Source organism: Carlito syrichta, unplaced genomic scaffold (genome assembly GCF_000164805.1).
Source record: "Carlito syrichta isolate Samal-C Ts95f unplaced genomic scaffold, Tarsius_syrichta-2.0.1 Scaffold139895, whole genome shotgun sequence".
Taxonomy (NCBI): domain Eukaryota; kingdom Metazoa; phylum Chordata; class Mammalia; order Primates; family Tarsiidae; genus Carlito; species Carlito syrichta.
Window position 1 is genome coordinate 19,505 of NW_007083991.1, and position 144,179 is coordinate 163,683.

The following is a 144,179-nucleotide window of genomic DNA, read 5'->3' on the forward strand; positions in this document are numbered from 1 at the left end:
TGAATCTAAATCTAATTATGGGGGAATGTGAGTTGATGGGCATTCAACTCAATAACTGGCATTTAATCTTCTAAGATGTCAAGGTCATGGATATTAAGGAAAAAAATCAAAGAAAACTTCAAATTGAAGACTAAAGAGAAAAGATAACTAAATGGAAAATGTGATCCTGGACTGGATGTTTTTGTTATAAAAGACATTATTGGGACGATTCATGACACTTCTGGATTGCATGATAGAAATGCATCAATGTTTTTGATGGTTGTATTGTGATTATGTAGGAGGATGCCCTTGTTTGTAGGATTTAGACACTAAAATATTCAAGGGTGTTGGGACGTTATGTCAGCAACACCTTCAAATGTTTCTTTGTCCTCTTCTTGTAACTTGTTTCCTACAGAATATCTCTTCATTAAGGAAGAAAAGTTTTCTAAGAGGGTCTCCAATGGATAAACCCATTGGTCTGCGAGGAGTCATATGCTCCTTCTCTAGCTGCAGAGGTGGCCGGGAAAGAGAGTTTATACAATGGGAAGTAGGCTATTCCCACAAGGAGGAAGAAAGTGGGAGGGGAGACTGGCAACATACAAGCAGCCAACAGTGTCAGCACAAGTCTGACAACTTTTTAGACTTGATCTTGGCCATTTCAGAATGCAGTGGTATCAATCAGTAAAGTGAACCAGTCAAGAACCCTCAGTTGTTTGCTCTTTCATGTAGTTGCCAGGATTTGGGGAAACAAAAAATGATAAGATTATCCTTCAAAAGTTTATAGGTGGAGTGTCTAACAAACAATTATAGCACAATTGGCCAGGAGTGGTGCCTCACAACAGTAATCTTATCACTTTGGGAGGCCAAGGTGGGAGGATTGCTTGAGACCAGCCTGAGCAACATAATGAGGCACTGTCTCTAGAAAAGTTAAAAAAAAAAATCACTGTAAGCCAGGGGTGTTATAAGCTCATAGAGAAAGGGCATCTGAAACACTCCAAGGGGAAGGCAAGGCCAGGGAAGTCTTCCTGGAGAGGGAGAGTGGCGGGAATGGCAGTCCCTCTTCCACCTGATTTGGGAATAAAATCATGCAAGAGTTAGCATTTTTAAAGCACACATCCTTCCATTCTGCTATGGAATTTTACTTAGTTATAGTGGTTCCATAGAAAAGACAGCAATTAAGTGCAATGTGGGGAATTACAGGAAAAGAAAACCACCCGAGCAATGACACAGAGGTAGGGAAGCACGGGACACGTCCAGGGACCGGAAAGCGGTGCACGTGGCTTCTGAAAGGGGACCATGAAGGAAGGTGGGTTGGGGCCAGGAAAAGTAAGAAACTTGATTGCAAAGTTTCAGTTTTCTTCTGTATGTGTCACAGGGAGCCCCCGGTAGTTCCTGCGGAGGTTCTGAGTGAGTCAGCTGGAAGCAGTATGTGGAGACAGTGAAAGGGAGACTCTTATTAGTCTGTGCATAAAACATTCTAGATGGGATATGACTTGGGGGATGGAAGGAAAGAGAGGCTGGAGAGAAAGAACCAGACTGAGTAATCCATCGGATACCAACGAGGGCTTGGGTGCTCCAAATGCCATTGATAGACATGAGAAAAGAGTGAACAGATTCTGGGTGGTGCCCTGCGGGGACCGTGGGTGATCATGCCCACCCATGATGGTGTGACCCAGTGGACAAAGTCAATCAGGCAGCATACTGGAATTTCAACAGAGATGAGATTATTTATCTGATAATCTCCCTGTTCAGCCATCTCCACCTCTGCTTAATCTGTTTGAAGTCTCTCTATGGCTCCTCGGATTACTTTTCTCTGTTGCCTTCAAAACTGGAGTGAACTAGCCCTTCCTGCCTCTCATGCCTCAGGGTCACCCTTCTCATGACGCTCTGTGCTCTTGCCATGTCATCTTCTTTCAGTCCTGTCTATGGGTCATGTTCACCACTGTATCCCCAACACCAATAAATAGGTGTTGAATAAACTAGTGTGGCTTCTACCACAGAGCCTTTGCACATGCCATTCATGTATCTATCTTTAATAATTGTCCTTTCCCTCAGAGTCGACCATCCTTTATACCTCTGTTCAAGTATCATGTTCCCAGAGGCACCTCTCTTGATATTCCTGACTAGGTCCAATTTATATGCTTTCTAGTAACATGAATCTCTCTAGTAACATGAATCTTTTATACCATCCACAGTAGCTGTAATTTTACATTGACTTGTGGGAGTATTTGCCTGAGACCATCTACCCCACAGACTGTGAAATCCGCAGGGGCAGGGGTCATTGTTCTTTTTGTGCATGCTATATCCCCTCTATTCAGCATGGGAATTGGAGCTCTGTTGCGCTCAGTGAATATTTGTGGAATAAACGAATGAATGATGAATGAGTGAATACTTCACTGGTGCTTCAGCGAAGGGTCAGAGAAGCAGGCTATGCCTGAGAAGCATCTTATGCCATGAATAGAATTTCAAGACAGAGTTGGCCATCAGGTCACCAGTCCATAAGCAGCAACAGCACTGGGGAGGGCTGGATCAAAGATCGGGAAATATAATTTCAGGGAAACAAAGGGTTCTAGGGCTAAAAAGACAATAAACCAAGTATAGGAAAGATTCAACTATCAGGGTGAGGACTTGGTTGCTAACTTGATAGGCAATGGGGAGCCAGGGGGGGTGGTGGTTGAAGGAAATGACCCCCTCAAAGCTTATCTTTGGGAAGGGGGCCATGACAGGTTAACCAAGGATGACTGGAGAGAGGAGCTGAAGCAGAAAGCCACCACCTTGGGAGGAGATAGCAGTTGCTTTGGGTAAACTTGTAAAGACACGAAAGGGGTATTGGAGGTAGGAGATAGTGAGAGCAAAATTGGAATGATGAAATTAAAGTAACTTGGCAGCAGACGGGGAAGTCTAAGAAAGAAAATCACTGATGACTGAACTGTGAGCTCCTAGGAATGATGTCTTTTTCATCCTTCTATCCCAAGTAGAAAAAGACATGTTTTTCTTAGAAATTGTGAGAAGGAAATTAGTTTGAGGGCTGAAAATGCTCAGAAAGATCATAAAAGGGAGACTAAATCTGGTCCAAAGACCTATTCTGTTTGACTCATTATCAAGTTGGCAACTTTAAAAATTGAGATTACTTATAAAAATCTCATAATTTAAAAAATCTGCCATATTGGTCACCACGTCCCATGTGACACCCATTGGTGGACTGGGTGGCCCGGTTTGGTGGTTCCCCAACATTGGTCTTATTCCCCAAAGGGTTCACGCATTACTTGCCTGGGCTCTGAAGGCACCTGAGGTAGGTCTCTGGCTAAAGAGAAGCTCATCAGTTCTCAGGAGGTCACTTTTTGGTGCACCATGATACATGACCCATATGTTACATCAGGGATTTGGGAGTATCTGGAATAAGGGGGATGGGAGGTGGGGTTCTGTCCTGAGGGCCTGCACGCCCAGTGGACGTCTGATGAGACACATTGAAGAAGCTCATCAACATTTTACAGTATTTTCTGCCAGCACTAAGATTCAGGGTCATTCAGGTCATGTTGCAAAATCACTGTCATGGTGTAAATAATTACATAAGGGTGTATGTGGAATTCACAAAACTTTTATTGATATGTTTATCATGCCAAAAAAGTTGTTTATTTAAAATTCAAATTCCACTTGAAAAAGAGGCAACAAGCGATAGTTAGGATCCCAGCCTGCTCTTGGAGGAGCTCCCATGTCCACAGAAAAGCAAGCACGCACGTTCTACAGCTATGTGATTGGATCACTCAGAATTGCATCCTGGGAAATTCCTCCTAGAGCTCCCTTGCAGGAGGTCATTGGTGCCATTGATTGGTTGTAGCTGGGAAACAACGACAAAAACAAGAGCTCCATCCTAAGACTTCTTAAAACATTTCTGGTTTCGAAACTACTGACCTTCAAGGATCTACCACCACCCAACCTAGAAAATATGCATATATATTTCCACTGGGAAAAAATAAAAGCACTGTTTACATTGTTGCTGGCTGTCACATCAGACCCTTAGGATGGCCTCAGAACCTGGCTTTCCTGGTGGGATCCTGGGGATTTTGGTTGTGGGTGGGCAGCCCTTCAGGAGCGTTTGGACTTGCTGCAAGTTGGGCACAGAAGCTGCCCCTTGGTGACAATGTACGCTCGGCCACTGAGCAGCTGCTCACAGCCTTCACAGACAAAGTGCTTTCGGTGCCAGGCCAGGTCTTCCACACGCTGGTAGTCCTCAGAGAATATTATCTGTGGAGGGGAGCAGAAGAAATGCATGACTCAGGTTCTGTCCCTAGGAAGAGGATGGTGGTTCATCCCATCTCATTCTTGTTTTAACTTTTAAATGACTCAGCGGTGGCTCATGCCTGTAATCCCAGCACTGTGAGAGGCAAGGCAGAAAGATCACTTGAACCCAGGAGTTCAAGACCAGCCTGGGCAACATAGCAAGACTCTATAAAACACAACAACTGCAAAATTTTATATAAAAAAATTAAATAAATGCCTCAGTGGAAAAATCTGACATAAATTTGAGGCAGTAAGTATAGTATTTGGTGAGGGTCATGGTTGCAGTTTAACTTCTCAGAAGGAAAAAGAAAAATATCTCCACCATAGGCAGATTTTGCTTATCCAGCATCTATGATCTTGGTCATAGGTGGGAGCTAGAAGCAGCTCTATTTTACTGATGGGCAATGGAAGCTGAGAGCTGCAGTAAGGCCAGTCCTCAGTTCCTATCTGTAGAACACATCACCAACAAAGTCACACTCCTGTTGGCCACTGGCAGTGTAGCAGGGAGGGTGCCCCCCTCCCACCCAGCCCACCTCACGAGGCTCCCACCTCATCGCAGCCAGAGCACCGGGGCCGCAGGCTCTCGCAGTAATGGCGGCCGCACCAGGGCGCACCGTTCTTCCAGAAGTAGATGAGGTCCACCAGCGGCTCGGAGCACTTGACACACACAAAGCAGGTGGGATGCCACTGCTTGTTGTAGCCCGCCCTGTCCGAGTAGACCACGGGGCTGTCAGTAGGGGCCACTCCCTTGCAGAGCTCACAGACCTGGAAGGATGGGGTGGTGGGGGTAGGGGGAGGGAAGGACAAAAGATACAAAGAAGTCAGGAGAGCACAGTAACACGAGTTCAAATCCCAGCTTCAGCCTCTCGACTTCTGGGTCACTATTCCTCTCTGTTACTCAGTTTTGTCATCTGCAAAGTGGAATGATAATAATGCCTACATGATAGGCATTTTGGGAGGACTAAATAAAGCTATTCATTTAGCACGGTAATTTTGTAAATTTTTTAATCTCTAGACCCTTTATACTCTTAAAAATTATTGAGACCCCCCCCACAAGCTTTTGTTCATGTGGGTAATAGCTATTGTTATTGACCATAAGAGAAATTAAAACTGAGAGAAATTTAAATACGTATTTATTTATTCATGTAAAATAATACTAAGCCTATAATACATTAACCACATATTTGCGTGTTTTGTTGTGTATGTATATTATTTTTGACTAAAAATAACTATATTCTCTAAAACAAAATTAACGAGAAGAAAGTTTTAAGTCTTTGTTTTAAATTTTTGCAAATCTCTTTAATGATTCACTTAAGATGGTTGGATGCCCAGGGCTGCTTCTGCATCTGTCTTTCATGTTATGCTGTTTTGGTTGAAATGCATAAGGAAAATCTGGCCTCACACTGATATAAAGTTGGAAAAGGAAGGGGAGGGGCATTCTAAAAACTTTTCCTGATAACTGGATAATCTCCATTGATACCACATCCAACTTTGACAGTGGCAGTTTCTCAGGTTGGTTGCAGTGTGAAATCTGAAGGCATCAATGAACCTCTCATACTTGGTTACATTAAGACCTGCTGGCCCCCTCTCTACTTGGAGTGGATCTTTCACCCAGGCATGATTGTTTTTTGATAAGAATTTTCTTTACATTGAGTAGTTTTATGTTCCAGAAAAAACGCAAAAATAGTACAGAGAATTGTTGTATATTCCACACAGTTTTTCTCTGTTCTTAGCATCTTGCATTACTGTGGTATATTTGTCACAATTAATTAACAAATACTGACATGTCATTATTAATAGAAGTCCAACTTTATTCAGATACTCATCACTTTTCCTTAATGTTCTTTTTCTATAGTAGGATCCCATCCAGGAGTTGCATTACATTTAGCTGTCATGTCTACTTGGACTCCTCTCGGCTGTGACAGTTTCTCAGACTTTGATTTGGCAGCCACGAAAGCTTTGAAGAGTATTGACCAAGTATTTTGTAGAATGTCCCTCAACTGGAGTTTGTCTGATGTTATTATTGAGATTACATGGGGAGGAAGATTGCAGAGGCAAACTGATATTCTCCTTACATCCTATCCAGGGTACATAGTATCACCATGATGTGTCACTCTTTGGGCTGCTCTACTCTGGTGTTTGTCAGATTCTCCACTGTAAGGTGACTCCTTTTCCCCCATTCCATACTGTCCTATTTGGAAGGAAGTCGCTATGCATTTAGCATGTCAAGTCTGCTCCACTCCCTCAAGGCTGAATTTACCTACTTAAATTATTTGGAACCCTTGCATGATTTCAATTTCACAGATTCCCCCAAAGGACTTTGAGAACCACGGACTGGTGCATAGTCTAGACTCAGTAAACATGAGCTACCATTGTTTCTGGAAGTCTGTGTGATCAGCTGACTTGTGTCTGTCTCCTCCACTATGTGATCAATTGCAGAGGGCAGAGAAAGGCTACTTGGTCGCTGCTTCTACCCAGGAACCTCTATGGGGCCCAGTACACACAAACTCCCCATCAGTAGTTGCTGATGAGAGGAGTGTTTCATCCTGTCACGGTGCCTTTGTGCTTGTTGTTCAGGATGCTTGGTACATTGTTCTTACTTCTGTTTGCCTGGTTAACTCCCTTTCATTCTTCAAATCTCGGACTTAAATATCTTTTGTTCTGGGAAAACTTCTCTGACCCCACTCCAGAGGCAATCAAACCCGTGTTAAAGCGTCTCCTCATCTCTCTCTTTGTACAGTTGTTTGATGTGTACTCTCCATGCTGGATGGAAGCACCCTAGAAGCAGGAGCCGCATGTGATTATGCTTGCCTTCACATACACCCAGTACCTGCCTGGAATATGGCAGATGACCCGTGAATGTTTGGAGGCCTCCTCTGCCCTCCAGCCTCATACTTCCTACCTAGGCGACAACAGGTGAGTGTGGAGTGTGGGAATCGCTAGCGGATGGTGCACATGCCTGCATCTCAGCTCTTGGGAACTTTTGGGTACACTCTTGCCTTTCAGTGAAGTTTACTGAGTACTTGCTATATGCCAGGCCCTGGGCTAGGTGCTGCGGATACAGCAGTAACTCAGATGGATATAGCCCGAGCCCTTAGGGAAACTATTGGGGTAGGGGGTGGCAGACAATAAATATGTAAACAAACAGATGAGATAACCACAGAATGTGATAAGTACTGTGAGCACAATCACAGGGCAAGGGAATGGAGAGTGGGAGACCTGGGGGTGGGTGGCAGTGGCCATTTCAGCAGGAGAGGCTTCTCCAAGAGATGAGAGGTTAGGAGTCAGCCACATCCCTACTTGATCCTCACAGCAATCCTCTGGGTGAGGCAGGTACACAAGGAATACAGTCATTTTATAGATGAGAAAAGTGAGGCTCAGTGAGACAAAATAGCATGTTCAGGGGCACATCCAAGAAACAGAGCTGGGATTCAAATTTTGGCCCATGGATTCTACGGGAACTGAGCTAGATCTGGTGGGGAAGCGGAAGTCAGAGAATTGTCTGAAGAGCTGGGAGGGCCCCCGGCAGAGGGCCCTCTGGCATGGCAAAGGGGCAGCATGCCCAATGGCTAGAGTTGGAAACAGCTTCCCCAGGGAACCTCTCAGCAGTTGATGCAGCCAACCTCTGGCTGTCTCCAGTCTTCTTTCCATCTGGGTCTTTCTTATCTGTTGTTTACTACCAGTGACATTCTCACCGACCGGCTCAGGGACCACAACAAGGTGGAACTCAAGTCATGTCATTCCTTCACTTTAGTTCCAAAAAGGACTACATGGAAAGAGTGAGCATGCCTGGGAGAACCGAATTGTAACAGCTCAAGAGTTCTCTCTTCTGCAGAAAGAGTATCTACATGTTCATTCATTCATTCAGGTATTATCTGTCACATTTTTATAATCTGCCCATTCTCATTCTCTAAAGAATGAAAACTTGACATTCTCTATCTATAAAACATTTTGAGCCTGTGGGTTCGAGACCTGCCTGGGAAACTTGGCGAGACCTCATCTCTACAATAAAATAAAAAAAATTAGCGCGCGCCTGTAGTTCCGGCTACTTGGAAGGCTGAGGCAGAAGGATCGCCAGAGTCCAGCAAGTTGAGGCTGCAGTGGCCGGGAGCAGCCACTGCACTCCAGTCTGGGTGACAGAGTGAGACTCTAACTCAAAAAACAAACAAACAAAAACATTCTGGGCTAATTTGGAGTTATCCCCTGCTCCTCTAATCTCCAAGGAAGAAGAAGAAGGTGATGATGATGTGTCATGTCCTTAGGATGTCTTATTACTAATGCCCCTTACCCAAACCTGAGTGTTATTTCCCCTTCTTGAACTATTTCTCTGTTAGGAAAATCATTAATTTCTCTTCTCGAGATAGCAAAATTGAGGTTCAGAGAGATTCAGTGATTTGCTCCATAACACACGGCTGATGGGAGACAAAGCAAGGATTTGAACAAAGGCCAATCTGACTCTAAAGTCAAAGTTCTTTCTCCTATCTCTTGTGGCCTTGAGATTCAGCATCAGCAAATTACAGCCGTGGCCAAACCTGGCCACTGCCCGTTCTTACAAGACCCATGGGAATAAAAAATTGATTTTAAATTTGCCCCTATTTTTTAGGAGAAGTGTGTTCTCCTAAAAAATAATTTCACTTTCTCCTTAGTAGACCCATACTAAAACAAAAAACAAACAAACAAAAACCTCCTGTGCTAAATTATCATTATATTCTGAATTTCATCAATGAAAACCTCATGGAAATCTATTTTCTCTCTTGTTAGATAAAGTGCTTTCATGCTAATCCTTGATTTTGACTCTTGGTTCACAACTCCTAAAATATTTACCACCTGGCCCTCTGCAGAAAATGTTTTTTGACCCAGGCTTTAGATGATAATTTAAACTTACCAAACACCAAATATGAGTCAGCCAAAACAAAAATATTATTGCTTTTCCATGTAAAGATGGGGAAGCAGATGTTGAGAGTCTGAACACTGACTAGTCTTAACTTATATACTCTACATACTTAATACGCTCTTGTGTATTGAAGAGGAAATAAAAAATAGTGAAAATCAGGAAAATAAAACCAAATGGCAAAGAATGTCCATGTGCTGATAATTTCCGAGCATCATAGTTGTTGAATGAATGTCTATATAAGGAATATGTTTGGATAAGTATATATCTTGACTGGATCTTGACTGGCTGATAATGTTCCTCAGAACTTGCTAGATTTGTGGTTTCAGTTACTCCCACAAGAATGAATGGAGTGTGTCTTCCACCAAAATCAAAGGTTTGTTCTCTTCACATAACTGAGTCTCAGCCTGCCTGGAGCTCATCAGAAGGTCAAAACCAAAAACAAGTGATGAATCAACATCCATTTATTTTCACCATCCCTTCAGTGTAGCTGGGAATTGCAAACTATTTGGCCAGGGCTGTTTGAGTACAAAATGAGTTTTCTGGCTGTTTGGCTTCTAAGTTTTACAAAATGCAATCTCTAGTCATTTCCCACTCACGCAGAAGGGACTTACTGTTGATCCACCAAACTACACCCAGTTGGCTACCACCCATGATATATTAGCAACTCCCAACTATAAATTCCCAGATGTTGCTTAACATAGAAGCATCATCTCCTTCTGATGATCCATAGAAGAAAATAGAGGGCTATAAGTTTAGAAAGGCAATTTGGGGTGAACATGGGTGACTCCGAGCCCAGGTTATGCGTTGAAACTTCACTCTGGAGGCAATAGAGAGCCGTTACTGGTGAAGAGTATAGTGTTCTGATCTGGGGATAACTCTGACAGCAGCATGGAGGAAGGAAAAGAGATTTGTGTTCACAAAGGTTGGTTTCAACTTTCTCACCTGTTTGAAAGTGCTTTGTACATAGTGATCATAAACGTAATTAAATACATCAACAGATTTAAAAACAAAACCCACATGATTATATCATTAGACACAGAAAAAACTTTTGATAAAATCCAGCAACCCTTCTTCATAAAAACCCTTGAACATCTAGGCATAGATGGAACATACCTCAAAATAGTAAGAGCCATCTGTGAGAAACCCACAGCCAGCATACTGCTAAACAGACAGAAATTGGAACTATTTCCTCTGAAAACGGGAACAAGACAAGGATGCCCACTCTCACCCCTCTTTTTTCTCTTTTTCTTTATTTTAAAGATGTGGGGTACAATTCAGGGTTAGGTATACAAATGTTCTTTTATGCAGGTACCCTTGTTGATGAGGTGTGCCCCTCCTTCCCCTGGCAGTTTCCCTCAACTGCCAATCCCACTCCCCCTCCCTTGGCAGTTTCCCACTACTGCAAATCCCTTTTGATAGTATTAATGATAATAGTTCAATGTCTGCTTATGAGTGAGAACATATGGTACTCTCTTCTTTTTTTCTGTGATAGATCACTGAATATGATAGACTCTAAATTCATCCAAGTTGCTGCAAATTCCATATTTGTCCTTCTTTATGGTTGCATAATATTCCATTGTGTATAAGTACCACATTTAAAAAATCCAGTTTAGCTTCAATGGACAGCATGATTGGTTCCATATTTTTGCTATTGTGAATAGAGCTGCAACAAACATGCATGTGCAGGTATCTTTTTGGTATAATGACTTGAGTTCCTCTGGGTATATTCCCAATAGGGGGTTTGCTGGGCCATATGGAAGGTCAGTTTCTAGTCCAACTCATCTTTGACAAAGCCTCCAACAACCACTGAGGAGAGGAGAAACCCATTCAGCAAATGGTGCTGGGAAAACTGACTGACCATGCAGAAGATTGAAACAGGACCTCTACCTATCATCATACATAAAAATTAACTGTAAATGGATCAAAGACCTAAATGTAAAACCTCAAACTATAAGAATCTTAAACACCTTTATTGAAACGAACTGGGAACCAATCCCTGATTAAAACCCCAAGTACCCATGTCATAAGAGATAAGATAGACAAGTGGGGCCTCACCAAACTGAAAAACTTCTGCAAAGCAAAAGAAACCATCAACAGAGCTGGGAGAAAGCCCACAGAATGGAAAAAAAAATTTGCCAATTGTATATCTGACAAAGGCCTAATATCTAAGATCTACAAGGAACTCAAATGTACTGAAAGGAAAAAAACAAACAGCCCCATTAAAAATTGGGCAAAAGACATGAATGAATAGACACTTCTCAAAAGCAGATATACGGGCAGCCAACAGACACATGAAAAAGTGCTCAGCCTCACTAAACATCAGAGAAATGTAAATCAAAACCATATTGAGATACCACCTAACTTCAATAAGAATGGCCATCATTAAGAAAACAACAACAGATGCTGGCGAGGATGCGGAGAAAGAGGAATGCTTCTACACTGCTGGTGGGAGTGCAAATTAGTACAACCTCTTTGAAAGACGGTGTGGTAATTCTTCCTTTTCAACATAGTTTTGGAAGTCCAAACTAGAGCAATCAGAAAAGAAAAAAAAGATTAGGGGTATCCAAATAGGCAAAGAGGAAGTTAAGTTATCCCTCTTTGCAGACGACATGATTCTATACCTCGAAAACCCAAGAGGAGCTGTCAAAAACCTCCTGACAGAAGACTTTGGCAAAGTCTCAGTGTATAAAATTGATGTGCAAAAGACAATGGCATTTCTATACGCCAACAATAAACAAACAGAAACCCAAATAAAAAGTACAATCCTATTCACAATAGCCACACACAAAAATGAAATACCCTTGGCATCTTCCTAACCAGAGACATGAAAGACCTTTACAGTGAAAACTACAAAACACTGCTCAAAGAAATCAAAGATGACACAAACAAATGGAAAAATATTCCATGCTCATGGATAGAAAGAATCAACATTGTTAAGATGTCCATTCTACCCAAGGCAATCTATAGATTTAATGCAATACCCATTAAATTACCAGGAGCATACTTCTCAGACCGGGAAACGACAATACAGGAATTCATATGGAAACATAAATGACCACAAATAGACAAAACAATCCTCATCAAAAAACAACAAAAACAAAAAAAAATAAAACACAAAACAAAGCAAAAAAGAAAGCAGGATGTATCACACTCCCAGACTTTAAACTTTATTATAAAGCTACAATAATCAAAACAGCCTGGTATTGGTACAAAAACAGGCATATAGACCAATGGAACAGGATAGAGATTCCAAAAACAAAACCTCAATTTCTCAACCAATTAATCTTTGACAAAGCCTCTACCACCAACCACTGGGGAAAGGAGAGAAAACTTATTCAGTAAATAGTGCTAGGAAAACTGACCACATGCAGAAGATTGAAACAAGACCCCTACCTATCACCATATACAAAAATCAACTCTAAATGGATCAAAGACCTAAATGTAAAACCTCAAACTATAAGAACCTTAGGAAATGCAGGAGACACCCTTATGGAATTTGGAACTGGTAACCAATTCCTGATCAAAACCCCAAGTGCTCATGGCATAAGAGATAAGATAGACAAGTGGGACCTCATCAAACTAACACACTTTTGCAAAGCCAAAGAAACCAGCAAGAGAGCAGACTGGGAACCTACGGACTGGGAAAAAATATTTACCAACTGTAGTCTGACAAATGCCTAATATCTAGGATCTACAAGGAACTCAATTGTGCCAAAAAGAGAAAAAAACAGTGCCCCATTACAAAGTGAGCAAAAGATATGAATAGACACTTTTCAAAAGAAGACATACGAGCAGCCAACAGATACATTAAAAAAAAGCTCAGCCTCACTAGTCATTAAAGAAACGCAAATTAAAACCACACTGAGATACCACCTAACTCCAGTCAGGATAGCCACCTTCAGTAACTCAAAAAACAACAGATGCTGGAGTGGATGTGGGTAAAAGGGAACACTTCTATACTGTTGTTGGGAGTGTAAACTACAGCCTCTGTGGAAAACAGTGTGGCAATTCCTGAAAGATCTAAAAATCAACCTTCCATTTGACCCCACAATCCCTCTACTGAGAATATACCCGGAGAAACTCAAATCACTCTATGAGAAAGATATCTACACACATATGTTTATTGCAGCATTATTCACAATAGCAAAAACATGGAACCAACTGTGTTGCTTCTCGAAAAAGGACTGGCTAAAAAAAAAAAATGTGGTACTTATACATGATGGAATATTATGCAGCCATAAAAAAGACCAAAATTATGAACTTCACAGCAACTTGGATGGACTTAGAGTCTATAATACTGAGTGATCTGTCACAGAAACAAAGAACTCAGTATCACATGTTCTCACTTATAAGTGGACCTTGATCAATTATCCTAATACTATAAGAAAAAGCTTGGTAGTAGTGGGAAACTCTTGGGGGTGTGGGATTGGCAGTAGTGGGAATCTGCTGGGGGAGGGAGGGCACACCTCATCAACAAGGGTACCTGCATACTGAACATTTGTATACCTAACCCTGAATTGTACCCCACATCTTAAAAATAAAAAAAGAAAGTGCTTTGTCGAGTCCCTCTCTGAAGAGTTTCTCTTCTCTCACTGATCTCCCTAGCATCCCTGGCTCTTGGCCCTGTTACTACCAGTAGCCAGTCCTTTCAAGCAAACAGTGTCACTATCATTTTATGAAAATAAGATGTCCAGGTAAGGAACCTGTTTACATGTATCAGAAAGCAATATCTTTTTCTTGTCTCTGAGCTATATTCTGTGTCCTTTCCTAGTTGTCTTAAAGGGTTGGATATCTGAGGTTGTCCTGGGTCTGTCAGCCTGCTTTCCCCTCTGCCACCAGAGACAGGCTGCCAACCAGGAGTCAGAATGCCCAGCTTGCTTGAGTCCTATCATCCTGGTCCTGTATCTCTGCACAAACTTAATCTCTACCACAATTCTTGGTACTGAAGTTTACAATTTCTAAATTGAAATGGATGGTTGAGAAGGGAGACACCAAGTCAGGCTGCTTGGGTTCATAGCTGTGTGATCTTGGTCAAGTTACCTAACTTCTTTGTGCCTCAGTTTTGCACCTGTCAAATGGAGATAGCAATAATAGCAACATCATAGGTTTGTTGCATGGTTTAAATGAGATAATGGAATTTTTGTACTTTATAAGGGATCAAAAATGACTAGCTAGGCCAAGCATGGTAGCTCATGTCTGTAATCCCAGCACTTTGGGAGGCTGAGGCAGGAGGATTGTTTGAGCCCAGGAATTTGGGACCAGTCTAGGCAACACAGCGAGACCTCATCTCTACAAAATATCAAAACAAATTTTAAAAATCAGCTGGTTTGGTGGTGTGCACCTGTAGTCCCAGCTACTTAGGAGGCTGAGGTGGGAGGATCATCTGAGCCCAGAAGGTCAAAGCTATGGTGAGCTGTGGTCATGCCACTGCACTCCATCTGAGTGACAGAAAGAGACCTTGACTCAAACAAACAAACAAACAAACAAACAAAAACATAACAAAAAAGATGAGCTAAAATCTCCTGTTTTCCTTACCCCAATCCTCCTTGTAGGCTAGAAACCTAAGTCTCAGAGGGGCTTAATCACTTTCCTAAGATGACAAGGATGTGTTGAAGACAGGTTTGAGGGCCTAGATTTTTTTCCATGACACCACAAGCGTGTAGACCAGCAGGAAACTATTCCTCCTACAATGAGTTTTGTTTTTTCCCATGTCAATTCTGTCCATCTGTATAAGGTCAGAGAATCGAGTTGTACGAGCTTTTTCATCCTTTGGCACTACCCTAGATCCAGCTATGCTCAGTCCCCAGCTCAGAGGGCATGCTCCTCTCCCTCTCTGACACCACCCCCTAAGACAGTGGCTCTCAAGCCTGGGCCTGACTCAGAATTCACTAGAAGGCTTGTTAAAACTGATTACTGCTGCCTGTCCGCATCTACCCACAGTGTCTGATTCAATAGGTCTGGGAGAATCACAAGATTTTGCAAGTTCCCAGGGAATGCTGGTGAGGTTAGGGGGCCATACTTGGAGAACCACTGTCATAGAGTGTCTAAAAATGACCTTACATGTTAAGTTCAGCAAAAATGACAACATCAGCTGGGTTTAGTTACAACAAATGCCAATCTGAATTCCCAGAATGTTTAAATTCTAGACTATGTTTAAGAAAGTCCAATGTGGTCATTCTCAGGCTACTTCCCTGGTTAAGAAGGCAGTGTGGTCTAGTGAAAGTTCTTTGGGACTCTGGTAAAAGGTATGTAGGGGAATAATTTGTCATTAGCACATCAGCTGGTTCTTGTTCGTGTTCCCAGCTATCTAAAATGGGAGCCCTGCTCATAAGGATGTTTCCAGCATTCACAATGTGACCTTGTTTGCAAATTATTGTCCCCCCGAGGGAGGAGGTGTGGAATAAACCTTTCAGAAGTAGAACAAATATGAAGTTTCTCCCTCTGCCAGTAAAGTTTCGCCCTGTTCCTTGTTCAAATGGTGCCAGATTCTTAATTTTTTAAAAAAGGGACTGAAATGAAAGATTTTTGAATCTTCTGTACTTGGGGTCATTACAACTTGTGAACACCTGCTTTGAGAAAGCTGAGGAACATTGTAGATTCAACTGCTTCAAAAGCTAAGACCCCGTAGAGTTGTGAGGTTTCCTTAGTTGTGGTATGTAAATCATGACTTCAAACTCTTGAACACTCTTCCAGCTAGCATGGGGCTTAATTCCCTTTCCTTGAATAAGGTCCCACCTTAGTGACTTCATCCTGTAAAACAGAATGTGGCAGAAGTGATGCTGTATGACTTCTTAGGCAGTCAAAAAGGCAGTATAACTTTCCTCGGGACTCGCTCTCTCTCAGAATACAGATCTTGGGAGCCCTGAGCTGAGGGGCAAAAAGTCCTAGTATCCTGAAGCTTCTTTGCTAGGGTGGCCATGTGGAGAAACCACACAGAGATACAGGGAGCGTTCCTTAAAGGCTCGGCTGGTCCAGCCACAGTTACATTTGTCTTTCCAGTATCCAGACCAAAAATATTAGTGAATGAGCTTCAGATGATCCCAGCCCCGGCCTGTGAGTTGATCTCAGTGATGCTGAGTGGACAGAAGCGAGCTGTCCCCACTGAGCCCTGCCCACAGTGCTGATCTGTAAGCAAAATAGATATTGTTGGCTCAAGTCACTCTGCCTCGGGATTGTTTGATATGCAGCATTAGGTAACAGAAACATTACATGTGGACACGCAGAATTGTTAAAGCTTCTGAAGGGGAAGCAACCAAGACATCAAGTGTTTTAGGCAATAGCAGACTCAGGACGGTGGCCAAGGGTTACACGGCTGAAGAACCGTCCCTAAGGACTGCCAGCCTTCAGAGAGAGATCAGCAGATACGGAGAATTCTGTAAACCGGCAATAATCTCTACCTCAAGCTTGCCAGAAGTTCTGTCCCAATTGTGTGGTTTTCTTCTGGAAGGCGCTTATCCAAAGGCCTACCCAGTTTAAACCCAGAATGCCTCATGAAAATCTCACTATTGCAATACAGTAAATATTAACACAAGAGACTTGAATTCAGGCGCTGGACTCTTTCCAACACAAATGCTCAACAATTTATTTATAAACAGCATCTCCCCATTTCCTCTTATGGTGATGACTCACTATCTTTGCTTTGCAGCCTCATATATCCCCGAAGGATTTTTCCCTTCTCTCTCTTCTGGGTTAACATAATTTCTGGCATGGTTAGTTCACTTAAGTTCTGCTCCCCGACACAATAGTCTTCCTGAGGCTCCTTAAGGTGCAGAATGAGCAGGCTGGGTGTGTATTCCTACAGTCGTGGGTTTTGGGATGTGGCTCCTACCATGGTTTCATCTTTGCTGAAGCCCTTGGAAAAATCATTCACCTTTCCAAGCCTCAGTTTTCTCATCTGTCACACATGGCAGGCCCTGGCTCATAGGAAATGCCTCACACTGGTGCTGGTGGTCATGTCTCTTAATCAAATGCTTCACCTTATACTTTTTTGAGGGGGTGGGTCATCAATTATGGGGCTGTCTGCTAAGTGAGGCAAAAATACTAGCCATTTTTAGCTGCATCTCCCTCGTTGATTATTTGGTGAAGTGGGAGAGTGGGAAAGGCTTCATACATGTTACACTTGGAAGAAAGGATGTCAGTCTTCGTATTTCCAAATTGAACTTTGACAAGCATGTGTTCAAGTACTGGCTTCTTGCAAAAGGATGGTGGTTGGTCCTTAGCTATGTAGGGAAGTCACAGATGTGTTCATCTCTATTGCAATAGCCTTGCACAATGCTTAGAGCTGCACAGATGCTCTGGATGTGGGAGCGTCTATTATTTGGAGTCTGTTGGGTTTGGAATAAGACAGGTCTGGGTTCTAGTTCTGGTTTAACCACTCACCAGCTAGGTGACTAGAAAACTTCCTCAACTTTATGCTTTTTGAAATTTTTGCTTCTGTCTGTGATCCACAGTAGGAAATGCATTTTATGTCCTAGTCTAATACACATACATAGATAAACATACACTCACTTGAAATAAAAGTTTCCCCCTGAAATAGTTACTACTCCTGAAACTTTTTTTTCTGGCTGTAATCCACTACAATGACGTACTATCTACTGCTGGGTTGTGACCTGAAGTTTTAAAATACTGTTAAACTTTGCTAAGAGCATGTATTAATTTCCCTGTCTGTAAAAAGGGGGATAATATACGTTGGAGGACAATTCTTAAGATTAAACAAAGTAAAAGCAGAATCTCTGGCACAGTGCCTGGCACAACCCTGGTGGTCAATGAATGGCAGATAACAACATCATCATCATCACCATCATCACTTAACCTAAAATAACAAAACAAAATAAAGTAAGATAAAGTAATTAATAAAAAGCTAAAACTGAAAGCCAGGAGTGGTGGCTCATACCTGTAGTCCCAGCTACTTTGGAGGCTGAGGCAGGAGGATTGCTTGAGCCCAGGAGCTTGAGTCTACAGTGAACTGTGATTGTATCTCTGCACTCCAGCCATGGCATCAAATCAAGACCCCATTTTTAATTTTAAAAAATTGCTAATACTATTTTTTAATGATTTTCCTAGGTCAGGGGTGAGCAAACTGTATCCATCCACGGGCCAGATCCAGCTCACCACCTGTTTTTGTAGATAAAGTTTATTAATACAGCCATGGTCATCTGTTTGGATGTTGTCTATGGCAGCTTTAGTGCTACAAGGGCTGACTTGACTAGTGGTGACAGAGACCGTGTGGCTGCAAAGTCTTAAATATTCATTATCTGCCCTTTACAGAAGTTTGCCAACCCCTGTTTTTGTCAATGGAATAATATGCATCCCACTCGAAAGAAGAGGAAAAATGCTTATGAAGACCATGTGGCAACATGGGAAAGTATTTATAGTATAAAAAATAGGAGAAAGGGAATTTTCTTTGGAAAAAAGAACTCCTTGAATGTCATTAAAAAAATCTCCACTATAAAGCAGGAGGGAGGCAGATGCTGGTAACCATGGTGATCTTGTGGTCTGCTCCCAGGCTCCTGCCTGTAGGTGCCCAGGACAGGGGGTGGCAAGAATGTGGGAGCAGGGATTCCTTGGCTGAATGACCCTAGGTTTGTCTCTGGGCCTCTTACCCTCCTGCTGTCTAGCTGAGATGGGGCTCACAAAGTGGGGTGGAGTGGTGGTTTCAAATTCCCAAGGGGGGCTGGCAGGAAAGGCAGCCAGCCTGCCTGTCGGACCCACAAGCCAAACATCTGCTCAGGCAAAGACTTGGAAGTCCCTTGCCCACAAATATGTCCCTCTGTTGGGGCTGGAGTTGGGCTGAGCCGCCAGCTGCTGTAAGTTTCCATAAGAGAGGCAGACCTTTGGTGGAGAGAGGGGACTGAGGGCTTTCTGCATTTTTGTGGGGAAATGGGGCAGAGGAGCCAAACTGTGCTCCCGGAGTCCTATGGGTAATTTGGGACCATATTCACGCATCTTTATAACTGCGAAGGGCACCTTCACTTCTCTCTGTTTACTCCTCTCCTTCTAAGCTCACTCTCTAGGGGCAATCACTTGGCCCAAGAAGGGGTCTTGTGGGGAAGGGGCGAGGCAGCAGGGAAGTTCCTGGTGGGAATGATAAACACTAAAGAGGAGGGATTACATTAAACGGTATGCGCTGGCTTTCTTTCCCCTTTCTTTAGTTACAAGTTTGGGGTGTGGGGAAGGGCGGAAATTCCTGGGCAAAATAGCCATGCCCAGGAAATCTGTGTGTTTAGTTTCTGAGAAAAATATCCAGTAAGCTCTCTAAATGCAGGGAAATGGCTTGGTGGAGTTGTTAACAATCAGGGCATTAAGATCATTGCCCACACAGTGCAGGAGCCCATCCATTCCATCCAGATGGGGAGAGGAGGGATTGGACAGTGGGTAAGGGGGTCCCACCAGACCCGTGTGACTTGGTCCAGGTTGCCAGAGTCAGCAGCTCCTTGGCCAGAAAACCCTCTGACGCTCCCAAGATCCACCAGAACCCAGGATGGGTGGAATTGGGGCAGGGTAGGGAAGTTCTTCCATTGCTCTTGCCGCACAGATAAGAGGCTCCCAAATTCTTCAGTGGGCTGAGTGGTGAGTTACTCCAAACACTGCCCAGACCCCAGCACTGCCACTCATCCCAGCAAACCTAAACACTCATGTACACACTCCCTGCATTGTTGGATCCACTCTGCCTTAGCCCCTCCCCAAGACTACTCAGACTCCATACCACCAATGAAACAGAAAGAGTAGGATTGAAACAGAGCTGCACCACTCATCAGCAAGCCAGTTACCTCGCTTGCCTTGGGTTCCTCATCTGCATAATGGGTATAACAACCCCAAATCCTCTTACTGGTTGTCATAAGAACTTAAAGAGATCGAGACCCCCCAGTGCCTGCTGTGTCCTAATGGTGTCCCCTCTGTCCTCCCAAGTCTCAGTTTTTCTTCCTTCTCCCCACTCCACACCTGCACAATGGGACAAGTGAGGGAAAGAGAGGGAGACTAAATATTTTTTGGTTTTAATTGGCTTCAGGGATTTAAAGGGATATGCTTCTCAGGGAGTGACAGTGAGTGAGTTAGTAGTCTGAGACAGATTTTTCTGGCCTGGTATTTCCTCATGAAGAGGGATTACTCTGACGGCTTGGTGGCTGAAGGCATTTCCCATGGTGTCCTGCCTCCCCTAACCTTAGGATAATAATGCCGTTTTCAGAGGACTGCCCTGAGGTAGGCGTGGGCGGCCACAGTTCTTGGGTTCATTTTTCAAGCAGACGGAAGTGCCAAGACTAATTTTAAATTGCGCCATCCTGTCAGTGGGGCCTGTCTGAATGCCTGGGGTTGGAAGGCTGGAGGTGCAGGTCTGCATAACTGGACGGATCTGCATAACCGGACAGTCCCAGCCATTTGGGTAAGCCGAGCTCAGATGGCGCACCGTGTCCTGCAGCCTGGCTGACCAGACTATGCTGGGACCTGCAACCTGGCTGGCCTGCTGTTACCTGGGTTCCCTCACAACACAGTCCCTGGGCGGGAATTCCTCTCCAGCAATTTGGAAAAGGCTTTTTGACAACAATGCTTCTCTTGTGTGGATAATAATACTTCCCATTGAGGACAGTTTGGTGGCAGGCTGGGTGGGAGGACGCAGCAGGCTGACCTTGCCATCAAAGCCCCTCCCGAGGTCTCAGAGGAAGGATGACAAAGCAGCGTGAGGGAACCAATACTGAGAGCAGCTTGGAGGGAAGTGAAGCCCATAATAGGCCTCAACTACAGAGACTTAGTGTCGTTAAGGACGGGATGGTTGGATGGGTATAAAGCCATGTGGTAGATTCTATGCCTGTGTTTCCAGAACTCACCATGAATGTGAAAGGAACAGGGCGTACGGTGCAGCATTCTCAAGGTGGGCTTCCTTGAGGTAATCCACTCTTCATAAATAAACGTATAAACAAAGCCAGGAGGTCAAATACATCTAGAAAGTACCCATGCTATCATCTCCTGGACTCAGTATATACCACATTGGTGACATCATTTTTGCTGAGCTCACATCTAAGGTAATTTTTGACAAGCTGAGCAGTGGCCCTCAAACCATGGTCCCTGGCCGGTATCAGAATCACCTGGGGACTTATTGGAAATATGGGTTCTCAGACCTCACCCCACCCATGCTAAGAAGGAACTCTGGAGGTGGGACCCAGACTTCTGGTTTTTAACAAGCCTTTCAGGTGACTTTAGTTTAAGAACCACTTCATGGGCCTACTAAAGTCTCTGAGAAGACCTGCTATAAAGAAGCATGCTGTTTTGTTCACTCTCATGTTTTCCAAACTGGCCACAAGACTCTTTTGTGGCAAAATATCAATTAGCTCTCCTAGGAATAAGCTTTGGGAAATGGGAAAGAACATGAACTTGGTTTCTGGCTACGTTGGTTTGAATCTCAGCTCTAAAACCCTACAGCCTGAGGAGACACAACCTCTTGAAATCATTGGGTGGTTGTAAGCTTTAAGTAAGATATTATCATGCTTAGTACTGTCCTTGGTTCAGAGCCATGCCCGCTAAGCTGGTAACAGCAGTCACAATGAACACTATCATGATGACGAATAGGCAGGTGTTACCAATATAGTTCTAGTATGTTTCACAGGTCTCTCTTTTTGCCCTTCATTTTTTCCCCGTAAGTTTGGTTTGGGGGGTGTCAGGCCAAGTCCTACAATTTCCTCCACACACCTGTATTCTCAAGTAGAATGCCCTGACCACTTCTCATGAAATTCATCGCCCTTCGCCAGGGTAGCAGAAATCAGGCTTCCTGTCTGACGCTCGGCTCTGGCAACTGTTCCACATTGCCCTCTTATGAGAAAGGAGAGGCACACAAGCACACAGGATGGCCAGGAGTAAGACAAACGGTTCAGGGTGCACAGCCCATGCCTACACTTAATGGCGGGGGTGCTGGGGACACAGGGCCTCTGGCCTCTCAGGCTGTCTGGATATATTTATCAGGATTCACTCCCCTGCTTCAAGGAGGTCAACAGGGAGTTAAATAAGAACAGTTAGCCTCCTTTCTCCCTGAAACAAACAAGCAGTGTTTTAACACAGCATCACATAGTAAAAAGAGTATTGAATCCAGGTTTTGCACCATAGAAATGGTGAGATCTTGGAAAAGTTACCGATTGTCTCTGAATCTCAAATTCCTTCCTCACTGAGAAAATGGGTTTGGTAAAATTCACCCTTACCAGGCAACTATGAAAATTAAAGAGAGACCCTGACAGTGTGAGTGGGGTGCTTGGTATAGAACAGGGGCTTAATAAATGTGGAATTGGAATCACACCATCCTCCTAGGCAAAATGGCCACTGAAATTGATCTCATCTCTCAAGGCTCAATTGAGTTCAAACATTCATTTATTCATTCATGGATCACATATTTATGAGTGCCTGCTATCTATACCAATGACACCTATGGCAGATACAGAGATGAACATGACCTCAGAATTTTATAATTAGTTATTGAATTACAACTGTGGCTAGGGCAAGGAAGGACAAATCTGTCTTCCACATCCAGCCCAGACCAGACCAACCAATAATAATGGTTTCCTTTGGATTCCCTACTTATTTTATGACTGTGGAATTTGCTGTCTACTGTCTAGTATACTATTTAAATGCTCCCCGAGTGTCACAAGTGTTTCCTAAAGCTGGCTTTCGGTAAGGACCCAGGATCTTAGGCTACCTTTGCCCCAGTTCCACACCGAACAAATGTGTAGAGCTCCATCAAGGATAAAATACGTTCTCAGATCTGCATATCTCTCATGGGAATGGCAATTTGCAAATGTCACAACAGAGACTTAAAAAGGTTTCCTTCCAACTTGGAATAATCTAGTATTTAGACAGATATTTGAGAGTGGACTGAGGACAAGATTGGAGTGAGGCAGGGAGACCAGTTTATGGACTATGGTAACTAGACCTAATTGTGTTTACATCCCTAGGGCAAGTATTCGTCCTGAGAAATGGGTCTTTGAAATGTCATTACCAAATCTGTAGTAGAAAAAATAAATGTTCTTTTGACTTAGAGTTCTCAGATAAAACATTGTGAGGCTGTACATTCTTGGAATGCAATCCCAGAGGGTGCTAGCAAGACAGGGGTTGGAGAAGAAAGACACAAGTTTTGGATGACTAGCTTGAGTGACCCCAGAAGACAAAGAGCCCAGCCCTTTCTGGACGTGGCAGCAGTGTCTTTTGGGCTGACATCCCTGGGTCATCTGGCTCATAGATGACTACCAGCCTGTCCCAGCAAGGCAGATAATGTCAAACATATTACCCCCATGTGCTGGGACTTTTATCTCCAAATGCCAAATGACATACAGGCAAGTGAGGCCACTTGGCTGATGGGGGCAGGGGGAGCAAAAGGCAAGGAAGGAACTGGGTCAGAAATATCATGAACACCAGCCCCACATGGTACCAGCCTCAAGCTACTATTTGTTTTGCTTTCTGTGGGGCAGTTTAAGCTGAACCAGTCCATGAGACTTTCATCTCCCAAACATTGGCTTCTTCTTTGTGTTTGCTCAGAATGGCTCCCAGTGACTCACTCCACTATATAAAGAGGTGATTGGGTCATGAGGGCTCTGCCCTCATGAATGGATTAATCTGTTCATGGAATTAATGGAATGATGGGTTACCATAGGAGTGGGACTGGTGGCTTTCTAAGAAGAGGAAGAGAGATCTGTGCTAGCATGCTCAGTCCCCTCTCCTGTGATGCCCTGTGCTACCTCAGGACTCTGCAGAAAGTTCCCACCAGCAAGAAGGCCCTTACAAGATGCAGCCCCTCACCCTTGGACTTTTCTGTCTCCATAACTGTAAGTAATCGATTTCTTTTCTTTACAAATTTCCCAGTTTCCAGTGTTTTGTTATAAGCAACAGAAAATGGACTCAGACATTACTAGAGGAAACTTTCGAAAGCACAGCTTGGACCATGTGATACCTTGGATGGAACTCCTGCTCATGCCTTTAGAATAAAGATGAAAGCCCATGGCATTCTGCATTTGAGGGACAGTGTCCTCTGTTTGATTTTTCTGGGGTGTGGCAGATAATGCAAGCTAATCAGTGTTTGATTGACGAATGGATGGATGGTATAACTCTCCCAGAAACTGGCTCCTGCTGCCCTGACTTGTTTTGTGTCCCTGGCTCCCCAAGCACACCACACTTTCAGTCATGCGGCACTTCTTTAATCCTTTGACTGTACCATGCACTCTTGAACTCACAGGTTTTAAATATTTTTGCACATGCCCAACTCTTTAAGGAGGTATATATTCTTCCCTCAAAGCCTGAAAGCTTGAATGATCCCTGGTCACTCTTCAGAGGCCAGCGTATGCCTCACAAATCCTTGAAGTCCACCCTTTCACCAAGCAAGCAGGTTTGCATGCCCTTTCTTTAAGCTGCAGTTGTTTGGTTACCTGTGAGCTCCACTGGATTATGAGCCTTTCAAGGGCAGTGACTTTGTATTATTTTCCGTGGGACAGTGCCTGGCCCACAGGAAATGAGCAACAAATGTCTGCTGAATGCATGAATTCAGACATAAATGCATGGTGAGGGAACAAGGTGGAGAGATGGAACCCTGACTGTGCAGCCCTGGGCCTGTGTGGCTTCAGAGACAGGAGGCATGGGGGTACTCACGTATTCCATTTCTTTAGTTGGGTCGCCGAGGCTGCCGTTGGTGGTAGGGGCAGCAGTCTCTGCATTCTCTGGCTTGTCCTGCTGCTTCCCTTCCTCCTTAGGCAAGCCACCTTGCCCCGGAAGGGCCACTTCTCCCACACCGAGAGCCTCGCTCTTATATTGCTTGACAAATTCTTCCATCACTTTCAACTCATTCTCCAAAAGTCCGCGGCAGCGAGAGGGGTCTTGGTCATAGATGGGAAGCTGGTGCATGAGCTGGCGCCGGCGGTAGTAGGCACCCTCGGTGCCTGTCACTGGCTGTTTCTCCTTGGGGATGAGCTCCATGTACTGCAGGCCCTAGGGAGGAAAGGGAGGAGGAGGAAGAGACAATGTGATGGAGATGGGGCTTTGTCAGTCAAACAATGACAGAATCCACCTAAAACTCACAATGCAACATCTTCCAACATTATCAGCAACTGAAAGACACTGTCTTTACTTTTTAATTTAATGTAGATTTTTTTTCAAATTACAAAATCAAATGAGAAAACATAGATGAGAGAAGGAAGGTAAAGGAAAAAAAAAATAGGCATCCTCCATTGACCTCGTGTGTATAGGAAATGTTCTGTATCTTGCTCTTAGTGATAGTGCCATTGAAGTGCATCTATGTTGTAGCCTATTAAGCTGTACACATAAGATGTATGCACTTGATGTGAGCATGTTATACAGTCATGCGCTGCATAATAATATTCTGGTCAAAGATGGACCACATATACACTGGTGGCCCCATAGGATTATAATACTGTATTTTTACTGTACCTTTGGATGTGTTTAGAGACACAAGTATGATTGTGTTACAATTGCCTATTCAGTACAGTAACATGATGTACAGGTTTGTAGCCTTAGAGCAATAGGCTATATCACATAGCCCAGGTGTGTAGTAGACTACACCATCTAGGTTGTGTAAGTGCACTCTACAATGTTCACACAACCATGAAATTACCTAGCAAGGCATTTCTCAGAATGCGTTCTCGTCATGAAGCGGTGCATGACTGTGCTTTGATTAAAAAAGCATTTAAAAAATTATACCTCATTGTCCCATGGTAACAGTCTGATAACAAATTTGTGTTTCTTCTTCAAGACTTCTCCTGTCTGTATTTATTAAGATTTATTCGAGACCCGCCTGGGCAGGCGAGACCTCATCTCTACAATAAAATCAAAAAATTAGCCGGGTGTGGTAGCGCGCGTCTGTAATTCCGGCTACTCGGAAGGCTGAGGCGGAAGGATTGCCGGAGGCCAGCAGGTCGAGGCTGCAGTGACCGGGAGTGGCCACTGCACTCCAGTCTGGGTGACAGAGTGAGACTCCAACTCAAAAAAAAAAAAAAAAAAAAAGATTTATTTGAGTGTTATTTTCTCTGTGTGTGTGTGCCATTTATAATGAGTCCCTGACTGGTAGGTTTTATTTTTCCCATGACTGTGATAGGCCATGTTCATGGTGTGGGACAGAGAACAATCTTGACATGTGAAAGAGAGACACTTGTTTGCTTCTGTCAGTGAATGCACCATCTGCTCACTAACTAGCTAGATACCCACTTGTTAATCATAATAATTATTATTTTATTGCTTATTTCCCAAAAACTACTGTAATTTTCATTTTGGGATGGCACTGGAAAAAGAAGGGAATCTATGTTTACTCATGGGTTAGGTTTTCTGTCAGAATTTGAATGAAGTTCATTTTGCTTTGTTCTCTGACTTGCAAGCAATGGTAGTAATTACAATTACAAGTTTGCCTCTATCACCAAAGGAAAATTGTTACTTTTAAAACTCTTCTCCAGCTTCTCCAGGCCGGGCTTGGTGACTCAGCCTGTAATCCTAGCACTTTGGGAGGCCGAGGTGAGTGGATTGCCTGAGCCCGCGGGTTCGAGACCCGCCTGGGCAACTTAGAGAGACCTCATCTCCACTATAAATAAAAAACTAGCCGGGCGTGGTAGTGCGCGCCTGTAGTTCCAGCTACTTGGAAGGCCGAGGCAGAAGGATCGCCGGAGCCCAGCAGGTAGAGGCTACGGTGGCTGGGAGCGGCCATTGCACTCCAGTTTGGGTGACAGTGAGACTCCAACTCAAAAAAAAAAAAAAAAAACACAAAAAACCAACTCTTCTCCAGTATCATTTGCAGGACAATAGCCAACTGATAAAACTCTCAGGATAATGACAGAAGTAACGCAATATGGCTGACCTCATACAACCCGTGTCCCACTCCAGACTATCTTCTCACTGGTCTCACAATTGAAGTGCTTAACCCTTTTCCATTTAACCTGATGATACTCACTGGTGGTGTTGACAGCTGCATTATTTACCCCGAGATAAAAAAAATTACAAAATATATTAATTCTCTTTTTGTTTTGTAATTTTCATTAGGATTAGGGACAACTTCTATTTAGGAATAACTCCAAGAACCGTTTTTGTATTTTATTTTCACTTTGAAAACCAGTCAGATTTGCTTCAGCCTCAAAGAGTGAATTATGTAAAATTAAAGGAATGTGGCAGTGAGCTGCACTTTTTTTTTTCTAAATTGGTAAAGGGCTAATTTCTACCTTTGCTCATGTAATTACTCTCCCTGGAAGGAAAAGCCCTCTTGTCCTTCCTGCTCTTACAATCAGTACCATGTGTTTTGGCCACTCCCTCATCTTTAACCCTTCCTAGTATAATTGAGTTAACCCTCTCCTGGGACCGTCTACTCCCTGAGGGCAGGCCATGTCCCTTCTATTTTAGTAGCAAGGGCAAAGGCTCTGGGGTCGGCCTGTCCTGAACTGAAATTGTGGTTCCAGGCATGCCAGCTGTGCAACTGCAGCTGTGTCATCCCTCTCTGTGCACAGATTCCTCCACTGTAAAAACAAGGATCATAAAACCTGGGGTAGTTGTGGAATTCGTTAATAGATCTGCAGCATCTCCAGTACGTGTTATGGACTTCCTTTTCCCTTCGCTTCTCTGTGACTTACTATCTTTTTAAACCTGTGACTGCAGTTAGACTCATCAGCTATATAGTTCAAAGCAGTCTTTCTCAAAGAACACAGTGTATGATAGTCATGTGAAAAAGTTACTAAAATGCAGATTACAGGCATAAAGCCCCTATCAAGACCTCAAATCAGCAGGTGAGGTGTGAGGTCCAGGAATCTGCATCTTTTAACAAGAATCCTGGGTAACTCCGATGGAGGTTGGTCCCTAGATCTTTCTTGAACTACTGCTTCAATAAAACACAGGCAAACCACACACACACACACACACACACACACATACACACATACACACACACACACACACACACACACACACACACACACACACATACACACACACACACACACACACACACACACACACACACACGGGTGAGATACACAACTGTGATTCTTTTTCTTTCTTATTTTGAGTTGGAGTCTCACTCCATTGCCCAGGCTAGAGGGCAGTGGCATGCTCACGGCTACCCCAGAGTTGACCTTCTGGGCTTTGGCGATCCTTCTGCCTCACCCTTCCACAACTGTGATTCTGTACCAGACCAAGAGCTGAGAAAAGCTGGTGAATAATTGCTAGCTTCCTTAGACTTTTGCAAAATCCAAGGATTCTTAAGGAAGAAATGTGAATTTTCCTAACACTTGAGAGAGGCCTAAATGAGCTTTTACTCTGCCCCAAGTTATAGTCAGAGATTCACGTTCTCAATAAGAATAGTGTAATTTAAGTAGATATTCTTTTTAGATTTGTTGGCTTTGCCACATGGATTTTGTTTCCTTCAAAACTGCATATTTTTACTTCATTTACCTCATGGGCAATGCTCCTAATTAAAAAAAATAGTCAATCTTGTTTAAAATTGCTTTTCCTTTAAAAAGTGTAATTAAATCATTATGGGCATAAGTTATTCCATGGTTTATTAATTTAAAAATATGAAAAGGCACCTTCTAATAGTAGAATTGACAAAGTCTCAAGTCAATAACATTTCCCCATCGATATGACTGGCAACTGTCTGAATATTAATGTGTTCACAGGTAACTGTCCAATTTAGCTTTATTTGTTTATTTTTATTGAACAGAAATCTTACACAGGGGGGATCCCCGGTGTGGGGGAGATTAGGGGGAGATCAAGGTCAGGGCCACAGCCTGAGAAACTGTGAGAAACAAAGTGGTTATCCCAGATGACTGTCTTCCATTTCTGTGCCTGACCCTGACTCTGACCCTTAGTACAAGTTTTCTAATTTCCCTCACACAAGTGTCTGCTGCTAGGATATCCTCTTTGAATACACCTGCCCGTGGCTTATCACTTGGGGCTGAACTCATTTTGGAAATCAACATGGAAATCATACTGAAATTCATAATGAACAGACCTTGTTGTTTGATTTTAGGGAGTGGAGGTGAGTAACCTGGGGGTGGGGTGGGGTACGAGTCCAGAGCCTGGTACTTGCTGGGTTCCATAATAAATGAATTCTGGAGAAGAACATTTGGAAAAGAGAGAGGCAGGGAACCTGGGTTCTTGTGGGGCCAAAGTGTGGGGTGACTGTGGATGTCCCAGTGACATCTGCCTTAGATCCCGGGGACACCTATCTGAGACCCCTTCTGGCACTGTAGGCTCATAACACACTCGTCGATCCCCCAAGTACATCTGCACACTCCTGAATGCTTCTCAAGGTGCTTTCTCAGACACAGGAGATGGCCTGAGTAGTGTACAAAGCCTAGAGTGTCAGAAACTCTGGGTTTTAGGGCCAGTCCTGCTGCTGGTCTCTCTCAGACTGGGAAAATATCTAACTTTTCCAGGCCTGTTTCCTTCTCTGCAAAGTTTAGGGTAGACTGCATGATCACTAAGGTTCTGACTATCATAAGTCCCTGACAACCTCACTTGATCCTCACTACATTTAAGGGAGAGAGAACAGCAACATCACTAACCAGAGTTCATAGCTCGGGAAAGAGGCCAAAGGAGACGGTGGATTCTGGTCAGCCAAAGAGGCCAAGACCCTCCACCTACCACATGGGTAAGCAGAAGCCTCCATGTGTCACACAGCTCGCTGGACATCCAGGAAATGCTTAGTCCCGACCCTGTCTTAGGTTACCGGGGTGTCTGGTGGTTTTCTTCTTGATCAGCACGAAACTGCAGGTGGCTTTCAGCACAAATGTGTCAGACAGGTAGGTGTGAAGAACCACACCTCAAACTGTATAGGAATCACTTAGTTACCTTGTGAAGAAGCTTCCTGGGCTTGCCCCTATTTCTGATTTAGGATATCTGGAGGAGCCTAGAAATGAGACTCCTGGGGGGTCTGAAACAGGACATCTGAGGGTAGGAGCCTCTCAGGGGGCAGTGGGCAGGGTGAGGGGATGTGACCATCAGAAACAGTAGGAAGTGGGAGCCCAGCAGACAGCAGGTTGGGGCAGGGCACAGGGCCTGGGGAGAGGGGCTAGGGGATAGCTCAGGGAGGCAAAAACACCCATACCACCCCCTTCCTATTTCTTGCCCAGGCCTGCCCTGCTCCCAGGATCTAAAGGATTTTGGAGAAGAGGAAACAAGAGCTTTGCTCATCCTGCCAGAGGGGTCCTTAGACCTGGCCAGCATCTCACTAACTCCAAGTGTTGAAGCAGCCCCAGTTGCAGGCTGATTCAGCTCATGCGAAAGTAACTCCTTTTCCTGTGAAGACTGCTGACTCCCCAGGTTTGGCGGTGTAAGGAATGATAGGAATAACTAGCCCTTAAGGAAGCACTTACCATGATCCAGGCACTTTTCCAAGTGCTTCACACACAATCCTAGGAGGAAGGTGCTAATGTTACCCAACACAGAGTGATTAAAGAACCTTGCTAAGGTCACACTACAAGTAAGTAATAGATTCAGCTTTGAACTCAGTGGCTTGGGTCTCAAGCCCTTCTCTGCAACCTCACTGGAAGATAGATGGTTTTCAAAAAGGAAAAATGTCCCCCGATTTCTGGGGGTGCTTCCCTTTGTCATTAGTCAGGGTGAGTGTGCCATGGGAACATCACCTGGTGCCAGGATCCCCCATTCCCTAGATGTGTCTGTTTCTTTGACCTTCTAAGGCCTGTACTCCTCCCTGCCCTACTTTACAAATAAATCCATGGCAAGGATCTTGGGACAGTGGCCTCACCAGCCAGCTGCTTGTTGATCCCTGCATTCACAGTGTCCTTTCAGATATCTGTGCTGGCTATGGGGACTGTGGCTGCAGGGGTTCTGGGCCGGGGCCCCGGAGAAAGGGAGTCTTCCTTCCCAGGGACCCAGCACTCCTGGAGTGGCTCAAGCCCCAGCTGGGCACCAGTTCTCTGTCTTTGCATTGTCAAAGCTACTGCGTCCTGATGCCACCAGTGTGTGCTTTGTGACTCCTGGTCTGGTCTGGCTAGCCTGAGACTCCTTAATCTCTGCTTCTTATTGACATACCCATGACAGATATTGCTAATCAACCTGATTAGAGTCTTCGAATCCCACTCAACACAGCCCTATCGACTGGCATGTACTTGGGAAGGAGAGACAGGGACAGAGGTTTGGACCTGAGTCAACCACCTGGTGCTGATCTGACTCCAAAAGAGACTCTTCCAGGTGTCTCTTCAGGAAGCTGACTAAGGTCATGTTCCCATAGCCTTTAGCAAGAGGCATTTCCTCAGATCAGTTGGAAAGATTGGTTTTGGTTTTAAGTTTTTCCTGAGGACCTTTCTGAGTTATTTGGGGCTCTGCAGTCTGGCTGGGACACCTTGGGTGGAGAGGTTCTCAGAATCTGTAGTAGGAAAGAAATAAAAAAATGCAGAGAGAAAAGTGGAAGGAAAGGTGCTCTTATGCTCTGGGTTGGGCAGTAGCACACACATGGGTTTTAGAATCAGAAAACCCAGTTCTGATTCTTCTCCTCCTGATTCTTCTCCTGCTGTCAGCCAAGGACAGTGAATAGGCTTCATCTCACATGTCAACCCCATTCAATAGTGGCGACCTCGAGTGATTTGTTAAGAAGGATCCTGAGGTCTGATGAGGGCTCAACGGGAAATAGTACTGATCAGCAATGCCTGCCATGGATATGAGAGTAAAAGGTGAGCTTTGAGGGAATGCCAGTCCTGCATTGGGTCCTCACAGGCCTCTGTTTGCTCCTCTGTAAAATGGGGCTGTAACATACTCAGCATGTAGGGAGTAGTGAGATGTTGAGGAACATACACAAAATGCTCAATGAATGCTGGTTCCCTTCGTCTTCTTTCTCTTGTCTCCCTCAGATCCTGGCTAGCTTTCAAGGAACCATTCAAACTCCACCCTGTTTTTGATAGCCTCTCCTTTTTGCCTCCCTTCCCACCTGCTAGCTGGCCTGGCCTGGTGGGGAAGAGCCTAAGCCTTAGAATCGAGGTGGCCGGACTTCAAGACCCGACTCTGCCACTTAAATCAGCTGTGGGACATTTGGCTAGTTGCATCATCTCTCTGAGCCTCCATCTCGTCCTTTCTAAATGAGGGTAATAATAGTATATTCCTAACAGTGTTGGGAAATTAGATGAGATTGTGCACAGACAGCTGTTAGCAGACTGGCTGGCACACAGTAAATAATAAATATTAGCAATTAGGGTTGGTGTTATCAGTCTTTAAAGGCTTAAGAATTACTCTTGCTTTTATTCTGCCTAGGAAGGATGACAGAAAGCAAGGTTCAGTCCCATTCCCAAAATATAATCAGTCCTAATCAGTTGGTAATTAAAAAAAAGAAGGGAGGGTGAGCAGGAAGGGAGAATTGTCCAATCTCAGAAATCTGACTCGTCCTGGCATCCCAGATGCAGAGCAGACACAGGGGCTCTTTACAGCTGTGTGGTTTTATGAGCCAGCATTCATCATTGCCTGATGATGCCTTCCCCTGACTAGGTGGGGTCGGAGCATGTGGGGTTTTCACTGGCCAGCTCCTGATGCCCACAGTCAGCTCTTTTATGAGCAGCTTCTTTTAGTTGCCACCAACATCCTGAAGACCCACTTGATAGCCTACCCAGACCCGGCAGACCCATGTTCTCAGTCACCTGGCAAGTCCTGGTTTTGCCATCATTCTGTGATCTGGGGTCTGCCCCTGCCTCTCCCTGAAAACTTGGGGAGGTCAATGGACCATTCTGTGTTTACTTACATGTAAAACAATTCCTGCCTCACAGGGTGTTTGAGCTCGTAAATGCTGAAGTATTCTTTTAAAATGTGCTTTATGCCAAACCAAAAGCACAGATTAAGACAAAAAGAATCTTAATCTTTTTTCAATTTATCTGGAAAGGCTTCCTCCCCCGGATCCCCTTAAGTGGCAGCTTAGAACTGCGCTTCTCAAGCTCTATGGTGAAGGATCAAAATTTTTGTCTTTTTCACTTATTGCAGAAGGATTTGTGGTCTCACTCATGTGATTAGAAGGTAGCATATGACCCATGAGATTTCCATGTCGGTCTGACCATAGTGGAATTCTGTTCAATGAGATGAGTTCTCATCTCATCACACAGTTGGATGTCAAATTGCTACATTTTCCCAATATTTATTTATTTATTGAGACAGGGTCTCACTCTGTTGCCCTTGCTAAAGTTCAATGGCACAATCATTTAGCTTACTGCAGCCTTGAACTCATGTACTCAAGTGATCCTTCTACCTCAGACTCCTGAGTAGCTGGGCCTACAGGCATGTGCCACCATGCGTCACTGATTTTTGTACTTTATGTAGAGACAAGGTCTTGTTATGTTGTCTAGGCTGGCCTCCAGCTCCTTGGCTCAAGTGATCCTCCTACCTCGACCTCTCAAAGTGCTGGGATTATAGACATGAGCCACCGTGCCCGGCCTATTTTCCCAACAATTATTCTCAATTTCTGTATTCTTCTCATTGTGCACCAGTCACAAGGACCTTGTGAAATGATTCCAGTCCACACTTGGAATATCTCTGGCCTGGAAGGTGACATTGTACCAATACTCATCATGCCTGCTCTGTGTCCTGCATTGTGCTGGGTGCTGGCATGCCACAATATACAGGAAAGAGAGGTTGTCTGCCTTCATGGGCTTTGCTTCACTCCAGTGTGGAGAAGAGATGGGAGCTAAGCACAGAGGTGCATAAAATAAGTATAACTTGCAATAACAACTTCAAAAGAAGCTGAAAGAGAGAAGACAATGTGGTAGGAAGATGGATCACATCTATTGTAAACTGAGAATTCAGGGAAGAATTGTTTGAGAAGAGCCCCATCATGCAAAGAGCAGGAAAAGAATGTCTCAAGTAGTGGGAGCAGCAGGTGCCAAGGCCCTGAGGAGGGCAAGAACGTGGTGTGTTCTAGAACTGGAAGGAAGAAGTCAGCATGTTGTGAGGTATTGAAGGCGAGAGGGGAGGAATAGCAGCCATGGGAGGAGCCTGCAGGGACAGGCCATGGAGGACTCCAAAGACTCTCCTTTTCTTTCAGGAAAGATTTAATTAAATGCCAGGCCTGCATTTCTAAAATTGTCGCACCTTTAAAAATTGCATTAACTTTTAGAAATCATCTAGTCCTTAGTTACTCCAAGTGTGGTCTGGGGACCAGCGGCAGCAGCGTCACCTGGGGGTTTGCCAGGAGTACAGAATCTCCGGATGGTCCTAAACTTACTGGATGCATTTTAATGAGCCTCCCCAGCTGTTTAATGTATGCTGAGATTTGAAGAGTCCTGGTCTAGCACGCACTGGATGTTGAAGGTGGCTGCATGGGGAGTTGCATGGGGAGTCATTTAAAATGTTTGCATACAGAGATTTGGATTCTGAATCTGGAGCTTCTGATTCAGTGGTCTGGGGAGGGACATAGGCATGGGGACCCTGTACAGGTTCCCAAGGGATTCTAGTGAACAGCCAGAGTATAAGCTGATGCTTGTCATTTGCTCTCTCTGGACCTTTCTACCCTCCTCAGGGTGACTATTTCCCCAAGACTTCTTTGGGTGCCCCTTCTTCAGGGTTGTTTAAAAATGGTTTTGTTAGCCGGGATCGGTGGCTCAGTCTGTAATCCTGCACATTGGGAGGCCAAGGTGAGTGAATTGCCTGAGCCTGCGGATTCAAGACCTGCCTGGGCAACTTGGCGAGACCTCATCTCTACAATAAATAAAAAAATTAGCCGGGCGTGGTAGCACACTCCTGTAGTTCCGGTTACTTGGAAGGCTGAGGCGGAAGGATCGCCGGAGCCCAGCAGGTCGAGGCTGTGGTGACTGGGAGCGTGACACCTGCACTCCAGTCTGGGCAACGGAGTGAGACTCCACCTCACAAACAAGCAAACAAACAAACAAACAAACAAACGGTTTTGTTCTCCCTTCTAAGACCAAGAGGCTTCAGTTTTAGGGAAAGGAGAAGACTGTTTTTCTGCTCACCTCCAGGCATGCAAAGGGCATATCCAGGCTACATTGAGAGGAAATGATCATCTTGCAGAGGGAGAGAAACACTGAGAATTTTGAACGATAAACAGGAGTGTTCAGCAGTGAGAAAGTCAAAGAGAACAATGAATACTCCAGTACTAGTGCTGGAAGGCCCATTTAAGTTCATTTGAACACCTCTACCCATTTCATGCATGAAGAAAACTGAAGTCCAGAGAGTCATTTCAACATTGCATGATATAGGAGTAAGGCTGAAACCACAGCCATTTCTACCATTTTTGTGACCTTGACTTCTTGCTACCCTGCCTTTGAAACTCAGGAATCCCTGACATGGCTAATATTTACAAGGGTAGGAAAACAACCACTTGGTTGGAAGTAGCTGTCTTACCAGTTTCTGCGTGACCCCAGGGGGAGCCCACTCATAGGTGATGGTGTCAAAGGTGGGATCTTTCCCAGTGGCAATGGGGTTGGTCATGATCATCCGGTTCCTCTTGTAAATCCGAATGCCGTCCCCGCCTTTCACCCGGGCAGTGAGGGTGGAATACTTGGAGTCCATCAGCAAGCGGCCAATTTTCCGATCATCTTCTAGGTCGGAGCTTAGGCAGTGGTCCTCTTGGCTGCATTTGCAGGACTTGCATATTTTCCTGGGGAGGTGCAGGGGGAGGGGAGACATGTGAGATCACCCTCCAGCTGGCAGCATTGTACCCTTTTGAAAGCAAGCTCAAAGTTTAACTTTAGTAACTTGGAAAGGTTAGCAGCAGACAAATGGTAACCTGAGACAAAAAGGCCTTTGGGATTGGGAACGACTTTTGGGAAACAAAGTCCTTCTGTTAGTCTGTCTATCTGTGGAGAATGTAGGATGCGGATTTTGTTGGCAAAAAGAAAATAGTACGTTTTGCCTCCTGGTGGCTGCCATGGCAAAGGTTGGTTTGCTCAATAGAGATACTTTAAAGTCTGTGCGGCCCATAGCCTGAAACTGGCCCACAGTCTCACTTTGTAAATAAAGTTTTATTGAAACATAGCCAGGCTGTGTTTACACATTATCTGTGGTTGAGTTGGAGCTACAATTTCAGAGATGATCTTGACCACAAAGCCTAAAATTTTTACTTACTCTCTTTTGGCTGTTTACAAAAAATAGTCTGCTAACTCCTGCTCTAAAGAATTATCCAAATTGTTTCCCAAGATTCATAAGACTCAGAACAAAACAGCCTGCACACTGAAGTTAAAATACAGTGGAGATTTTTTTCGTTTCTTTCTTTCTTTTTTTTGAGTCAGAGTCTACTCTGTCGTCCAGAGTGCAGTTGCACCATCACAGCTACTGTGGCCTTGACCTTCTGAACTCAGACGATCCTTCCACCTCAGCCTTCCAAGTAGCTGGAACTATAAGTACACTCCAGCATGCCTGGCTAATTTTTTAAAATTTTTTATTGTAGAGACTAGGTTTTGCCAAGTTGCCCAGGCTGGTCTTAAATCCCTGTGCTCAGGCAACCCTCTTGCCTCCACCTCCCAATGCACTGAGATTATAGGAGTAAACCACTGTGTCCGGCCAAGATTTTTTTGAAGAAACAAGTGGACAGGACCCAGGAGAAGGGACTGAGTTGAGAAAACTCCTTTGGCTGGCAAGATTGATGCTCACTGGGAAGGCTTTCTCAGGCTGGGAGAAGAAAATGTATCCCGGTGAAGGTTCAAATTCACTTGAAAGCCCCACGCTTCTCTTTGACAATTAAAAAAAAAGTGTGTGACTGCTTTGTGTCAAGTTGTTAAGGTTTAGAAATCCCGAGTATGAGAGGAAAATTGCTCTCTTCCCTTTCTGGCAGGCTGTGCTATGTCTCAGATGCTCTTCTACATGCAATTTAAGAGCCTGTTAAGTAAAGTGAGCAATATCAAGACCAACCACAGGGATGGAGAAGGCCTAAGTAAGGGAGACTTCACTGTAGCTGCATGACTGACAAGCCCCAAGGAACCCTCCTGTTTTCTCCCATACTCAGGAGATGAATACATTTGATTGTGTATCACAGCTCTTGATTGTGGGGCTAGCAAGGTTATGTCTTGATGGTCTCCAAGAGTGGCCCTCAACTAAGATCAGTTCTGTCCCCAGGGGCATTTAGCAATGTCTGGAGACATTTATTTGACTGTCACAGTGGGGGAGGGGATGCTACTGGCACATAGTGGGAAGAGACCAGGAATGGTACAAAACATTCCCCATTGTACAGGACAACCCCCACAATAAATATAAGGCCTAAAATGCTGACTGTGCTGAGGCTTGGAAAGCTTCATTGAATATAAAGAGAATGAAACCCTGTTACAGTCTTCAAGGAACTTACAGTTGGGGTGGGAGAGGTAGAGAAAATCAGATGGAAACTATAACATAAAGTAGAATGGGTTTGGGCTGTAAGAGAGTTGCATAAGGTCTGGGGTATTTCTGCTGGCCTGGACCAGTTCCCAGGAGGTTACTAGGCGATACTTAGAAAAAGACTCAGTACTCAGTGGTCATGAATTTGGAAAACAGTGAGTTAAAAAAGGTCAAACACCTGTCTTTAGTGCCAGGGCTTCTTGGCTTTAATACATTGATGTGCACTGTGGCATTTCAAATGCTATTTGAGAAGCTTGCAGTCCAAATTCACATTCAGTAGGCTGCAATTTGAGAACTGTTCATATCGACCATCTCAAGAATACAATCCAGCAGGATGAAAGAGAAAATGACCCTAAGAGTATTGTAGGCAACATGAAACATCTTTTCCTTCTCATAAGAAAGGGTTGCTTGTTTTGCAGAATTGGAGCATTCAAGCCACAGTTAATATTGTTCTTCTGTCTATCCCTTTCTGGAGCCAGGCAGGAGGAGACTGCTTCTCTAAAAAGACAGACAATAGACAGTGCCAGTGGTTTACACATGGGGACTGGCAACAGCAGAACTGGAAGTGGAAGAGAAGTGAAGGAGATCGTAGGGTGGAAGATCAGAAGAGCCCCGATTCTAAGTCTTCCATGTTCCATCTGATTGTCTGACTGATGTTCCATGTTCCATCTGACTGATGTTAATGCTTCAATATATGGATCAAATTTAAGACTCTTCTAGGATTGTTCAAACAAAGATGATACTTGCTATACAGGACCTACAAGCTATCATCTGACCTCCCAATACCATTCATAAATAGAACTGGATAAGGAAGCTGCCTTTTGCTTTTTCAGTTAAGGTGGAATCTGAGGATGCTACTAGAGATCCTGGGGATGAAAAACATTTTATTTTACTTTTATTTATTTATTTATTTATTTGAGTTGGAGTCTCACTCCGTCATTCAGACTGGAGTGTAGTGGCCGCTCCCAGCCACCGCAGCCTTGACCTGCTGGGCTCTGGCAATCCTTCCGCCTCAGCCTTCCGAGTAGCTAGAACTACAGTCCCACGCTACCACACCTGGCTAATTTTTGATTTATTGTGGAGATGAGGTCTCGCCAAGTTGCCTGGGCGGGTCTCAAACCTGCGGGCTCAGGCAATCCACTCACCTCAGCCTCCCAAAGGCGCGGGATTACAGGCTGAGCCACCGAGCCCAGCTGAAAAACATTTTAAAACAAAAATGTTAACAAATATTGATGCTCTTTGTGAGTGTGTCAGCATTATTTCTCCTTTTATTCATGCTCTTCATGTTGCCAGGTCTGTTGGTGGGACTTTATATACAAGGTGGACCCCCTCCCGCTCCCATTTTTCCCAGGTGCCCAGATTGTAGAGGACACAGATGTACCTTAAAGGATCCTCAATGGTATTAAAATGGCTATTTCTGCAATCTGTCATCAACACCCTGGAATTGAATTCAGTCCTGTGAGGATTAGTTAAGGGGTTTTTCTATTAAACTATGTTGTTTGGCACTTTGGTCATTTACATATCTTTCAAACCATTGAGAGTCTAAAACCTGGAGCATAAGAAAGGTTTAACAGAGTCCCCTGCTAAGCTTCTGTGATGTTAATGCTTCAATATATGGATCAAATTTAAGACTCTTCTAGGATTGTTCAAACAAAGATGACACTTGCTATCCAGGACCTACAAGCTATCATCTATATTTCTCAAAGACAATTTCACTTGATGTTCAAATCATTTATAGGATGATAAAGAACTGTAGAGATTAAAACAGTGGTAAGAGATGTCTGCTTCCAGTCATGAGGAACAGGGTCTGGAATATCCTCTCTCCATAAACAACCAGAAAAACCAGACAAAATAAATTAAATAGCCATTTTAAGATGTTGGACAGCAGGCAACCTGGGACTGTGATCCTTGAGAGGAGTGAAAACATGACTGAACCGATTCAGTGGGTGCATTTATGGAACATGTTCCCCTGTACCAAGAACTCTAAAAGGAGACATCCTAGCTGTCTTCAAAGAGCTGAAGAGGAATCAACACTGTCCTGAGACGCTAATGGAAAATTCAGGACCAATGGGGTTGAAATGACAGGAAAGTTGACTTTCTTCAAGGCCAGAAAGAGCTCAAGTGGCCAAATTAGAAGTATGGGGAGTTCCCCGTCCTAGAAGTGTTTTAGTTGTAGAAGGAATTTTTGTAGGGAATAGAAGCCTGAATTGGATGACCTTGAAGGTGGCTTGCATTCAGAAGATGATGTGAGCTCTTCTGAGGTCGAGAACTGTCAGGGAGTGGAGTCAAGGAGCGGTTTTCTGCTTTGAAAGCTCATAGCCCACAGTACTGAAGGCTGGTTAGAAGTGTGGGATTGGGTTTCATGCAGATCTGAGTTCAAATCCTTCCATTTAATAGCTGTCTCCCCATCACCTGCCTTCAGTGTCCTGACCGACAAGATGGAGATACCAATATCCACTGCTTAGTGTTATTTCAACATTGAAATATAAAAGGTTTCACTCAGTTAATCCCCAAGTAGTTATTTTTGTAATTGCCATCTCACAATGGAAGTCAGCATAGCTGAGAAAACACCTCCCAAACTTTGTTCCCCCATTGAGTGCCCAAGGCATCACTACAGTAGTGATGACAAAAACTCCTCCTTCACTATTGTGCTCCACAGAGCTTAGGTTCCCTCTCCCAGGGCTGTAGGACAGTCTCCTGGAATGTGCCCTGTATGACTCCAGGGGGTACCATTCACTTAGATACTAATGGTGAGTATTGCCAGAAAGTTGTGTAATGTGGCAGCCTCACCCTTGTCCGAATCTGCAGTGAAAATACAGAAAGGGAAACTGCAAATCCAAGTCCAGCTGGATCTTGTGGCCTTCCCACGAAGACATGAATACCAGATCCTGGTTGTAAAAATACCGTGGATAGGATGAGCTCTATTTCTGTCCCAGGGGCTACTCTAAACTGAAACCCACCAAGAGGGATGATGGTGTGGTGAGGGGAGATCAACCCCATTCACCAAACCCCAGGACATACCCTAAATGTGCCAGGCACCAGCTCACCCCTGCCCTCAGCTTCCCAAAGCCATTCTTGCTGGACTGGGCTTGGTAGTCGCCCCCTTGAAGTGGTTTATGAAGCACTAAGCTCCTGCTTTAGATCTCTGCTCCCCCACACCTCCACCACCCCAAGGACGTTGTTCATGATTCTGAATCGGGCCAAGCAGGAATGCCTTCATTCTCCAGCCATTCCTCCCAGCAACACATGCATCTGAAACAGTCCCCACAGAGAAAGCAACCAGGGTTCCCAGAGAGGACAGCCAAGAAATTAAGGCAGGCCGAGTCCTTTCTGACAAAAATCTGTTACCTCCATGAATGTGGCTCGAAGCCCGCACACGTCCCCTTGCATCTCAAACATGCCACACCTTTTGCTGACTGCAGTTGGCCCAGGGACATCTGGAAAAGGAACAGAAAAGAGGGTGTTTTTCTTCCAAACGTCTTGGACTGAAGATGCTTGACCTCTAAAGACTTGCCAGTAAAGGGACTGTGTGAGGTGCAAAGGGCTTGAGATCAATAAGCCATCATCAACTATTTACCAGGAACGAGAAGATCAGTCAGGAATGCGGAAAGCAACCATGGGGGTGGGGGTGGGGTGGCAAGTGTGGAAAGGTAGGGCCCTTCCCAATAGGAATGCGATGAAGGCTTGTTCCCAGACTCCAGTGCTGTCCTGAAACATAAAGACTTGTTGGAAACACCCTTCTGTGAATGACCTTCTGCTGCTCCTCCCCCGACGGGTTCCCACTCCCTTGATCCGCTTGTCACTGGAATGGAATCTTCCAGTGTCTCCTCTCCCTCATTTACTTGTGAAGTATTGAGAGGGTGTGATTGAACCAAAGCTGTAGGCACAGACATGTGCATGCTGCCAAATGTTTATAGTTCGAAGCATGACTTAAATATTTTGCTAAACTATTGAACATCACATGAGATTTTAAAATCTTCTTTGGTAGAAGATCAATACAGGAGACAGGTTTAATTACTTGTTACCAGTCAAAGGTAACAAAAGTACATTGGCTGCTGTGCTGATGTGTTCAGACCCAAATGGCTCTCTGATGGCATTTTCAAACCAGAAGCATCACCTGGGAGCATTTCAGAAATACAGACCCTTAGGCTCCACCCCAGCACTTTTGAGTCAGAATCTGCACTTCACCAAAACTCCCGGGAGATTTGTATTATGTTAAAATTGGAGAAGTGGTGGGTTGTATATAGATCTGCTGGCTGAGAAATTTCTCTAATTTTCCATTTGGGGGTGGGGGCGAAAATTACTTGGGATATACATTTATTGTGATTTTATCATAAGCAGGGCTCAATCAACTAGTAAAGCAATGTAAAGGGATAAACTCCTCACCCAACACACACATTGATTCATTTAACCATTTATTTATCATTTACTGTGTACCAGGCACAGGGAATACAACTTAAGACTCAGGGGTGCCCTAGAGGAGCTAACAATCTAGATACTCAGAGATGGAAAGGGAAATACACTCAACTTCCGCTCCTGGAAAGGGTAAGTTTGGGAAAAAGGAAACTGCCTGTTGTGTAGTAATGGATTTTGGAGTCTGAGAGAGATTCCAAATCTGGTTTTTCAACTTATTGGCTTCATGGTCTTGGACAAACTGAGCCTCAGTTTCCTTACCTGCCAAATGAGTACAGAGATAATATATGTAAAGTGGTAGACCACATTAGGCACTAAAAATGGTCCCTGCTGTTATTTTGCACACAGATAGGGGAAGGTGTTAAACTCATGGGAAATCCAGGGAGCCTACTTAGAAGAGATGATTTTGGATTTTGGGTTGTGCAGGATGGACAGGCAGAAAACAGGGAGAAAGAGATGCCTAGCAGAGGGAAGAGAATGTGCAAGGACAAAAAAGTACAAAAGGCACACTAAACAGGGTATCACAATCTGAGTACTTCCTTTGGAACGTTATTTGTATTTAAGAGTGGAAAAAACAAGCAGTGAAACTTGTGAAGCCATTCTCATTGCCAGTGTTAGAATTCAAAGAGAGATGCACAAAGAGACAAGTTATCCCTCACAAAACCTCCCTTCTGAACTGCATGTCTTCCCATGATAATGCTTATCTCCACGCCTCTCATTTGGTGACTGCTGTTTACCCCATGTCTTCTCACACTGCTGTTTTGTTTGTTTAACACATACACATAGTTTTGGGGAGTAGGAGTCAGTCATGTTCCCATAGAGGGAAGCAGTTTTATATTTGTGTCTGTTTCATGCTAAATTCATGTCAAAAGTGCAAGTGAAGAGAGCACCCACTGCCAACTCATCCTCCTAAACTGGGGAGCTTTCACCCATGGCAGAACTCTGCTCTCTGAAGCCATTGGCTATAACCTTGCTAATTTCCACCTCTCCCTGACGCCTTCAATTCAACTTGAAATATAGTGATCTTCCCTCGCTTAATACTCGAGTGAGTCAAAGTTTATCTTGGGAGGTATACAATTTGTGAATAAGTCTTCATTGTTGGACCGTTTCAGATATAACCAGAGGCCTGGAAGCTGAAGAGATATGTGGAAGCCTTTCGAAAGTGGCAGAGCACTGTGCATGCTCCAGCACTATTGTCCTTCTAATGAGGCTGATTTAACCATCATTCTACAAGAGGATTAGTTCTGACGCTTGGCCTGGGGAATGGAGCTGCAATTCTGTCTGCTGGCTCAGGGTTTGGTTTAGAAATAGTGATGTAAGGCCTCACAGCAGAGCGCTGCTGGCCTGCGGTGTGAGGGACTGGCCTAATGGTGCCAACTCTGGCATTTATTAGCTGTGCAACTAGAGACAAGTCATTTCCTTGCCTAGCTTGAGTTTCTTCTCCGTAAAATGAGAAAAATGGCCTGGATAGGGGTTATTCAATTCCATCCCATAGGATACTCATTTTTTGAGATGTTACAGAATGGGGGTGGGAGGGAGGATGACATGCTCAAATGAAAATGGTGAGTGCTAGAAGTGCAGAGGCTTCCAAGCCTTGAACATGCTGGCCTGCACCAGGAGCAGGGAGAAAGGTGAAGAGCTAGCAGCTATTTCCAGTTTGGAAACCCAGGTGTTGAGGCCAGGCAGGTCTGGGTTTTAGTCCTCCTGGTTTGTCCCTTTCTTCTGCTATACTTGGGTAAGTAACTGGTCTTCTTGTGTCTCAGGTTCCTGATCTGTGTCATGGGGACAACAGGAATCCAACATACCTCACAGAGTTTCCAGGAAGATTAAATGGGATGTTGCTTGAAAAAGGACTTAGCACATACTTATGCACTGCATGTTTATTGTTGTTGTTGTTGCTACATCTTGCGAAAAACAATTTGAGAGACCCTGAATTAGGGATTGTCAAATTATTTTTTTCCTTAGAAACAGAATCTTGCTCTGTTGCCCAGGCAGAAGTACAGTGGAGTGATCACAGTTCACTGTAACCTCCCTGTCACTCTTGGGATCAATTGGTCTTCCAACCTCTGCCTTCTGAGTAGTTGGGACTACAGACATGCGCCACCACATCAGGCTAATTTAAAAAAAAATTTTGTAGATACAATGAGGGTCTTGCTATGTGGCCCAGGCTGGTCTCAAACTCCTGGTCATAAATAATTCTCCTGACTTGGCCTCCCAAAGTGCTGAGATTTCAGGTGTGAGTTACCATGTCCAGTGTGTATGTTCTAAAATTTTTTTTTTCTAGCTTCAGAATTCTAGGAGATTTCAGAGGAACTATTTTTCTAACTGCACACCCAATATACTTTCTTATTCTCTAGTTTGTTTCATGTATATAAGAGTTGCCTCTCTGATTGGATTTTTTTCAAAAGAAAAAAGCCCCACACATGTTCCATATTTAATGATTAATTCATTAAGCAAAACCATTTCCTAGTCCTTTGCCTGTGTAGTGCCTGCTACCAATCACCTGAAGAAAACCGATGTTAAAAATCACAGTGAGTCCAAAGAAAGCCCAACGTAGTCAGCATTGCTAGTCCACGAAACCAAACTAAATGTAGGTACAGGAAGTGGAGAGTTGGCCTTAGTCTCCATTCTGCTAGTGGGATGGTTTCCATGGCCACAGTAGTCTGTGGAAGAGAAAAATAAATGGCCTTGCAAGGAAGAAATTGATTTGGTCTATCAGGCCACACTTGTAGCGTTTCCTGGCTGACTGTTTAATACAATAAATACTCATTTGTCCATTGCGTGCCATTCATCTGGGAACCAGACAGACCCAACTATCTTCAACACAGAGAAAATGATCTCGTTTACTGAGGAAGGGAAAACATCAGTCAACGACAGTGTTCCAAGTGAGATACTCTGGTTTATAAACAGTAGGTTTCTCTGATGTGGACTCTGTCTCTGTTGAAAGATGACACAGTGGCTCACAGTAGCTGAGAACAGAAAAGCTTAAAAGAAACCATCACTTAAGGTTTCTTGAAATATGGCATCTAATATGTCCTTTGTCCTGAAAAGAGGAAGACATTTTGATGCTTTTCTTTAGCTCAGGTTAGTAGGATGTGATTCATCTGAGGTTGTCTTGGCACTTAAAAGGACTCAGATCAGACCAGGAGCCCCATGGGGATGCAAGGAGCATGGAGGCAGCAGTGGGACTCCTCTCTTTTAAGCATTTGCCTTTAGGCGAACTCCAGGGGAAGTCTTAAAGGGAAAAATGTCACAAGAATGATGATGATGTTGGGGTTGAGAAGAAGAGGAATTTAAAAGGAGAAATGCATGAAGTTTCGGGATGAGCTTTGGATTTAGAATTTTCTAAAATGGGGTTTCTCCTCCCAGCTCAGTTTCTTCCTCTTTGAGTAATTCAGTTTCCTCCTTTAAAAAATGGATTATTCCCTCCCTCTTCTTTTTGCCTCAGCAAGGCTATTGTATCATGTACGATTAGTATGCTGCTTGTCAAATAAATATTTACTACTGTTAAAAAAAATTGCTGGGCATGGTGGCTCATGCCTATAATCCCAGCACTTTGGGAGACCAGGTGAGAAGATTGCCTGAGCCCATGGGTTTGAGACCAGTCTGGGCAACTTGGTGAGATCTCTTCTCTACAATAAATCAAAATATTAGTGGCATGCTTCTGTGGTTCCAGCTACTTGGAAGGCTGAGGTGGAAGGATCTCCTGAACCCAGCAGATCAAGGCTGTAGTGGCTGTGAGTATGCCACTGCACTCCAGCCTGGGTGACAGAGTGAGACTCCAATTAAAAAATCATCATCATCATCATCCAAAACTTGGACATAAGGCAGAAAGATGGGTGGTATGCCCTTTCAAAGTCATATGGAGGCAATATGACACTGGCTCTCTCCATTCCCACAGGATTAATTACAGAAATTTATTTTGCTCAGTTCCAAAACTTGGTCAAGTTACATGTTACCTTGCAGATTTTGGTACAGTAGAGATAAAAATAATTTCTGCCATTTTGAAAAAAAGACAACTTCAAAGGTTATTGTTTATTGTCCTAGAGGACATTAATTAGTTTTGTAACTAGTTTATCAATCTTATCCTAACATTAAACTACCTAGAAATATCTAATTCCTCAAGTGCTTTTTAAGCTGGCCTAAACATCTTACTGGTTCCGTCATTAATGAGTAGAATAAAATCTTTGTTAAGTTTCACTTTATATGTGCACCAAAATCATAATTTTACCTTTTGGAAAGCTCTTAGTACTGTCATATACCCTCATGACTATTCATGAGTTTGCATTCTGAGCTAGCATGCTCTGAATTGACACAAAATTCTATTAAATGGAGACTTGTCTTTTACAGATTAGTTCTGTAAGCATAGGTGTTATTAAAAATTTTGGTCAACGTGTCTTGTTACTTAAAAACAATGGATGGGGTGAGGTTATGAGAAGGTCCTAGTAAGAACTGGAATTATATACAAAAAAACCATTCCCAAATTACCTTACTACCATCGACAACCCTAAAAATCATAGCTTTACCATCCACAAAGTGATTTTTTACTTACTTAGCCATTCTCATTGAACAATTATGAGCTCCCTTTGAAGTAAAATAATTTTTCCTAGTCAGCAGATGATGAATTATCTTGAGTCTGAGAGTAGAGAAGCAACTTACCCATTCAAAATGGTCTTGATTGGAGCTTGAGAAGGGGCAATGGTCCTAAGTCTACCCTTATCCTGTATTAGTCTTTAAGCAAAAATGTTTTATACCTTTCCCAGTGATCACAATCATAGCTAACATTTTTTGAGTACTCCTGATGTGTCAGGCACATGCCAAGCACTGTCATGATATTTCATTTAAGCTTCTTGACAACTCTATGAGAGAGACGCCTTTATTAAACTCATTTTCAGATGAGGATACTGAGGTCCAGAGGTTAAGCATCTACTTCAAGATCCAACAGCTAGTTAGTGGTAGAGCCAGGTCGTGAAACAAGGCAGGTCTTATATCAGACCTGTGCTCTTAACCAATCTGCTATAATACTTTCCACCAAGGGTACAGCACTTTACAGTTTACAGAGTATATCCTTTATCTTACTTGGCTTTCACCACAATCTTAGGAAGTAGGTATTTCACATTTTACTATGAGAAAAACAAACTCATAGAACAGACAGGATTTGCTGCTAAGGATATAATTCACACATATGCTGTTGCAATTTAGAGCTTGTGACTTCTTACCATACCAGGAGTCTCCAGACTCCAGACAGCCTTCTACAAGTCTAACTTTGACTCTGGGTATTGGACCAGTTGGGTACAAAGAGTGGGAACAGTATGTCTGTAGGGGTGGGAGGTCCTGGAAGGGTCTGGGTCAGGGGCAGAGGACAAGGCCTAGAAAATGTCCCAGGCACATTCACCTTGGCCCAGAATTTCTATCACTTCCTCTTGTTTTGCCCAATAAACTAAAGCATAGATGTTCAAGGCAACAACTAATAGTCTTTGAGTGTTGATGGAGAGGCAGTGGGCAAATGATAAAGTAAATCAGAACCACAGGCAGGGTTCGTGGAGAAAAGAGCCAGGGCACTGGTTGCACTTAGTTTGCCTGCTGCCTCCCTGGAAGTCTGACGAGGCTACAGGCTGCCTATGCTTAGTATCAGATCCAGGATTTGGAGCTCAAATAGGAGACCCAAGTGGTGGAGATGCCTGGATGGACAGTGGCTTGGGGAGCTACATGTTGAAAACTGCTGTCTACAAAGTGTTCTCACTAAAAAAGTAAGAACATAAACTATAATAACCAAGGAGCAAGTCATTTCTGGGTTTATTACCAACTCGTAATAGTCTGTCTATATTAAAGATACTAGTACCCATCTCGTTCTGAAGTTATGCTGAACCGCTTCTAAAGGAATAGATTGCTGGGTGTAAGACTTTACTGGCGTCCTATGATATGGTCCACCACACCTGTCCAGATTTATCTCAATTGTCATATTATCTACTGCTGCTATCCAGATTCTCTTTCCATTCACCTGGGCCTCTCATAGTCTTAAATCCACACTCTGGGTTTTTGTTCATGCATATCTAAACCTTAGAGAACTTCAATCCCACTTACTCTCCAGGGACCAGCTTAAGTCCTATCTTTTCCATAATAAAAGAGAATAACAGCAGCTATAATAAGTGCTAGGACTTATGGTTTTCTTTTGGTTGTTGTTGCCAGAAACATTCTTTTTTTAATTTAAAGATGTGGGGTGGATTAACGGTTTTCTAGGGACTGTGCTAAGCCTGACTTCATGCAAATCTTACAACAACTGTGTAAGGTAGGGAAGTTGTGGTTGTCCTCAAGGTGTGGTCCCCAAGCAGCAGCAGCAGCAGCAGCAGCTAGGAAACTTGTTAGCATTGCAAATTCTCAAGCCTCACCCCAGACCTATGAAATCAGACACATGGCATATGCAGCCCAGCCATCTCTGTTCAAGACCCGTGCTCTTCAAATTAATCAGACACACTGACTAGCACAAAGATCACCTGTGATTTGGCTCAAATGCACATTTTGGCTCAGCACGTCTGGGGCAAGCCTGCCATTTTATAGTTCTACCAACTTCCCAAGAGAAGCCATTGCCGCTGTTCCAGGGACCACACTTTGAGTAATGAGGTGCTACACCAGTGGTTCCCAAACTGGTCTGCACATTGGAATCCCCTAGGGATCTTCTAATGCTTCCAAGACTTAGGATACATGCCAGGCCAATTTAACCACAATCTCTGGGGGATGATCACAGGCATCAGTATTTTTGGAAGCTCCCCAGGGCATGCCAATGTGCAGACAAGTTTGGGGATCACTCAGTCTCATTGTTTTATCCTCAACTGCTCCAACTTGAACTTTAGAGACTCTCAGCTCATTGGCTTAATTATCCCCCTTCCCATTATACACTGTTGATGAGAGTGTAAACTGGTATAGCCATTATAAAAACAGTATGAGCTTCCTCAAAACATTAAAAATAGAACTGCCATACAATGCAGAAATTCCACTTCTGGATATATACCCAAAGAAAAGGAAATCAGTATGTTGAAGAGATAGCTGCACTCCCACATTCATTCACAATGGCCAGAATATGGAAATGGCCCAAATGCATCAACACATATATGGCTAAAGAAAATGTTTTGTGCCCCATTACAAAGTGGGCAAAAGATGTGAATAGACACATCTCAAAAGAAGGCATACGAGCAGCCAACAGATACATGAAAAAATGCTCAGCCTCACTAGTCATCAAAGAAATGAAAATTAAAACCACACTGAGATACCACCTAACTCCAGTCAGGATGGTTATCATCAATAACTCTAAAAACAAGCTAGAGAGGATGCAGCCAAAAGGGAACACTTCTACACTATTGGTGGGAGTGTAAACTAGTACAACCTTTGTGGAAAACAGGGTGGCGATTCCTAAAAGATCTAAAAATTGACCTCCCATACGACTCCACAATACCCTTACTGGGAATATACCTGGAGGAACTCAAATCACCCTGTGAAAAAGATACATGCACATGCATGTTTATTGCAGCATTATTCACAATAGCAAAAACATGGAACCAACTGTGCTGCCCATCAAAAGAGGACTAGATTAAAAAAAAAAGTGGTATATATACACGATGGCATATTACGCAGCCCTAAATAAGGACAAGATTATGAACTTTGCAGCAACTTGAATGGACTTAGAGGCTATAATACTGAGTGATCTACCACAGAAACAAAGAACTGAGTATCACATGTTCTCACTCATAAGCGGACCTTGAACAACTATCTTAATACTATAGGAAAGGGATTGGCAGTAGTTGGAAACTGCCAGGGGAGGGGGAGGAACACCTCGTCAACAAGGGTACCTACATAATGAACATTTGTATACCTAACCCTGAATTGTACCTCACATTTTTTTTTGAAAAATCTGTTTCACACACACACAAAGGATTATTATTCGACCTTAAAGAAGAATAAAATAATGCCATATGTGACAACAAGGATGAAGCTAGAGGATATTATGCTGACTGAAATAAGCCAGGCACTGCAAGAAAAATGCTTATATGTGGAATCTAAAATACTCAAACTCTTAGAAACCCAGAGAAGAAGAGTAGTTGCCAGAGGCTGAGGATTGAGGGAAGTGGGGAGATGTTGGTCAAAGAGTATGGAGTTTCAGTCATGCAAGATGAGTAAGTCTGGAGATCTAATGTATAGCAGCACGACTATAGTTCACAATGCTGAATATATTTAACAATGAGTATAGTTAACAATCTAATGTCCAGCAGCATGACTGTAGTTCACAATGCTGTAATGCATACTGGAAATTTGCTAAGAGAGTAGATCTTAAGTGTTCTCACTACAAAAAAAGCAACTATAGTGAGGTGAGAGATAGCTAATTAGTTTAATTAGTTCACAATGTATATGTATATCAAGGTATATCCCTTAAAGACATACAATTTTTATTTGTCCATTATACCTCAATAAAGCTGAAAATAATTTTTCTTTTTATACTGAGCCTGTGGACCATCATTCCCTCCAAGGAGAGTTTTTTACAGCAAGTCTGACTTTTGCTGTTGTCATTTCAATTGGGTCACATCTGCCCTGGCACAAGCCTGCCTCACAGGTTTTAGTGCCAAATGCAGTAATTCTCTTAACAACCAGACAGGAGGGAAACCACAGCCCTTCCTCTTCCTCCAAACTTCACTGACTGATTGATCTTCTCCAGGGCCTTCATCCATACAGAGACCCTTTGCCTCACTTGAGGTCAGGAGTCGTCCCCATGCCCTTCCCAACTGTAGGTTGAAGTGGGTACTGAGGAATCTTGCCTGATGGAGGAGACAACCTGGGAATATAACCCTCAAATGGCTGCAAGCTGCATGAGAAGTCATTTTTTTTCCCCTTAAGTATGATTGTTTTGGGGAGCGGCCTGGCCGGGAAGCCTTGTTTACTTTCCTGCTTAAGAACTCTGGGGTCTTGACAAGGGTCTGGACTTCTTCCAGTCTTAAAGCTCCCCAACAACTGAAAACGTGAGTTGCCACAACAGGGCTACACAATCCTAACAGAGTAATGAAATCAATACATTCAGCAATACAGTAACTGTCTGTCCATAAATTAAAGTGCTGTGCTTCCTGAAGGTAAACCCTCTGCCCACCTGCTCCTCGTGGGTCAGGGAAGGTAAACCCTCTGTCCACCTGCTCTTCGTGGGTCAGGTCATATGTGTTACCAGAGGAGGGGGTGGGAAACCCAAGGATCCTGGGGGAAGGCCTGTTCACTCTTAAGCATCAGGGTGACTTTTTCCATCCTATTCCATAAGACATTATTTCTTTTCTGTTGTAATGAAAGATATTTCCTATCTTGCACCTTCGGCCTTAAAGCAGAACTGTTGTTCTATGTTAATCCTCTGACTTCTTGCTCACTCACCTCCCCCAGCACTGGGGAGCCCCTAGGTAGGACTTTAGGCTGTGGCCAAGAGAATCCTGCTTTGCCAAGTATGAGATGAAAGAGTGGGACTTGCAGCCCACTTTTATAGCAGAAATCAACCAAAAAGCCACTTTGGATAAAGCGAGCCCTAAAATCATTGCGAGTCTCTCACAGACAGCAGCAAAGATCCTGTCTACATTAGAAGTCATATGACAAAAGTTCTGCAGGGAGCTGTGTGTGTGTGTGTGTCTCTGTCTGTATGTGTTCAGATCTACGGTTTCTACCCTAGGGTTGCTCCTTGGGAATTTCTATTCCTCTGTCTGGACAAGCATAAATGTGAAGAAATCCCTTCAATTTAGATACTCTTTCCTGAATTGTGTAATGAGGATAAAAATGCACAGACTAAACAAATTGAGATTAGTGCTACTGATCTAGTACTTAGCATTCTATGGGTGGAAAACTTTTGTTTTGCTTTTAAAGATCAATCTTATTTAAAGCACAGAATAGGAAAACAACTGGTGGCTGATGAGCTGATGGCAGAAGTGTCTGAATAGGCAGTACTTCAGGGTAAAGATTCTGTGGTTTTTCCTATTACATGGTTTGTGTGTGTTAAATTTATCCCTTGGACTGGCTGTAATAGAAAGAGTCAGATGGATTTATTTTTGATGTTAGGAGTTTCTAGTGTCCCAAATATAGTTTTAAACAAATGCTAAATGAAAGAACACTTTTCACTCTTATAAGAAATGGTATTTTCTTTTTAATTTTTAAAAATTAATTAATTAGTTCAATCATTTTTGCCTCTCAAGATAGTTTGTCTTACTTGAGGTAAATTTGGGTTTGAGGCAAAATATACCATATTATCCTGAATGTCCCTCTCTTTCAATATGTCGTGTTTATTGGGTAAAATCAAATTGAAATTAGGGTGGCCATGAAGGAGAAATAAATTCATGGAAGCCCAAAGTGCTGTCCATGAAAGGTTGGAGGGATGCATGGTGGTCCCGGACCATTGTGGGGGCTGGTGAAAGGGACTTTTGCTCCCATGTCTTCTCTGTCAATCATCCTTGAAATCTGTCTCAATCATTGTATTCAGTCTCCTTAATGAACATGCCCTGGGCATTTCTGGAAAAGGCCAGCCAATTCCTCCTATCACTTCCTCAGGGAGAACTTTGATTAGATACCCATTCTCCTTCCCCCTCCCCTGGCCCCGCCCCCGCACCCTCCTGACCACTACATATGACTCTTCATGGAACACTGCTGTACTTGTAATCACTTGGTTAGTTTTGCTTTCCCCTCCAGGAGAGGGAATAATTGGAGGCCACCAAGGTTCACGTCATCCTGAACAAAAAGGGTTAATCTGGCTATAAAAACAGAGTAGAAAAGCAAATCCATATGTGTAAAGGGAAAAATAAAAATGAAAGGTTTAAAAAAAATGAAAGACTTCTCTGTTTAAGACCTTGCTCCTGCCTCCCCTCCCCACCTCTGCTAGCCAAACTTCACTAATTTGAGATCAGTTTCAGTAAATTCAGAATGCTCAGACCCAGGACCATGAAAAGAGTAAGCATATAGAAATCTGCCTTTGGATGGCTGATGGTGGTGGTGGTGGTGGTGGTCCTAAAACCATACCCAGCTTTAATAACTGACTCCACGGCCTGTGCCTAGGAATCTCCTCTGAATTGAGAACTTATTATCACAATCCCAGTTCTCCCAGTCATCTGGTCTACCAACTGAGTCTACTAGCAATGTCTGCCTCTGAACACATTATCATTTGGCATAAAGGAGCAGACACTGTGAGTGCTCAGCTAGCCAGTTCCTCCTATCACTTCCAAGAGGGGAAACTATCTGTCCCTCCTTCTTTTCCTTCTTTCTGTTTGCCTTTTGGATAATTTCACTCTTTAGTACCTTTAGCACTTTCATCATAAAATAGAGAAAGAGGTGATAAGACTCAAATCAGTACATTTTTCAAGGGTTCGCCACTCTTGGAACAACCTGATGCGAGGGACGTTTGGACAGAGAGGCTATAGCAATTCTATGAAATCATTAGCATGGCCGGGCTCCCCCTCCCAGTTGGCACTGGCAATGGCCTTTGAGAAGGCGAAGCCTGGAAACAGTCACAGAATATTTCTTTGATCTTTGTAGGGGGATGGAGTTGGAGTCACTTTGAAAAAGAGGAGTATGGAACAAGGCAAAAAGTTCCAAATCCTAAATTGAGCGATTCGTTGCTGGGTGATTGGATCTGTGTGATGGTGCGTGGAGAATCTAGGAAGTTGGCAGTCCCGGCCCAGGATGTGGACTCCTTTGTTGAACATTCTGTTGGCAGGATGAACATGATGATGACAGAGGGGGAAAGGAAACCAGCCTCTTTGGCTGCCAGCTTCTTGCTGATAACTGATGTTTACACACCATTGTAGCCAAAGCAGGTCCACAAATCTTATATATAAGGGACTCTGCTGTACCTAAGCGATAGGATTTTTAAGACTGAGCTAATATTTTCCTTTGACACCAGCTCCCTTTGAACTGGCTACAGATACCAGGCTAATGTGAATAGTGAGTTGTACTAAGGCAGACTAACAAAACCAGTCAAGGGGCAAAACCATTCTCTGCTGTTTGAATGTTGCCCACATTTCTAGAAAAATCAGCCCGTTATTTGAGGGCTCCCTGTTTCATTAAGCTAGTCAGTGAGAGGATGGTCCCCCTATCTCCTTCCTTCTCTGGACTTTTTATGAATCTTTTGAGATTACTGAGATTCCCAGGAGCTGGTCACTGTTTTAATTGTCTATGAAAGGAATTCCTATATGGCAAGTGCTGGCCTGGCATTTCTTGCCAAACCTAGTGGTTCCAGAGGCTCCAGCACAATACTTTTTTCTTGGAGTTGTCTTTTTTTCTTTCTTACATATGCCCTGTCAGCTTTGGGAAAGATGTAGTAAAGCCACCAGCTTCATTAAGAGACAGAAGTTATTCAAACCCTCAGGAAATCTTATTCAGAGATTTACCAAGTAGTTTAGGGGGAGCCAAGAAGACAATAAAGTCCCCATGGGGACTCCTTATTCCTCTGCCACCCCATTCCCTAAATGAGAACAAGCTGTTGGTATATTCCAGGCCTAGTATCTTCAGGTTACACTTGGAAATTAAATCCTAATTGGTTTTATGGTTCGTAGATTTTGGCCCTTAATAGACTCGTTCTCAAGGATAAATCAATAAGCTTGAGGTCAGCAATACCTACTTATTATACCTCCCCATGTTTATAAGATGCTTCTGATTTTAGCATCCTGATGTCTAAGGAATGTCATCCAATAAGAAGGTAATTTGGGTGGTGTGTGTGTGTGTGTGTGTGTGTGTGTGTGTGTGTGTGTGTGTGGAATCTGTAGCATTACTGATCTTTCCAAGGATTACACACTTTTATTGGAGTTAATTTTGGAAATAGGGGAGATTTAGCATACTTTGTTGGAGGATTTTTAATTTTGCCTGTCTGAATCTTAATATCGTAAAAGGAAATGTGCAGTATGAATGCATAGTACTGTTACTAAAAGTCTGAAGGTTTTGCTTATGCAAATGCTTCCTGCTAGAAATCTCCTGCCCAGATTCCTAGGCTAACTTGTATGACAATAGAAGCATTGATGCGCGCGTGTGCACAACACACACACACACACACACACACACACACACACACAAATACACACACACACACGGGAAGGGATTTCCTTCATCCAACATTGGTGCCTTGATGGTAAAATACCACTTGTGTTTTAGTGTAGTGCCTTTAGCAAGATGTTTTCCTGTTTTAAAACAAGCATCCTTCTTATAAAAGACTCCCTTCTTCTCTTATTTGCTATCATGTGTTCTTAAAACTATCATTAAATACACTTCTTCTTTCAAATATTTTATCCTTTCCTTGATTTCCCCCCTACATAATGATCTAATGGCACACGTCATATATAGTTGGATTCTGCAAGTAAGAAAATCATAAATCTTTGGAACTGAAAGAACCTTAAAGGTTATTCAAGCCAAATATTTCTAAACTGTTTTATGAAATGGAAGTTAGTGAGTGGTCATTCGCTTTTCAAATAATTCACTTTTAAGGTCTTGCTTTTAAAATTCATCTGCTACGATTCAAATGTAAAACAGAGCTACAGAAGTCAAACTACTTTCCATAAAATTATCTCTTGAGAAAATTTAGAATTATTCATTTAACCATATGCCCCAGTGAAGATGCCAAATTCCTGCATACCCCTGAGCCTGCCCACATGCATTTTCCTCAGTTTGGACCATTTGTCTCTTTCTTCACCTACTAAACTACTATTTGTCCTTCAGGTACCCCATCATTAGAAAACCCTATACACTGTACTTATTTGTAGTAACCACCATGATGGTAATTATTTAATTGTGTGTATAACCCTTTAATGTCACTCTTTCCTGCTAGACCAAACTCTAGGAAGGTAGGGTCCATATATGTCTAGTTTATTGCTCTTTTGCCACCATCTAGAGTAATGTCTTGCACATACTAGCTCCTCAATAAATACTTGTTTAGATAGCTTTTTATATAACACTTGTATTTTTGCCAAAATCCTATTTAGAGAGAGAGAATCACATTTTTCTAGAGAAATCCCACTGCAGGCTTCTCCATGGAACAGAGTATTGACAAGCACTGGGAAATGGTGAAAACTCGGCCAGTCGATGAGAATCCTCAAGCTTTGCAACTTTTCAAGGCATTTCTGGTCTTGGCTCATGGCTTTGGGATATCCCTTTATACACCCCTTCCTTTGCAATGATTTGCTGTGCATGTTGGAGCGTAGACTTGAACCTGAGCCTGGGATACTTTTTTTCACAATCTATGTGACCCTGGCAAGCAGCTTCTGCTCTCTGAGACTCATTTTAAAAAAATCTTTAAAATGAATCATAATCCCTGCCAGCTTCATGGGGGTGGTTGTGAAAATCGAATATGTTAATACAGGTAACATGCTTTGAATACTGAAAAGTGCTGTAGAGATGAGGGATAATCGAATATTAGATGCTTACAAAACTTCATGGTTCTCCTTCATGTATATTGTCCTCCATCTGTGTGATGATTGGCTTATTTTTGTTTAAGCAGAACACCTTTAAAACACGTATTTCTTGAAAAAAACAAAACAAACCCCTTTATTCCTAAAGTCTGTACAAAATAGAAGGTTACCATAACAAATTAAATATGAACCATTACATTGTGGCTAGATACGATTGTATTTTAAAAACCCTGAACCTGAGGACTGCTTGCCATCTGTTTAAAGAGAAGTTGGGCAAGTGTGTAAGATGTTAAAGACCTTGTAGCACTTCCTCTTTGATATAATCACAAGACTGAGAAAACTGAAATGAGAGGGTAAATCCTGACTAACATGGTTCACTGTTTTTAATACACATCTGTATATCAACTAAATTCTTCTTGAGATAAACAAATCTATGGCCCACACTTCTGGAACACTGAAAACATGTTCGATATAGATGAGAGATAATACAGGTGGGGCATCCCTTATCCCAAAATGCTTGGGCTCAGGAGTGTTTTGGATTTTGGATAGTCTTAAAATTTTGGAATACTTGCATACACCCAATGAGATATCTTGGGGACAAACCCAAAACTACACATGAAATTCATTTATGTTTCATAGACATCTTATATGTATAACCTGAAAGTAATTTCATATAATATTTTTAAAAATGTTGTACATGAAGCAAAGTTTATGCACATGAGGTCAGGTCTGGACATTTCCACTTGAGGTGTCATGTTGGTGCCCTAAAATTTTCAGATTCTGGAGCTGTTTAGATTTTCATATAGAGTGAAGAGGTAGAGCTGTGGAGCGAGCTGCCTACATTAAATTCCTATTCATCATGACTAGCTATGTAACTATGGCAATTTACCTAGCCATTCTGAACCTTAGTCTTCTCACCTGCACCATATGTTAGATGTAAAGATTAGGAAAAAGTAATGTAGAACAAGGCCTGACACATGACTCGTGCTTGATAAAAGCAGTTAAAATGAGTCCTGTAAGAGTAAGGCTTCTATTTAAGCCCCTCACATCAAGGGAAGAATGTGGTTGAAATTTTTGTTGTTTTGGTTCTGAGCAGTAGGGGATGACTAATAAAACCAGGGAGAAATTTTGAGGCCTTTTCTCTTACTAGCAAAGTAAAGAAGAGAATTAAAGTGATTGATTGAACCATTCAGATTTTTAAAATATCAGCCAACAAAGCAATTTTGCCTAGCAAAATTTTGAATAGACTTATCCACTCCTTCAAAAGAGTGTTTGTGGTCAGCATGGTGTCAAGGGCTTGGCGAAAATTATAAAGCACCAGAGAGGTGTTGATATTGTGTTTTTTTTTTTTAAGTGAGTGCCAATTCTAAGCCTTCAGGATAAGAAGAAATATGATGAGTCCAGGGCCTTCTCAGAATTTCTTGCACTTCAAAGAGCATGTACTTGGCAAAGATTCTTCCGCTTTCCTGAGTTTGGTCAACGTGGCTGAGGAAAGGCAAAACTCTTAAAATTCTCACAGATGGAACTTTTCCACTGGCCCTATTTTGGTATAAATATTCATCAAGGGCTAGAAATGTAAAGTTGATAGCGGTCTGAGCTATGAGTGGTTTGCACTAAGTTTCTGCCAGTTTTCAGTCGTCCCCCTGGCTCTTATCTCTCAGGGGGGCCAGCCCTCCTGAGATGTGGCTGCTGTTGTTCAGTGACCTGGGCCAACTGCCTTCCCAGACCACAGAAATCATTGAAGTCCGTGCTCAAGAGACTCCCAGCCAAAAAGAGAGGGCCTCAAGTTTCAGATGAAGGTTCAAGTCAGTTGTTTGAAAAAGGGAAATGAATCAAGAATTGGCTTGTCCACCATCCTAAAGCCAATCTTTCTGTAGACAAGTCTGAAGAAAGGGAATAAAAGTTGGGACCATACATCAAAACTTCAGGGTCTGGTTTGGCTTGCTGCCTTCCCCCATTCCTCTCACTTTCATTTCCTTTCCATCTTAAGTTCACTCCTCAGTGCTACCAAAGAGTCTCCCCCCAGCACACTCTACCTTGCCAGTTCTGATCTTGGTCCAGAGTCGAAAGGCAACATGTGCGGGGCCCCACTGAGGGGTCTTGGAAGAGGTTAATGGTCTCCCCTATTCTATTCCATGGCTGTTGGTATCCTCCACTTTCATACTCTCTTTCCCTCTTTCTATCCCCTCAGAATTCCTTGTCCCTGCCAGGAAGGAGAACAAAGCTGTTCTTAACTCTTTTGATGCCTTTCCTTCTCTCTCCAACTTCCTGATTCCATTCCATTCCCTTTACTATCCACTAGCATTCTTGAACCCTTATGGTGTGCCAGGAATCTGTATTATTTCATTTGTATTATGTTCAAAAACAGGCACACAATGGGAATGCACACAAAGGGGAATAAGGCATGGTCTCTGACCCTAAGGAGCTTGCACATGGAGAATTTCAGTGTAAACAGGATGTGATGATACAGGAGTTAAGCAGGAAAGACAGCAATTGCGGATGTTCCAGGGCCATTTGGAAAATTAAGCGTGCATTTAGTAGGAGAATAAATCCATGGAGTAGGGCACAGAGGAATGGATGAATTTTTGGCCCATAGAGAAGAAAGCCCTCTTAGCCAGCATAAGTGGAAGAAAGAGTATGTTCAGGGAATGAGTGACAGATCAGTTTGGGGGGAAGAATGTTGTACTGGAAGATGTGGCTTAGAAAAAAACTCATCACATAGAAATTTTAATGCCAGACTAAAGTCAATGGAAAGATTTTTAAGAGTCCTAGTGCAGCTGTTTGGGACAAAGTTATCCCTTAACAAGATATCTTCATGGGGCTGCAGTAAGAATTCAACCCTCCACTCCTTTGTCCTCACATCTTCTGTAGCTTGGGTATATATCCCTTTCCAACTATTTATCAAATTTTGTCTTTGTTATTTTCTAATAGTACTTCAAAGCAAAATTAGCATAGACTAAAAATTCACTTATTTCAAGTGTTCTCTTGACTACTCTCTACTTATATCCCATGTGACCACCAACCAGATAAAAATACAGAGCACGTTCTCTCTCGTGCCCTTTTCTAGTCAATAAACACGTTTTCCTGTAAAGGTGTTCACTCTTCTGATTTCTCACTGTAGATTAGATTTTGCCTGTCTTTGAACAAAATGTAAATGGAATAATATGGTGTATACACTTTTATGTCTGGTTTCTTCTTCTGTCCAATATGTTTAATATTATTCATAATATTGAATATGTTACTTTTTTTATTACTAAGTAATGCTTTGTTGTATAAATATAAAACAATTTGCTTATCCATTCTCCTGTAGCTAGAGATTTGAATTGTTTCCAGTTTGGGGCTATTATGAATACAACTTCTCCAAATATTATTGTCCAAGTTTTTTTTTTTGTGTGTGTGAATATCTGTGCTACTTTCTCTTTGATATATACTTAAAGGTGAAATTGTTGTATCATAGGGTAGGTATGTATTTAACTTATTCGAAGCTACCAGTTTTTCACAGTGGTTATATCATTGTACATTCTTCCTTTGCAATGCATGTGAGTTCCAGTTGTTCCACATTCTTTCCAACACTTGGTATTGTCAATATTTAATTTTGTCATTATTCTAAATGCATAATGTTATCTCATTGTGTTTTCAATTTGTACTTATCTGATGAATAATGGAAGTGAGCACCTTTTTCAACACTTTTTTCCATTCAGACATCTTCTTTTATGACATGCCTACTCAAGTCTTCACCTATTTTTTAAAAAACTAGATTTAAAGATTGATTTGTAGGAGTTATTTCTATATTCTGAATACAACCCAGGTAAATATATATGAACATTATATTTCTATGGGTTGACTTTCACTTTCTCAGTGGTATCATTTAATGAAAGCAAGTTCATTTTGATGGTCAACTTTCACATTTGTTTATTGAGCACTGCTTCCAACTGGAAAAGTCACAAGGAAGAAAAATTTGGTCACTTGCTTACTGTTCTAGTATTCCATATAGTAATAAGTGATGACAACTTTACAGTTTTTTAAAAATCTTGAATACTTCCTATATTTATCAAGGATTTCTTCTTTTCTTCCTTAGCCATCTATCTGTCAATCTATCTATCTATCAATCAATATAATAACGTCCACATATATATCTATATATACATACTCTTCTCCTTTTCCGTTTTCTTTAAAATTCAGGTGCTTTGCATGTGCAACAGTGCAGATTTTTCTTAAGTGTTTATGACATGGATTTGGTGTTCTTCTCTTGGTGTTTTAAAGCTGCCTAGTCCCTCTCTCTTGCCATGCTTTTCTACTTTAAAGTCCTCTTCCAAGAAACAAAATAATTGTTTTATGACTTGTGCCAGGTGGAGGAGCTGGCACAAGTCATAAAACCAATCCCCAATCACTGGGGGAGGCCCGTTGGCCATTTCACTCAGCTCAGAACCAACACCAGGTCTCCCTGAAGGTAGAAAGAAACCCAAGGAATAGATGTTGTGACCTTCATCCTGACCAAAATGTAGGAATTAGTAGGTGAACTGGGACTAGAATTTTAGGAAAGAAGTGGCCGTTGTATCCTTGAACCTACCAAGAAGAAACCAATGGTGAGAATTTACACACACAAAGAGGTTTTAGCTCAAAATAAGAAAGAGGTTTATAATAATTAGAGGAGTTAAAAAAAGTAGACATGTTCAGGAGGTGTGAGTGTTCCTCAGTAGTATTCTGACAGCATCTGGCTACACAGTTCATCTCACGTTTAAGGTTTTGGATGGAGTGTTAGACAAAACCGAGTTTTAAAAAGTCTTTCTGAACTTGAAATGCTATGATAGCCTAAATTCTAGCTCTTAAACTAACTAGCTCTGTGACCTTGAACAAGTCATATAGCCTTGCAGGATCTGCTTCCTTTACTGTTAAAAAGGGAAGTTGACCTAGAGAATCTCTAAAGCCCTATCTGCCTCTAAAATTTTTATTTTGATTGCTGATGCATACAGTACAAATATTATTCAAGAATGTATATGATGATTTTTTTTATGCGATGGTCCCATCCCTGCGCCCATCAAGGAAACATGCAGAGGTAGGTGATGACAGCCATTTTAATTAGCTGTGGATGTTATTACGGGGTTGTGTTTTCCCCATGGGCTGTTTGGGCCTGTTGGCTGTGTAGGAGGATAGACTTGAGGAAACAAAGTGTTTCCATGAAATCGTTCCCTTTCTTCAGGACCTTGCAAACATGGAGATGATCATCATAATTTTATTTTCCAGATAACTGGCAGGGAATCATCTGGGATTTTTTTTCTCTGTTTCATGCTTCATATGCAACTGACAAAAATTAAGGATAATCATCCTAGTGGCATTTTGCTATCCAAACCATGTGTGTTTCATTTTGATGCATTACCTGTTCTAAAATATGGCAAGAAGGACCCAGATTTTAAGTCAGAAATCTGAAATAAGAGTTGTATGAGAGGAATTGCTTTGATGTAAGATTCTGGATCTTGTTAACTAAATTCCCATATTTCAAAATGCTGATTTGTAACCATACAGTTTATTGAGGAATCTACTTAGGATTTCCTCTAATTATCATTTAAGTGACTTCAGTTTCAAGGGGAAACTCAGGGCACACACATACATCCCATGGTGCTTTGAATGGTGTTCTCATGTTCTACTCACATGGGGTGTATGAAATCGTGCAGAGGTTTTGTGTGCGTGTGTGTGTGTGTGTGTGTGTGTGTGTGATGTGAATATTCCTTTCTTTCTGTATATATTGCATATTCTCAGTCCTCTTTTTTTTGTTGTTATCACAACATGAGTTTATATTTTCCTTCAAAAATTCAAACTGGTGAATTTGCTGGAACTCCATCGCTTGGGCTTGGGAGAGTCTCAAGTCACTTACTTAAGAAGTTTTCTACATGCCAGCCTAGTGGGCCCTGCTATCCTGCCACCCCAAAGTATTTTGGTTGAGAGGAAGAGGAACAAGTTCTCAGATAAGAAAATAAAAGATGTGCACCTGGGGATGAGTGGTTATATTGGAATGTATTTCACCACAGTCCAATATGGATGATATTCCCCAAGTTGGAAATCAAATAGGATGGAGAATATGGGTGTCATATTTGGAAGGCACAACACTAGATGTGACCTGATCCTAACAACTCATTCATCTTTGTCTTTCAACACTCAGCTCAAATATCCCTTCCTTGGGAAGCCTTCCCTGACCTACCCAGGTAAGATTAAGTACTTCCTTTTCTGATCCCCCTCAGTCCCACATTTGTACCTCTGGGCAAAGTCTTTAGGTATTGCTGTGATTCTTCGATGATTAGAGTAGGCTGTTCTTTTTCTAAATCTATCAGGTTTGGGTATTCCTTTCCTTTTATTTCTTTCCCAGCTCAGTCCCTGGCACATAACAATTGTGTAATATATGTTTGAACAAGTTAACTTCTTATAGTTGGACAAATCAGATGTGGGTTAAAAAGTTTCACCAAAATAATGATTTTGATATTATTATGTTGTGATAACAATATTTTGAGAACTTATTCTGCTTTTTCTCAACCATAACTGTTTACCATTTCACTCTCATTAGTTATTTTAAAGGTAATGATACCTATGTCTAATACACACATTCATTATATGTCAAGTCCTGTGCTAAGAACTTAGACTCTTCTTAAGAGTACAATCACTCTTAGATCCATCCTATTGATGAAGAAGCTGAGGCTAAGAACTAATATGACTTATTTAAGATAAGAAGAACTAAGTGGCAATACTGGGATTTGAACCCAGTTTGTTTAGTCTGAGGGCCTCAGATTTCAATCCACGATAGTTACGTGTGTGTGCACACATGTTTAATATATGCACATGTGTATATGATACTGGAAAAGCTTTGTCTTGATATTTCTTAATATTTTTGAGTTCTGTTGGCTATCTGACATGAGAATATTTATTCTTAGAACAATGTTTTAAATGAATAAAGTAAAAATACAGAAAACAGTATTACTAAAATAGTATCAATATATAAAAACAGATCTGTGACTTAGTAACATATGTACCTTTATTAGTCTAATTAAGAAGATCTAGCAGTGGGTCTAATCACTGTAATTTCAGAGCAGGGATGAATATAAATGGCATGTTGGGGATCTGTCTCAACTGTAATAGGATATAAGATGCCTGGTTTAAAAAGCACAGGGGCTGCTAAACTTCCAGGGCTTTTTGCCTTTATTCATAATAGAAGGAAATGTTAAATTTCAGTTAGAAGTTAGAGATAGAAAGATCCGGTACTTTTCCTCATTTAAGTTCCCTGACACCTCAATTCTATAGATACCCAGTTAAAAAACCTTTACTCTATCCACTAACAAGATTTTTTAAATCTCCCTTTTATACTTTCTTTAAAATAAGAAGCCTCCATTTATTGACTTCTTCTCCCATTAGAACCAGATCTTAGCAAGGAAACAGGCTGGCCACAGAGCCAGGGCTGGGTTGGGGAGCACAGGCATGTCTTGGTAGGTAGGGTGGCTCTTCTCCAGGATGAGGGCAAAGCTGGGATCCACTTTCTCTCCACCTTTCAGCCAACAGATTACCCAGGTCAGTCACCTTGGTGGTCATCCTCATGAATCAGAACCTAGAAACGCCACTGAGTCATACAGCCCAAATAGATGCTCTCTTTTTAAGGACAAGTTTCTTATGGAGTTATTAGTCAGTCAAGAGCCCTTTCCCTGTGCTCCTGCCCTTTGGTGTCCCTGACATCAACACTATGAAAAAAATGTAGCCAAGGGTGTTCAGCTGTCTCTGAGGACATATGCTGAGCAGAGACAACTGGTCTACCACCCACATCTCTGCTAGAAGGCCGAAGGGGCTGCTGGGTACTGGTGGGACCTGAGAGCTTCCAGAAGTCCCTCTTGCCACAGATTCTTCATTCAGTGCCTCAGGTGGTTTCTTCCTAAATGGGAAGAAACTAGGAGAATAACTATCACACTCATTCCAGTTACATTGTCAATGATGACTAGGGTCAGAATATGGCTCCAAAGGTGTGCAGTCCTGGAAAAATCTGTGGGTAGTGGGAAAGGAGGAAAAGGTATGTGTGTTGAGGAGGAGGGAGGTTCAGAAACACATGGAATCCTAAGACACTGGCATTATTTGACCTTTCTCCTGCCTTATAAAAAATGAATTCCTCCAGACTTAAGTCTGCATGGCAGGAACCAAAGCTTTCTTATTCATTGTCTTGTATTCTGCACAGTGGCTGACACATAACAGGTGTTAAATAAATATTTTCTGTATGAAGAAATGGGTGACTATTACCCTGCCTTACAAGCAAGACACCCAAGGTATGCACCTGAAACACAGCAGGGGTCAACGACTGGTACTGGGCAAGGGGAGGGCTGCTTTAGAAGAGCTAGCAATTGGACACCCAAGACAAATTGTTGCTGATCTCATGATTTTGCGTATGATGTGGCCTAAGTTTATAGCTAGGTCCAAATTTAGCTATAAAGAGAAGATTCTTTGATATTTTAGAAGCCACACGTGATGTAGATAAACTGAACTTGGTCTTCCACATTCCAGCACTTCACAACCAAGGAGATTTCAGCACTGTGCATCAGGAAGAAATATTTACTGAGCACATATTATATATCCAAGCACTTTATGTGCTTTATTTCATTAAATTATTTCTTAAATGTAGATCTACTTTAGTTTTATTTCTCAAATGAGAAACCAGAAGTCCAGAAGAATAAGAAACCCCGCAAAGATTGCAGACTTCTCAAGCAGCAGAACCGCAAGACACATCTAAATCTTTATGCTTTCAAACGTTGTGTGTTTAACCACTCCTTGAATAGCTTCTGAACCTTGTGGCCAAAGCTAAGTCCATATACAAAATATTCACCTGACCTTCTAAAGTTTGATGTTGTGAAGTTGACACAAAATCAGGGTAGGGAAGTGACAAAATAGAGAAAACATTCTTTCCCCCTTCATTCATAAAAGGTGCTGTGAGTCAGTAGCTGGTCCTGGAACCACTCAGTTACATCATATGTCAATTTCGGATGTCACTCTTCCCTCCTGTCCATCAGCAACATGAGGAGGTTGAACAAACAGATCACTAGAGTCAGCTCAGCTCTTTTCAAGAATGATTCATTAGCATTTGTCTCCAAAGATACATTTTACAAAGAATTCAATGTTTTAAAACAGGAGGAGGAGAAAAAATAATCAATCTATAAACAAATCACATGGATTTGAAACAGCTGCCTTGGGTTGAACACCAGAACTTCTTTGTCCTTCGAAATAGTGACTTGCCAAATGGAACTTTTAATTTCTTCCCTCTTAGAAATCTTATTTCCTTTGATGTCCTGGTGGGGACCTGAGCCATGTTTGGCTTGGTCCTGATTTACATATTATTGGGTAGACTGTGAGTCAGGCTGACCAGGCATGCAGAGATGTACATTCTTGGGCCAAGCTTATTCCCAGGCTAGAATTCCCTGAGAGCTCTAGACTAGGATTTTATGGTTTTTAAAAAAGTACTGGGATAATATATATAATTCCTTAAAAGGTGTCTCTGCTATCCTTTTGCTTAGAGAGGTCCACTGACCTAGAACACCAGGAGAAATCCAGAAAGCTTTTATTCTACACCCGGGAAATAGTTTTGATTTGGGGTAGGTGATGGTATACACTGGTAGTGACTAAGATATCAGAGTGGTGCAGATGCTTGGTAACATGGAGCACTGGACAATTCCTGAGTCAGACTATTAAAGAATTCAATGGGGCAGAAAAACTTGATTTGTGCATGAAGCACTTCGTAATAAACATAGTCCCTCTCCACTAGATATTTGCTTCTGATGAATGCTGTTTCTTGTATGGTGGAAATAGTTTAAGTTTTGGAATCAGGCCTGAGTTTAAGTTGTTAACCTGTCATTGTGTGACTTTAGGCAAATCATTTTAAACTCTTAGTATTAACTTACTCGTGTAAAAAGGACACCAATATTTTTGCATGGTAGTTCTTAAGGCTAAATGAAATAACACACAAGAAAATACCAAGCAGCTCTGTGTCCTCGAGACAGGTCTTTCCTTCCTCTCTTTTGTTTAGCCCCAAACTTCTCTGTCCCTAACAGAGAACAGATAAGTCTGTTGGGAGGCAAGAGTCCAAATATATGATAAAAGTAAGAACAAACACATCCTTTCTGAGAAAAAAAAAGTAAAAGGGTTTGCTTCTCACATAAAAGAGCAGATAAGAGCCAAGGAACTGATTTGGGAGTTTTACAAAGCTTTGTCATTTGTCATAACGCTTTGCATTATCATTTGCTTTTATAAAAACAGTTTCTGTATCAAATATTTAGGCTTAGATACCAAGTTTACATTTCAGTCACTAAAAAATCTTGGTCTTAAAATCCAACTTCATATTTAACTCTTTCTATAAAAGCTTCACAGAAAGTATTTTCTAGAACTTTTGCAGACACGTGCTGTTGATATGTGTGAAGCTCCAAGAATGGTTCTGGACACCCCAGATGTTCCATGTGAGGTTAAAGAAATTTTGTGATCTTGAGGGACTCCTGAAGAAGTGGCTGGTGACCCTGCACCTGGGAAGATTGTGGCAGCTGTCGGCCAAATCCTCTTCCTGTTATCACATGGTAGAGGTTGTGGGGCTATATCCAAACAAAGGTTCTTCAAGAGCAGCAGCTGTCTCTTCGTTTGGATATTCTGAAAAGCTGCTCCACAATCTGTTTTCACTGGAATCAAGCTTTAGGCCTATTTTGCCACACTCATTTGTTATTTGGGAGATGAACTCACATAAAGGAAAGGCCAGTGGGCTGGAGGCAGAAGGAAGCTTGTGTCTCATCCGAGTTCTGCCTCTTCCTAGGAAAGGTGACTGCCCAGTGTCACCCAGTGAGTAAATGTCTGCAGTTATTGCAATGACTCAGTCCCCTTGCCAGAAATCTGTTCTTAAAATAAAGATTTAAATGGTGTTGGACGAATGGTAGGGAGATAAGAACTCTCAAGTTCTGTTACTTATCATGGCAAATCTCCACTTTCTTACAAACAAACTATCTTGAATGTGTAAGTTGGAAAGAAAGAATGATTCGACTTCCCAAAATCAAATCAAATACCTCCTCTGGAGCCCCATCAGCTCCAGTGGGTTGCAAGAAGAACCATCTCTTCACTTCTCCACTCTTTACCTTTTCATCACCAGCAGTGGCCTGAGTGGGGGAAAGACACACAAAAGCCCAGACAGCAGCCCCTCTCTCCTGGTCCTCAGCCTTTGCTGAATTCAGCCCATACTTCCTTGTCACCTTTAGTCAGTTAATGCAGAGAAAATATCAATCTAAGGATCTTTCAGAGGGGAATCTCAAAGTCATTTTTTCACCTTCCTACTTGTAGGAGTGTTGGTGAGCTCTGGGCTAGTCCCCTAGTCTTGGAGATGAGATGGCTTAGAGATGATCTGATTAAGCCTTTTCCGGCCTCCCACCACCACAGGTGGCAAATGCATTGGTGAAGGTCAACTGTCAGCCCCTAACCCCACATATTCAGACACACCTGCAAACTAGGACAAGAATCTGCAATTTACAAAGTAATGACTTCAGCATCTGTTTTTTAGAGATCTTTTAGGAGACCTGGATAATTTATTTCTGTTTTTAAAAAATAAGGCTCTGTTTTAGGCCAAGTTGCTTATACACCTATGGGCATGTCTCCAATGTCTCGGCTATTAGGGTCTTTAAGTGACAGCTTAATATGTTTTTAAGATTGAAGGAGCCAACGACAATTCTCGAGGAGCCGTGTTTACGTTGGACCGGCCTGCCCGGGTGATGTGCCAGCAGTTTTGCACACTGTAGGAACTGGAGGTGAAAGCAAGAAAGGCTGAGTACAGAGGGAAGGGCTAGCCTGGAGGTCAGGAAAGCCAAGAGGGCCGTGATGTGGAGCAGTGTGGAGCGAGATGCCCAGTCGAATCTGACAATGCACTTATTACTCCTTGGGTATCAAGTCGAGGGGTGACAAATATAAGCCTCTGCACGTTGATCAGCACCTACAGAGCCAACAGTGAACATGCTCTTAGATCTCTTTGTTCTAGCCCTTTCTAAATTCCTGCAAATGGTTCCTTGGAAGTCAAAGGATCTGTGTTCTTGCAGAACCTAACAGGCTTCAGGATACCTTCTTGGCAAAATCTGATAAGGAGTATGATTCCTCTGGGCCTCGGTTTCCTTATCCAAAAAGTAGAAAGAGCTCCAAGTCCCCTTCCAAGTCTAAAATTCTGTAACTCCTGAGTGAGATGCTCAATGACTGGCAATTCATATTTAAAAGGAAAGGCTCTGTTTTGTGTAAGCAGGTTTTACATCTTTTGGGTGAGAATGAAGGCAGAGGTCATTGATCATTGTCCTAGCTTATCAAGGCTGAGCAACTGGCTTAGGTTCAGCTAAATGAAAGTTGGTAGCACTTCAGATGGGATAGTTATAAGTAAAAGTATGCTCTTCATTCACCAAAAGACTCCCTTCAGCATTTATATACTCATTGAAATGTACCATCACCACCATAACATGGCTAACTTTAATTGAACTCTTATGTGTTGAGCCCTTCATATACATGATCTCTTTTAACTATTGCAGCCTCCTCGGGAAATAGATGCTGCTATTGTTTTCTCAATTTTCTTTTTTTTTTGAGTTGGAGTCTCACTCTGTCGCCCAGACTGGAGTGCAGTGGCCGCTCCCGGCCACTGCAACCTCGACCTGCTGGGCTCGGGCGATCCTTCCAAGCAGCTGGAACTACAGGCGTGCGCTACCACGCCCAGCTAATTTTTGATTTATTGTAGAGATGAGGTCTCACTGCCCAGGCGGGTCTCGAACCCGTGGGCTCAGGCAATCCACTCACCTCAGCCTCCCAAAGGCACGGGATTACAGGCTGAGCCACCGAGCCCGGCGTTTTCTCAATTTTCAAATGAGGTGAGGACACAGACTCAGTTTTCCCAAGAGCACACAGCACACAGCTCAGTGGAGCTGAGGTCTGAACCCAGATCAGAGGTCAAAGCCTATACTAGTAATACTAGTAACCAACATTCTTTTTTTTTTTTTTTGAGCCAGAGTTTCACTCTGTCATCCAGGCTGGAGTGCAATGGCATGCTCACAGCTCCAGCAACCTTAACCTGCTGGGCTCAGGCAATTCCTTCTATCTCAACCTTCTAAGTATTTGGAACTGTAGGCACACACCACCACATCTAGCTAATTTTTAAATTTATTGTAGAGATGAGATCTTGCCATGTTGCTTAGGCTAGTCTTGAACCCCTGGGCTCAGGCAATCCAATTGCCTCCACCTCCCAAAGTGCTGGGATTATAGGCATGAACCACCACACCCGGCCAATAATCAGCATTCTTAATAAACACAAAGAACAAATTCATATTAGTGATTGGTTTCACCAAGAATGGCATTTTACTTTCAAGACTCTGCTACCAAGAAATGTTGGCAATTTCACCATTCTTGGGGAAATCTCTGTAGTAGAAAATCCTTTCCCAGCAGAAAAGCCAATAACGGCTCATGAGTAGCCAATGAAAGCATCTGACTTATCAAGGGTGAGAGAAGTTGAGAAATTCCTAAGCTCTGCCATGATGTGTGGGTACAACCTATAGTAAGTCCCTCAGCCTGTCTGGAACTGGTTAGATGACCTGTGAGGCTAGCCCAGTGACTGGATTTTATGTTCTGTGTTGAAGATCTTTTTATGACTTTTCAGTTGCTGGGGATTCCCTCCCTCACCTTGGGGACAGGGCAGTGGAGACAGTGTGTATGCCATTTAAAGCCATTTCTCATTTTGTAAGTAGGTTCCTTGCAACTCTAAGAGTCTCTGAAATTGTTTCAAAATGTCTGAGTGTGATTATGCATCCTGAAGCCAAGTGTTATAAAACCCCCCACTGCTGCAGATTTAAAAAGTAAATATGCAATAAAAGCTTTTCAGCATGCTGCTGATATGTCAGTGCTTAATCACTTCTGCAATGTTCAGTTCAGCAAGGCGAGCTTCTCTTCCACTTCTTTCCTCTACACTTTTTGAGTTGAAGGCACTGGTTAATCTACAAGGTGGTGATCTTCCTCCAGAGTGTCACAGTCTCATGAGGTGAAAAATATCTGCCCTTTCATCTCTACCCACCACATTCTTTCTTTAAGCCTGTAATTGGATCTAAATGGAAAATAAACCCTTTGCAGGTCAAGGAAGTTGGCACCAGGGGGTGACAAGAAGGAGAACATGTTCTACCTCTGATCTGTATAATCATACTTTCTTATGCAAAGGAAAATAAAAACAAGGATTTCTCCAAGCAGTGTTCAAAACAGTGGTGAGGAGGGGGGTTTCCATGTACCTCATCTCACTTTGCATATTAACCAACCAATTTATATTCAAAATGCCCCAAAATCATTTTACTTTCAAGAGGACACTGGAACTCTGGCACCTTAGCCCATAACTTTTCTACTTGGTTTGAATTTGGGGAGACAGTTCAGATACACAAATATCACAGTGCTACAATAAGCTAAAAAATAATAATGCATATGTGTCCTGTACAAACAGTATGGTCTTAGCTGGACAGATATTCTCAGTGGTTCACTCAGTGTTTTGAATCCTGCTATGTGTTATATGGTGTGCTATGTTAAAACAGAGATGATCAAGAAAGGTTTGCCCTCAAGGAGTTCAGAAATATGTGTAGAGAAGTAAGAGCACTGCATGTATAACTTTCTACTAGGTAGAAATTAATAGGTATCTTCCAAAGGTCCAAAGTATTATGGGAATGCCACAGACAGAGGGATGACTTGTTTCTGCAAATAGTCTGGCAGATGCAATGAGGCATGGTGCATTCCAGAGAGATGCCCAGATTAAATCTGACATGGTGTACACATTCAGAAAGATCCACTGGACTTTGTGTGGGGTCTGGGCAGATTCATCATAGAAGAATGCAACTATAAACTAGATGGTGAATGCTGTGACCCTAAGGAGCTGGCTTGCATTTTTATTTTGATTCTAACATAGTCTTTTTTTCTTCCCTCTCATTCTACCCCACAGATAATGGCAGATATTTAAGGAGGACTTTGCCCTGAAGTCACAGTTTAATAATTACTGCTTTGGGAGATTAACCCACAGTGTCACCATCCCTGCTGTTATGGCTAGTAGGGGAGGTAGGGCTTATTCCCACATTGGAGACAAGAAAGCTGAGGCTCAGAAAAGTGACTTGGTCAATATGGTGCAGTTAAAAAGTGGCAGGTCCCAAGTTTGAATGCCCAAGGCTTTCCTTACACTCTGCCGCCAGCTGGAACCAACTCTCCGTGACCCTGCTGCTCAGCTTCCCCATTTGGAGAGCTTAGGCTGTCTCTCTGAGCTTCCTTTCTAGTCACATGTCATCTAGATCTCCAGTCTGTGCCCTCTCCCATTTGCATTCAGGTAAGGGATGCACAGGACATTGGAGCTAGAAGCCCAGCCACAGGCCTCTGTGCAGTAGTTTACCCGTGACCTTCTGGGCTCCAGTCCAGCCTTTCTTGAAAGAGAAATGTGCACACCCTGGGGACAGAAATTAGTTCTCTTGTGCTGGAACTGCTGCCACTGCCAACATCATCAACTAAAAAATTGGTTGTTGTTGTTGTTGTTGTGTGTTTGTTGGGGAAAAACACAAAATATTAGGATGATAGCAAAAGGGGAGACTCCTTGTGAGTAAATATTACATGCCCCCCGCCCTCATTTCAGTCACTTGAGAAGGCAAGGAGTGAGGAAGCTAGAGTTTTTCCCTTTACAGACAATAGGATCACACACAAAGTTTTACCTTAATTAAATTTTAACTAGCGTCACCAAGGAATTAAGACACTTTGCAAATAAATACTCTACACAAATGGCTCAGAGGGTGGATTGGGGGATGTGTGCCTGTTAGCTCAAACATATATTCCCACCTATTTTGTTTTCTATGCAGTCTTGGAACTTAGTAACTGTCTCCTCCTCATTACCTCCAGACAAGTCTCCGCCAACAGATGGACAGGGAAAACAAGTGAAAGAAAGGATCTGGGTAAATACAGGCAGAACTCCGCTCACCTTTTGAACTCCTGGGTTGAGGTCCCTAGCCACCTTTGCCATCTTCTTCTGGGGCGGAGGGACAGCGCCTGGCTTCTCAGGCAGAGGCGCGAGGGCGCGCGGCGGGGACCGCAGCGGCTGAATGGCCAAGTTCGCGGGCGGGGGGAGCTCTGTGCGCGGCCGGGCGCCGCCTGGCTGCTTTAATTGGAGAGCGAGACTCCCTCTAAAACCCCGCCAGCCAACCGGCGCGGGCGCTCGCGCGTGGCCAGCCAATCCCAGCGCGAGGCTGACCCCGCCCTCCGGGCGGCCTCTGCCGGGCGGCGCGAGCCGAGGGGAGCGCTGCCCTGACGTCAGCGGGCCGCGGCCCCTGCCTGCCCCGCGGCTCCCTTCGGTACCCCGGGCGGCGGAAATGCGTCCCCACGCCCTTCTCCTTTAAAGGACAGCGGGCCGAGGGTGGGGCGGGCGGCGCGGCTCCGGGCTCCGCGATCCATTCAGGTCAAAAGGGAGAGTGATCAAACAGGAAGGCGGCGGTATTTTTAGTCAGCCGGGTCCAAAAATAAACGCTGAGCTGTGTCCCCCTCTCTGCTGGTCTTGGGGGTGCGGGGAGGGAGCGGGGAGGCAGGTGGTTTGCAGGAGTGTTGACAGGGCTGGGTAACTTTTCCCAAACATGGGTGAGTTCTCCAATCACCAAAGAGGAGATGCGACTCTAGCGAGTTATGATTTTTTTTTTTTTAGGCTTAACATTTGTAAAAATATTAAACAGCGTTTTCATAACTTTATTTGACATAGATCCTCCCTGTTCCACGAGGAAGAGAGAGAGCACTATCCTGATTTTAGAGCTGTTTCTGTGGACATATTGTCTCATTGTATCTTCATAATTACCTCAAGTATTATTATCATTATGACTCCAATTTGATAGATGAGGAAACAGTCAGAGAGGGTAAGTGGTCTAAAGTTGAACTCTTGAACACAGTTTGAGAGAGAGAGAGAGAGAGAGAGAGAGAGAGAGAGAGAGAGAGAGAGAGAGAGAATGAGAGAGAACTCACCTGGAAAGAAGGGGCACAGGATTAAAAACATTAAAGTAGGAAATTAGTAATTTTTAGATGAATTGGGTCATGCAGGCCTGAGTAAGCAAGATTCCATCTGATTTTGCACATCCTTGAATGTAGTGTCCTTGCAACATATAACATAACTTCTCATAAGATAGAATTGGCCATGTTCTCCTCACTGTGCTGTGTTGTTTGCCTATAAAGCCACATCTCTCTAAGGAACCAGTTCTGCACACTTAGATTCCTTTGGGAATACCCACTCTCCCACCCCTGATTGACAGAGGATTAAACACAAGCCCTTTTTATCCTAGAGGGAATACTGCTGTGTCTGTCACGAGGTTTTTGTTCTGTAACCCAGGTTGACAGTGCTCCAGTGAGCTAAAATAAATTTCGGTTGCACAGAGACTGAAGAGTAATCTTAAAGTGTACCTTTTGGGATGGATTTGGTGGGGATGGGAGGCTGCAGGTCACATTCTGGGGCTTTCTCTCTAACCGGAGGTTTTTTTCTTCCTTAAAGACTCCTCCAATTTAGTTTTTTTTTTTTTAAGTTGTGGGGTAAATTCAGGGTTAAGTATACAAAAGGTCATTGTGTAGGTAAAGTTTGGGTCTCACTTTGGTTCCCACTTCACCTGGTTTGAGATCAGGAACACTTATTGATGAGATGTCCCCCTCACCCCCCCGGCAGTCTCCCACTACTGCCAATCCCTTTCTTACAGTATTATGATAACTGTTCAGGGTCCGCTTGTGAGTGACAGTTTAGTTCTTATCAACATCTCCAGTGATCCTCAATCTTGACCGGGTTGTGAACTGTGACTATTTTTTTTTTTTTAACCACAGTCCTGGAAGGGGCATTGCATTTGTGGCTCATCTTTTCCAAGATGAGGGATGACCTATTTCTTCTTTCATGGATTTCTGCTATAATTGACCTTTGCCTTGCTTGCTTCCTGCTGTAGCCTCCAATGCCTACCATGTGGTAGAGGCTCAGGACACATTTGGTGAATGAATAGAGGTTGGGTGCTGGCTTTTATTTATTTGTTTTTTGTTGATACATAATGATTGTGCATATTTATGGAGTACATGTCATATTTTGATATATGTAGCGTAGTGATCAAATCAGGGTATTTAGGATTTCCATCACCTCCAACAGTTATCATTTCTTTGTGTTAGGAACATTTCGAATCTTTTTAAGCTGTTTTGAAATATACAATATATTGTTAACTATAGTCACCCACTGTGGTCACACTAGGACTTATTCCTTCTACCTCACTATATGTTGTACACATTATCCAATCTCTCTTCTTCCCCTGGGTCCCACCCTCACCCCCCAGCCTCTAGTAACCATCTTCTACTCTCTGCCTCCATGCACTGAGCAGACAAGGGGAGAATAGGGAGAGACAGCACAATGGTACACCTAGCCCGATTTGTCCAAACTTCCAGGTGGGCTGCATGTTAAATCAGCAAGTAAATAAACAGTGGCCAACAGAAGCCTGGCTTGGGAGAGGAGGTTTCCACGTGAATAGTCCTTTCAGCAGTAAATCCTAGGAACAATAGCGCTAAACCAGGATGTCATGTCAGAAGCCTTTATATATCAGAGATGTGGGAACAGAAGCCAGGAGTATAACAAAGGCGAGCTTTATCCCTTTTAAACTAGGCAAAAGCCAACCCAGTGAAGTCATTTCCCACTCCCTTCCCAGGCACCCTTCTTGCCCCATCTTGAAAAATCACTGTTCCAGGGAAGAATGCTCATTTTATTAACTTTAACACTGCTTAGCTCCAACCATGAGAGTCCCACGCCCCACCCCCCAGCTTATTTTCACCCTTGGTTCTAGGTACAATTAGGAGGCAGATATTGTGACTGTCTCTCAGAACGTGAGAATCAAAAACTGCTGCTTAGGGTAGGTCATTGCCCTGTTTCTGGAAAATGACCTGCTATAGACAGAGAGGTGATCCCTGCTGTCTGTTAGAGCTTGTTCTCTCTCCAGTTGGGGATACTGACTCTTGCCCTTTAAATCCTATTTTCAACCCATGTGTTCCAGGGATCCTATGGTCAGAGACTTGTCTGCACACCTAAACAGACTATTACAACTTGGATTTGCAGGAAAATGGGGGACATGTGGTTATTGCACCTGAGCCTCACTCTAGCTCTAAGGTCCTCTTTGCTTCTCTTTGGAAGAAAATGGGTTATTAGATAGTTGGATGGAAGGAATAAGCTATAGTGTTTGATACCACAGTACAGTGACTATGGTTAGCAACTATATATTGTTTATTTTAAAATAGCTAAGCGTGTTCCTGGTTGAAGGAGTAGAGAAATCTGAATTCCCTAAGGTTTGTTGCTTTGTGATACTGGGGTTTATTAGAAGCATTCGTTCATCTGTCAAGTGGTTTTGGAGCAACTGCCTTAAACCAAGCCCTGTACTAGGTGCTGGGGACACCCAGGTAAATGAAACAATCCTTATTCTTGGAGAGCATGTTGATCTAATAACTAACACTGGGGATACCTGGTTGAAAAACCTCTTATCTTACTTGAATTTTAAGACAACCACTCTCAGAGAAAATGAAAATTCTGAACAATCTAGGACTTTATCGGAGGTCATTTAGCTAGTGAGTGACAGAACTGAAATTCAAATTCAGGGTTTTTTTTTTTTTTTGAATTGGAGTCTCACTCTGTCACCCAGACTGGAGTGCAGTGGCAGCTCCCAGCCACCGCAAACTTGACCCGGGCTCCGGCTATCCTTCCGCCTCAGCCTTCCAAGTAGCTGGAACCACAGGTGCGCGCTACCACGCCAGGCTAATTTTTGATTTATTGTAGAGATGAGTTGCACAGGTGGGTCTCGAACCCGCAGGCTCGGCAATCCACTCACCTCAGCCTCCCAAAGCGCAGGATTACAGGCTGAGCCACCGAGCCCGGCTCAAATTCAGGGTTTCTAACTTGAGATTGTGTCATTTTTAATTTCACCACACTGCATCCCATAATAGTTATAGGCATGAGAGTAGGCACTTGGAGTAAGATGATGCTTTTGTTGTCAACATTATCATAGGGTGTGTCCTAACTGAGATTTTTGTATCTGAGTCTTGTGTTCTTTTCACCATTCATGAATTACACAAACAAACAGACAGACAAACAAACAAACGTTAGACTGGGAACTACTATGGCTTCGGCCCTGAACTGAGGTTACAACGATGAGTAAGACAGGAAAGGTCCCTGCCCACACAAAGCTTCTATTCTAGGGGGGTGGGAAGAGAAAGACATTACACAGGTGAACAATGAAGAGATAAGGTAATTAAAAATGGCAGTGAGTGCCTGGGAGGATATAGGAGAGGGGACACTCCCCAAAAAATCAGAATTATTTTTTCGAGGGCCCATCCTTTGTAGTACAGGTTTCCCCTGCTAAGTAAGTGTTCTAGGAACCCATTAGCATCAGTGTACCAGCTAATGTTGTCGTGAGAGGCAATGTTCAGTTTAGTGATTTTTTTTTTTGATGATTAAACACCTTTGCCCATTTCATGATGGGTGATTTATGAGCACACCTGCCCACCCCATGCTAAGTGTTCAGCAATTTTGACACCCATGTCCCACCCCTCTATTCCCAGCATGACCCCCACGTCCCACCCCTCTATTCACCTGAGCAATTTTTTTGTTTGTCTGTTTGTTTCCCTGGCTGAAAAATGTCCTCCAGGGGAAATATTTTGCCGATGTGAAAAAGGTAAAACAAAAAATGGCAGAGGCACTGAATGGCATCAACATTGACGAGTTCACAAACTGAGCGGTGGAAAAAGCATCTCGACAGGTGTAATGTATCAAACAAAGAGTACTTTGAAGGTGACTAAAGTTTAAACTTATAAGAATAAATACACAATTTTTAATAGACAAATTCTGGGTTTGGGGGGGTCCCCATTGTACACGGAAACTGGTTGTGGTCTCTTTAGGTCAGGTTGTCTAGAAAGGCCTGACTGAACAGGCGACATGTGAGTTGAAGGAGGATAAGTCAGCTGTTAGTAGGATAAGCATGGAAAGAACACTCCAGGAAGATGGAGTCATGAGTGCAAAGACCCTGAGGTTGGCATGGGCTTGGTGAGTCTGAGGGACTTTGAGGCCAGGGAGCATGGCATGAGGTGACCTGGGCAAGGTAGGCAGGGACCACATCATGCTGGGCCTTATAAGCCACACTAAGGAGTTTAAATCCTATTCTGAAAACAGTGGGAAATTGGACAGTGGTGCTTTTCAGCTGGAGCATAATGTGAGTCATGTACATAATTTTACAGTGTCTAATAGCCACGTTAAAAAAAAGCAAAAAGAAGCAGGTAAAATATTTATTATAGATTTTATTAAGCCTAGTATAACCCAAGTGTTGTCATTTCCACCTGTGATTGATATAAACAATTGTTGAGATAACTTGCATTCTTTTTTCATCTTTGAAATCTGATGTGTGCTTTATCTACATCATCATTCTGATTGAGACACACCACAAATGCTCGATAGCCACATGTGGCTAGGGATTACCAAATCGGACAGGGCAGTTACAGAGAGTTTTAAGCAGGAGAATGACAGTGTCTGATTTGCTGTGCAATTCGCAGTGAGGACATCAAGATGTACTTATCTAGAAAGCCAGTTGGTGAGGAACAACCCCTCCACTCTTAGGTGGAGAAATTGAGGGTCTGGGAACCAGTGATTGATCGGTCTACTATGGACTACTATGTGTTTCAAACACTGCATTAGGAGGGACTAGTGATATCCCAGAGTCACAAAGCTGGAAAGGCAGAGAAAGACCTTGAAACCAGGTCTTTTGGTTTCATGGGAGATACTTTCATAAATGAGGTTTTTGTTGTTACAGTGTAGCAAGTATGGTTCAAGTTGTTTCAATGTGCAAATATGAGTGATGATTTCAATTTGGTTATGACTTTTCTTACACATTGTTTTCATTAAAAATATCTAACGCTTAGTGGTTGGTAGACATAAGTAATCCATGGACCACATAGTATATTTTAATTAACTGATATAAATATACATGAACCCCATAATATATTTTAATTGGTATCAACTTGGACCATCATATGTCCCATAAACGTGAATTGTGTAAAACTTAATTTTTTTAAATTTCTTTCCTTTCATTGTTATGGTAACTTTAATTTTAGAATAACTATCTAATTTTCTCCAGACTTTTGGATGGCCTCCTAGATACAGAAAGTCTTTGCCTGTAAGGCTAAAGCATCAGGATAAAAACAAAATCTGACTGTTGGACCCAGGCAGTGTCCTGCTTTACAATCTCTGACAAGGGCAATGGAAGACACAAGGAGAATGTGCCCGTTTTAAAATAACAGTGGATCAGGGGTCCTGAGTCCTGCATTTTGATCCTGGCTCTGCTAAAATATGGCTGGCCATCATCTTGCAACTCAAATTTATTATAATTTACTAGGAGTGAGTGATAAATTTGCCCTAAACATCAGCTACATATCCCACCTGATGGTGCAATGGAGCCATTCCCCTCTTTGACAGGTTGACAAGGGAGTGAAAAGAGTTCATTATTTAGTCCTAGAAAATCTGTGTGTGTGTGTGTGTGTGTGTGTGTGTGTGTGTGTGTGTGTGTGTTTCAGTCTATCACAGGGACGAGTTAGGTGATTTGGGCAAGATACTTCAGTGTCTCCGAAAAATAGGGATAATGATCTTTATTTCCCCTGCCTTACAAAGCATAATATATCCACTTGTTCATCTATATCTGTAATAAGCAAAATTCTAAGATGATCTCTAAACACAGGCTCTTGTTTCATCTCATCACTCCCTCCCTGTGAGTATGGGTAGTACTTGTAACTTGCTCCTAGCCGACAGAATACAGAAAGATGATCACTGCCAGAATTATGTTGTGTCTCATGGCAAAGATGAAGGGATTTTGAAGATTGATTACGGTTCCTAATCAGTTCATCAAAAGGGTGGTTTTCCTGAGGGGCTTGACCTAGTCAGATGAGCTCTTTAAAAGAAGTCTAGCAATGCACAGAACGGAAAAAAAATTTGCAAATCATGCATCTGACAAAGGCCTGACATCCAGGATCTACAATGAACTCAAGTGAATTGACAGTAAAACAAGCAAACACACAAATAATCCCCCCCAAAAAAGTGGGCAAAGGGCATTAACAGATACTTTTCAAAGGAATACATACAAGCAGCCAACAAACACATAAAAATTGCTCAGCATCACTAATTATTAGAGAAATGCATGCCAAAACTACAATGAGATACCACCTAACATCGGTAAGGTAGGAAGCTATTACTAAAAAGTCAAAAAACAGAGAAAAAGAAATACTTGTACACTGTTGGTGGAAACTCAAGCTAGTTCAACCTTTGTGGAATGCAGCTTGGAGATTTCTCAAATAACTAGAGACAGAGCTACTACTATTTGACCCAGCAACCCCACTTCTAGGAAGATACAGAGAGGAACACAAATCATTATACCAAAAGATACCTGCATTCGTATATTTATTGCAGCACTATTCACAATAGCAAACACATGGAACCAGCCCAGATGCCCATCAAAGGTGGACTTGATAAATAAAATGTGGTACATGTACATGATAGAATACTACATAGCCATAGAAATGAACAAAATCATGTCCTTTGCAGCAGTCATGTCCTTTGGATGCAGCTGGAGACCACCATTTTAAGTGAACTATCACAGAAAAAAAGAAACCGAATACTACATGTTCTCACTCATAAGTGGCACTGATCACCAGACACACTAGCACAAAGGTGGGAACAAAAAATGCTGGGCATTGCTAAAAAAGGGAGGGAAGGAGGGGAGATAAAGGGGTACACAACCACCCACTGGGTACCATGTCTACTACTTGGTGGGGAGAGGGCAGCAGGGTCACCAGAAGCCCAAGCCTCACCTTCACATAATATGTTTATGTAACAAATCCACACACGTACCGCACAATTCTAAAATTAAAAAATAAAAATAAAAGAGATCTAGAAGTGAGAGACAGAAATAGTCTCTGCCTCTGTCCTGCTGACCTTGAAGAAGCAGCCCCCCTGAGTTCTTTATCTGCAAGGAAATAAATTCTGCCAACAACCACATGAGACTGGAAGAGGACTTGCGTCTCAGAGAGGACCTCATACCCAACTGACGCCTGGATTAGAGCCTTGTGTGCCCCTGAGCAGAGGACCCGGCTATGCTACGTCTGAACTCCCAAACTACAGAAACTGTGAGATAATAGTTGCATTGCTTTAAGCTGCTAAATTTGTAGTAATTTGTTACACAGCGTAGAAGGTCAGTACATTACCATCCCCCTCATTCTTGATTCTGTTTTAAAGATTTAATTCCCTTCTGCTTCTTGGGGTAAAAAAATTCAGTACCTCCTTTTAAATGAAAAACTTCTCCTGTCTTCAATTCTTACAGCTTTCTGGGGCAGTAAGTACCATGAGATGTGTTTCCTTTTTAAAGCAGCATTTGCTCTTATTCTAGCATTTAGGAGAGGATTCTAGTTATGGTTCTGGAGGCTTAACCATGTTACACATTTAATTTAACTAGTAACAGGTTGTAATCCAGACTATCCAGTCTCTTAGTGTGTGTGTATGAAAGAGAGAGATCAAATCTCTATGATCTTGTTTCCGGCAGCAGGATCAGAGTGGTCCCATTCTGGTTTTCTAGGTAGCTGGAAGGAAGTGAACACACATGGTGTTTCCTATATGCCAATAGTGCTTTATGAGATCAATCCTTAAAATGACTCCAGGGGGCAGGTGCTGTTCTTCCCGTGTACAGATGAGAAATTGAAGCTCTATTGGATTAAGTAAGTTGCTCAAGTTCTCAGAGCTTCTTGGGATCCAAACCCACCTTGGATCACTCAGGACACCCCCTGACTCCAGAGTGAGGACTTAGCATGGACAAGTGGGAGGAGACCGGTTACTGCCTTTGGGAATTGTTCTGGATGTTCCCTGGATGCCCTCCAGTTCCACTCTCCCCTCCTCCTCCAGCTCTGTGCCAGAGAGGCTCACCCTTGGACTCTACCCATGAGCTTCTTTGCTGTCTTCCCACTGGGTTCAGCCGGCCAGAAGTTCAGTGGGAAATCAGAGGTGGGCTTATTTATCTTCCCCCACTGCCTCCCTGCTGGGCTGGGCAGGGTTTTGGAGGTGGTTGCATCCCCTTACCTGCAACCACAACTCCCATTGGTCTGGTGACAGTACTTTCTCTTGGATCTTTCAAGGCCTGGGGTGGTCCCTGCTTCCAGTTATGGTTGGCCCTGGGGGGAGGGCTTCCCCATTCCTTATAGGTTCCTTGAATCCTGTTTTCTCTTTTATGAGTAATTCCTTCATTAAAACTCCTTTCAGCCACCCCTTGAGTGTTTCCAGTCAGAACTCTGACCCATGCAGAAGCAAAAGTGAGTTTTCGAGGTGATCTTTAGCACACCCTTTGCTAGTTTGCCCAGACATAGACATCCCTGTTTGTTTCATGTATTTTCTCTTTGTCTATTAGTATGTGAATTAATTAGAAAGATTTGAGACTTGGCAATTAGCTAGAATAGAAAAACCAGAGGTGCTAGAAAGGCAAGACAGAAACGCAGGGGCCTTTCCAGATGGCCTACTGGCTGTTCTTGAGTCATGAGGAGACTGTGGAATTCTCCTTAAGCCACCAGCAGAAACTTTAGGCACTGAAGCTTTTGTGCCTCAGTCTTTTCATCTTTTAAAATGGGACTTGGCCAGGCCCAGTGGCTCAGCCTGTAATCCCAGGACTTTGAGAGGCTGATGCGAGTGGATTGCCTGAGCCTGCGGGTTCAAGAGTAGCCCGGTCAACTTGGTGAGACCTTGTCTCTACAATAAATCAAAAAATTAGCCAGGCATGGTGGCGCACGCCTATAGTTGCTTGGAAGGCTGTAGCTACTTGGAAGGCTGAGGTGGGAGGATCGCTGGAGCCCAGCAGGTTAACGCTGGGGTGGCTGTGAGTGTGTCACTGCACTCCAGCCTGGGTGACACTGTGAGACTCCAACTAAAAAAAAAAAAAAATTATGGGGCTTAATCAACTATGAAAAACATGTTATTAAAGAAAAGTCATTGTCATTATTAATGGACCATGACAAACATGAATGATGCCAAGAGCATCTATCATCAGTATTTTCATGAAGGCATGGAAAATAGTGCCAGGGCAGATCTCATCAGGTGATAAGGTGACAGGCAGCAAAAGCTTCTTGTGAGATGCTTCCGTCTCTTTTACTTTGTACTTTTTCCTCAGCTGAGAACTAATTGAATCCTGAGGCATCAGACTTCTTATACTCAGGAATACCTACACATAAAAATGACATATAAATAGGGAATGCAAGAAAGAAAGTCATTACAATAATTGTCAATTTAAAGTGCCCCTTAAAAACAGGGCACATTGTGAGGAGTGAATGTGGGGTTGTATGCAAAAGCACAGCTTGAACCTTGATGGCCTTTCCACTTGGAAAGTGTTCCTGGGTCAGGGGGAAGAGTTCACATTAGTCTCATCTTGATTCTTTGGGGATTACTTGAGTGTGAGACACTAGAGGTCCTGGAACAATTTGCTGAGCTGGACCCCCTTGTTAAGCTTGAATCACTGTAATTTGCTGACTTACTTGAAGCTTGAAGCCAAGAAGTAGAAAGTCATTGTCATGTTCTACCTGACCCAGGGTGAGGGAGGTGTTGGTAGATTCACCGAGGAGAAAGTGTGTTGAATAGGACTAAGCGGCAATGGTGTAGTTCTTAGTTCTTGGTCTCAGTATCATTTTGATCCGTGTGGGAAAGAGAGTAGTGGTAGCAGTGGGTTAGCTTGGAGACGACTGGGTTATGCATTTACAGTGACCTGTCAAAGAGGGAATTGTCCAGCTTCAAGGGATACACTCAGGATCACTAGTACCAAGTGCTATTTCTGATCTATTACCAACATGGCCTTGCTGGGCTCTATCCACGTGAACTTTCACTGAATCCTCTTAACACTTTTCTGAGGCAGGTGATCTTATCCTCATTTTACAGAAGAGAAAACTGAGCACTGAGGACATTAAATAATTTCCCCAAGGTCACATAGTTGGTTGCAGAACCTGAAATTGAATCCACATATGTCAGACTCCAAAGTTAATAATGACAAAAACTGCACAACAGTTAAACACCAATGACCATTTTTTGGTGTTCACCATGTGCCAACCTATGCTATGCCTGGATACAGAGCCTGGATCCCTGGCACAGACATAAAAGCCACTCCCTCTCCACCCTCCTCACCACTTAATACCCGTGGGCTACTTGTAGGTGACCCTCCACAACCTAATTATGGAGACTATTTAGAATAGCATTCCATTTTAGAATGATATTTTACACACCTGGTACTGAGCAAAATCAGACCTGTTCAATCCATAAGAGAATCTCTCATTACTGCTTGGTGGAGGGAAGTGTTGCAGCACCTTTGTTTCCCAGGAGAATTTAAGAGACAGAGAGGAGATAAAAATCAGTATAGTTAAAGACCTCATTAGTGTCTTTTCCCATTATCACATTTTCCATCCTGCTTACCAAGTTGGCATTCTAATTTTCCAAAGCCTTTGGAAAGTGTGCTACTTGATAACATCACCCCATGGGATATAGAAATCACTTAGTTCTCTGGAAAAGAAATAGTGAAGATGCTTCTGTATGCTACCTGTGTCTGAGGTCCTATTTATGAACCTGTGTCATTTGTGATTTGGGAATGATTTCTGTGACTTGGGCTCAATGCCAAAATCCAGCTCAGTTGTGAAGGAGGTGATGCCTGACTCGATTCATTTCCTTCCTATTTCTTGCCTTTCCCCAGTGATTAAATTACCCGCCTGAGCATCCCCTCTGATGCATGGTCCTAGTCCTTTGTGTCACTCCATGCTGCAGCCTTAGAGATCGTTTTCTGCCCATCAACATTTACCTGTCCTGGGTCTCATCCTCCCAGTGCCCTGTCCAGCCTTCTCCTCACTGGGTTTGGCAGCATACTTTTGAGAAAAGAATGAGGGTTTTCGAGTCAGATATAAATGAGTTTGAACCCCGTTTTTACCACAGTTAGGTATGTGGCCCAGGCAAGTTAACTTCTCCCTTTGGTTGTCATGAATAGGTTCAGAATAACAGTTCCCCATCTTGCTTACTCCATCCCCAGGGAGATTAAACTGTCACATCGAACTGATTCTTTTATGTGCATGACTGCAACAGGTAGTGGTTGGATGCAGGCAAGGGTAAACTTTCCCAGATTAGTGAGAATTTACCCAAGGCAAACAGAAGGTCTGGAAGTTGGACAGAACTTTAAAGGCATCCCACTCCCACCTCTTTGGCACCTTCATAGGATGTGCTATGCTATGCTTGGATGCTTTCCATGGCAAGAACTCATTCTCTCACCAGACAGTTCTGAGTATTTTGGGGCAGCCCTCATTGTTAGAGGGTTTCTTTCTACCTTGGGCTGACATCCGCTTCCCTGGAGCTGTCACCCTTCTTGGTTTTCCAGCTTTTGAAATCTATTTGAAGGGCTCTGCCTTTCCCACATGATGACAGTTAATCTATTAGAAAACTGCAACTAAATGTTCAAGAACTGCCCCCCCCCCTAGGTTTCAGGCACTATTATATTCCACCTAAGTTATCTCCCACCATTCTATTCCACCTAAGTTATCTCCCACCATTCTATTCCCTCCTATCTCTGTGGGTTATGGTATAGCACATAGAAGGGTAGGGACATCTACTTTGGAGTTAGACACATTTGGTTCAAATCCCTGTTTGGTTGCTTACTGTGAGCTCTCAATTCACCTGTCTGTAAAATGGAAATGTAATATTGCCAACCTCATAGTGCTGCCATGCAGATTAAATAGCCATAAGTTTAGGAAACATGTAGTCTAACGACTGGTATGAGAAGGTGTTTAATATTTTTTAGCTGTGTATTTTTTATTTGCCAATTACCATGTAGGTAGCCATCATATTTGGTTCTTTTAAAAAAAATTTTCCATTGACCATGAGGGTTTTACTCAGTTTGCACGGGGTGGGGGGAGTCATTTCTTCCCTCATCACACACACACACACACACACACACACACACACACACACACACACACACACACAATGACATTAAATAAGTGTTTCACTTATTTTGTTCCAATCACTGATTTTTAGAAGGAGAATTGAATAGTTAACGTACTGTTCAATGATCATTTAAAGTCTGTCCATTCAAGGCAGGTTCCAGTTTAAAAACATAATTTGGGTTTTCTGTGGCTAGCCATGCACATCCTAAGAGCCTTCTGGGAATGCAGTGGAATGTCCAGACAGCTATGGGCAGAATTCCAAAGCTTCTGAAGGATGAGTGTGTTAGTGGCTGATGGGCAAGGTATGAAGACACCAAATCCCCTTGACAAAGTCCAGCAATGCTTTGCTGCTGATCAGTCTTTCTGGAAAAACCGGATGAGATTACCCAGAAGAAAAGGATGGGTGGGAGATTTCAGGAAAGATTCTTACTTATCAGAAATTAGGCTGTGAAAGAGCTGGGCCTTCCCGTTGATTTCCCTAGTTGTTCTCACAACTCAAGACACATGGTTTAGCAATGATGTCATCTGACATTGATAGACACACTGAGGCCAGAGGCTGTCAAACAGACCCTGGATCTTGGCGAAGAGTGGGGGGGATGTGCAGTTTAAGGGCCATGTGAATATGAGTGAGTAATGCTTTGCGGTAGGGTATTGTCACCCATCGTTGGGGAGAAAAAAAAAGAACTGACTTTTCAAGATATTAAAAAATTGTTATTATCTCTGTTCCCCGAAGACCTAACTATTTCCAAAGTAAAATCTAATACTCAGTAGTCTCACTTTTTGTCATGCTAGCAAAATACTTTCATATAATCTATTTGAATGTAGATAATAAATTTCAGTCATTTAATTTGTTTGTTCATCCATTCGTTCACTCATTGGATCATTCAGTCATTCATTCTGTGGTTTAGTCTGCCATATCATTTGTCCATTGGTTATTCAGTCTTTCAGTCATTTAACAAATAATTCTTGCATATCTCTTTCTGTACTGAAAGCTCTGTTGGGCATGCAGCAGCGAAAACAGACACACACAGGATCCACTCTCCTGGGGAAGGCAGTTGTTAAACAAGCATTTATAACAAAAGGTAATGAATGGGGAGCATTATGACAGGAAAAGAATGGGCCTTGAGGCTAAAGTCAGGTTTGGCTGGAGCTAACAGTTTTCTAATACCAAAGCATCAGATTCCAGTGGCTTAACTTGTAGGGCATCTAAATAAATGACTGCAAACACTCCTCCATTAGAAAGACTCAGAGCTCACAATTGTAGTGCTCTTGCCATGTGGGCAGGCACTGAGCCAAGCCCTTTACAAAGACAGTCACTTTTAACCCTCCCTACAATTAGATGAATTAGGAACTTTATTTAAGTATTACCATTTCACAGATGAAGACACTGAATCTCAAAAAGTTTAAGCAACTTGTCTCTACTCATGCAGAGCCAAGTGGCAGAGCCAGGATTTGAACCCTGGTCTGCATGATTTCAGAACTCGTGATAATAACCATGAATGCCTTTCTCCTCACATGCCCAGGAACTGGAAAACTTGTCACAAAAGATGCCAAGAACTCAGGGCAAGAAGAACCTCCGGACCTTTCGGTAATTCCTATAGAGCCAACAACCCTGCAGTGAGGCTCTAAGCCCATGGGAACAAGAGCAGAAACTTGGGGTGACCAGTTCAGGGAGCATTTTGGAGTGCGCTATGCTTCTGCATCCCAGAAGGCTCTGTGGGAAGTTACTTGTAATAGTAGAAAGACATAAGGCAATCCAACTCAGAATGAATCAGTCTTATGCTCACGTGTGCATTTTGAATGTAGCTGGAATAATAGACACCAAATTAGAAAGCCTAATGTCCACATGACATCTTTATTTGGTGGTAAAGCAATCCATTACACACACTCTCTTTCCCTTTCAATGATCAAAAAAATGAGTCAGTAATTTCTGCAAAAATAGGTCCTGTATTTCAAAAGAAAATAAATTGTTTTCTCAAAGAACATAGCCTTCTTTCTATTTTTTCTCACTCCTTATGTTTCTTTCCTTGAATATGTACCTTCTGTCCAGAAGTTAGATCATTCTGAGCTAATTTGGAAATCTTCATGCTTAATTTAGAAGTGATTCATCCACAGCTTGAGTAGTACCTACGTTTGACCATGGATGGGGACAGTTGTTAATGGAAGTGTTGATTCAGGCTTGCCAGTAAATGGCCCACCTCCTATCAGCTAAGATGTCACTTAGTTGCTGTGATGACTCAGGTGGAGGCTGTGTAGCTATGAATACCATGGTGAGCTCCCTCAACAGATTCTCTTGGTGTCTGCCACATGGTTTGGGATGGCTCTGTGCTCTTGGGCACTGCTGACACAATGCCATGTATTCTAACAAAGGCGTGAGTGAATCATGTTGCCGTGAGTCTCCCTGTCAGTTTTATTTGGTCGTTCTGCAGCTCCTGTAGGCTTAGTACTTATAGCTTCTCCTTCCCCAAAGGGACTCTTTGACCCCATTATCATTACAGATGTCTCCTCCCTTTCCGGACTCAAGAACAGCCAGTTTCAGAATCCAACTAACCTGTCCACACCTCCTATTGCTTGACAACAGCTAGTACTACTCTACTGGTATACAATGACAACTAACACCACCACTACTTCTATTACTACTAGTAAGCAGTATTTTGGAACACCTACCATGCTATAGGTAATGGGTTGAGTTTCTATATTGCTGTATCTCAATTAATCTTCATACCAATTATATGTGGAAGGTACTATTTTGATCTCTATTTTGTTTAGGAAGAAACTGAGGCTCAAATAAGTAAAGTAACTCCTCTAAGGTCTCACCAGTAGTAAATTGGTGACACTATCTAAACCAATGTATCTGGCATTATGACATCATAGCTTTCTGCTTTCGTGATCTTGTTCACCATCTCCTGTCATCTGTGCTGTTATTTACGACACAGTGAGTACTTGGCACGTACCACTCTCCTGTGAACAAGGTTGCAAGAGCAGATGAGTCATTTTGAGCATACGGTCCTTTTAACCTACTGGTACTTTAACCATACTCTGCATCAAAGTAAATCCCACGAAAGAAAACAGAAGTCCCAGCATTATCATGGACTCGAAAGGATGAGTTTTCCAAGCTCCTGGTCTCCTCTGTGGCAGATATTTTTCTTATAAATCTCTAGGCATGAGAGTCATTCTCCAAGTAGTTCTGCTTTTTTGCTTCAAGACATCTTTTCTCTTCTGTACTGTAATTTCATTTCTTCTGGTGAGGACCTTATTTCCTTCTAGGAATACTCTGAGGACATCTGTATGTAAATACATTTTTGTAAATTTTATTTTTCTAGGTCGAGTAACCCTAACCTCTACCTAGGAGGACCTGGTGATGTATTTGGAAATTGGAAACTATCCCATGGCTTCCAACCACAAGGAGCCTCCAGTGGGTGGTGACTACCAGTATCAACTTTAGCGCCAGGCAAGAGTGGCTCCAGTCCTGGGGACCCTCCTCTGGCCCTCCTCTGGCCACTCATCCCTTTTAGGCCAGGCATTAGGTGCCTTGAACTCAAGAATTTCCTTTTGAAGGGTCTTAGTCTTACTTACAGAACAGAGTGGGCCTCTTTTTGGGGTCTGTTCTCTTCTAAGATGGACCTCATAATAATTTACCCCTTGGTCCAAAGAATAACCAAAAGTTGGTTGTTTATGAGAAAGGGGTGGATGGAGTTTGGGCATCTGTGATTATGTGAGCAGGACCCTTTGACATGTGGGACAGAGTTAGGAGTGGGAAGAGAAGGGGAGACAGACCAGGATTCAGGGTAGAGTCTGAGAGCTTATTCAAACCTGACCTTCCAAGTTGTTTTGAAAACATTTGTCATGGAAGGAGGACAGAACACATTTTATTTAACAGCGTGCTAGCATGATTTTTAAGTTTTACATATTTAGACATACACTATGTGGGCCTTCTCTTGCACCTTTTTGCCCTGGGTCCACCAAGTGGCTGCACCAGTTAGCTACCATTAAGGCAACCAGCTGTCCTGGTTAATTTAAGACTAAGGGTTTTCCCCAGGATGCAGGATTTAAAATGTTGACAGGAAAAGTTCCAGGCAAACCAGAATAAACTGAATTGGTCACTCTAGCTAACCCACCTTCTATAATACAGTGACTACTATTGATTTGTATAGCTGTACATAAGTCTTTCTCTCTGGGGGCAAAAAGGACTTATATTTGCTTTGTCACCATAACGGCCTACTAGCAATTCCATTTAATGAAAGTTCTGCTCTCTGAGTCAGGAGGTAAGTACAGTTCATTTAGCCATGGGCAGGCCTTCTGTCTCCAAGGCAGGACAAAGCCTATTTGCAGTGGCCTTTGTAAAATTGCCACCAAAGTCAAAAATGAGCATTCATTGACCACTAGAAAAAGCAGCCTCATCAAAATTGTTGCTGGAAGTGAAAATAGACTGTCTTATTTCTCCAAAAACAAGGAGGTTGGGGATGATTTCATGTGATACTATTTCTATCAATACCTAGTTGAGACTGCCACAATTGTCTAAAGTGACTTTCTTCCAGAGAGCCTACACATGACTTAGAGCTGTGGATATATTGAGGTATCTGGAAAATGAAAAAGGTCTGAGTAAAAACATCTTTAATCAGACACCTCTCTAGGCCAACTTGAAAAGTAGAAGTTAATCCCTCCCCATGTTGCTGCTTTTACTACCGGATTGTTCAGTGAACTCTTAGAAACAAGACATCCATTCACTTGTTCAATAATTTTTCCAGCATATTAGGCCAAGAGTAACACCACTCCAAGCAAAAGACACTGCAAGAACAAAGGTCCTGGGGCAGGAACATATCTGAAGGTTTAAAAGCAGACCAGAGGGCTAGGCTGGGAGAGGATGAAAGGGAACCATACTGGGTCTGAGAAGCCAGATCAATAAGATCTTACAGGTCACAGTAAAAACTTTGTATATTAAGTGCAACAAAAAGACTGAATAATGTCTCCCAAAGATATCCACATCCTAATCCCTGGGATGTGTATCTGATGTTATCTGATATTATAAAAACTATCTTTTCAGATGTGATTACATTAAGGATCTTGAGATGGGGAGATTATCTGGGTGGGCCCTAAATGTAATCACATGTATTCCTATAAGAGGGAGGTGGAGGAAAAGCTGACACAGACAGAAAAGGACAATGCAATGTGACCATGGGCAGAGATTGGAGTGGTGTGGCCACAAGCCAAGGAATGCTGGCAACTTCTAAAAGCTGGAAGAGGCAAAGAACGGATTCTCCTCTAAAGCTTCCAGAAAGAGCACAGCCATTCTGACTCTCTGATTTCAGCCCAGCGATACTCATTTTGAACTTCCAGCCTCCAGAAACTGGAGACAATGTTTTTTCATTGTTTGAAGCCATCATGTTTGTGGTAATTTATTACATCAGTCAAATGAAACCAATGCAGGCAGTTCTTAGCTTCAGACTGGGGAGTGCTATGATCTGATTTATATCTTTCAATGAATACATCAAGTGTTTTGTGGAGTAAAGACCAGAGAAGCAGGAGAAGCAGAGATGCCATCTGGAGAGAAGTGGAGCATCCAAGAGTTTCTTTGGAGGGAGAATGGCAATACCTGCTGATACATTGCTATCAGAACAAGCAGGCTCTGATAAGTCATCACCAGCTTGGTCTGAGTGGAAGTGTGTTTTATGTATGTATGTATGTATGTATCTCTGAAAGGAAAACTTGTAATTTTTAAAAAGAAGCACTAGACTAAGCAAGCGGTAGAATTTTGGCCTCTGTACTCCAAACGTGAAGAGGGGCATTCAGCGGGTTGTGAGGGATGGAGTTTCCCTGGAACACATCCTGTTATGCTCCTTAGCTGATAACCTGCTCTATTTATCAGCTGTCACAAATCCTTTTTTAGAAGCCAGTAGATTGCAAATCAAGTAATGATACTGTCCATATCTTCTCGAAGGGAATTTTAGGCATGCTTCTGGGAATGGGAAGCATATCAAAGATGTAACTTAAACGCCAGGATACTGATATCCTTAGGGCATTTTAAAGATTTGCTGCAGTGATTACCACACTTCAGTATGTGTCTGGCAAGCTTAGAAATTATGTGGATTTGAGAAACATAGCTCCTGAGATTCTGATTCAGTAGGTTGGGACAGCTATTATTAAACTTTAAAGTAATCACCCGGTGTACAGGTATCTTTTTCGTAGAATAAATTGAGTTCCTCCAGGTATATTCCCAGAAGGGAGATTGCTGGGTTGTATGGAAGGTCCATTTTTAGATCTTTTAAGAATTGCCACACTGTTTTCCACAGAGGTTGTACTAATTTATACTCTCACCGACAGTGTAGAAGCATTCCCTTTTCTCCATATCCTCATCAGCATCTGTTGGTTTTTGAGTTATTAATGATGACCATCCTGACTACAAGTTTATTGCAGCATTATTCACAATAGCAAAAACATGGAACCAATCATACTGCCCATTGAAAGTAGACTGGATTTTTAAAAATGTAGTATATATACAGATGGTGTATTACACAGCCATAAAAAAGGATCAAATTATGGACTTCGCAGCAACTTGGATGGATTTAGAGTCTATAATACTGTCTATCACAGAAACAAAGGACTGAGTACTACATGTTCTCACTCATAAGCAGACCCTGAACATTAATCATAACACTATAAGAAAAGGATTGGCAGTAGCAGGACACTGTCAGGACTGCCAGGGGGTGGCAGGGGCTGGGGGTGGGGCAGGAGTGGTGGGGACACACATAACATCAATAAGGGTACCTGATCTCAAACCAGGCAAAGTGGGGACCAGAGGGAAGCCAAGCTTTACCTGTACGATGACCACTTTTCTAACTAATCCTGAATTGTACCACACACCTTTAAAATAAAAAAATAATAATCAACTGGGGAGACCTGTTAAAATGCAGGTTCTGATTCAGTAGGTCTGGGAGGAGCCTGCGATTCTGCATTTCTGATGAGCTCTCCAGTGATGCTCACACTGTTGATGTAGCAAGGTTTCTAGGGATTCGTTTCAGAGCTTTAGGCCCCTGTATGCCAGAGAGGAGGCTGCCTCCGTGTGGATGTGATACCACATGTGTCAAAAAACAAAGGCAGCCCTGGACAGATTGCCAAACCCTTCTGTGCGACAGCCCAGCTGTGGTCTTGGTTCAGGTCCTTTTCCTCTCTAAGCCAGTGACACTCTGCATTCCCTACTGCTGAGCTCATAAATGTCTCCTCGCCAAACCCAGCAGAGGCCAGCTTTCCAGACCAGGTTACGAGACTGAGGTTTGCCAGGATCACTCCTTCTGAGAGTGCCAGTCATAGGCTAGACGACTTCCTCAACTCAGCAGTATCTGTCTTGCTCAGGACCCTATGAGGGTTGCACACCCACTGAGCATGCTGTTTCTGACTCACAGTCATGGCCACACTTCTCCCACATTTTCAACCCTGCCTTGGGCCCCATGGCCCTTCAGAGAAGGTCCAAGCTTGCTGGCCATTACCTCAAGCTCCAACTCCAGCTTTTGCCATCTGCAGTCCACACATGCGAGTCATCATTAGTTCCTTGCTTCATATACTAGTTGTCTCTTCTTTCCAGGCCCAAGGACTCACTGCTGAATCCAGAAACTATCCTCATACTATAAGAGTGGATAATATAGTGAGAGGAGAGAGGAATGCCATTTGAGAGGCAGTGCAACCCAGTGGTTCAGAGCACAGGCTTTGGCATCAATCAAGTGCCAGTTTGGTCACATTTCAGCTGCCTCTGGACCTCAATTTTCTTATCTGTAAAACAGGGAGAATAAAGTCTTTCTCCAGGGAGAGTGAAAGGGTTCAATAAGGTCATGCATTTGAAAGGCTACCTTTGCACCAAGCACGGAATAGGCATTCAGATTCAAATTGCTATCATTGCCCTCTTCTCTCCCTCCCTTCCCTTCTTCACTTCTTTCCTTGCCCTTAACTCTCAGGAACTTGGGACTTCATAGAGGTGCGATGCTTGACAGTTTCTCTAAGTGGAATTCTACAGGAGTGGGAAGTATTGATCATATTTCAGAGACTGTATTTGATTATTGGTCAATAGAAACTGTTTGGGGCTGTCCACTCAGTTGCATTATTAGGCGCACTTTAAAAGGAAATGAATGAAAATGCTCATTATTCCAGCCATTAGTCTATACTTGGAACAAACAGGAATCTCTAGGTCCAAACATTTTCCCTGTAAAGCCTTGTTTACCTTGGAGACTAACGTCAACACAATTAGGTTTCAGTATCAACAGCATGGGAAGGGTAGAAGCCAAGAACAGTGGGAAGCCTTCTAGAAATCCATGTCCGAGGCCACAGTTAACAGCTTTCCTTTCTACAATGGGAAAGATCGCTCTGCTTTAGAGGGTGGGTAGCCATTCAGGGTTGTTCCATTAGATAAAACAATCAGGAACTGATATTAGATTTCAGATATGGTTATCAGTAGCATTATGGGGAACACTCTCTGATTCAGTGCAGATAAAGTCCAAAGATGAGTATTTTCTAAGGTCCAGCCACCTCCACTGCCAGTCAGATGATGCATCATTTGTCTGTGGGTCATACTAAGCAAAAGAAATAACAGGCTTTGGCTAGGGTCATGAATCTACTCAACAAATGTTTTCCAAGTACCTAGAGTATATCTACCCCTGTCATAGATGTTGTTGATGTAGCAGTGAAGAAAACATATCAAAATTCTTGGCTTCAAGGGACCTACTTTCTAGATGGGTACATCTTTAATTCTATAAAATATCTACTTGCCTCAGCCTGAATTCAGAGGTGTATAAAGGATTCCAGGTCTTGGAGTTTGGTGGGGGAAGGAATCTTAAAGGTCATCATATATTACTGGTTCATTATCTTTATTAGGATCACACACTTCTCTGAGAATATTATAGAAGCTGTGAACTCTGCGTAGAAGACTATGAAGACTTTTGCTTTCAGTTTCTGACAGCTCATCCTTCCTACCTCCCCACCTTCAAATCCCAAGTTAAAACTTCTGATCTGGTTCTACTATCTTGAAAATGTTCCTCAGTGTCCTTGCAAAGAGGGACTTACCACAAGATATGGATTTTTTTTTCATTGCTTATTACTTATTTTTCTCTCACTTAAAAATATATCTTAGACATATCCCCATATCAACACATATTGATCTCCTTAATTCCTTTCAATAACTACAGACTTCTGTTGTGTGTTGATAACATACTTCACTTAAACAATGACACAGTAATAGAGATTTAGATTTTTAAAAAATTTCGTCATTGAGAAAATGCTGCAACAAACTCTTCACATAAATAACCTGACATTTTTTGACAGTGTAACCAGTGGATAAATTCCCAGTAAGTATGCACAGGATACTTTTTTCAATAGATATTGAAAAATTACCACATTATACCCAATCCTGAATTGTACCCCACATCTTTAAGATAAAATAAAATAAAAAGCAAAAAGTAAGGAATAATATCACAGTTCTCACTCATAAGTGGACCTTGAACAATTATTGTAATATGATAAGATAAGGATTGTCAGTAGTGGGAAATAGCCAGGGTGGGGGGAGCAGGATTGGCAGTAATAGGATTCTGCTGGGTGAGGGGGACACACCTCATCAACAAGGGTACCCACATAATGAACATTTGTATATTTAATCCTGAACTGTACCCCACATCTTTAGAATAAAAAAATTAAAAACAAAGTATAAATTGCTAAGCCACTCAGATTTTTTTTTTAAGATGAGCAATTTGCTCCCTTTCTGGACAGTCCATTTCATCCTAGAACTCTGAGTATAAACTGTACCGATTTCTTTTTCAACCCATTTCTTGGCCTCTAAGCCCTGAGGCTGAGATCTGGTGTAAATGTGTCTGGCACTCTATTCGCTGGTGTTCCCATTTTTCTTGAAGGTGCAGAATAGATGTGCCTACTTCTACTATCCTCCCAGGTTTGGAGGCTATTATGGGCCTGGTTACTATTCTTTTCCCTGAAAGGGAAAGACTTCAGTAACATTTCTTCTCCCTGTCTCTTTATAAAGATACTGCCTAAGATAGACCTCCTTAATCTCCTCCATCCTCTGTTTACCTTCTTATCTGAAAATATAACTGGATTTGCAAATTAGCCAAGGGAAACAGAGACATGTTTTTAGGGCTGGCAACTTGCTCTTTGAGCCTGCCAGAACTTATAAGGCTTAAATGACTTCTCTGTTCCCTATGTTGAATGGAAGGAAAAAAGAAAACAACTCTCACCTACAGCTGGGTAGAAGAGCCATGTCAACAAGGCACCCCCATCCTCTGCAGGAAGTGAGTTTTTCTTTTAATCCAAAGTCTAGACCAGGTGAAATCCTTCAAAATGACAGGGTCAGAGACCAAATTTGAGAGCTCCTTATGAAGGAAAGGATAGTTTAGAGACATCTCAGCACCTTAAAGAGCTCTGTTCAAAACAAGTCTGCTACAGATTTGGAAGTATTTGGGTCTTGATATCTGCCAGGCAAGAGTGATGTGATTTATTTATTTTTAATCAGTTGGAGTCTCACTCTGTCCCCCAGGCTGGAGTGCAGTGGCATGCTCACGGCCACTGCAGCCTCGACCTTCTGAGCTTAGGCAATCCTTCCGCTTCAGCCTTCCAAATAGCAGGAACTACAGATGCACGCCACGACGCCTGGCTAATTTTTGTGATTTATTGTAGAGACGAGGTCTCACCAAGTTGCCCAGCTTGGTCCAAACCCCCAGGCTCAGGCAATCCTTCTTGCCTCAGCCTCCAAAAGTACTGGGATTGCAGGCTGAGCCACCACACCTGGCCATAATGTGATTTTTAAAAGTATGGGCCCCACAAGAGTGGAGAGATTGGATTTATTCATAAAATCGGTCAAGCCACAAGGCAGGCACAGGAGTTGGAGTAAAAGGATTTTATTTTCTTTAGCCCCCTTAAACATATACAAGTAATAACCACCGCCCCATAGCTGGCTATTATTTGAGCCTACTGTGTCCTGAGGAGTTGTGCAGGAGCGAGTCTGCTTATTCTGAGTCCTCATAGCATTTCAGCCAAGAAGGAATAGTTGTTGTTGCCATTGGTCCTCAGTTTAACAGAATTAAATTGGTGATTTTTGGTTATACACACGCTAAAATTTTCATTTTGAATCATGTAATGAACACACATAACCTGAAATTTAAAACAAAATCTTGGACATTGACAATAACCTACATCTAAGCATATAGCTTCTTCCCACATCTCATCCCTGCCACCCCATCAGCGATGACCTTGGTCCTGAATCCTAAGTCCATTAACCCTGCTTTTTCTTCTAATAGACTTTTATTGCATCTCTCTATATTCATAAATATATATGTGCATATTTTAGTTGTTTTTAAACTTATATAAAAGATGATTAAACTTTATGAAATTTTAGGGACCTAATTTTTCCACTTAATATACTGCTGAAATTCATCCATGTTGTTGCATTTCTCTGTGGTTTATTCATATAGATTCTTACTATTTATATATATAATATGCCATAGATACCATATATGTAACATGTATGATATATATATATATATATATCATATGCTATAGAATATTACATTGTGGGGCTATTCCATAGTTTATTCATTTTTTCTTCCTCTAATGGGTTTTTGAGTTGTCACCAGACATTTGCTTTTGAAAAAACTGTGGCCTTGGGTATTCTTGTTCATCTTGGTTTTTCATGGTGATTGTACAAGTTTCCATACTTGCTGGAAACATATAAGAGAACCTTAGATTACATTTGGTCCGATGTTTCGAATTGTTGGTTTTAAATTTTTTTCCAAGCTAAATGGACACAAAAAACAAGTGATCTCTCATTGTGTTCTTAATTTGCATTTCCATGATCACTAGTGATATCAAACAACTCTTCAGTATACACCATACACACACACACACACACACACACACACATTATATATATACACGCACATTATATGTATACATACATATATACATACACACACGCACACACACATACACACACACACACACCAGGGGCATTTCAAAAAATCAGAATTAACTTTTGGAGGGTGAGCCCCTTGCAGTACAGGCTTCCCCCACTAGATAACCGTTCTAGGAACCTACCAAGATCAGTGTACTAGCTAGCAATGTGGTGAGTGGCTACGCTTGGCTTCAGTGAATTTTTTTTGGACATTCTTTCAACGTGTTGCCCATTTCATGATGGATGACTTACGAGTGCACCTGCCCACACTGCACTGAGTGTTCAGTAGTTTTTGACTCTTCACCTGATAGCATCCTGAACGACTTTTTATTTTGTTTCCCCTGATGAAGAAGGTTTCGAAGGGAAACATTTTGCTGACGTGAAAGGGGTAAAAAAAAAAAAAAAGACAAAAGTGCCAAAAGGCATCAAAATTGATGAGCTCAAAAACTGTTTTGAGCAGTGGAGAAAGCCTCTCACTAGGTGTATTACATCAAATGGAGAGTGCTTGGAAGGTGACTGAAGTTTAAACAGGTAAGACTAAACATACTTTTTTTAATAAATAAATTCCAGGTCTTTTCGGGTCCCCTCTCATATATTTTATATATATATTTTGACCCAAGTTTTCAACTTTTGTGAGATATCTATTTGTTTTTTTAGCCCATTTTCCCCTATTGCATTGTTGTGCTTTACTTACATTTTTTTTTTTTTTTGAGTTGAAGTCTCATTCTGTTGCCCAGGCTGGGGTGCCGTGGCACACACACAGCCACCCCAGCGTCGACCTGCTGGGCTTTGGTGGTCCTTCCACCTCAGCCTTCCAAGTAGCTGAAACTGCAGGCACACGCTATCACACCCATACTTACAATTTTTTAAAAAGGAGTTTTTCAGATGTTCATGTTATTAATCCAAAGAGAGAATTAATATCTACATTTTATCAGTGGATAAACTGAGGTTAAGTGACTTGCTCAAGATGATGCAGTCATAGGTAGAGGGCCAGCATTTGTTTCTAAGTCTGCTTGGCTTAGTGTATATTCAAGTACCTAGTCCATGCTGTCTTCCTACTGAGAAGTCTATGGACCCACAAGGTGAGGCCTGATTCTCGTGCCTGCTGTACTACCCATGGGTTTCAGAGAATTGGATTAGTCCTCTATGTCTTTAGGCTTCAGCATCCTCATCTGGGCAATGACAGATTTTTTCTAGAAGATCTCTGAGCATCTGTCTCCAACTTTTCTGGTTCTTCTTGGTATTAAGTATCACAGTGACTGATGTGCTGGGGGTGGGAATGGTCCTCACTATTTCCACTCCATCTTGTTGGGTCCACAATGTGGTATGTGTGATCTTGGACAATCAGGTCTTGACTGGCAGCTCCAAGTATCTTCTTTGCTTTGGAACTTGATAGATTGTGGTGAACACAGATAGTTCTAGCTTAGTTTTTATTCTTTCTTGATTATAATTTGCCATGATACTTAATTATCATATCCTGGATACAATGATTTTCAGGAAATCATTGATTAAACATAGCAGAAAAGAAATAGTAATCAACATAATAACTTTTATTTATTTATTTTTTATTCAACAAACATGTAATGCCTACAATGTGCCAGGCACACTGGGCAGGTGCTCTTAGATGTCAAATAGACTTGAGCTTAATGTCTTCTACTAGCTGTGAGGACCTTGACCAAGGTCCTTAACCTCTCTGAGCTTCAGTTTTCCCATTATTAAAGTGATAGCTAATATTCAGGTAGTGGTTTTTTTTTTTTGAGTTGGAGTCTCACTCTGTCACTCAGACTGGAGTGCAGTGGCCTCTCCCGGCCACTGCAGCCTTGACCTACTGGGCTCTGGCGATCCTTCCGCCTCAGCCTTCCAAGTGCACTACCACGCCTGGCTAATTTTTTTGATTTATTGTTGAGATGAGGTCTCGCCAAGTTGCCCAGGCGGGTTTCAAGCCCACGGACTCAGGCAATCCATTCACCTCGGCCTCCCAAAGCGCGGGATTACAGGCTGAGTCACCAAGCCCGGCCCAGGTTGTAGTTTTAACAAATGTCTGCATATCCCTTTTTCCCATCCAGAAGCAGCCCATCCATGTCTCCTCCCCGTTGAACTTGGGTGGGGTTTGTGGCTGCTTCAAAGAACAGAATGAGGTAGAAGAGACGCTGCATAATGCCCAAGACCAAGTCACAAAAGGCCATGTAGCATCTGCCAATTGCTCTTGAGATATGCTTTCTGGGGCCTTTAGCTGCTGTGGAAGAAGCCCAGGAACTGTTAGGCTCTCCCATGGAGGCATCAAATAGAGTAAAAACATAAAGGGCAAAAGATGAGGGCAAAAGATGCCCAAGGAGCTCCAGCTCTTCCAGCCCCAGCTGTCAGAGTCTTCCCAGCACTGATCTAGACACAAGTGAAAACAACTTTGAGATAACCTTTCCTAGTCAGCATCTGACTACAATTACACGAGGGACCTGAGCAAGGACTTCCCACCTGAATCCAGTCAACCTCCAGATTCATGAACAAAATAACCAACAAGTGCTTTTTTTTTTTTTTTGAGTCAGAGTCTCACTCTGTTGCCCAGGCTGAAGTGCAGTGGCACACTCACGGCCACCATAGCCTCGACCTACCGTGCTCAGGCGATTCTTCCACCTCAGCCTTCCAAGTTGCTGAAACTATAGGCATGTGCCATTATGCCCAGCTAACTTTTTTGATTTATTGTAGAGATGAGGTCTCACCATGTTTCCCAGGCTGGTCTTGAACCTGTGGGTTCAGGCAATCCTCTCACCTCCGCCACCCAAAGTGCTGGGATTACAAGCGTGAGTCACCATGCCTGGCCAATGAGTGCTGTTTTAAACCTTTGCTTTAGGGTGATTTGTTCTGCAGCAATGTATAACCATGACAATCTACCTTACAGAGCAGAGAACGGATTAGTAATGTTACATATAAGGCCCTCAGCACAGTCAGCATTTGGCAATAATGACATACTTTTACATACTCTGTCCCTCCATGCTAAAGTGATCTTGAGACACAGCCACTGGTCACATTGTTTAGACTGGGTCCCAATGATCTACTTTTCTCATTATGTGTCCTGTCAGGTAGCAAAGTCTTGAGAAATTATGTTTACCTCTCTATCCCCTGTCCTTGGTTCTAGGCCTGGCACTTGGATGTTACTCTGATGATGGCTAAATAATCAAATGAGAGGAGCAGGTGGTTGCTGGGAAGGCATTTCATTTATTTCATGACTAGGGGAACTGAAATAGATTCTACTTCTGGCTCTGCTGTTTGCTATCCCTGAGAATCTGGGAAGTCACTTGGATTTTCATGGGTTTATCTTCTTATTGCATATGGCAGGCACTGTGTAGATCATGGGAATCCACTGATAGGTAAGGTAGGTTAATATCTCTGCCCTCATTATGGTTCTGTTCTGGTGGGGGGAGATATCTTATAAATATACAATTAAATTAATAACTAGATAATTGCAAATAGAAGTAAGAACTCCAAAGACAAAATAATTTATGGAGGAGTGGGAGATTTCTGGTGGACAGGATTTTCAAGATTCCAGTTCTGTGTTTCTTGGTCTTTTTGATTTCTGCTTTCACTTTTTGGAAATATTCTAATTCAGGTCATTTGCAAGATAAACAGTTATGGTTTATAAATTTGAAGTTAACTCATTCCAGAAACAAGGAGTCAAGGCCAGGCTAAGGGAGGCCAGTGAACCGGGTAATGCTGTGTGCCCAGAGTCCTCCTGCCTGCGGGTAAATCTTCCTCAACTCCTGTAAATTGCCTTGTGACTGCCATGCTCATGGTGAGTCAGACATGGCATGGCAGTTAAGAAAGGAGACTCAGGGACTTGATTTATAGAGCTCAAATCCCAACTCTGTCATTTTTTTCCCCTCAGTAAATCTTGAACTCTCTGTGCCTCAATTTTCTCATCCCAAAAATGGGCCAAATGATAATACTTGCCTCATAAGTTTGGTAGGTAGATTAAATGAGTTAAAGTGCTTTGAAAAGTGCCTGGCACATGACAGATGTTCATCGTCATCATGATCATTGTTATTTCAAGTGTTCTGCCTTTGAATCTCAACAATAATCTTCTGAGGTAGTGACTGTTTTTATCCCCATTTTATAGATGAGATAATGAAGTCTATTTAGTGATAAGCTCAGAATGCCATGAGTGTACTAAAGGCAGAGACCAAAACCTTTTGGGTTACTGTTACTGTTTTGGTCCCAGAGCCAGGCCCGTGCCTGTCACATAGCCTGTGGGTTGGATGGTTGACATGTTCTTGCCAACATTTTCTGGGAGCAAGGACTGTGTCTTCAGTGAGTGTCAGGGAACCCCCAGCCCACCCCACCCAAGGAGACCATTGAAGAGTAGGGGTGAGAAGAGGGTAGAAGAGATGCCTTGTTCCTTGGATGGAAGGAAGGTGTCTTTTCCCCAATGGAAAACCCTTCCCTCTTCCCTGCTTAACCTCCAAGCACTTCTACAGAACAGATTAGTTGGTCTTATGGATCTCTACATCTAGAGGAAATCAAGGTACAAAGAAGTTGGAGGCGAGGAGCATGGGTTCCCCCAAGGATGGGGAGTATTAGATGCAGAACACAATGCTTACAAGATCAGGCCCATATGCACATTGACACATTCTGATGTAGCATGCATTATTCTGGTTCTTGGGCCAGAAAAGGAACTTTGTTGGAGACTTATCATCATATTTAGGGTTGATGGAGCTCCAGGATTTCTGTTTTTCTCGATCAAATAATGACTAGGAGCAAGGCCTAGACACTGATTTATCTAAATCAGAAATTGCTAACCACCAAGATGGTCAAAGACCAAACATTTCATGAAATGTGACCTAGATATAAGCAAGGTTTAGCAGGTCAAACAGGTTGTTCTGAGTGGCCTACTCCTGGGAGAGCTCTGCTAGTGGCCCTTGGAAACTGAGGAGCAAGAGTGGCAAAGAAGATCTGAAGAAGACAGGGCAGTTGAGGGTGGCGTGGGGCGGACTGGCAGGTGTGCATTCTCATCTGAGCTCTGCCACTGACAGGTAATGTGGTCTTGGATTTGAGGGTGAATTTCTGTTTCCTCAACTGGAAAATGAAATCAAAGTGCTTTTATTGTGGCATGATATACATAACACAAAATTTCACAATTAACTATTTTTAGGGATACCACTTAATGTCATTAATTATATTCACATTATTGTGAAACCATCACTACCATCCATCACTGCAACTATTTTATCTTCCCAAACTCAAGTTTTTTACTCTTTAAACTCGTCATTCTCTCTCCCCTCCACTGCTGGTAATCATTTTACTTTCTGTCTCTATGAGTCTGACTACCCCAGGTACCTCATCTAAGTGGAATCATACAGTATTTATCCTTTTGTGTCTGGCTTATGTCACTTAGCATAATCTTCTCAAGTATCATCCATGTTGTGGCATGTGTCAGAATTTCCTTCTTTTTAAAGCTAATAATATTCCATTGTATGTACAGACCACATTTTGCTTATCCATCTATCCATCGACGGACACTTGGGTTGTTCCTACCTCTTAGCTATTGTGAATGATTTCGCTATGAACATTGATGAGTACTTTTTTAAAACAAGAGGAGAAAATGAGAGAAGATATGTAATGGTCTTGTAACAGGCCCTGGCACACAATACGAATTCAATAAACAACAGCGCTAATGAAGGTAGGGCTTGCAAGGGGAGGGAATGTTGACTAGGAAGTTCTAGAAGCCTGTCTGGGGACAATAGGCTGGACTACATTGAGTCACCTGGCTACATGCACACTGGAGGTTATATAGATCAGGAGAAACTCATGTTCACTCAGTCACATTTTTGTTTAGGAAGAGACATGGAAGGTATAGACTAATATTAGTAGACTAACATTTTTATAGCACTTACTGTGTAACAGGCCCTGTTCAAAATGCTTGGAAAATATTAACTCATTTAATGCTCACAGGAATCTGATATGATAGGTGACAATTATAAGCACCATTTTACAGATGGAGAAAGAGAAACAACAGATCTAATTAACTTGTTCCAAGCACAAGCTAGTATAGTAAATGGTTGAGTTAATATTGGAATCAGTGCTGCCTGGCCTTATAATACCATTACAAAATGAGTCAAGCTGAATCCTTGCCCTTGGAGAGTTCATGTATCCTGAGACAGGTATGTTCAGTGTAGTCTGATCGAAAAGCAACTGAATGGAGTCATAACAAATGTTGATTTTACCTTCAAGGAGAGACACTGGGCTAAAAGGGAGAATTTATCTCACTTTTTATCTCATTCCTTCATGTACTGTTAATATTTTTTTACATTGAGTATTTCTTGCTTTGGCAATTAAAAAAAAAACTGCATAGGCAGATATAAGACAAAGAAGTGCAGAGGTGATAACACAGTTGTAGGTCAAGTGCTGGGAAAACCAAGAGAAGACAGCCTAACGCTGAGAGGAGGAGGTGATAGAGGGTATTGCAGGATAGATAGGAGTGCACTGGATACAAATGAGCAGAAAGATTATTCCAGGAAGAAGGAGTGCTTGGGTAGAAGCAAGTATAGTTGTTCTCAAATGTAAGAAAAGTGTTGGCCCAGGCTGTGGGGGAAAGAAGGTATTTGGTTAATATTAGATTCTCAGTTCAGTGCCCCAAGATATATAGGGGTGGTTGTTTGGGCTTCTTTCCAAGATTCCACTAACTGTTATTAATATTATTGTTATTTTAGTTAGAATTTTTGGTAGCCATTGACAGAGAACCAAACTCTATGCTTCTCATAGTACAACCCTGACCACACAGGGAAAGCTAATATTACTCCTGGCCATGTGGCAGAAGGGGCTCACAGAGTCAGAGGTCAGTCTCTTCCCACCCATCTCTCAGTTTCCCCTCAGGTCTATCCCCCTCACTGTCTCCCCTCCCTCAACCCTCCACCTGCAGCTTCAGGAATAAGAAGGAGAGGAGAGCTATTCTTCCCGAGAGCTCCCTCAGAATCCTCAGACTCCCTCTGAGTAGACCACACTGAGCCACCAGCCAGTCCTTGAACTGAGCACTGTGGCCAGGGTCATGACATGTGCTGACTGGGGAGGCCTGACTTACCTAGGGTTTCCTTGGGACCCAAACCCCAGGAACCTGAGTGGGAGATGGTAACTTCCCTCTGGGAAAATTAAGGTGATGATCCCAGAAGAAGAGATGCTAGGCAGGTCAAATCAAGGCAAACACAATTTAACAAAGAGGTTAAAATTATAAAGTATATTGTATGCATTATGATACAAGCTCCTGTTATGTCCACATAGAAACTTCTTGTTGTCTCTCTCTGATCTTATGAAGAATTTGGATTAGCTAGGAGAAAGTTATCATGGAAAATGAATCTGTTTTTCCCCTATTTTTCTCACTTATCTCCATTTTAGGATATTTTCATGGCTGAGGAAATGTGACCCTTTGGAATATAATTTTCATTTTTTTTCTCACCCAAGAAGTTACTTACTTTTATAGACACTCATTCAAATACACTGTTGACATTGTTTTCATTCTTGGTGTTTCCAAAGGTGAGCTCCAAAGGCTAGGTCAGCACAGTTCCTTGTGAGGGGGTAGAGTTCTTCCCAAAGTATTTTTAATGCCTCAAGGTTGCCATGGATGCAGATCATAGCAAGAGCACGTGTCTCTAAGAGGTCTGACATGTCTATTGTGGCTCCGAGAAAGGTATGTTCTTTAGAATCTTCGTTTTTTGACTTGTAACCACTTCTCAACTGGTATGATGGGGCCATAATGCATAAACCCACATGACACAAGGAATGGGCACATGACCAGGGATTCATTCTTTGGCATCAAACTTGTGTTCAAATCCTGGCTCTACCACTTATTATCTGTATGATCTTACTTACCCTTTCTGAACTTTACTTTTTCTCATCTTTACAGTGAGGATAACACCAGTATGGTGAAGACCAGATGAGACAATGCATGCAAACTTAGCCCAGTGAGAGAGCAGACACTCTCCCTATCCTCAAGCAAATTAATAGTGAAATGACTAATAATGAAATGGACAGCCCTTGAAATATATCACAGCAATAAGGCAAACATTGGCTTCTAAAAGGTCTGGATTTCAACCCTGGCTCTCCCTTTAGCAACTAGGTAGACTTAAGGTAAGTGGCTCTTCCTCTGTGAGTTTCACTAGTCTTGTCTTTAAAATGGGGATAAGGATACAACCTCACAGAGTTAGGAGGAGAATTAAGGCAATCTATGTAAACCACCCGGCACAGTGCCTAGCACACAGCAGGTGCTCAACCACCAGTACTGCCCTTCTTCTCCCTTTCTTTCTAGGAAGCTGGGGCCAATATGGATTCCTGACTGGATGGGTCATGTGGATGCTGTTGGTGTGGCTTAGACCAGCTGAATTCATTAGTGTTGGGATGAGAGTTTGTTTCACAGTATTTTTCCAACACTGTTACTTCAGTGCTGAAAATGCCTAAATCTTTGCCACTGGGTACCCAGAAGGTGCTTATTAAATTATTTCTCCTTTTAGCAGGATTTGACTTGTAGGACAAATGCCTCTTGTGTGCTTCTAGCAAGCATCATTCAATGCATAGGGAAGCCAAGTGCTGATGGCCAGAGGTGACTTCAGCCTTCACTGAGTGGCCAGTGTTGTGCTGTGGGTGGCTAGCATGTAACCCACACTGCTTCTCTCGTCATCTAAGTCCCCAGGCAGCTGAGTGGAATTACCTGTGGCATTTCACTGCTGTGACCCCATCTGAGAAAGCACTTCAGGAACACTAATTGCAATGTAAGAATCTGGGTGGGAGTGCTTGGCTTCCAGAGTGAATAATTCACTCAATACAAACAGTACCCAGCCACCTCCCACCTAGAGGATGCCACTCTTCATTCTGGCACTGTTGCAACTCTGGACTTGCTAAATAAATGATAAATAACATGGCAGCCATGGTCAGAGGCTAGAGAAAATGAAGATAGGTTTGACTGGAGCTCAAACAATGGCAAATTCCCTTTGGAGCCATCAGCAGCTGTGGGCAAGAGTTAGATACAACACTTGTGGGCCACTTTGTTCTTACTTTAACGTACTATCTCATTTCTGCTCAAATTCGTCCTTGTCTTTCCTTCTCACCCTGTTCTCCACTCTGTCTTGGTGTCTTTCTCATTGTCTGACCCAAGAGTGACTTCTCACAGCTCTGCTCACAGTCAGCTTGAGAAAAATAAGAGCTCACCATATCGTCAAATTGATCTCCCCTAAAATACATTTTTCACTGTCTTCTTACAAAGTCCTGAAAGTCCTCCTCTACTGTAAGGGGCCGGGATTTCAGGAGGCCCATCTTGTAGGGGAAATAGAATACTTGTGAGACTAGACACCAAGGTCCACTGATCAATGTGCCAGTCAGCTGTTGCTGGGTAACAAATAAACCTGTATAATTGTGTGTTATATATCAATGAGCACTTATTTTGCTCAGAGGTTTGTGCAGTGGCTGAAGTGATTAGATTAGCTCTGCTCCACAGGGTTCATTCTGGTACCAGGCTGAGGGGACAGCACATCTCAGGGGGATCCCATTTCATGGAGATGACGGAGATGTGAGAGAGCAAGTACACATGCACGGCATGTTTCAAGCACTTGCATCACATCTGTTAACATCCCATCGACTAAAAATTCACATGACCCAGCTCCAAGAGAAGGAATAGAATCATACAGTTGGCTTTATGGCAAATGGCATCAGATACAGGGAAGGTTGAAGAACCGTGGCTGATAATTCAATCTATGACAACTGTTCACACCTGAGCACGGTCACGTGGCTTAGCCCAGGGAGAATAGCAATGGGAGGGCCTGGCAGATAAGTACCCACAATTCCATGAAGGGAGGTGAGAAAGTTATAGACAAAGCTCAGTTGTTCTCTAGGTGGGCCAGCAACCTGGACACCTGGAGACAATGTAAGGTAGTGACCTAAACTTAGCATGTGTGAGAATCATGTGGAGCATTTTTAAACACAGATTTCTGGACTCCACCCCAGGAATTTCTGATGCAGTAGATCTGAGGTAGGAACTGAGAATTTGTACTTTTAACAAATTTCTAAGTAATGCCGATACTGTTCACACAGGAGCTACACATTGAGAACCACTTCTCAAGAGAAATGCTTACTACCGAAGGCAAGTCAGTATACGTTAGTGACAATGTCTTGACCAAGCTTGGCTTCTCTCCCCTTTGTTTCCATGCCAACCCTGTTCCATCACCTTTGACTTTTCATGCCTAGTCATCTCTTTAGATCCTGAGCCTCCCCCTTTTTGTCCCAAGAGAGCTCCTTCTCCTGCTCTCCAGCACTTAGACCTGTGTTCTCTTTTTCCTTGCTCCTGGATGGTGCTAGAACCCAGGGTGTGACTGGGGTATGCCCAATGGATGCACTGTTCCAGTCCAGGCAGCTGAGTGAGACCCTCCAGGAGGAAATCATTCCACATGTAGGATGGAGATGGTCAGGCAATATGAAGATATCCTAGGAAGTATATGGATCCCATGGCTCTATTCTCTGATGGTTATTTTTTTTTTCCCATCTGTGTTACATCTTTAAACTTTCACTTCAAAAATATGTTTGGTGCCCGGTGACAGTCATCACATGATGGCTTTCATCACTTTGATATTTTGTGAGGGATGAAAATGGTTCCCACTGGGCCATAGCAAGTGTGGCATTAAACTTACTCAGGAGGTTTGGGAAGTGGTTGGACCTAAAACCCAACTTCCTCTCAGAATTCACCCCCGTACTAGCATTGTCTTAAACTGTCAGTAAGACCAGCTTAGTTCACTGGACTGGAGTGCCAGGGAGATCAAGATTATGGGTGCGCTGAACATGTCTTTAAGCTCTAGCCTGAGCCAAGCTAGTGGTCTGAAGGTGTTTATAGCTGTTTCCCAGAAAGAGAGAGAGAAAGAGAAGAAGAAGAAGATGGAGAAGAGGAGGAGGAGGAAGATGAGGAGAGGAAGAAGAAGAAGAAGGGGAAGGAGAAGGGGAAGAAGAAGGAGAAAAAGGGAGAGGGAGAGAGAAGGTAGTTGCTACACCAGGACATATCAGTGGCTTCTCTATTGCTGAACTCCTTCTTTACCTTTGGAACTCATGCTGTGCACAACAGATTTTATTCTTTCTTCCTTTTCCCACAAGCCCAGGGTCTCAGCTCACTGTTATCTTCTCAGTAGCTGCCACTACATACCCCATAATTTAGGACCTTCTCCTACAGAATCTGACTGGGGAGTAGAACTAGTCTCCTGACTATTTTCTTATTGTTCTAGAAACAAGTCCATAGGGCCTTTTTTTTTTTTTAAATAGAGATGGGGTCTTCACTGTATTGCCCAGGTTGGTCTCAAATTTCTGGCTTCAAGCAATCCTTTTATCTCAGTCTCCCAAAACACAGGATTACAGGTGTGAACCCCTGTACCCAACATTTTTCTGAATTTAAAGTCAACTGCCAAGGGACAAGCAACCATATTGACCATGATTAACATTCCTTGACTGTCTCTGAAATTACAAATAAAAGCATCGATCTCTTGGTTTTATGGTTCCATAAATTCAAATTGATTCTGACTTAACCTTGGTGCAGACATCTTTAGTGAAGGGGCTTTTCTTTCTGTAAATGAATGCATAATTGTAATCTCTTCTGTATTAGTTTCTATTGCTGTGTAACAATATACCACATATCTAGTGTGTTGAAACAACACCGATGTTTATTATCTCACAGTTTCTGTGGTTGTTGGAGTCCAGGCACAGCTTACCTGGGTCCTCTGCTCAGAGTCTTGCCAGCCAGCAACCCAGGAATATTGGCTAGGTCTTTGGTCTCATGAGAGGCTCAACTGTGGAAAGAAACACTTCTAAGCTCCCTCAGGTTGTTGGCAGAATTAATCTATGGTTGGTTAGGTCTCTGTTTTCTCTCTGGTTGTTAGCTGGGGACCATTGTCAGCTCCTAGAGATCACATGTCCTCTCCATAGGCCATCTTATAACATGGCAGCCAGCCACAGAATTCCCCTTTCTCCAGTCTGCCTACATGGAGTCTTATATAGTGTGAGATCATCATGGGAGTGTGATTTGCCTTATTCAATTGGTTAGAAGCAAGTTGCAAGTCCCACCCACACTTAAATGAAGGCACAGATAGCAGGAAGGTCTGTTTTTCACATACTCTTTCCAATATGTAGATACAATGCAGACAGAATGGTAGGTAACTCTAATCCCCTCAAATCACCTTTCTTTCCTGAAGACCTCCCACTGGATGCCATTCAGTTTTAGAGACCTCTTACTCCATTCATAAATGGAATGACAGAACAGTTCCACAATTATCCTACTATTTGGGAAAAGGACTCCAAGACTGCTAGGTGGGTGGGTGTTGTCCCCACTGCATATTTCATTCTCATCACTTTCCATTAGTTCATTCCACAAATATTGATTGATCGCCTGTCAAGGCTGGGCACCCTTTCAGATACTGGGGAGACAGTTGAGAATGTAGCTAAGTCCCTGCTCTCATGGAATTTACATCCTAACTAGGAGAGACAGACAATAAACTACCAAAGGCAGGCATACATAAACGAGTGATGAGTGCTATGTAGATTATAGAACATGAACAGAACACTTCAGAGGAGTGCTTTAAAGGATCAGTCAAGGAAGGATCTCTGAGGAAGTGGTATTGGGCTGAGCCTTGGATGATGACAAGGGAGTCAGTAACTTCATGATATGGGAAAAAGAGCATTTAAGTTAGGGCAACAGCAAGTGCAAAGGCCTTGAGGCAAAAAGGACTTGGCTTATTTGAGGAACTGAAGCTCATTGTCTGGAGCTGAGAGAATAAAGGGAACTGGTGGGAGATGAGGTTGAGGAGATAGGCTGAGGACTGGTCTCTCAGCGTCTTATAGGTTATGTCCAAGAGTTGGGGTTGAATTCCTGTGTGATGGGAAGCCAGTGGAGGGTTTTTGGTAGAGTGCTATGTAACCCAGCTTATACTTTATAAGGCTCATTGTGGCTACATTATAGAGAACAAAGTTTAGGCAGTGAGAATGGAAGCCAGGAGACCTATAAGGAGGGTATGACCCTTTCCCAAGCCATGGTGTTACTGGTATAGGGTAAGGTCCAGCAGTGGAGATGAGAAATCTGGCTCGAACTGGGATATTTCGGGACTTCCTCGTTCTCCTCCTAACCTTGTGAGTAGAAAACTGTCTAGTTGCTCACTAGGCAAAGAAATGTCAGCAGATAAAAGAGATCTGTTTCATCAGTTTTGTGAGTATTTGACAATTTCTATAATAAAAATAAAAAACAAAACATACAGATCTTTCCCAGGAGCTACCCTCAGGCTGCGCTCCCAGAGGCTCCAGCCATCAGCTCTCAGCAGCATGAGGGCTGGCACATGAAATAATTAGAATTTTGCTGTTTGAAGAATTCCACATGCTAGACTCTAGTGTAAACCAACTTCTGCCCCCATGGTGCAATTTTGAGGCATCCATGAATTTCTTTTTAAAGTGTCACTAAGTTCCCAGGGCAAAGGATGGGGCAGATTTTTTTGTTGAAGCTTGAAGGAAGCACTTCATATTAATGCAGAGGCACAGTCTAGTCTCATGGCTAAGAACCCAGAGGCTGGAGTTAGAGTATCTGGGTTTGAATCTCTACTCTGCTGCAGGACCCTAGGAAAGTTTCTTAACTTCCCTATGTCTTAGTTATCTCACCTATAAAGTTGAGCAATAATAAAGTGACCTCCTAGGTTGTTACTAGAATTATATGAATTAATACTTGTACAGACCTATTAAAGAGTAAAATTGAATGCTGTAAAAGTGGTAAAAGTGAATGCAGATATCTTGATCATCTTGAAGACTCTCTATGATATGCAAATTACCTATTTAGAAAAGGAAGTTGCTAATTCTTCCTTTACTTAAAATGTCAGCACATTTATTGTGGGAAAAAAATGAGGTTTGGGTTCGGATGGACCTGATTTAACCCTTAGCTCTACCATTTACTGGCTCTATGACCTTAGGGAAATCACTTAACCTCACCAGCAACAAGGTTTTCTTCAATTTAAAAAAAAAATAGAGTGGTATGCTGATAAATAGTTACCAACTAGCCCTCTGAAAACAAAAAGCCCTAATTTGCAGTGTTCTCCATGGTAAATACATCCACTGTAACTGATTTCAAGCTATCTACATGATGTCACTAAGTACAGAGTTGAGAAGAAATGCACGTAACCTACTCTTGTGAGCTAGTATGATTTGGTTTTGGAAAACTCATGAGCAAAAGAAAGAACTACCATTTACTGAACAATTAATATGCATATAACACTGAGCAAATCTAAATGAAATAGAGTATTTCACTTAGTCTTCAAAGCAACCCTGTGATGAAGGTATTATTATTTTTATTATTATTATTTTACAGTAGATGCCATCAAGGCAGAGTTAGGTAATTTGTAGCAGGAATGTAAATGACCCAGTTCAGTTCTTGCCCCCGGGAGGTGATCAAGAAGACATAGATATTGATGTTATTGCTTCTACAACAGAAGGAGAGACTTCTTAATATTTCATCATTTCTGAAATATTCCATTGGTTTTTATGAAGTTTACCTCCAATTTTCATACTTCTAAGGGAACTAAAAAAACTGGTCCTATCTATTAACATGAAAATGACAGTATAAGCATCAAAGAATCACTCTCTTAGTTGTTTAGATAAAGCTGAGGATTCTAGTCTGTTACACATTTGGAAAAAAGATTAAGGATAGAGAAAATATGCGAATGTGTGTTGAGTACCTACTACTTGCTATGTGCTACAGATGCATAGCATTGTTTAATCCTTCTAGAGGATGCAAGAATCATTCTCACTCTATTCTTCATTAGATAGAGGATGATATTAAGGCTTAGAGAAGTGTAGTGACTCACCCAATTTTACCTTGCCAGTAAGTGGATATGCTGGTTTTTGAACCCCAAAGAATAGGCAGAACTTGGCTCTTCACTGTACCACCCTGCTGCACTTGAGCTGCTCTGTGCTGTGAACTTTGACCAGGCTATTCCAGAACTCAGGTCAGAACTCTGTGAAATAATAAACAGAGCCTCACTAATCACAGCATCTCTTGGCAACTTGCCCAACCTTTCTCCCTCTGACCACCATTTGCAGGAGCAGTGATACAGCCAGTATCATGACCAGTGGCCTAGAAAAACAGAGGAGTTCGGCTGAGGGCCTCTGGGGCTGTTTATATTAAACTGCTCAGCCTATGCCCCTGGGATGCCCAAAGCCCTAGCTGGTTGTTAAGAAAAAATATCAACCAGTGCTCCATTTCTGGTCACCATCTGTACACATTCCAAAAGACAACAATCCATTTTAGTTCATAACCAAGTTAACTTTGAGACTGCAGTGACCCAGTCCTACGTGTTGGTACTCACATTCATTGTCCAAGGCCTGTATTCAGAGTAATCCTAAATATAGCTTCTTGTCTGCATAGCTAGAGGGCCTAAGGAGATGAGATTATATGTGGAAGTACCTTTGTAAACACTGACAAAAATATGATTACTGTAGTATCTTGCATTTTCTGACCCAACGAAACTGAATGGGGGTGCTGTCTTTAATTCCTCTTTAAGAAAGGTAGTAAGCCAGTTTATTTTTTAAGCCTTTCAAGGAGCCCTAGACTATCAAAGTGGAAAGAGTCTTCATTCATGTATTCATTTGTTACTTCATTCATCCAATATTACTTGAGCATCTGCCCTGTTTCAGAAATGGTTGACTCTCCAGGTAAAATGGCACGATTTCCATGACGACAAAGCTTATGGTCTAGCAGCTTAACAAAACAATCCTGTACATACATTCAATGTTGCAATTGTGAAAAATATGGAAGAGAAGCACATGGTCCAATGAGAGCACTTAATTATGGGGCCTGATTCCCTTCCAGACTCTGAGGGCCATGGAAGTCTTCCTTGGGAAGTGCCATTTGATAGTAAGATGGGATGATGGAGAAGGGTAGGAGAGAAAATCTTAGGTAGTAGGAAAAGTATGTGGAAGACCTGAAGGTTGGAGATAACAGCTTGTTTCAGAGTGGGAAGAAGATCACAGTGGCTGGATCATTGAGTTCAAGTAAGAGAATGGAATAAGAAGAGATTGGAGAGGTAGTAGGCAGAAACCAGGTTTTAGGGGGCCTTGTCACCAGTGGGAGCAAGGGGAAGGCACTGACAGTTTCTAGGCACCATGATAACATGACTGATGTTGTCATTATAATAGAGGTTATAATAGACCATCTGTGGAGAATAATAAAAAGGTAGGGAAGTAGGGAGCTAGGGAGTTCAGACATATTATTTCAGCAATCACAGGAAGAGATGATGGTGACTTGATGTAGGATGGTGGTATTGCAGGTAAAGAGAGAAGTGGAGATATTCCATTCTATTTAGGTGGCATTGACAGGACTTGAATTTTGTTTTGTTTTGGAGAATGGCGAAGAGTTACCGGAGATGAAGTCCGGATTTACCACTTGTGTGAATAGATGGATATTGATCTCATTTACTGACACTGGGAACATTGACACAAGAGCAGGTTCATGGGGTTTACCAGTCAGCTTAGATTAAGTAATGCTGAGATAATGAAAGACCCCCAAATCTCAATGACTGACAAAAACAAAGGTTTGTTTCTTGCATGTGCTATATGTCTATATACATCAGCTGTATTTCCATTTCACATCACCTCTACTCTGGTATCCAGGGAGCAGAGGCAGCTCAGAGCACAGAGGGAAAAGAGATAGGGCCAACCACATGCTGGATCTTAAAGCTTTGTGAATAACATGCATCATATTTTACTTTTCTTAAGACAAAATGAGTCACATAGTCATGCCTGAATATGTGACTATAGGGAGGGAGACTCCAGGGTGGGTGACAAGTACTTTAAACTATAATAAAACCTACTAAAGGAACATTTAAAACTTCATCATCTGTAAAATGAGAATGATAGTGACGTTTTCGTCATAGAATTCTTGCAATGATTAAATGAGTTAATGCATATAAAGTGCTTAGTGCATTCATGTAATATGCCCTGTGGCTTAGAAATGGAAAACAATTTGCCTAGTGATGCCTATTAGTATATAACACCTGCTCCATCTAACTCCTGGATGTTTGATAAGATTAAAATTTCATCTTGCAAACATTTTCTGAGCATATGCTATGTACTAGGTACTGTGCTGAACTGGGTTCTGGAGATTCAGATGGAAAGACCTTACCTTTAATGTAAAAGGAAATAAGAAAAAGAGATATATCAATAAGTACAAAACCCAGAGGCCATGAATGGTGCTAAGTTAGACTGGGCGGTTCTGGAGTTCATTTTTTTCCCTTTGGATGAGGAAATATATCTGAACTCTCCAAGGTTTTATAGAAGTGTTGATTCTCAATCTGGATCTAAAAACATTAAAGTTTTCATCAGATAGGTAATGCAAGAAGGGCATTTGAGGAAGAAGTAGCAACATGTGCATTCAAGGAGCCAGAGATGTCTGGTACATTTGTAAACTGTATAGGATAGAATGAATTGGGCATCAGGGCCAACTTCTCCCCAATCTAGGATTCATTAGGAATGATGGGTTGTCAGAGTCTGCCTAATGATTTGTTTTCATTAAAGACTCTCAGCTAGCTACTTGGGTCTCATTTTGTTCAGTGGACTATTTCAGCAGGAAAAGGGATGGAGAGAAAGAGTTAATTTCAACAGAAGAGAGTTTTTGTGATAAAAGGGGGTAAAGAAACATTTAACAGTTATCATAGTGAAAGAAACTTTGAGTAAATGTTTTAAAAGTAATTTAAAAAGGACATTTGGCCTAGTGATGCACAGTATAATTCACTTCCTCAGTTTTTTCTTCATAGACCTTCTATAAAATTTTACTTTATTGTCCAAATGCTATATGGAATACATTTGTGTGTCTATGTATTTTTGAGTCTGTCTATGTCAGCATGTGTGTGTTTGGAATGAGGTGATTTGTTGAACTTGATTGTAATGGAATGGCAGGCTGTCAAAGAAAGTCCAGATACATTTGGATCACAGATTAAATAGGTCAGTATTGTTAACATGTAAAGCAAACTGTAGGCAGTGTTAATATATGAAAATAAAGAAGCAGGCAGGGCAAATTGTGAATGGCCTACAACATTAAGAGGAGAACTTAGACTCTAGCATCCAAGTTAAAAACCACTTACAAGTACATAGGAATAACATTATATGGGTACTAGAGAAGGAGAGCTACAATACTTTGGTAAAGATGGTTAAGTGTCCTCATATGCCCTTAAGAGAAACTGCCAACACTGGTGTGATTGTGGAATAAGAGAAAAAGAAGGAGAATTTGGTTCAGTTTCAAGATACACATTATTGCTTAAGAAAAAATCCCTGCCACCATATCTCTATGTGGTGTTGCCATGGAAAAAGCTATTTTCATCAGATGTGAGAACAGGAAGCCACAAAAAACAGAGAGAAATGGCCAGAATGCAGACTTGAAATATCCCTGGACTGCCCTAACTTAGCTGCATTTTTAGAGAGGGCAATTTCTTCATGTTTACATGACAGGAATGAGAAAAATGAAAGGTCCCAATGACATATTCCTTCAATTTTCCCATTGAGCAAGAAAATATGCTTAAAATTCATGGAACGGGGGAGATATTCCAAGTAAATGACAACTTGCTGAATGAAGAATGATCCCCAATGGTGAGTCTGCAACCTCATGCCCATCACTGAATTTCCTTGCTAACTCCACGACCATCTTTGAACAATGTATCATATCTCATTGTCGTTAATGTATGCATTAAAGGTAGTTAATCAGGTATGGTTGACTTTGTAAGGAGCACATTCTACTCTGGCAAAGTCTGAAAGACTGCAGTGAGTACATACAAATCTTTCCAACAAAAACTTGTTTTAAAAAAGGAGCACATTCATAATGTTGGAAAAAATAAAGCATTGTGAGAATTTGGAATGAGATGCTGGAGCCACCTTACATATCTGATAAAATGATTAGTGCCTGGGTGAGTGATAAAGTTATGGATTGGAATAGGAATTTGTAGAGTCTTGGGACTCTGGGAGCTGAAGGCTCTCATCGAACCAGGGAAGCAAATATTTTGTTAGCATGTCTGGCTCCTCGTTGGCCTTGTATCCATGACCTTAAAGTTAACATAGTCCCCAAGGCTGAAGAAGAGAAGGGTTGGCAGTTTTAGGCAGCACAAGTCTAGGACATTAGGTCCTATGTTTTCTGAGCAACTTGTGGGGGAAACAGACCTCAGCTTGATAAGTACATATAAAGACACACCCATTTCAGAGAGAGACAAGAGGCTCAGATACCCACTGAATGTTATTTCCTGCCTGCTCTGTATGATTGCCCTTAGTAACCCCTTGATTGCTCATACTGATAAACATGATTTAAAAGGGCAGAGTGCACAGACTGGAACTTGACTGAAAACAATTTAGCTTGGTGTGGGAATGTGGTGTGTGATTATTTTCTCAAGGATGGCAATGTTTCTTTTTAAAGATTTGCTTAAGATATAAACCATATGGGTTTGCTTTCTCTGAACAGCTGCAGGTCAAGGAGAAAGAGTATGGAAGGTGCTTGAATGCCTGGGTAATGTTGGAATGACATCCAATTTATTTCAACACATATTTATTGAGTACCTACTATGTTCCAAGCAAAATGCAAGAAAGGATAACATAAAGAGAAACAGCAGTTAGTCCCTCCCATGAAGAACTCACAGCCTATTGGTATAGACACATCACAAAAAGCTATGATAGGTGCTAAAATCCTAAAACAAAGGTGTGAGGTGCTGATGCTGGGCATTTTGTATGCATTTGATCTCATTTAGTCCTCATAGAAATTCTTTAAGTTAATGCTAGCATGATTCTCATTTTTCAGGTAAGGAAACTGAGGCTCAGAAAAGCTAAACTGCTTCCTGAGCAACAACAGCTAGTAAGTGCTGGAGCTAGCAGTCTGACTCCAGGGCCTGTGCTTTTTCTATTATACTCTGTCAAGGGCAGAGCTAGGTATCTAGGCAAGCTACAGAAAGGTGAGATTGGCCCTGAAGAATGAATGGGATTCATTAGTTAGTCCAGTGGCATGAGGGTGGGTAAGCATATGCGTTCCCAGGAGAGGAAACAGCCCGTGCTAGGGTTTAGAGCCTATGAAAGGAGTCTGCTACAGCTCCAGTATGGGCTAACTGTCTGTAGGAAGAAGCCAAAGTAATTATCTTTTTAACAAATATTTGAGTGCCAATCTCAGGCGCTGGTCACCTACTGGTGGCCAAGATTGGACCAGATCTCTGCCTTTATGGGATCATCCTGAACCATGAAATAAATGAGTCTACAAACACACCAATAAGCCAAATGCACATCAGCTGAGGATATTCTGAGAAATCAAATAGTGCCATGGAAAGTAGATCATGGGGTTAGGCTTTTCTACAAGGTGGCACTTGAGTTGAGATCTGAAGAACAAGGACGTGCTAGCCATGCAAAGCTCACAGAGAAGGGCATTCCAGGTGGGGAGATCAGCAAGAGCAAAGGCCTTAGGGTGGGAAAATTGGGCCACGGAGTATGTTCCAACCAAACCGACATAGCATGTGTTCTTATGTTTGTTATGTGATCATTCTGGGGGCATGGTGTTTGATGTCTCCTACAGGCTCATACAGGAGGGCTCCCTTTTGGAAATCCTTCTGAAATGAGTGCATTTGTTGTGGGTTCTGAGTTACATGGAAAACCACTCAAGTGTTCAACCCAACTCCTTTTCCAGAGAGGTGGTCTGGTGTGCTACTTAAGCCATGCATTGTTACAATGTGCCTGCTGTGTTTGTTCTGCTCCAGCCAAATCCCCACCCTTTACCATCTGAACAAAACTGCTAATGATTAAATTGCCACATTTTAACCAGATGACACCAATTATGCTTCTCTTTTACTTTCACTGTGATCACGAAGAATACAACTTCATTAATAACCTCCTAAGAGTTGCCTTTCTAAACATAGGTTAAAGGAAGTTTTTTCCCATTGACATCATTTCGTGACCATCAGCTTCCATTAATTAGATGTGAATGTCTTTTTCCATTCACTTACCCTGTTCTTGGTTTTGAATGATTCTCAGGTTTTGTTGTGAGCAAGGAGAAGAGACTAGGGAATGCACAGACTGCTCAGCTGTTTCCTACCTGCTAAGGAAAAACCAGGCAGAAGCTGTGGGAAACAATGGAACGTGACAGACAGCCAAGTCACATCTCTCCTTCAGCCTCTACCTCCCTCTCTCTCCCTGTGCCTGCTCTGCCTCCACGTCCTTTTCTGCTTCCTACCTCTGAGTAGCCCTCCTCTTGCTTCCCCTGCCGTGTGGTGATGTGACCCAGACTGGACAAACATGTGACCCATTGCTGGCCAATCAGCGCCCTCACAGCCCCAGACTGTGCAGCAGGGATGGACACCTGATCAGAGCCACAGATGACTTATGCTGGAAGGTTGGGGAAGAGAAGCCCTCTTTGGGTTGTTGGCCTGGGAGGGCATAGACCTGCAGTTGCTGTTGATGAGAAGCAGCGTTGAGAGATGAATTGAGACAGATGCCTGAAAATGTTATTGGAATTACCTGGACCTAGCCAAGCCTGAAGCTGGTGCAGTCCCAAACTACTCAATTCTATGGTCCAATACATGTAATTTATTCTTCTCTGAAACAAGTTTTAATTGGGTTTCTATTCTTGCCTCTCTGAAGGGTGTGTTGAATACATGTCCACAGTTGCTATGTTGCCTTGCCGTTTGTAACCAACCCAACTTGCTTAACCCTTTTCCTCATTCAGAAAACATTTATGGAGCCCCTACTGAATGCTGAGAAAATGGCCACTGTAGCAGACAATAATGCCCCATATTCATTCCCCACCTACTCTCACTTTTTTCTGACTGGCAGAGCCCCTAATCTTTCAGTTTTGCCCTTTTCCTGCCATGGTCCAGGCATGGAGTAACTATTCCCCACAGGGGATCTAGTTCAAACAATCCTCTTTCCTTTATTTTCTTAAACCAAATTTTGGCTAATTAGAAAGGGCATGTGATCAGTTTCTGGTCAATGAAGTATAAGGAAAAATCTATCAGGACAGAGGGCACTTTGGGAATAAGAACAGAATAGGCAAATTGCCCCTTCTACTAATGAATGGTGTCTCTGTGTGAGATACCAGGAACCATAGCAAGTCAATGGAAGAGAGAAAATGTGGGGAAAAGTATCTAGAACTTGATGACATCATTGAGCTGCTGATTTAATCCACTCTGAGTCCTCTGAATGTGAAATCATACATCCCCTTATTATTTAAGACTTTGACTTGAGTTTGTTGTTAGTCATAATATAAAGAATTCTAGCAGATACACATGGTCAATAAACGCTGATGCGTGTGCTGGTAGCAGGTGCCTCCTGGGAAGAATATCCACCTCAAACAGGGAGGTCTATGCAGAGTGAGGGCACTTTGTCCTACATCTGGTTCTGTGTTCTGTGGGCTTAGACCCTCAGGTGACTGGGTTCCAGGGGACTGAGTGCTAATAACCAAACTCACCCAGGAAAGGTACCAATTGGAAAATGACTTTTTGAATTTGCTTTTGAAATTTAACTTCCATTTAGACCTTTTCTCCCTGTAAGATAAGCCATCATGAGAAGCCAATGAGAACTAGAGGGTGACTGGGTAAGCTTGGAGCTGAAGCCAGAACCAGTGGATTTCATTCTCAGTGCTGTGATTATAGTAGTTCATGTTATCCGGCCACAAGGGACTGAGATCTCCATCTCACCATCAGAATGTACATACCAAGGGTCTGTAATTCCCCATTCTTTCCTTTTCCCCCCTTTTCTCCAATCCTTAGTACATGCCATTCTCTCTGCCCAGGACACTTTCCACAGCCAACTTCATTCACCCAACTGACTTCTGCTTGTCCTTCAAATCATATTTCAGTGGCACCTCTTCTAGGAAGCCTTACGTGACTGTATTTTTCCCTCCTCTCAGGTTTTTTTTTTTTGAGTTGGAGTCTCACTCTGTCACCCAGACTGGAGTGCAGTGGCCGCTCTCGGCCACCGCAGCCTCGACCTGCTGGGCTCCAGTGATCCTTCCGCCTCAGCCTTCCAAGTAGCCGGAATTACAGGCATGCGCTACCACGCCCAGCTGATTTTTTTTTTTAATTTATTGTAGAGATGAGGTCTTGCTGCCCAGGCAGGTCTTGAACCTGTGGGCTCAGGCAATCCACTCACCTCAGCCTTCTAATACAGGCTGAGCCACCGAGCCTGGCTCCTCTCAGGTTTTTAGAGTTCCTTCCTTTAGCCTTACTATCTCATTTGTCCTATTGAACTGCAATCTTCTACTGACTATCTCCCCACCAACTATGAGCTCCAGAAGGGCAGGGACTGTGTCTGTTCTGGTTCCTGTTTTGTCCCTGGTTCCTAGGGCTTTGCTTGGTGTGCTAGATAACCAGTATATATTTGTTGAATTGTTGAATATAGAATGCATGAACAACTGCAAAGATGTTCATAGCATTCCAACTTCTCACCCCAGTTCTTACTTAGAAGGGTACTTACAGTAACATCTTGTGACTGTGTTTTTCTGGGTCAGTTGCTGAATATCCACTCACCTGAAGTTTCCATTCCTTGCAGAGATACATAATTTTTCTTAGCTGCTGACTTCCAGTTACTCCTAGTCAGTCTTGGTTTGGATTCAGATAGACCTGGTATCAGAGGTCTATTTTGTCACTCCTTTGTCACTTACTGTGTAAACTTGGGGGGTTTTCTTAAGGCCTATGAGCTTTAGTTTCACCATCTGTGAAACAGGGCTGACACTACCAACCCTATCTCACAAGGTTATGATGAGCATCGAATGGAAAGGTGCATATGAAATGCTTTACACAATGCCCCAATACACTAATTATTCAATTAACATTCTTAGTTGTTGTTATTACAGCACTTTGTGCCAGTCCTTAGGGGTGGAGCCAGAGAGGGGAGTGTTTCTCCTAGGATGGTGGAGGGCTGAAATTGTAAGCCTTTCATCACAAAAGAAGAAAGAACTCAAGGCTTCCACCTGGCATTTCCAATAGTTATGGTTTTCCATAAATAGTTTCTTTTTAAAAAAACAAAATGTAAGAATGCTTGAGTCCAGCCCAAGAATGTATGTTATGTTCTTTAAAAAGGAAATGTCAACAGGGTGTTGGGTGACAACCAGTCTCATGTCGATTTTCAAATAAAGCAAAGAGGGCATTCCATGGAAAATATTTATAAAGGATCTTATCTGAGGGAAATGAATTCTAAATTTTCTTCTAATTCAGAGGACAAGGGGGTCAAATCCTTAGATGTAGCAAGACTTTTGGAATGAGCATTGTAAAAGTTAAAAGGACACAGCTACTCCCTCTGGAGCATGATGTGTGTGTGTGTGTGTGTGTGTGTGTGTGTGTGTGTGTGTGTGTGTGTGTATGTGTAGATGGCCTTAGAGAGGCAGTTGGTGGAGTGGGACTCCAAGGTCCAAACTCCACCACCTCCTTGCACAGGTCGGACATCTCAAAATCTCATGTTGTCCATCTGTGAAATAAGCCTAATGGTAGGTAGCTGGCTGACAAGAGAAATATGACTATTGACTGCATAAATCACACTTGGCACAATGTCTGACACTTAGGAAGTCTTCAATGCATGTTGGCAGTTTTTCTCTCTTTTCTTCTTCCTCTTCCACCTACCCTCTTCTTCACTGAGGATTACTTTCTTTATTATTATTACTACTACTTCCTCTATCATTACTGAATTTCCACAATTACAATGTCTATTACTATTTCTTTTACTACCAGTTCTATCGTTACTTCCACTACTTGTGTAACTATGACTACTTCCATAAGTTCTACTTCTTTTATTACAATTATTTCTCCTCCTCTTCCTCTGTCCTCCTCCTCTCCCTTCTTTTTCTACTACTGTGACATCTACTGCTATTTCTATTAAGTCTGCCACTACTTCTATTACAACTGGTACTACTTTTATTATTACTTATTCTTGCAATACAGGCCAGGTGCCCACACCAGGGACTGGCATGTTCTAGCCAACAGGAAACTCATTTATCTGTAACACACACTCTCAGTCCTCTGCCATCATCTCTCTCTTCAATTCTTTTAGCTCCCTTCAAAAGGAGGGTATATCTCAGCCATTGCCTAAGTAGGTGTCAGACTGGATGACCAGATGTTGTAGTTCCCCTACTTCAAGTGTACCCCTGACCCACAACTCCAGCATCACTCTCTCTCTCTCTCTCTGTCTTTCCCTTCATGTCTTCTTCCTTTCCGTCCCTGTTTGCTTCCCTTCTGCTTCTCCAACAATCTCCTTAGTCTACTTTTGGTGAGGTGGTGTGACTGGGACTGGGGGTGCTGGCCAGGGATAGCTTGTTTACTTTGGCTGCATCTCCATAGGCCTGGTGGGGACCTTGATGTGTCTGAGCCAGCAGAGATCAAGAGCACAGAGAGCCTGCTCAAATGCAAATCCTGCTCCCACTTTACCATCTTCATGACATTGGGAAAGCAACTTCACCTCTCTGAGCCCCAGTTTCCACATCTGTGGCGAGGATTAAATGATTTAATAGGTATAGAACTTTTAGTACAATGCCTGGAACATTTTAAGAGCTAAGTCAGAAAAAGTTCTATTTAATATTCTCTGGCTGTGTGTGTGAGAGATAGGGAGACAGAGAGGGAGGGAGGGAGTGAGGGAGGGAGGGGGAGAGGGAGAGGGAGAGGGAGAGAGAGCAAAAGAGAGTGAGCGTGAAAGAGTTTGGCATTTCAGGTTTTTCCTTTTGATGATGGGAGAAGAAGAACAGAAACCTAAGTGGAGATCAGGATGGAGTTCAAGATGCTCTTTCTGGAGTAGTTTATCCTACCCTGAAAGAGTGTGGAACATGATTAGAGCCCTTCTTCTGCGTCTTCCTCCACCTCCCCTTCTGTGAAGCCAGACTAGAAGAGCCTCAGGGTAACAGCAGTGATCTTTGAGTTCTAGGCCTGACTCTGGGACCAGTTTTGGGTAATCATGGGCACATTGAGAAGTAAAGAGAGAGAGCACCAGTGGATTTAGCTTGAGAGGTTGTATGTCTAGACTTCCCAGACCACGAGAGAAGCAAGTGAAGCTCCGGGGGGTTAATGACCTAAGTGTGTGTGAGTGATAATGACTGAAATTGGGAGATAAGAAGACAGACTGCTGGGGTTTGTATCCTGCTGTGTGACTTAGTAGCTGTGGGACTTTGGACCCCTTGCTAGGTTTCTTTATAACTCTTCTATTTAAAATAAAATAAAATCTAAAATTAGTTGTGCAGGTGCATTGGGTTCTATTTCCTTTCCTTCTCGGTGGGTTAGTTAGGCAGGTTCCATCTCACCCTGGACCTCCCTATCGATAAATAAGGAAGACTGACAAGAAGGTCTCATCTATAATGATGGCACCAAACTGTGATGGAGGGGCATTAAGCTAAAATGTGTAAAGCAAATGGAACAGTGTCTGGGCATAGTTAGTGCCATATAATTGTTAGTTGTTATAATTTATTTGCTATTTATTGTTTTTTTTATCAGTTCCTCATGGAATCCTTATCCTCTACTTTCTCTGCTTAGCCAAGCCACCTCCAGTGTACCAAGCTGATAAAGATTGGGTTTTCTGAAAGCAGACCCTGAGATGTTTATCCGTGCACACAATGTTTGTTGGCGTCAACACCAATGAAAGGGTAGGGAAGAAGAAAGGCTACAGAGGAGAAGCTGAACTGTTGTTATGCATGCCCCACAAATCCCCTGCAACCCAACTGGCTTAGGAGTCAGTACTACCTGTCAGAGTTGTCCCATGTGGTGCAGAATGCTCAGGCCTTTGTACCCCCACCTCCCTTAGTCACTGGGTATGGACCACTTCTAGGATGCCATGACCTTAGATTAAATGACTTTATGCAACCAAGGCAGAGCCCCCAAAGCCAAGAACTGCCCCACAAATCCACAGCAACCCAACTGGCTTAGGAGTCAGTACTACCTGTCAGAGTAGTCCCATGTGGTGCAGAATGCCCAGACCTTTATGCCTCCACCTCATTCAGTCACTAGGTATGAACTGCTTCTAAGACACCATGACCTTGGATTAAATGCAACCAAGGCAGACCCCCAAAAGCCAAGAGATAGAAGCAGCAAATACTTTCTGAAGGAGGATTTGAGAAGCAAAATTCTTAGTCTACTTTGACAGATGCCTTTTGAATTTTTAAGTATGCACGTTTTAGTGATCATTTTAGAGATAGTTCCTCCGAGATGTTTTCCAAGACAGGTTACAGAACACAGAATACCAGGACTGGACGAGATCTTGCAGATCTTGACCCCTTCTTGTAAGCTGTCTTATTTACTGAGAGAGATTCTGAGGTCCAGGGTGAGTGGTGACCTGCCTAAATAACTCACTGAGAAGGAAATAGAACCCAAGGCTACTGAATAACTGTATTTTAGGATGTATTTCATTTGAAATTAATAACACTTAAATATCCCATATGTGGCTAGTGGCTACCATGTCAGACAGTTCCATAGCCTTAAAAGAATGCATCCATGCATCCTCAATCTTACTTAAAGCCCTTCATGTCATTACTGGACAGACAACAGAGAAGGCAGAGAAATAAGAAGGTGTTTGTGTGTGTGTGTGTGTGTGTGTGTGTGTGTGTGTGTGTGTGTGTGTGCGTATGTTTAAAAACTCTTTTTCCCTTCTCATGCTGAGACCAGTTTCTTGATCCTATTTTAGGTGACTTTGATTTCAATCCTCTCAAAGGACTTTGCAGATCCATGAGGATTGCCTACTCCTCTTTGCTTTTCTCTACCACTTACAAATGTCTAATGATCTGATCTGCAGACTAGTAATTTCTTATATTTCATCTATAAGGCATTCATCCAAACCTTACATTTCAGCTTCTTGAATTTACAAGAGGAACTTGCAATTTAGCTTCCCAGGGGTCGACACTTTGGGTTCTCCCAAAAATGCCTTTTGAGTATTTTTTTTTTCTCCCGTGCCTTTTCCCATCTTATATTTGTGATTATAATTTTCCCTCCAAATAATCTCTGCTTCCTGCCTGAATGAGTTGGCTGCCTCTCCAGTCATTCACATGGAAGAAGTCTAATGCTTGGCTTCAGTTGTGATTTTGCTGTTTGTGTTATTAATGATTCGAAAGTGTCACCCTGTTATGAATGATCAGAAAGCATCGACTGGTTTGGTTCTGCAAGGATTCTCTGGTTCAGCTCGTGAAGGTCTAATTCTGGATAACATGTGGCTGGAGAACTTCCTGGCACTGCATATGAGTAAGAGTGAAAGGTCTGGGCATACTGCACCACATGGGGCAGCTCTGACTGGCAGTACTGGCCTCTGTGTTTCATCTTTCCATCAAGCGAGGGGAGGGTGGGAAACCCAGGCAGGAGAGTTTGTATTATTGTGACGGATCTCTGTTGTTTATGACTATCCAGTGATCTTTCCCGGTTTTTTTGTTTGTTTGTTTTTGGCAATAGCACTTTGTCTTAGACCAGGTTTTCAAAAGTACATCCTGAGAGGGGTACAAATTTTGGGTACAAATGAGTTATTAAGGAAGTGTTCCCAGAAGAAATCAGTGGGAATGTATGACTGAAGCAGGAGGGAGATGTCAAGCAAAGGTATCATGTAAGAGCAGTCCCAGACTCTGCCTAATCTTTGAGAGCTCTGGAGTGGAAATTGTGCCTTACCTGAGGCCAGAGAGCTGAGGTTTTCTACTATCCCCTTAAGGCTCACCCATGTGTGTGCAAACAAGGGGGGGGGCAAATGGAATTTATTTATAAAATACTGCGTATTTATTCTTACATGTTTTAACTTCAGTTACCTTCAAAATACACTTATTGAGATGCTTTTTCTACCACTCAAAACAGTTTTGAACTCCTCAGTTTTGATCCCTTTTAGTGCTTCTGCCGTTTTTTGTTTCACCTTTTCCACAATGGCAAAACATTTCCCCTTGAAGACTTTTGTTTTATCTGGGGAAGCAAACAACCAAAAAAATTGCTCAGGGCAAGATCCAGTGAATAGGGAGGGTGGAGCATGGGGGTCACGCTATTTTTGGTCAAAAACTGCTGAACACTCACCACAGTGTGGACAAGTACACTTGTAAATAACCCATTATGAAATGGGCAAATGGGTTGGAAGAGTCTGCAAAAAAAACTCACTAAAGTTGAATGCAGCCTTTTACAGTGATGCTAGCTGCTACTCTGAAGCTGATGGGTCCCTAGAACACTTAACTAGTGGAGGGAAGCTGGTACTATAAGGGGTCCACCCTTTAAAAGATAATTCTGCTTTTGGGGGGATTCCTCCCTTGGATTCCCATGCATTCCCATCTCTCTTAAATCATGAATGGCGCCACAAAACCAGGACTGTGCTTTGAAGAATGTGGTAGTTGGATGCTGGTAGAAGCAAAGATGAAGGAAGGGAAGAGAGAAATGGTCAAAGAGATTCAAGGAAATCTGGGGTCCACGACATCTCCCAATTTTCCATTAGGGAATACCTCTTTTATGTTCCTGTTGGGCTAGTCAATCAAGATCAGGGTTTCTTAGACTTGACACTGCGGACCTTTCGGGTAGGAGAATTATTTGTTGTAGGAAACTTACCTGCGCCCTGTAGGATATTTAGCAACGTCCTTAGTTGTGACAAACCACTGATGCCCCCTGGTTGTGATAACTAAAGATGTCTCCTAACAGTGCCAGATATCTCCTATGGGGCAAAATGACCCCTGATTGGCAACCACTGGTCAAGATGAAATGCCTTCCTTTGTCCAGAGAATGGACCTTTGACCCAAGATGGGATACTCATTCTCTCCCTGCTTGGAATTTAATATTGAGCGGAGGAATACATGGTTGGGATTGGTTAGACAAGAATGCTGTATCCTGAAGAGCTGGACATGAGTTTTTGCTACCTAGATACTCACAGATGCCCTGGTTTTTGTGACCTCCCCCCCATCTAATTTTTCTTTGTTTCTATAAGTCACCTCAAGTTCTTTCATAAATTCTTCCTCTGCTTAACTTAACCTGAATCAATTTCTTTTGCCTTCCACAAAAGAGTCTTCATGGGCACAACAATTAACCTGTTTTTTTATGACTTGATAGCATTAATCCAAGAACTGAAAAGTGTCTATAGACACAGCATGGATTAGAAGACCCAGCATGACCATGATCATTTCTCCTTGTTTTTAAACTTTCACTTTCTCTCTATTTCCCACCTTCACATACATTTGTTTGATAATTTTCCTGTCACTCCAGGGTCTGTTGCATTAGTTAAGTAAAATAGTTAGCAATCCCCTCTTGAAGAAAACATCTTTCTTTGCTACTTCACCAAGCTTTGGCAATGGAGCTCTCTATGGCTTCAGATACATCATCTTAGGAAGAGACATATATTTGGATTTTTTTTCTCAGGATTTATATTTTCCATGTCTTGGATACAGTTCTTCCTTTCCAAAAAAGGAGTTGTTCATTTTTTTTTTTTTGACTTGGAGTGTATCCATTCTGTTTTCCTGGAAAGCTGTCTAACACTGGAATTGTTCCACTCCCAGAGATGTGTAGTGTGGACTATTTTTGATGTTGATGATGGCTCTACCAGAGGTGTGTGCTGCTGAATATGTGAGCCCTCCAAGTCCTTCCCAGCAGACTCCTTATACTCCATGTTTTCCTAGCTACAACATGTATCTTTCTGAATTTGTAGGGGACTTTTCTACTGCAAAACGTTAAGGAAAAGCATTATTGGTAGACGGGAAGTTTTCAGGAAAACACATCTTAGCCATTTGAGAATGTTCTTTAGACATTTGCCATTAGGGAAAAAAAAAACTTTCTTTCTTAAGAAATCACTAGTCCTGATACTAGCAATTATGTAGTGTCTCCCTTTTCTCCCTGGCTGTTGGGAAGCACCCAGCCAAATTTGATGCTCCTTGTAGATTCTATGTTATTTACACTACTGTATCTCGTATTTTCTCTCTCCCCTTTCCTTTGTCTGAATTTATGACTCCTGTATTTATCATATTAATCTTATTATATTCCTTATTGTAGGCTTACTCAAAATCCTTTTGAGATAAAAGCAGAGTGTAAATGAACACATAATTTTTAGTCAACAGTTGCTACGGTGAATTTGATGCTATTCTCACAGGCCTGTTAGCTGTTGCACTCCCTGTACCACATCTTTGAGTTCTGCACATGAATCAACCCCAGGCACACAGCAGACGCCCATTCGATACTTGACTATGCGTCCTTTGTTTTGTTCATCTTTGGTTCTTTGGATTGGGACAGATCGTGAACCAAGGTACTTAGTTCACTTCAAAATCAGGGAAGGAGTATTTTACCCAGCAATCATAAACTGTGGCTTGGGTGAGGGTTTGTCACAGCCCATGGAAGTAGTTTCACTCACCATTTTGTTTGGTCTGTCCAGTCTTTTAAGGGGTGACATAGCAAGGCAGGGATTACACTTGATTGCAAAAAAAAAAAACCACAAAGACCAACCCAAAACAAAAAACAAAACAGCTCAGTCCTATCACCTTTCACTCCTTTGGGTTCGACATTTTGTGTTACCCGTTTGCCCTGTGGTTATTTGCATTTAAGCCACTTGTTTTATGGTAATTCACCAATTTCACCAGTAGGCTATAATATATGTACACACACACACACACACACACACACACACACACACACCCACACACCCACACACCCACACACACACAGAGGGGGAGAGAGAGAGAGAGAGAGAGAGAGAGAGAGAGAGAGAGAGAGAGAGTTTCTTAATTAAAGAAAATGCCCCATATTGCAGAACTTTACTAGATCCCTGCTGAATGGGCACTTATTTTACTTTCTTTCTGCAAGATCTGACCCCAGAATTTTAATGGATAACTGCCCAGTGCTAAAAGTCTAACTTTGAATTCATTAAACGCCATGGATATATTACATCTTAACTTTTGAGAAGAGATAACTGCCTATTTTAAGCCCTTTAATATCCCAGACATAAATGACCTCATTTGTGTATGTGTTTGCATGTGCATGTTGGGTGTGAGGGAGTGGAATGAATGTTCTCCAAGTTCTTTCTAGCTCTGGTGAGTTCCCATGAGAACTTGGAACCGCCACTGTAACTCTCTGGGCCTCAGTATCTTCTGAGAGCCTTTGACGGCATGAATTCCAAGTCCTTGCCTGTTATTAATGTTTGTGGTACTACCATCACTTGGGAATTTAATTAATCTTCAAAAACCAAGGTCTATTAAGAAAGTGAAAAGACAGCCCACAGAAAGGAATAAAATATTTATAAATCATGTATCTGATAAGGGTCTAGTATAAAGAATATATAATTAACTCTTACAACTCAACATCTAAAAGACAAATAACTAATTTAAAATGGTCCAAATCCCTTTTAAAAAAATTGTTGTAGCCGGGCTCGGTGGCTCAGCCTGTAATCCCGCACCTTTGGGAGGCTGAGGTGAGTAGATTGCCTGAACCCGCGGGTTCGAGACCCCCCTGGGCAGCGAGACCTCATCTCTACAGTAAATCAAAAAATCAGCCGGGTGTGGTAGTGCACACCTGTAATCCCGGCTACTTGGAAGGTTGAGGTGGAAGAATCGCAGGAGCCCAGCAAGTCGAGGCTGTGGTGGCCGGGAGCGGCCACTGCACTCCAGTCTGGGTCACAGAGTGAGACTCCAACTCAAAAAAAAAAAAAAATTTGTTTTTGTTGTTGTTTTGAGTCAGGGTCTCACTCTGTCACCCAGGCTGGAGTACAATGGCACAATCATGGCCCACTGCAGCCCTGACTTCCTGGGCTCAGGTGATCCTTCCTCCTCATCCTCCCGAGTAGCTGGGACTACAGGTTTGTACCACCACTCTTAGCTGATTTTTAAATTTTTTGTAGATATAGGGTCTCGCTATTTTTCCTAGGCTGGTCTCAAACTACTGGGCTCAAGCAATCCTGCTGCCTCGACTTCCCAAAATGCTGGGATTGCAGACATGAGCCTCTGTGCTGGCTAAAGTTCTTGAATAGACATTTCTCTGAAGAAGATACACAAATGCCCAGCAAGGATGTAAACAGATGCCCGAAGTTATTAGTTATTGGGGAATTGCAAATCAAAACCATGAGGCAATACTTCACACTCATTAGGATGGCCATAACAACAACAACAAAAAAAAAACGGGAAAATCACAAGCATTAGTATGTGGAGAAATTGGAACCCTAATACCCTGCTGGCTGAAATGTAAAATGGTACAGACACTGTGAAAAATAATTTGGCAGTTTCTCAATAAGTTAAACATAGATTTATCCTATGATCTAGCAATTTCACTCCTAGGAATATATCCAAAAGAAATTGATAACAGATGTTCAAAAAAGAAAAAAATAAAAACACATGAATATTTACAGCAGTTATATTCACAATAGTCAAAAGGTAGAAATACACTAAATATCTATCAACTAATGAATGGATAAACAAAATGTGATCTATCCATACAATGGGATACGATTGAGCCATAAAAAGGAATGAAATACTGGTGTATGCTACAATATGAATGAGTCTTGAAAGCATTACAGTAAGGGAAAGAAGTCAGATGCAAAAGACCACACAGTGTATGATTTCATTGATATGAAATATCCAGACTAGATAAATCTATATAGAGAGAAATCAGATTAATGGCTACCAGAAACTGAGGGGAGATGGTAATGCAGAGTGGTTACTTACTGAGTATGGAGGCTCCTTTTGGTGTAATAAAAACATTCTGGAATTAGATTAATGGCAATGGCTGCACAACATTGTGTATGTACTAAGTGCCCACTGAATTGCATACTTTAAAATGGCTACAATGGTAATTTTTTTTAAGGACAGGAACTAGCTGACACTTAGGCTGTAGTGCAGTGGTATGGTTATAGCTCATTGCAGCCTCAAACTTCTGGGTTCAAGTGATCCTCCCGCCTCAGCCTCCTGAGTAGCTGGGTCTATAATTGTGTGCCATTATGCTCAGCTAATTTTCTTAGCTTTTGTGAAGTCAGGGTCTTACTATGTTGCCCAGGCTGATCTTGAACTACTGACCTCAAGTGATCCCCCCAAACAATGGTACATTTTATCTTATGTGTATTTTACCGCACACATACATACCCCAAACATTTCCCAGATTATGAAAAGATATGGTTATAGAGATTCTTTACATATGGGTATATTTTTCAAAATATAGAAAAATATGTTTTATACCCAATGTTGTTCAAAGTGTGATCTGCAGATCAGCAGCATTTGCGTCACCTGGGAGCTTGTTGGAAATATAGATTCTTGGATCCCTCCCCAGACCTAGTGAGGCAGATTTTCTGGAGGTGGGCTCAGCGATCTCTGCTTTAACAAGCTCTCCAGGTGATCCCTATGCTTGCCAAGTTTGAGGAGCAACTTTACAATGCATTAGGCCATTCTGTCTCAACTTTTAGTGTGAATAAGAATCACCTGAATAGCTTGTTACACATGCCAGTTCCCAAATCCAGAGATTATGATTCCTTAGATGTGGGTGATGCTCAGAAACCTGTATTACAACAGGCACTTAGGAGATTCAAATGCAGGTGGTCCAAGAACTAATTTTTAAAATGCAAAAATAATGGAGAGAAAATTGATTTTTCAGACTTTATTGGGTATGAATATCACCTGGGAAATTTGCTAAAAAAAATGCAGGTTTCTGGGAACGCCCCACCCCCACCAAGATTTTCTGATTCAATAGATCTAGGATGAGGATATATATTTTAGAGTTGTGGAGGAACAGGTGAGGATTAGCTACATAAGTAAGTTGTGTATATGTGAAGTTTAGACTTCCAGCGGACCCTCTCTTCCCCACTTTCCACAAAGTTTGAACTAAAAAAACTGCCTTTTAACAGTCACCTCAGTTAATTCTGATTCAGGAGGTCAGGAAACCACATTTTGAAAACCACATTTACTGAAATCAAGCTCTCTGAGAACAGAAGACAGCTTTCAAATGATCTTGCTAGACTAGAGCTATGGTCTCAAGGTAATAAGATGAGATTAACTGGGATGGTTGGCATATTCAAAACCTGAGCCCAGATTGTCAATTATGGTGGCTAAAAAATCCAGAAAATGTGACCTACTTGCAGTTCACTAAAAAATAAAACCCCTTTTGTAGTTTGATTCAGTTGTATGTACTGAGAAAGCTAAGGCAGGCTGAGGCTTACTTAATGTAATAAGTATTGTATCTAAAATGAGAGGGATAATAGTTCCATACTTGTATTTGGTGTTCCAATTGTACATAGAATATCTTTAGTTCTAGATGCCACATGTGTTATGGACACGCTGGAGAGCAAAGTGAAACTAACATTTATTGAGCCAACTACACATTTATCTCACTTATTAAACTATTTTCTTATCAAATGCTCACAGTGATTCTGTGATATAAAAATTATACCCATTTTAAGACTGCCTTGAAGGGGAAATGTTTTGCCCACTGATTTTCTTCTTTTCTCCAGAGTAACTTGATATCTCTCGTCCCTCAGTACCCTGGGGGATTGGTTTCAGGACCCCTGAGGATACCAAACTCAAATGCTCAAGCCTCTTTTATAAGAGGATGTAGTATTTCCATGTATCCTAAGCACATCCTCCCATATTTTTTAAATGATCTCTAGTTGACTTGTAATACCTAATATAATATAATGCTATGTAAATAGTTGCTGTATTGTATTTTTTTAATTTGCATTATCAGCATTGTTTTTTTCCTCCCAAATATTTTTGATCCCTAATTGGTTGAATCCATGGATGGTTACAGAGCACTGACTGTGTAATAAAATCCCACTGTAGCAAAATGTGGAGATGCCCCATTGTAAATCCCGTCGTACTGGGAGATCATCCCTTTAACATGGGAATCAAGCTGCGCAGTTCCCGAGTTCAACATTTCCTCGTGGAACTATTCCAGCACAACGATGGGATGACATACTGTTTGCTTTGTGTCTCTGGTATGTGCCTGGTGTAATATTTACCAACTGGTCGGCTCTGTGGACAGAGCAGCCGTGAGACTGTCTGTGTTTGCTCCACTGGGCTTCCTGGCTGGGCCTGTTACTGTGGCAACGGCCTTTCCTGTCAGCAGCCTTGAAGGAAGGTATGAAAGAGCACACTGTTGGGGATTGCTGCCTGGGGTCCATTGGGGTTAGGCTTTTCTCTTGGATCCTTAACAAGGAAAGAGGAGTAAGTTCTTCTCTTAAGCATTGCCACTTGATTCTCCTGTGCCCTGGAAACGATCTTTTCAGTGTTTTACATCAGCCAGGAAGGTTAGACCATGTGCTCTCATGGGGACTGGGGAGGTGGGAGGTGGAGCCGTAGACATTTCCCCTCAAACAGTCCTGTCATTGAGTCCAGTGGAGTTTTTTTTCAGTGCAGTCATCTGATTTTGATCTGTTTAAGTGTTTTATCTTCTCCTAAATAGCTCTTCCACATTTTCCTTCTTTGCTATGTTCAGATTTAAACATTCCTGACTTAGGAAGTTGAAATACAAGTGGGATTGACAGTAGTGGGAATCAGCCTGGGGAAGGGAGGCACACCTCATCAACAAGGGTACCTGCATAATGCTCATTTGTATACCTAACCTTGAATTGCACCCCATGTCTTTAAAAAAAAAGTTGTAATATCCCTAGAGTACCCTCCTAGACCCTAGATTTATCCCTCCAGCCTATACCCGCTAGAAAGGGGGTTTCTAAACCTGCAGTGGTTTGAATTGCTCCTTTGTTGTGAAGTTTCTGGTGATGCCCTATTGCTACAAGAAGAGCCTCAAACCCCTTATGATGGTATTTAATGCCCTCAAATGAATCAAGCAGGGAGATAAAATGCAAACTTCCTATGTCATCTTAAATTTTCAAGTAGCCATACTAAGATAGTAAAAACAAACAAGAGCAATTAATTTCAATAGCGTATCTTATTTAGCTCAGTATATTCCAAATTATAATTTCAACAAGCAAACAATTTTAAAGTATTAATGAGATATTTTACTTTGTTCCCACTGAGTCTTCGAAATCTGGTCTGTATTTGACACCTACAGCACATCTCCATGGGGACCAGTCACATTTCAAGTGCTCAGAGGTCAGTGGCTCTGAATCTAGACCTTGTCTACCACCCAGCCTCCTGCTCCTCCACTTTCCCAATTCCCACAAAGTTCCCAGTGCACTGAGTACAGCAAAACGTTTGCCATCCTGTGCCTTTCTCATGCCCTTGAGTCTCTGTGTTCTTGCTGCTCCTGTTGTTTGGCATGCCCTTCTGGACCTGAGCTTTCATTCTTCTTTTATACCCAGACGAAGTAGTTTCTAAAGCCACTATCCTCATGTCTTTTCTTTTTTCCCTGTTTTCTTTTATCTCTCCATGAGCACTTTGTGTGCATCTCAAATGTAGTATTGGGTGTGTTCAACAGGTCTTCTTCACCACAGGGAGCAGTCATAAAGGCAAGGGCATGTTTTGGTCACTTCTGTGGTTCCTCATAAATGTTTGAATGGGTTAACGAAGGATGAATATATACACTGAAAGCTGCTTGTATGTTGATGTTGGGCTGTTCCAATGTCTCTTTTGTAATATATGGGATCATGCTTTCTAGGTCTCTTCACAAGCTGTTTTTCTTTACCTACCTACCTACCTACATTTTTATCTAATTCTGGTATCAAGCAACATAGATGCTCAGATCCTTATCCAATGCCAAACAAACAAATAAGTTGATTACACACACACACACACACACGCACGCACGCACGCACGCACACACACACACACACACACACTCTCTCTCTCTCTTTCTCTCTCTCAAAAGTAAAAAACCAAAACAAAGCAAAATCCAATCTACTATTCTCCTTTACTAGCTGTTATAATTCACTGTTGTAAAAATCAAGGAGTCATTATATGAGAATAATGGAGTTTAATGAATTAAAGAACTGATCTGGCCTTCCTTTTGTACCATCTGCTGTGGTGACTTATAATGGAGGCAGTAGGTCATGTCTCTGGGATGTAGGTCATGGTATAGATGAAAGAGCCCAGACGAAAAGTCAGAGACCCAGGTTCAATCCTAGTTCAGCCTCTTCCTCGCTGTGTCACCTTGGGTAGGTGACAACCTCTCAGATCCTCAGTGTTCTCACCTGTAAAGTGGGGATAATAGTGGGTACTACCCCTCAGGGATGTTTTGAGGATTAACTAAGATACTATGTGCCTGAGATACAGGTGCCAAAACAGCAGAGGTGTGGCATATCCTTGGAGACGGTTATGAAAGTCAGTCCTGTTTTACCTAGAGTGATCTGAGTGTTGCGTTCCTTAGCTTTAAGACTTTTCCAGGGCTGAGTTCAGGAATTCTTTGGGATCAAGATTCCCCGGCTTTGTTTCTCAAGATTTTCCAGCGAGTTTTGTGTTTAGTGACATCTAGTGGTTGAATGAGGTAGTGGTCCAAGCAGAATGGGTTTGTTCCTCCCTTTCCCTCTACTGCTGGGACCCTGGCTGTATTCCTGAAGAGCTGCCTCCTCTTTTCTTTCCCCCTTCTCTCTGCATCCTTTGTCTCCCTGGAGTCAGGCAGCATCCATGCCCCAACAGTCCTCAGCAGTCCAACCCAAAGGTAAGAAACCAAAGGAATCAAGGGTGATTCCCACCATACCTCCTTGTCTTATGAGAGTGTTCCCTATGCCTGTATCAACTAAAGAAATAGGAATTAATTTGTTTAAAGAATTAGTTTTATGCAGAGTTCCTACTGCAGACTGCAGACTGAGGCCTAGGGTCTGGAGTAGCCCTGTCAGACAGCTCCACTGCAGTATTTCCGCTCACAGTTTATATCCAGGTGGTGAAGACTCAGTATGTGCAAAATTGTATCAGAATTTGGGGTAGGAGCACATCTTGTTATAGATCACAAAAAGCATCATCACTAACCCTCTCAGATTATCTTAAGTGTAGGGAAAGGCAAGGACTAGTGTCCTTTATCTTTTAAGGAATATAGGGACTTAAGCAAGAAACATGGGAGGTTGTGTACTCTATCCGGTTTTGTCTTCAAAGCATCTTTCCGGAGAGCTGCACGTCCTCACAGAAGCAGCATGATGCTGGCAAGCAGAAATGTGCAAACATGGCTTCTTACCTTTGTGTCTTTGTCTCACACCTGGAAGCCCATGATTCTCTTCCTCTGCTTGGCAAAGTCATTCCTCTTACATCACAACCCGCCAGCCAGCCACTCCCTGAATCTGTCCTGCTCTGTTCAGGGCCAGTCAGGCACTTGCTCCTCTCGTATCCCAGACACTTCATAATTCCCTTCATTTAGTCAACTATACTGAATACCTACTACAAATCAGGTACTTAGGACATTGAATTTTAGTAATCTATTTATATGCCTGTGTCCCCCATTGAATAGTGCAATCTCCCGTTCCTTCTTCCTCCTCCTTTCTTCCCCCTCATTCTCACTTTCTCTTTTATATTCTTTTATATTCCAGATGATGATTCCAACTATACCTTAGTGATGATTCTTCTGCGATCTATAATGAGGTGTACGCTTATACCCAAACTTTGATGTCATTTTGGACATACTGAATCTTCATCACCTGGATATAAACTGGAACTCCACATGACTGGCATGTTCTAAATAATTATTTTAATATCTTTTTTTTAGTAGGAAACATAAAAGAATCATGTGCAGAGAAAATGGCAGCCCCCTTGGCACTTAAGATGAGGGATATTTTTCATCAGTCAAAACTGTCCTAGTATCCTTCAGATATATTCCAGGTAACGGTGTACCTGATCCAGAATCATAATGGGCACAAATCTATGGTTAGTTTAACTCAAGATGACATAGCAAAATAGGTAACCGGATAATTGGAGGAAAAGTGTGATGGATTTTTTTGTGGGGGTGTAAAACTCAGGAGAACAGGAAAAACTTATAATATGGACTTTTACCATTTCATTTCCTTGCTTAAAAATAATTAAGCTCCCATTTGCTAAATGCAGTGGTTTCCAGTTTTGTTCTTAGACCTCATTGTAAAAACAAACAAACAAAGAAGCAAACAAACAAAAAATTCAAGAACCTGCAGTCTATGTGTGTTACTTACAAATGGTCTATGTGTCCCACTTCAATAATATGTTGTTTTCCTTGTATAGCAAGCACAAATAGAAATTTAAGAATGATGAGAAAACGTAAACATAAATAAGAGCCTAACAGTTTCCTCCTATACCCCAGGTATACCCCAGGGAATCAGTTCAGTCCTCCTGTGCTGTGTCATCTCACTCTGAGGAGAACTGATTTGTTCTGACATCCACAGCCTTCCACCACCTGGTCCCACTGTTCTGACACAAACTCTCCACCCTAATCAATCTGGTTTACTCATATCTCCTGCACATGCCCAAGGCTGTCCCTTCTCTCTGCCTTGGTTCGTGCCCTTTTGTCTCCTTTCTCCTCTCCTCTTTGTGCAACTCCAGATCCTTCCCCTTCAGAAAACCTGAAGTTTTCTGAAGTTCAAGAAAAACTGAACCCCAAGAGAGTAGGTTCCTGTGCAGATTAGAGGCTAGGAGGAAGGAGGAAGACCCAGGTTTCCCAAATGATTGTTCATTCATTGAACAGATATTTATCAAAGGTGTGCCCTGTGCCAGGCACTGAACCTGGCTCCATTCTATTCTAGCAAGTTCTCAAAGGCTGGCAAGCCAGGATCTACTGTCCCTTAAGTGTTTGGAGGACAGAATACTATTGGAATAAACTATGAAGTCAGTTGGATTTTGTGTCACGGTCTGGTTGGATAAGCTCAGAGTCTGATATCAAATATGTCTTGATTGAAATCTTGCCAAAATGACCAACTTCCTGTATGACTTCAGGCAAGACTTTACTTACCTTTCTTAGTCTTAGTTTCTTCCTAATATCTACCTCCTATATCTGTTGTGTGGATCAGAGACGTCATGTAAGCAGGGTCACCAACTCCTGGTTTGCTTAGGGATTTCCTGGCTTTAGCCCTGAAGATCTAGGATGTATCCTAGAAGCCAAGTAAGTTCCAGGCAGCCTAGGATCGCTGATCGCCCCTGGAGAGTCCTGCCATGGAGCAGATGCCCATACACTCTGGTTTCTTTCTCCTGCTTCTCTTTTCAGACATTCTATTTTCTTACATCTTTGATTCTCCTCTCCTCTTTCCCCCATCACCACCTTATTCTAAAAGATCTTTCAATCCTGCCTGAGAGGATAACTTTACAGTGCCAAAGGTTTGTCTCCTCCTAGGAATTGTGCATTTTACAAGGAGACTTTTTATTTAAGTCCAAAGAAATGAATTTATGATGATACAATTTCGGCACAATGAGAGGGCAGTGGGAAACCTCTGAGAGAGGAGGCTTTCTGTTTTTATTAATTCTGCAAGGTTTATTGAGTGCTTGCTATGTGCTAGGCCCTGGGCCAGGCACCAAGGATACTGACTGAATAAACAGACTCAAGCCTGCCTTCTTGTTGGAAGACTGGCGAATGCTCGTTTCTAGCTGGGCTTGTTTGCAGACGCCATGGCGCTTTATCCTGAACTCTCAAGCAACAACCCTGGAATCACTTCTTACATTTTCCCTATCCTCACCAAAGGGAATATCTCTCAGGGGTGTAACACATGCCCTTTTCTCAGGATGCTCTTCAGAACTAAAAGAACATAGAAAATGTGATGTAGGGGTGAGAGGCTTGCTCAGAATTTAGCAGAATTGCCAGACCATGACACAGATGTCCCCTAAGGCATCTGGGAGACTTCAGAAACATTCCGGGTCTGTCTTTTGGGGACTTTGTGTCCCACTTGTTGTGCAAAAGGGGCAAACTGTGGCCTCTGTCAGTGTTTCTGCTGGGTCTCTTGAGGAGCCATTCATTCTGATCAGATATGTCATGGTTAGAATTGCACCAAGGGGCAGCCCTGAGAATCTCCATGATTCCATGCAGCACTTAGGCCCCCAGGCAAACATCCAGCCAACATGGCACAGTTTGAATTGGCTTTGGCCACAGTGGTTAGAAGAGGAATAGAGAATGAAGAGTCCTTTAGGCAAATGGTCATTCCTCTTTGGGGTAGTATGTTGTCACTTCTTCTAAATGGCCTAAAAGTTGAAGTGCATGTGTGTGTGTTTTTGTGTGTGTGTGCAAGTGTGTGCAGTTATGTGGAACTCTGGGAGTCCGTGCAGGGTACTGTGTTAGAAGCCAGGACTATATTCAGCTATGGCCCCACCAATGCATTACATGAAGCTTATGTAAAATACTTAGTGTCTCAATTTATTCAGTTGTAAAATGAGGACAGCTTTGTTAGGCTTTGCATGTTTGTAGATTTGTCGTGGAAGATCAAACTACCTTATCGCACAATTGCACAACTGACATTTTAACATCTTATAATTCAAATGCATCTTCTAAGCAACAGCATTACGCTTGTTTGCTAGAGGCTCCTGTGCAAACTACCACAAGATGGGTGACTGAGACAACAGGAATTTATCATCTCACAATTTTGGAGGCTGGAAGTCTGAGGTCAAGGTGTTGACAGGGGCACACTCCCTCTGAAGGCATTAGGGAAGGGTTTGTTCCATCAAAGCCTCTCTTCTAGCTTCTGGTAGTTCCTTGACTTGTGGAGCAGAACTCCAGTCGTCACATCATGTTTTCCCTGTATGTGTGTCTGTCTCTTAGCTTGTAGTTCTTTTTATTTGAATACCAATCAACCAGTCATATTGGAGCAGGGGCCCACTCCATTCCAGTATGATCTCATTTTAACTATTATATAAAGTGATCTTACTTCCAAGTAAAGTCACAATCTGAGATACTAGGGATTCGTGAATATATGAATGTGGGGGTACACAATTTAACCCACAACAGCTGTCTTATTATAATAATTGGTAACATTTTTTTCTTTTAAATCAATGATGTGTCTTATAAGTGGTGCTATTTTAGAATCCATGAAATGCAGTAGTTTAATATATATGAAGCACTTAGCACAATACCTGCCATAGAGTGAACACCCAACTAATAATAATTGTTCTTATTATAATGATAGTGAGTATATTCTCTGTAGCTCAGTTTTGTTGTCTGCCACATCGGGACGAGACTACCTATATGGCAGAATTCTTGCTGGGCTTGAAGAGACACTGCCTGTGACCAGCTCTTGTTCTTGCATTTAGCAGGCACTTAGCAATCACTCTCCTTTCCTCTTTCATGGGGTCCAACCCAGGACCCAATCTCAGTCCACATCATTTGCCACATTTTCAGTGCTCAGCAACTATCTGTTGGATGAATGAATAATGAGCTAGGTGATTCTAACAGTTGAGTTTTCTTCTGAATGATAATAACTAGAATGCAGCTTAAACTATCTTAGTCAAAGATGGAACTTGGTTCATGAACTTGAGCCATAGCAAGGATGCGGATGGGGCTGGCTTCTGTGGTAACTGGAGCCAGGCACACAGAGGCAAGCAGCATTCTGGTTTCTCATCTTTTTCTTTGCATGATGGCTTTATTTTCTCCTTCCAGACACAGACTTCTTTTGTATGGCAAAGAGATGCTACCATTAGATCCCTGTTCACATCTTGAGAGTCTACCAGACAGAGTGGAATATTTATCCTTCTTAGGGTCTAGGAGACGTGACTTGTCTCCTCTCTGCTGCCAGGAATCATGGTACCCGATTGCCTGGGCAGGAAGGGGTCATGGCTGATCTTATATATCCCTTCTTTTACTCCTATGAAAGCTGATCCTGCAGGGTCTGAGGCCCTAGGATTCAGGACTCCCTTGTGCTATTCCTGAGACCCTGTTTCCTTCTCCACTCTTGAGATGTTGGTGGGGACAAGACTTTCCATTTTGCCCCACTGAGCGGACACTCCTGTTTATATTTATGTAGTCATGAGAATGAACTTTTTCTCCTGCAGCCAGTACTGCCTGGCAGGCAGACAGCAGTGGCAGTGACCATGGGGGCTGCAAAAGCTGCTCAGCAAACATATGCATTCTCACTTTGCTGGCCAAGAATTCAGGTCACCCTGTAGCTACGCAGACCCTAATACCCGCAACTTCAGCCTTCTGCATCATTGGCCCCTTTCTCAATCTAAACCTTTCTCTAGACCCCTTCCCATTCCAAGCATAGACTCCTCTGAGATTCCCCTCCCTCCTCTCCCTTTCTTTCTTCCCCTTCTCCCTCTCTTCCCCTCGCCCCTGCCTCTCTCTCTCTTTCTTCTCCATCCCCATTCTCATCTTTATTCCCTCTCTTTTCTCTTTCTTTCTCTCTCTCATTACTACTGTGAAAAAAGCTGTTTTGGGAATCAATTGGCAGGCTCTTATTGGCAGGCACCTCTATCAGCGGTCAGTGAAAGCTACAGGTATTCTCCCCACCGCCCCACCACTAGGAGATTTATTATGTACTTTCTGAACTCTGCCACATGCATCCCCTGAGTCAGCAAGTTGGCGCAGAAACAGCCCTCCACTCTGTCCGTTGCAGCCACCTATGCTTTAAGATACTTTAACACACACCTTGTACAAAGGGTCAAGGAGATAGCAGTTGCAAGTTCCACTCAGACAAGAAAAACTAGAGGACAAAGGTGGGAAAGAGGCTGCTGGGCTCCCCAGATTCTTGTGCTGTGTTTACTAGGGACCAAGATCTGTATAATCATTATTTCTAGCCAACTTCATACTCTGAACACCAGTCATTTAATCAGTGAAAAACTCCTTCCAACATCTCATCTGCTAATTAATGACCCTCTGGAGCAGATTTAATTAGAGATGTTTGAAATGTTTGAGGTGGCATCTTCTGAAGTTTGATCTCTGATTAGAGTTCCTCAGACACTAGCCAAACCCCCCTGGGATGTGGACTCCTGATTAGGGAACTCCAAATGTTAATAAACTGGCCCAGGGTGTAGATTAAAAGTAACTTGCAAACTTACATATCTACATTATTTCTCTCTCTCATGTCAGTGTTTATAATGAGCACTTTAAAATAAACTCTAGTAGTTGAATCCTTGTCCTCATCCTCTTTGTTCATGGAGCTGGTACAACTTTGTAATTACAGACTCATGTTTATTAGAAATATCACATTTTTGTTTTTCTTGTCTTTTCACTGTCAGCTTTACTTAGATGCCATCGGTTTCGGGGCTAATGTTTTTTCTCTGTTCTAGGATCTTTTTCAGGACACCTCGTTGCATTTAGCCAGTAAGTCTCCTTTGGTCTGTATTTCTCAGTCTTTCTTTGTTTCTCATGACTCTGACAGTATTGAAGAGCAGTGATCAGGTATTTTGTAGAATGGAGAATCAGTTTGGGTTTATCTGCTATTTTTTCTTGATTAGATCAGGGTAATGGACTTTTGGAAAGAACTGCTACACAGTGGAAATGTCCTTCTCATCACTTTTCATCAGGGGACACAAGAAAGTATTTGTTTAAGGTAGTGTTTGCCAGATTTCCATCTTCTTCCTTTCTATACTTTATTCCTCTGTTCTTTGGATGAGAGTCATTGAGTTGAACTCACACTCAAAGCAGAAGAAGGGAGAGGAATGTTTCCATTCCATTTCCTGATGGTGGAAATGTCTACAATATCCACGTAACATATTCATAGGTTCTGGGAATTGCAGTGTGACCATCTTTGGGAAACCATTATTCTGCTGCCACAGCTCCTGTGTCCCTTTGACATGCCCCATCAAATTTCCTTTTTGTTTTATTAATTTAAATTAATCTCTGAGCCCCACTGCACAAGGTTCTAGCATGTTCCATCAGATGACTATTGCAACTTCTCCTCCTGGGTCTTCCCAATGTCTTGAGTGGTGGGAGGGTCTTAGGTAGCCCCAAAGCATTGGTCCACACTGGTTACTCTGGGGTGGCCCAATGTTCCAGCTCACCAAGTCCACTGACCTCTGGGGTCTCTGCTGTCAAGCTTGGGACTTGGCCTAGAGATTGGGGTCTCACTGGTGTCCTACCACCCCTAGGGTGATGCTACCTTTGGGAACATCTAGGAGTTTTCCTTCCATCTTTCTCCCGACCCTCAAGGCAGAGTGTTCACTTATCCCTTTCTCTTGGTGACATCTAATATAATCATGACAATTAATTGACATTTTCAAAGTATGGAAAAAGCTATTGACTTCAAGCAAGGTCTGCTTTCTTCAAAATTCTCCAAGTCAAGGAAACACCTGTGGGACATGGCTGAGCAGGGGGAAAAAAACAAACTAAGAAAAAAACACAACAACATAACCTCTCAAAAATTATCTTGTCATATTAAGTTAGGGAAGGCTTTGGAAAATAACTTTTAAATAGTGGAAATTCATTTGGAGGATGGAGATTTTCCTACCCTGGCTCAGCACCATCAGCTGCAAAGGGTATTTCTCAATTATGAAGCAGGTACCTGGTGGGGTTCTAAAACTTGTACCTGGAATTTGTTATAATCAGCTATGATAAGACAGAAGATGCTAAAATGATTGCCATGGAGGAAGAAATTTACACCCACAGACCCCTAGAAACAGGAGACACATCACACGGGGGCCACATGGGGCTATGCCAGGGTTGGTCACGAGGCAGGAGGGGAAAACAGGGAAGGCAAGGTCAAGAGCTTTTACTGATGTTTTCACAGGAAAGAATCAGCAAGTCAAGGTAGATACCCTAAGTAAGCTTAGGATTGAATACTTTGAATAATTTTGATGGACTCTGGGCTGAAAGGGTGGTTTCTAGTTAGCAAGGAGTTGGCCCTGGAGTAATGGAGGGTAGGGGAGTTGTGAGAATAGTGGTGTATGAGGATTTGAGAATAGTTGGTCTGCACAATAAAAATGAACTCACAGGGGAGTCATTGGCTACCTCTGGGAATTAATTAGCCCTCAGAGGGGCAGTCTTTCCCAAAGCCAGGACCCAAATGCTAGAATATCAAGAAAATAAGAAACTACAGTCAACACAGGGATCCAGCAGACAAGGGGTCAGCCAACCGAGGGAGGAAGGACAAGATTTCTCATTAGTGAAGCAGTAGCTTTTTCACAGGAAGATACTCATGTGCTCTCCTACTTGAATGATGAGTACTTGAATTGCTTTTATGTGTGCAAAGCCTTTCTATAAAAATGGGATGGATGGGGGTGGGGCAAGATGGCGACGGGGCAGCTCTGTCTGTGAAACTCTCCACCGAGGAGAACGTGAAGAGACTCTGA

General features: G+C 42.5%; 1 protein-coding gene across 4 annotated transcripts; it reads right to left on the reverse strand.

Annotated features, from left to right (window-relative positions):
- Positions 1–3,557: 3,557 nt before the first annotated feature.
- On the reverse strand, positions 3,558–72,488 carry LMCD1 (LIM and cysteine rich domains 1). 4 transcript variants are annotated; one of them, XM_008049924.1, is made up of 6 exons: positions 72,227–72,390; positions 40,775–40,863; positions 35,462–35,717; positions 24,770–25,105; positions 4,810–5,025; positions 3,558–4,224 (listed from the first exon to the last, which is right to left on the reverse strand). In XM_008049924.1, exons 1-6 carry the CDS (start codon positions 72,266–72,268, stop codon positions 4,066–4,068), a joined length of 1,098 nt encoding a protein of 365 aa, XP_008048115.1. In that variant the 5' UTR covers positions 72,269–72,390; the 3' UTR covers positions 3,558–4,065. The 4 variants fall into 4 exon arrangements, with proteins under 4 accessions (XP_008048115.1, XP_008048118.1, XP_008048116.1 ...); XM_008049927.1 differs by lacking the exon at positions 35,462–35,717 and having other exon boundaries at positions 72,227–72,396; XM_008049925.2 differs by lacking the exon at positions 40,775–40,863 and having other exon boundaries at positions 3,588–4,224.
- Positions 72,489–144,179: the final 71,691 nt, after the last annotated feature.

Excerpts from the sequence above, each read along its gene's own strand:
- LMCD1 (XM_008049924.1), bottom strand. The coding sequence starts at position 72,268 with ATGGCAAAGGTGGCTAGGGACCTCAACCCAGGAGTTCAAAAG. Across the intron at positions 25,106-35,461 it reads CTGGGGTCACGCAGAAACTG|GGCCTGCAGTACATGGAGCT; the intron begins GTAAGACAGCTA and ends TTTCCTCCCTAG. Across the intron at positions 5,026-24,769 it reads CAACTAAAGAAATGGAATAC|GTCTGTGAGCTCTGCAAGGG; the intron begins GTGAGTACCCCC and ends CCATCCTTCCAG.